This window comes from Rhinatrema bivittatum, chromosome 11 (assembly GCF_901001135.1).
Source record: "Rhinatrema bivittatum chromosome 11, aRhiBiv1.1, whole genome shotgun sequence".
Classification (NCBI taxonomy): domain Eukaryota; kingdom Metazoa; phylum Chordata; class Amphibia; order Gymnophiona; family Rhinatrematidae; genus Rhinatrema; species Rhinatrema bivittatum.
In genome coordinates this window covers 85405008-85526387 of record NC_042625.1, presented here as the reverse complement: position 1 = coordinate 85526387, position 121380 = coordinate 85405008, and the positions used below count along the sequence as shown (strand labels likewise).

The 121380-nt window shown below is 45.0% G+C and overlaps 2 protein-coding genes across 5 annotated transcripts in view; both read right to left on the bottom strand.

The window, feature by feature from the left end:
* Nucleotides 1-10923: 10923 nt before the first annotated feature.
* L3MBTL3 (L3MBTL histone methyl-lysine binding protein 3) lies at nt 10924-82138 on the bottom strand. 4 transcript variants are annotated; one of them, XM_029571299.1, is made up of 22 exons: nt 82017-82138; nt 75514-75659; nt 68398-68584; nt 67234-67366; nt 66385-66550; nt 64518-64575; nt 63838-63926; nt 59181-59285; nt 55659-55794; nt 53218-53309; nt 48566-48717; nt 47945-48021; nt 43717-43802; nt 40708-40818; nt 37720-37834; nt 36700-36802; nt 33778-33942; nt 32688-32822; nt 32116-32177; nt 14271-14437; nt 12633-12695; nt 10924-12216 (listed from the first exon to the last, which is right to left on the bottom strand). In XM_029571299.1, exons 2-22 carry the CDS (start codon nt 75625-75627, stop codon nt 12088-12090), a joined length of 2445 nt encoding a protein of 814 aa, XP_029427159.1. In that variant the 5' UTR covers nt 75628-75659; nt 82017-82138; the 3' UTR covers nt 10924-12087. The 4 variants fall into 4 exon arrangements, with proteins under 4 accessions (XP_029427159.1, XP_029427156.1, XP_029427157.1 ...); XM_029571296.1 differs by lacking the exon at nt 82017-82138 and adding an exon at nt 81865-81983; XM_029571297.1 differs by lacking the exon at nt 82017-82138 and adding an exon at nt 80985-81389.
* A 35299-nt stretch (nt 82139-117437) lies between these two features.
* The window catches only part of SRSF4 (serine and arginine rich splicing factor 4), a 72878-nt gene continuing 68935 nt past the window's right edge, over nt 117438-121380 (bottom strand). The window contains 2 exon segments of the mRNA XM_029570912.1: nt 117438-117979; nt 117981-118158. Of these exon segments, the coding sequence (XP_029426772.1) occupies nt 117581-117979; nt 117981-118158 (577 nt within the window). The 3' untranslated portion in view covers nt 117438-117580.

Here is a 121380-nt window from a genome sequence, read left to right as displayed (position 1 = left end):
ATCTGTTCCTGTATAGCATTTCTATATCCTTACAGGTTGTATTCCTAGGATACTTCGGTGAAGAACAGCAGCATTCTAAAAACACTTGCAGCAAACATGTGGTTTACATTTTTTTTTGCTTTGAAATTAGCTGAATGAGAAAGCCTTATTTTTTTCAATAGGGAGCTGGAGGCAAAGTGAAAGGTAATTTGCCCCAGCTCACATATAGTCAGTAGCAACAGGGAAACTCAAATGCATGTCTCAAGCCTTACTCTGAATTCCATTGCTCTAAACTCTTTGCAGCTTCTTCTTATTACTATGAACACCTTCTCCGGTCCTTGTCTCGCATCAGGGCCAGCCCTGAAAAAGGATTGTGGCTGTCACAGCATAGGTACTAACAAAATGTGCTGTGCAATTCACAGACCAATAGCAATCTGGCAGAAACTATGACATGAACACGAACACTTATGGTACGGTCCCCCAACGATGAGCTGGGAAAATGACCAGTAGGCCTTCAGGCTTAAAGCAGGTCAGAGCTCAACAATAATTGCTAAGTCAGACTTTGACTAAAGCCCATCTTCAATAGTAATTGATTTAATGATTCATTCCAATTGTTTTCAAGCTCCTGCTTCCCCATTATTTCCTGAAATTATTTTTTTTTTATATTTGAATCTGTTTTGATTTCCAATAGCATATAAAAAGAACACATTATCACTGAAATAATTCTATTTACATCAATGCTAAGTTAGTCATCCCCTCCTTTCACAACCCCTCCAATACCCCCTGCTCTCCCCCCTCCCTAGACAAGTATTTATAACACTATATATATTTTTTTTAATACAACATATATTCTTCCTCTTTCAAATGCATTACTATTGAGGAGGTCCATGTACAGAAAACATGACAATATACTCTGTCCCGCAAGAGCGTACATTCTGGGAAAGAGGGCAAAAAAGAATGGCTATCCATGCCACGTTTCAAGGAGTTTCACCAGATTTCCATCTACTCTCTGCTTGCAGAAACAGATATTGTGGATGGAGGCAAGGCTGAAAAATTAGTGGGCACGCAGGTGTCTAAAATTAGGATAGAGGATGGGAATGAAGAGAAGAGCCATAGGGGTGGATTACTGGAATGGAGGCTAGTACTTGGTGATTACTACCCTTACTCAATAAGCCTTCACATGGTTGATGCAACTCCAACATTGCTCTCTGCTTCAACAGCAAGGGGAAATATGGAAAAGAGGATTTGCATTCAGATAATAACCAACAAGGACTGAACTTCACAAATAAGCGTGGGGGTAGCTTGCTTATTGTGGCGGTTACTACCCTTAACCATTAAACCTTATGCTCACCTTTGATGCACCTCCAGCATTACTCTCTGCATCAGTGACAGGGGATGGCAGGAAATTTGAATCAAACAGTTACCAACAAGGGCCTTGAACTTGGTGGGCGGTGAAACAGCTAAGTATGGGAAAATAAGTGTGGGAGCTTGCTGGGCAGACTGGATGGGCCGATTGGTCTTTTTCTGCCGTCATTTCTATGTTTCTACTAGGCACTTGGCATTGCCCTGATTGGGACGATCAAAGGACTATATGGAGCAGAAGCCACAGATGGGGGTTTTCCCTATCACCTGGCTGGACAGGGAAAAAGTGCAAGGAAAGGAGGAAAGAGAGAAGGAAAGAACAAATTATAAAAAGCAAAAAAATAAATACATTTTAAAAAGCACCAAAACACATATTACCATTTCCAACTGCAGAATTATTGCATGAATACATATATACACATAAGGCCTTTTAGTTGAACTAGTCTGCTTCTTTACTAGCTTTCAGGGGCTAACACTCCCTTTCTGCCAACATCGCAAGCGCACTCATTTAGCAGTAATTGTTCAGTGAAATTCTTTTCAGCACCACTGTCTTTTTGCAGTCACTGCTTTTCCCTTTAAGAATAAGGGGATGGAAAAAAGGAAGCAGTTTTTGATCAGACCAGGGAGACCTAAAAGTCTTTGAATAAGAAATTTCATCATAAATGCCATTAAAGCACATGGCCAGGAACTCGGTCCTGGCAGACGCACCGAGCTTGCATTGTCCTGTGGACACCATGTTGATACAATAAACACCCTCAGAGCAGTATTGACTTTTTCGTGTTTACATCTTTGTTGAAAATCTTTTAGATGTTTATTGACTGCAGTTTCTTGAAAGATTCTAGCTGTAAATAAATGACTCGTATGTCTTTTTCATCCTGAGGCAGTTTGGGTTTTTTTTCCATCCCCAGTTCCCTTTTCACTTATCAGCATGGGCCCTAGTTTTCTGTGGATGCAGATTTTTTTCATGCTGCAGAAGATTTGGAGTTTTAACATCTTGGTATTACAAATTCCTATTTCTATAGATATAGTTCAATGAAAAGAAAACAAATGAAAGAACGAACACTGCTAAACATTCTCTCTGGGGGACTGTCAATTTCCTCCTATTTCTTGGGGTATCAGCTAAAGATCAGACATTTATCTATTTATTTGAGCATTTATAAATCGCCTACTGCTGAAGCTCTAGGCAGCGTACATCAGAAAGGAAAATTGGTTCTTACCTGCTAATTTTTGTTCCTGTAGTACCTCAGATCAGTACAGATTCCTGGAATTTGCCTCACTGCCAGCAGATGGAGACAGAGAAAGTTTTGCTGACACTGTAACTTAACCTGGTGTGCCACCTGCAGTCCATCAGTATTGACCTGTACCCAAGCCAAGATGGAAATGTATCCCATAGAAACATAGAAATGACGGCAGAAAAAGACCAAATCGGCCCATCCAGTCTGCCCAGCAAGCTCCCACACTTATTTTCCCACACTTATCTGTTTCACCAACCACCAACTTCAGGGTCCTTGTTGGTAACTGTTTGATTCAAATCTCCTGCCATCCCCTGTCATTGATGCAGAGAGTAATATTGGAGTTGTATCAAAGGTGAGCATAAGGCTTATGGTTAAGGGTTGAAACCGCCACATCAAGCAAGTTACCCCGATGCTTGTTTACCCAGATTGCACAGATCAATGCCTTGTTGGATGATGTCTGAATGTAAATCCTGTTTTCCTCACTTCCCCCTACCGTTGAAGCAGATAGCAACGCTGTATATGCTGTCAAAGTGATGTATCAGGCTTAATTGGTTTAGGGTAGTAACCGCCGTAATAAGCAAGCTACCCCCAAGCTTGTTTACCCAGATTATGAAGTTCAGTCCTTGTTGGTTGTTGTCTGAATGCTAATCCTCTTTTCCACATTTCCCCCTGCCGTAGAAGCAGAGAGCAATGCTGTATATGCATTCAAAGTGATGTATCAGGCTTAATTGATTTAGGGTAGTAACCGCCGTAATAAGCAAGCTACCCCCACGCTTATGTTAGCCACCAATCCCAAAACTCAATGTAACCTATCAAACTTCTCCCACCAAATGAGCAGGAGAAAAAGGAACCACTTAAGCTGAATGACTGTAAAACCATATAAGTCAGAATGTACAACCACCACCTGAGCCAGAAAAACCCAGTTGAAATCCTTTAGCTTATATACAAAAATTCACAGATCAAGCAGACTCTCCAAACCTAGGCGGGACTCTAGACTGATCTGTGGTACTACAGGAACAAACATTAGCAGGTAAGAACCAATCTTCCTTTGCCTGTACATACCCAAATCAGTCCAGACTCCTGGGATGTACCAAAGCTTCCCTAAATCGGGGAGGACTGCGAGAGTCCCACTCGAAGCATGCTTGCACCTAAGTTCCTAGACTCTGGTACCTGGATGTCCAGACAATAATGCCTGGAAAAAGTGTGCAATGACTTCCAAGTAGCCGCCCTACAAATCTCTTGTAGCAACACTAACAGACATTCAGCCCAGGATGGCACTTACAACCGAGTCAAGTGAGCTCTCAGACCCTGAGGCACTGACCATCCCATGCAGCTGTATGCCGAAACGATGGTCTCCTTCAACCACTGCGCTGTGGTCATTTTTGAAGCTTTCTGCCCTTTCTTTGCACCACTCAAGAGAATGAAAAGATGATCTGACCCTCTAAAGCTATTAGTGAGCTCCAGTTACCGTAACAGTGCTCACTTCACATCCAGACACCTCAACTCCTTATCCAAAGCAATTGTCCTATCCAAATTTGGAAAGGCTGGTAACTCCACTGACTTGATGCAAGTGAAAAGACGAAACAATTTTTGGAAGAAAAGAAGGCACTGTACACAAGACCCCTGAATCCGAAATCCTTAGGAAAGGATCTCTATATGAAAGGGCTTGTAGCTTTGAAATCCGCCTAGCTGAACAAATTGCCACCAGAAAAATGACCTTTAAAGTAAGATCCTTTAAAGTTGCCCTGCGCAGCGGTTCAAACAGTGCCTCACACAACATTTTGAAAACCAAATTTAGGCACCACGGGGGACATACTTTCTGCACTGGGGGACGCAAATGTTTGACACCTTGCAGAAAATGCACCACATCCGGATGCACAGCCAGAAACACCCCGTGCACCTTGCCTCTAAGGCACCCCAAGGTGGCCACCTGGACTCTTCACCAAACCTGCTGCAAAAAAGACAAAATGTGGGCCACAGAAGCTTTAATCGGATCCACGCTATGCTCCTTACACCAAACCTTGAACACCTTCCACACCTGCACATACGCTAAAGAGGTGGACTTCTGCTTATAACAGAGTGGTAACATCCTCTGTAGAACCTTTTTCTCTCAGGTGCCTCCTCTCAAAAGCCAAGCCACGAGACAGAAGTGATCCGCCTGATCCAAAAATATAGGACTTTGGCTCAGCAGACTGGGGAGATGAGCCAGACATAGTGGGCAATCCACTATGAGATTGACTAAATCCACGAACCACGGCTGAAGAGGCCATTCCGGCACCACCAGAACTACTTGCTCCAGATGAACCTCTATTCTTTGCAAGACTTTGCCCACCAGTGGCCAGCAGGAATACATACAGGAGAATTCCCTGTGGCCACAGGAGGACTAAGGCATCGACTCAGTCTTCCCCATGCTCTCTTCTTCGGCTGAAGAACCTCGAAGCCTTGGCATTCTTCCATGTTGCCATAAGATCCATGCAAGGGACTCCCCACCTGTGACGAATCAGGAGCATGGTTTCTTCTGACAACTCCCACTCCCTGGGATCCAGCTGTTGGCGATTGAGGAAATCCGCCTGCATGTTGTCCAACCCCACTATGTGGGAAGCTGCTAGCATCTCCAGATGGCATTCTGCCCAGTGGACTAACTCTTGGGCCTCCTGTGCCACTGCCAAACTCTTGGTACTGCCCTGCCGGTTGATGTAAGCCACCATAGTCGCACTGTCCGATAAAACTCACTGGCTTGCCCTGAACAAGAGGCAGGAAGGCCTGCAATGCTAGACGCATCACTCTCATCTCTAGATGGGCAATGGACCAATACGTCTCCTCCAGAGACCAGTGCCCCTGTGCCACTTGGGCCTGACACACTGCCCCCCCAACTGAAGAAGCTGGCATTGGTTGTGACCAACTCTGAATCTCCCAAGCCATACAGTGGCCCAAATTGTCCCGACAGCCACCAATCCAGACTTGACCTGACACTTTCTGTAAGAGGCAGCGGTAGATGAAATTGCTCAGATACTGGTTCCAACTGGAGAGCAAGGCCGACCGAAGTGGACGCATATGAGCGAATGCCCAAGGGACCAATTCCAAAGTGGAAGCCATAGACCCAAGAACCTGCAGATAATCCCAGTACCCTGGAACCTTCTTGTCTAGCAAACTGTCAATCTGTCCCTGGTTCTTGATTAATCCGCTCCTCGGTAGGAAAAACTCTTCTGAGCCCGGTGTCAAGCGCGCTCCCAGAAATTCCAGAACTTGAGACTGTATAGCTGGCTCTTGTGTAAATTCACATCCCAGCCCAGGGACCATAAGCACTGCCACAGCCCGGTGACAAAGATCCTCTGACATTGCTTGAATCACCCAGTCGTCCAAATACGGGTGAACTAGGATGCCCTCCTGCCAAAGAGCTGCTGCGACTATGACCATCACCTTTGTAAAGGTCCTCAGTGCAGTTGCCAACCCAAAAGGCAGGGCGCAAAACTGAAAATGATCTCCGAGGATCATGAACCTGAGAAACCTTTGATGGTCAGGACAAATTGGAATGTGGAGATACGCTTTGGTCAAGTCTATAGAAGCCAAAATCTCCCCTTTGCACACTGCAGCGATCACAGACCTCAACGTTTCCATCCAAAATGATGGGTACCTTGAGCACCAGATTCCTTTCTTTAAATCCAGAATCAGACGAAAAGCGCCATCCTTCTTCGGGACCACAAAATAAATGTAATACCTTCCTGTTCCCTGCTCCTCCTCCATCCTTACCGGGATGATGGCCCCCAACAAACGTAGACAACTAACAGTTTCCTGAACTACACATCTTTTCTGCTCGTAAGTGCAAGGGGACCTTATGAACAAATCCTTTAATGGACGAGCAAATTCTAAAGGGTGACAGTGTTCTATCACACTTAGGCCCCACTGATCCGACATGATCTTGGCCCACTCCTCAAGAAAAGATGTTAACTGGCCTCTAATTCTTGGAACAGAGGAGCGGGCCGGCCTCGGAACCGGAGGTTCCCTGACCGGTACCATTTCTGATTGGTCCACAGCCTCGAAAGGACTGATTCCAAGACTGCTGCCTTCTGGCACCTTGTGTCTGACCTCCTCCCAAAGGACAAGACTGCCGGGAATGTTGGTTTGACCGGAAATGAGCCCGTGCCAAAGAGAAACCTCTGCCGACCTGCGGCTTGTCTTCTGGCAGCTTGTGCCTTTTAGTCTCTCCGAGAAGCTTCACAAGACAAATCGGAGAAAATTCTTTTTTACTCAATGCAAAATAAAGCTCTGGAATTTGTTGCCAGAGGATGTGGTTAGTGCAGTTAGTGTAGCTGGGTTCAAAAAAGGTTTGGATAAGTTCCTGGAGGAGAAGTCCATTAACTTCTATTAATCAAGTTTACTTAAGGAATAGCCACTGCTATTAATTGCATCAGTAGCATGGGATCTTCTTAGTGTTTGGATAATTGCCAGGTTCTTGTGGCTTGGTTTGGCCTCTGTTGGAAACAGGATGCTGGGCTTGAAGGACCCTTGGTCTAACCCAGCATGGCAATTTCTTATGTTCTTCTCCAAGTCCTCACCAAAAAATAGCTTCCCCTTAAAAGCAAGCAATCCCAGCTGAGACTTAGACCAAACATCCGCAGACCAGTTCCTTAACCACAGAAGCCTTCTAACGGAGACCACGGACATCACAGAATGAGAGGATGTGCGTATGAAATCATACAAAGCATCTGCACTGTAGGCCATGGCTTCCAGTCTCTTGGCCTGCTTTGCATCTTCCGGGGATAACGACTTATCGGATTGCAATTGCTGTACCCAGTGCAATCCGGCCTAGAGCATGAAACTGCTACATACAGCAACGCAAATGCCCAATGCTGACACCTCAGAACTCTTCTTGAGGTGCACCTCTAACTTCCTGTCCTGCACATCCTTAAGCGCTACTGATCCCACCACCAGGCAAGGCCTGGCCTACAGTGCAGATATTGTGGCTTTTTATCCATTCCTGCATACAGTTCCAGCTCTTCTTACTCACCTACAAGGACCTTCACGCTGCAGCTCCTCACTGGCATCCGCAAAAGATCCAGTGTGTCTTCCGGCAATGGATTCAGCTTCTCCATGGCTCTGCCAATCTTCAAACCTGAATGTGGAGTCTCCCACTTCTGAAGCACTAATTTCTTCACTGACTTGTGGAAAGGGAATGCTTTGCTGGCCCCCTCAAGCCTCGAATGACCAGATCCACTCCCTCATGGTCCGAATCAGCCTGGGGCTCTTTAATAGCCAGCTCATTTAGAACACAAGACAAATATACAGGGCAAAAGAGACTTGGAATTTAATTTATTAACATAGTGTCTCATTAATTTTTAACCATTAAGTGGAATAATCAAGGGTCAAGATGTAAAAGCAGCCTGAAAAGTTAGGTTTTTAAATGGAATTTAAATAAGGCAAGAGAGAGCATGGATGCACCAGCTCAAGAAATCCATTCCAAGCCTATGGTGCAGCCAGATGTAAAGCACAGAATCAGGAATTAACAGTAGAAAAGGGCATAGATAGGTGTATTTTGCCTGATAAGCAGAGTGCACAAGGAGGGGTGTAAAGAGAGAGAACCAGTGAGGAGCTGCAGCATGAAGGTCCTTGTAGGTGAGTAAGAAGAGCTGGAACTGTATGCAGGAATGGATAAAAAGCCACAATATTGACTTGAAAATAATCTGTTCATGGACTTCAGGACTGAGTGAAGGAGGCCGCCATTCTGCTTCCCTGCCCCGCGGTTCTAAAATGGCTGCTGGTCTCGCTTCTGCAACTGTGATTCCAATGGCAAGAGGCTGCCTTGCTGAGCTTGGAAATGCTGGAGTAAGAAACTTGCTTCCCCGTGGTCCCCCGGGCTTTGGAAAAATCATGGCACAATTTAGAACTTCCCCCTGCTGCACTGGTCACCATTACCACCTGTCATTATCCAGACTCTCAAAAGGCACAATCGTGCTGAAAAAATGAAAAAAAAACTTTCAATAACTCACCTGGGAGCGCAGTTGCCGCCATCTCTATATCTCAGCCGCTGTGCTCACCTTTTTTTTTTAAAACTATCTATACTTCTCACTCATAGTGCTAAAATCTTAAAATGAGAAAACCTGTATGAAAAACAAACAGGTGGAGGAAGAGGAGGCAGAAAGATGCAAGGCCAAACCCACAACCAGGAACAAAAACCCTGGAAGCCCTATGGCTCAGGCTCTGCTCAACTGAAGGAGGAAACAGAAGGCTTTCACCTCAGTAGCTGTCTTTATATTCAGTATATATTTTTTAAAACTCCTATTTGAGGACCTTCCTCAACTGAGGGAGTGAGAGCTGGTCTTTCACCTCAGGAGCCACCTACAAACATTTCCTATTCAGCCTACTAGGCCTCAGTCCACAGCATGGGATGCTTGCCTACCATCTGCTAGAGTCAGAAAATTCTGGCAGGCTGAGGATGCATGTAAGGGGTGACATCACCAAACCTTGTCTCCATCTGCTGATCAGAGAGCATAACCTATTTGTCTGGACCGGTCTGACTGGATGAGGAGGAACATGGTTTTCAATATCTAATTAAGACATTTTTCCTTCCTTGTGAGATAAATTTTCCACTAAATTAAAGTGACAATATCTCAACAAATTATGGACTGCAAAAAAGCCACAGAATTCCGTAGCCTTTGCTCAGAATCTGCCCTCCTGTGTTTTGCTTACGGGGCAGGCAGAGAAAGGAACCACAGATTAAGAAGATCTGCATACTAGTGTTTTTTTCTTCAAGCGCTAGAATCATCTCATTCCTATAGAGTGTGATTGCTTGGTTTCTGCTCTTTGTGTATGTGGACTGTCTACCTGGATCTTGCCTATTAAGAGCTTACTTGCATTAGCATTCGCCTCAGTCTCCTGAACCCATGTTCTAGCATTTATACATGCAAAAATCTGTGATTTGCAGTATAGGGGGTCACCAGGAAGAATATAAATGCTATGGACTCACAGCATTCTGGTCTGCTTGTGAAAGTGTAAACATCATTCTGTTTTATCTGGCCTACCCCACAAAAACTACTATATCTGTAGACATTTACTGCCTAGAGTGGGACTATTTAAAGGTCAATTCCATTTATAGTAATGTTCATTTCTGGAGCCCCAGCAAATATGAACTAAGTAAAGAATGATAATTCTGCAACCATTTTTATTAAATTAACTTTATTCATATTTGCAAGGAAAAAAGTGTAATTTATTGCCAGTACATGGCTTTTGTAAAAAGTTCAAGTATAAGTTGTTGTTTTGTTTTTTTAAGTAATAAAGTAAGGAAAAATAAGTACACGAAAAAAAAAAACACTGTAACAAGCCCTCCACCTACTTTGGACACAGCTCCTGTTCAAGGCATTTTAACTGTCAGAAACAGATTTTTCTCCAGGACAGATAATTAAAGGTCCACACTGTTAGTACATCTTAGTGGTGCATAAAACCGAGAAACAGGAAGATTGGAGGCAGTTAATCTTGCCACTTACACTTACCTCTGGAAGCACAATTTCATTTCAGCAGGGTAGCTGGGAGCCGTTATTACCCCTCCCCAATGCAATTTTACTCCCTGGAGTGGCAGTAAGGTATGTGCTGGAGACTCTTCTATTTACCAGATCAGGCTGTATGCACTTGAGGATGGAAGGCGAGAAGAGCTGCAACCTGTCCTTACAAAATACTAGAGACAATTGCTTGTGTCCTTAGCTCATGGACCTCTGAGAGATCCTGATAAGTCTTCACATCTCTGTGTGAGCACTGTTGCAGCTCTGAAGTTAATACAGTGGTTCAGATCCCTCAAACAGCTCTGGTTTTCAGGCTAGCCAGATTTAAGGGATGTATCTATTCTAAAAAATGAGGTTAATTTGCATATTTTGATTAGCCCGGAAACAAAAAAAAAAACCCAAAAACCTAGTTTGGAAGCCTTCTGGAGATCAGATTTAGGAACTACCACATCAATAAGGTGGCGACTGAAACCACTCTTACCAAAAATAAGAGGACATTCCTGGAGTTCAATCACTGACCAGTGGAGCTATGTGTAAAAGAATGAACAAATATGACAAATGTTGACATTTTACACTTTCAAAAACGTCAGCCACTTAATGCTTCTTTAACAAAGTCCACTGGCGAGTATGGTATGACCACACGCTAAGGAAAAGTGCTACTTTGGCGATCCTACGGCCAATCACAATGGTTGAGGGATGGGACAGGATGATCTACAGCAGCACCTGAATTTCTATGTAAAGAGAGCTTTTAGGCAACCAGCGAAAGGCTTGACTCAATGAATCACTGGCCATCCTTGCAACCGCACTATTTAAACTATTAAAACCAACGTAAAAGAAAAGAAAATTGTCCAGGCAAACTTGGAGGTGCTGTAAGAGTTTAGATAACCCAGTGCTTTGGGGTCAGATAAAGATCTGCACGACTGTCTTTTTTTTTTTTTTTCCTGCTAGTTTGGGTAGACACGGCTGTGCCTTTTGAATTAGAGACATTCCCCTTTCTTGCTACAAAAATTAAAAAAAACCATTAAGTCTTTCCCCACTTTGTGCATCTAAAAAGTCCATGTTGTCCAGGGCACTCCAATAAGGATTTCTCTCTCTGACCGGTCCACCTGGAGTGTGCACCTCGATTGTGTGCCAGCCCAGACAACTGTAAGGCACAGCTGCAAGGAGAGGGTCCCTCCCCTCCTTTCCATGCAGTTTTTACATGGACGGCACAAGGTAGTGGCCTCTGAGCGAGCAGCGAGCATGCCCAGGCTGGCTGGAGACAAAGGCTTTTGGAGACCACTTATTCTGAGGAAATCCAGCTGCATTTTTTAACCAAATCTGTAGATGGGGATCGGCGCTTCCAGACAGGTCATCCTGTGAGGGACTGCGGCTTTATCTCTGAATATATAAAAGGTGTCCTTGAGCCTCACAGGTGCAGTCATGGCATCGCTGGACCCTTTGTTACGAAAGGGGTTTGCGTCGCATGTCAAGCAACAGACCACAAGGGGATTTCTTCTCCTTTTCTTTTTTTTTTTTTTTTGTTTCCAACAGCAAGCAGGGCGAGGGAACAAAAGGAAGTTGGGAGTTGTATGACTGAATCCTTTTCAGAGAAATAAATACCTTGAATAAAGCTGGTGGAACCAAAAATCTCAGCCCTCTGCCGACCCCCACCACCATGAGGTCGGAAAGGCGCGTGGGGAGGGTTTTATTCAGAGTCCACGAAGCCAGAGGCCCAACTTCCCTTGAACGTGTGAAAGTCCGAAGTCTCCAAAGAGCAAAATGTCATAAGGCAGAAAGAGAAATTCTCCCCCCCCCCACCAAAATGCCCCCCTCTGGTCTAAGGAGAGAGATTCTCTTTTTATAAAAAAGTCAGCAGCATGTGTGTGTTTTGTTTTCCATCCACGTCTCACCACGGATCTCCCAGAGCATCCTGCTTCCCAGGGGGCACCCGTCAAGTCCTCAGAAGTCTGAGCCATCCCCGCCCCCCCCCCCCTCCCCGTGTTCAGCAAAGCCTCTCTCTCTCTCTCCCCCCCCCCTCAGTCCTCCTCCACACTTCTGAACATGAGGATAGCGTTGTAAATCTTCAGCGCGGGACCCAGCTTGATGCTCAAGATTTTCACAATGTCTGCCTGCGTCAGCAAGAGGAAGGCTTCTCCGTCTATCTGCTGCGAGTTCAAAGGAAGACAGGTTACAGAAAGAAAACTAGCTCCTGCCTTGCGGAACGAGGCACAGCCGGCACTAATCATCATCATCATCACATAAACACTTCAGAAGGGCGTGCTTGTCTCGCCCCGCTGGACTCCCCTCTCTTCTGGAAAGCATTCACTGTCAAGTGTTGCTCCTTCACCCTGGACGCTCTTTCCTGCCTCTATCTCACCTCAATGATCGTCTTTCCCCAAACCAGCAAGAGACGACATCTCGTACACCATAAGAGAGGCCGCTAGTAGCAACTTACAATCGTCTTCATTCGGAACGACTATTCTGAAAATTAAAAAAAAAAAAAAAAAAAAAAAAAAGACTCCCTGCCTGGCCTGGCTTTCACAGGGTCTTAGCCCCAAGTTGTCAGATCAGCTCCGCTTACCTCATCCTTGAAGATGGCTGCTTGTTCCTTGCAGCCAGGTAAACGCTGAACAAAGTTAGCCACCTGAAATATACAGTAGAAAAAAATGAACAGGACTGAATATAAAGTGCAAAACAACCTATTCCTTCTAAGGCAACTTAGAGCATCTACTGTGGCCATCATAATAGGCTCACCCGGTATCGATATACCTTGTGCCAGAGGATGTGGTGAAAGCTGTTAGCACAGCTGCATTTAAAAAAGGTTTCTGGAAGAAAAGGCCATTAACCGTTATTAAGGTGGAGTTGCAGAAATCCACTGCTTATTCTTGGGATAAGCAGCTTGGAATCTATCGATCCTTTGGGATCCTGCCAGGTACTTGTGACCTGGATTGGCCACTGTTGGAAACAGGATACTGGGCTTGATGGACCCTTGGTCTGACCCAGTATGGCAAGTCTTATGTTTTTTGCCTTCCCTTTAAATCATAAGCCTGTGTTCAATTTTTTAGAATTTGTATACAAATTAAAAATCACTTATGTCAAAATAATACTCCCCATAAGATAATTGACAATTTGCATACAAAGTTTAAAACAATTGAACCCTGGCCTATGATTAAAGAGAAGGCAAAGAAGGTATATCGATACCTATTATTATGAGGGCCACAAGAGATGGTTATAAGTTGCATTAGAAGGAATAGGTTGCTTTGCACTTTATCCATTAATTTTCCTTCTGCAGTTTGCACCGGTTGTTGTATCATCAGGACTGAATGTAAAGCAGCAATAAAGAATTTCAAGGTGAGGTTTTGCCGTCTACTCTGGTAACAATGACGTGGTATTACACTTATGCAGCAGCTAGATTACAGTTGCTATGCAAACAGCTCTCATCTTTGTTATTATTGAGATGAGCCAAAAAACGAAGACGCCCACATTCAAAAGCATTTAGCTGGCTAACTCGGAAGTTAGCCAGCTAATTGAATATTCTGACATGTATCCTCCTAAATTCTAGCCGCCTAATAAGTTAGGCAGCTAGAATATAGTCAGGGGCATTCCAGGGGTGTAACTGGGAGGAGCTGAATTTTACGTTAACCTGCTAACTCCAATATTCAGAATTAGACGGATGATTTAGCTGGCTAGGTCTGGTCAGGCCAAAGAGCTGACTTAAAGTTAGCCAGCTATATTCAATAGTGAGGTTTCATTACTGAATATAGCCGGATAAATTTATCCTTTTAACTTTGCTATCCAGACTCTGACCTCTGATTTCAGCTCATGATCCAAAGCCTCGCTCATAATCTGAGTGTGGATAGAGAGACAGTGATCAAAGATTGGTTTTATTGGGGCATTTCTAACCAGTATATTATTGAAAGGCCAGAATATAAATCAAATGATACAATATGTAGGACAACGGGCAAGAGGCTGCTTCTTCCTCCCAGTAATTAGTGCTTCAGAATCTCAGTGAATGGTGGAAGTGGGATGAGCGCTTGGGTCTCTGAGTCTCAAAAACAGGCTATACTGTAAGTCCCTGGTGGCGTCAATCAGGACCTAATACAATTTACAAAAAAAAAAAAAAAGATCCCCTCCAAACAAAAAAAAAAAAAAAAAAGACAATTCTTAACTCTTATCTACCAATAGTAATAAAATCAGCAGACAGAGCTCAAGGGTTTACCTCTTCCACGGTCCATTTTGCCACATTCCTGGCAGTGAAGCCAGAGACTTCAGGCAGCAACCTGCAGTGCTGCTCCCAGCAGAGGTGGACCCGATGAGTAGGATTGGGCGAGAGGGAGGACATAAAGACAGACTGATGGAGGGCCTGCTGCAAACTAAATTCCGTGTCTGGAGGGGAGAGAGAAAGAGAGTGAGAGAGAGAAAGATCATCACTTCATCACACACACAAAAAAAAAAAAAAAAGCAAGACACAGCCAGAAAATAAAACACCATCATTCCACACCTCTTCATATTCTACAACCAAAATGAATGGTAATTATAATTTTGAATAAAACAGAAGAAAGAAGGAGAGAAAACCAAACAAACAGGGCTGGAGGTTTCAATCAATAGCTGCTTCTGAGGAGCCTTACTGTCCGCAGCACTGCTTGTAAATAAGTATCAAAAAAGCAGAGTTCAGCTGATGGTCCTTGTCTGGTAGGACAGAGCTGGCGGTGATCCAGGTCACAGTTGGCCACCCGTCTGCTAACAGTGCTCTGGCAAGCTTGGGCTCAGACATGCAAGAGTTTGTTTTGAAAATGCTTGGGTACCTGGCCAAGCACATGCGCAAATTATTTTGCACAAAGTTACATTTGCTGCAAGCAGGGCTTAACTTGGGGCAGATTTTTTTAAAATAATATTAAATAATAATTAAAAGTATGCACGTAAATCCCTACTCCGCCCCCCCGGAACACCTCACTTCAGTGCATGTAAAAGTATGAGCGAAACAGTGTTGGAAAATCAAGCCCAGAGAGAAGCTAAAAATGTCCTCTCTAGGGAAAAGAAGGATATAAGCATTCAAATATCTTGCAAGGTTCAATGAAGTACCTGAAAGTACCATTTTCCACAGAATGAAAAGTTAATGGAGAAGAGGGATCATTATAGGCAGCTAAAGGGGGAAAATCTTTTTAGTGAGAAGTGGACTCCTGGTGCACAATTCAAACAAACATGCAAAGAGATCTTAAGTGACTGAGTAAGGGAGGGAAGAAGAGGGCAAACTGAGTAAGATCCGAGATAGCACTGTAGGCACAGAGAAAAGGGCAGACAAAACACTCATCTGTAACCATCTTGTTTCTAGGGATGGTTCTGCTTTTCGTAATTTCATTTCTTCTTATTCTTGGTAGTTTCTTTAAAACATTTATTTTATTTAAAACTATTAACTATTTCCCTGGTAGTATAAACGGCATTTATATAATCACGCTTAAATGAAAATTGGTTCTTACCTGCTAATTTTCATTCCTGACGTACCACAGATCAATGCAGACAAGTAGGTTTATGCATTCCTACCAGCAGATGGAGGCAGAGAACAAAACTTTGAGGCACTGCTACATAACCCAGTGTACCACCTGCAGTCCCTCGGTATTGACCTGTACCCAAGCCAAGATGACTACCTTAAACTCCAATAAACCTTGGGCAAACAGAGACTTAAAAGTTGGAGCCCCCAGAAAACTAGGCCCCCTTAACACAAAGCATATACCAAACTATGTACACTTTTCATGAATCTGAGTATATCACATACCAGCTCAGCAACATCCAGAAGAGAGGAAGTCTTTCAAAAGATGGGGACGGATCTCTGGACTGATCTGTGATACTTCAAGAACCTAAATTAGCAAGTAAAAACCTGCCCGGATGAGGCTCGATACACTGCAACACTCGACCTACGAGAGGCCACGGTAAAAACACATACAGCAGATGTGTCAGCCACGGCTGAACGAGAGAGTGTATACGCTCTCTGATTTGACTTCCCTTCTGCGACTGAAAAACCGATCCATCTTTGCATTTATTTATTTATTTATTTAATTTATTTATTTAACTTTTTTATATACCAACATTCAAGACGGTGGTCCCATCATGCTGGTTCACAAGAAACAGGGGTGTAATTATAATAAACTTTACCATTTAAACAATAGTGCAGAAAAGCAGTTACAAATAACAAGGAAAACAATAACTTGGAATGAGAAGGGAAATGAAAGTCAGATAGTTATATATAAGTATAAATAACATTGTAAGAGGTGGCTATTAACGCTAATGCTAGCGGAGCGTGTTGAAAGAAGGAAGTTAGATGGAATTGGAGTTAGGAAAGGCCTGCGTGAACAGCCACGTCTTGAGTCTTTTCTTGAATGTTGAGATGTTGGGTTCCATTCTAAGATCCGGGGGAATAGAGTTCCATAATGTTGGACCAGCTGTGGAGAATGCCCGATCTCTGAGCGTGATGTGTCTGGTAGTCTTGGCTGGAGGTACTTGAAGTGATCCTTTGTAAGCGTCTCTTGTCGGTCTTGTGGAATGGTGTAATCGGAGGGGGATATGAAGATCTATTGGGGCTAATTGATGGATGTTTTTGAAAATGGTGAGAATGGCCTTGTAGATTATTCTGAAATGGATGGGCAGCCAATGGAGGTCCATCAAGATAGGTGTTATGTGTTCTCTTCTCCTGGTATTGGTGAGTATACGGGCGGAGGCGTTTTGGACCATTTGTAATGGTTTGGTGTGTGATGAAGGGAGACCAAGCATGATGGTGTTACAATAGTCCAGCTTTGCGAAAATGATTGATTGTAGGATTGTTCTGAAATCATGTGTGTGGAAGAGGGGTCGTATTCTTTTCAGCACTTGGAGCTTATAAAAGCAGTCTCTGGTGGTTTTGTTGATGTTAGCTTTCAGGTTTAGGTGATTGTCAATTTGAACTCCTAGATCTCTCACTTGTGTGGTGTTTGGTACAGTTGGATGGGTGTATGAGATGGAGCTGTTTTCTGGTGTGATGAGTAGAAGTTCTGTTTTTGATGAATTTAGTATCAGGTTGAGACTTGTAAGAAGTTGTTTGATATTTTGGAGGCAGGCTTCCCAGTGCAACAGTGTTTTTGCGAGCGACTCTTCGATGGGGATCAGGACCTGGATATCGTCAGCGTAGAGAAAATGTTTGAGATTGAGGTCAGTAAGAAGTTTACATAAGGGTAATAGATAAATGTTAAATAAGGTAGGAGACAGGGATGAGCCCTGAGGGACTCCTACTGATGCGGGGTGTATGGAGGATTCTTTATTATGAATCTTAACCTTATAACCTCTGTTGCTGAGGAAGGTTCTGAACCATGATAGGGCAGTGCCTGAGATACCTATGGCTGATAATTGGTTGACGAGAAGGGAGTGATTGACCGTGTCAAATGCAGACGAGAGGTCGAGTAGTATCAGAAGGAAGGCTTGTCCTTTGTCTAATCCTAGGATGATGTGGTCAGTCATAGAGATGAGGAGGGCTTCCGTGCTTAAGGTTTTACGGAATCCGTATTGTGATGGAAATAGAAGGTTGTTGTCTTCAATGTGGTTTGAGAGTCGTGAGTTTACCAATTTTTCCATTATCTTGGCTATGAATGGGAGGTTAGCTATCGGTCTAAAATTGTTAGGATCGTTTGGGTCGAGATTTGGTTTTTTGAGAAGGGGTCTGAGTGAGGCAAGTTTGAGGTTGTCCGGGTAGAATCCTTGTGTGAGGGAGCAATTTATGATGTCTGCCAGGGTTTTGGAGATGGATTCTGGAATTGCTAGTAGTAGTTTGGCTGGGATGTGATCCGAGGGATGAGAAGATGGTTTCATTTTCCTTAGTATTCCTTGGATCTCGGCGGATGAGGTTGTGTCAAGTTCTTCTAACCGAGTGTAGTTGAATGGGGGTGGAGGAGTTGTTAGTGGAACAGTGGGGTTCGTGGGGAGCTGTGATAGGAGAGTATTGATTTTGTTGTTGAAGAATAGAGCTAATTCTTCTGCTTTTGATTGAGCTTGGTCATGTGTAATCTCTGGTTGGTTTACTTGTGTGAGGTTGGCTACATAGCTGAAGAGGGCTTTGGCATCGAAAACAAGGTCGTGTATCTTCGAGGCGTAGTAGTCTCTCTTGGATCTTAGGGTGCTTGATTTGTATTGATGCAGAAGTGATTTGTAGATTGAAAGGGTGTTGGTTCCTGGGTTTTTGCGCCATTTAGCCTCATTTTGTCTTAGTTGGAGTTTGAGCTTTCTTAATTCTGCTGAGAACCATGGCTGTCTTTTGGAGGAATTCTGGTGTGGTTTTTTTGTTATAAGAGGGCATAGCTTGTTGGCTATAGTTTCGGTGATTGTGTTCCAAGATTGAAGTGCTGCGTTCGGATCTGTAAGGTCCAGATGGTGGAGTAGTGGAGATAGGTGATTATTAAGGTCTTCTGGGGAGCAAGTTTTCCTATATTTGAAGGAGGGCAAAGGAATGCAAGCGGGGTTGGTATCTTTTATAGAGAATGAAGTAGTTATTAGGTAGTGATCTGACCACGGGACCTTTGTGCAATTAGGTATAGATACGGGCTTGATTGCAGTGTTAACGAAGATCAGGTCTAACGTGTGGCCGGCTTTGTGGGTAGGTTTATTAACTAATTGAGTGAAGCCTAGTGCTGTGAGAGCTGTGAGTAGAGTTTCACAGTTGGGTGAGGGGGTAGGGTTATCAACGTGCAAGTTGAAATCTCCTAGAATGATGGCTGGCGAGTCAAAGTTGATGAGGGCAGAGGTTAATTCAACCAGTGGAGAGGCATCTGATTCCAAGAGTCCTGGGGGGGCATATACGAGAAGGATTTGTAGCTTGTCTGAGGTGAAGAAGCCGAATTCAAGTTTTGAGTTGGAATTGGATTGCTGTAGCGAGAATCTGAGGTCCTTTTTAGTTGCTAAGAGAATGCCTCCTCCCTTTTTTTTATGACGAGGTAGCGAGAAGAAGTCTTACACCTCTGTAGGTAGTTGATTAATTATTGCTGTGTCTGATGGTTTTAACCATGTTTCGGTAATTGCACATATCTCCGGTTTCACATCGATGAGGTAGTCATTCAATATTATAGACTTTTTCGTGAGGGATTGAGCATTGAAGAGGCTTAAAGAGAAAAGGGTGAGGCCTAGAAGTTGTGTGGACGGAGTGATTAAAATTGAAGAGAGGGATTTAAGGTTGTGTTGTTGGGCATGTCGGAAAGAAATTCTTTTAGGTGGAGTATTATGTTGGAGAATTGGAATTGTGAAAAATGGGGCCATTTGTGGGGTCTACGTTGTATGAATGTTTGTGGTTTGTTGGAGAGGCTGGATGAATGCTGGACGCTTGCTGGAGAGGCTGGATGAATGCTGGACGCTTGCTGGAGAGGCGGACTTTTATTCCATACGGCTGAAACGGTTAAATCTGTGACTTTGCTGGCTGTTGCCTTTGTTGAAGGTTTTGGTTATTCCGCGGGTATGGCTCGGGGCCTCCTAGGGGCTCTACGAAGGGGCGAGACAAAGGGGCAGGCCCCTTTGTCGCGCCCCTTCGGCGCGCGGCGTTCGGCGCGCAGTGCCTAGCAGGGCGAAGGAATTAAAGCCCAGCCGGGCTGTCGCTGACAGGCTGGAGGCTTTAGGTGGGCGGACCTTGGCGCGGTTCCCTCGGTTGGTTTTTTCACTGTCTTTTCTTTGGGCGGCGATTTCGGGCCTCGGCGCGTGGCTGGCGTTGGGGCCTCCCGGGTGGGGGCGCGAGCACTGACCTGACCCTCCCCCGGCGGGGCTCCGGCGCCGGTCGCGCGGGTCTTCGGTGGCCAAGAAGGAGAAAGGGAGTCGCCATGGAGTCCTGGAGTCGCCATGGAGGTCCACTGTTGGTCTGCTCTACCTGGCCTGAATCAAGGCGAAGGCCTCCGCCAACAATTCCCACTCCTCTGGATCCTGATGCTGTCTGCTGAGGAAGTCCGTTTGCACGTTGTTCACTCCGGCCACATGGGAAGCAGCTATTCTTCACAAATGTTTCTCCATCCAAACAAATAGTACTTGCGCCTCCAGCACTAATAGACGCCTCTTCGTTCTGTCCTGCTGGTTGATGTCTGCCACTGTCATCTTATTGTCTAAGAACACTAGCACCACCTTGTCTTGAATGAGTGGGAGAAACACCAGTAAGGCTTTGCGCACTGCCTTGGTTTCCAACTGATTGATGGACCAGGTTGCTTCCTCTGACGACCATCAACCCTGGGCCAATTTCACCCTCCAACCAGAGAGGCTGGCATCCGTGGTCACCACCACCCAGTGGGGCACCTTCCAGATCCATCCCTTTCTCGAGACTGTGCCAAGACAGCCACCACGAGAGACTGGACCTGGCATCCTCCGGCAACAGTAAAGGAAGCTGAAATTCCTCCGAAAGCGGATTCCAAAGGGATAACAGCACCCTCTGCAGTGGGCGCATGTGAGCAAAGGCCCATGGAACTAACTCCAGAGTAGAAGCCATAGAACCCAGAACCTGCATATAATCCCAGACTATAGGAACAGACAGACGCAGCAACCAATTGACCTGATTCTGCAACTTGACTACCCTCTCCCTAGTTAAAAATACCTTCCTCATCCGGGTATCGAAGCATGCCCCCAGATAGTCCAATGATTGGGTCGGCTTCAAATGGCTCTTTGCCAGATTCATCACCCAACCCAATGAATCCAGGAGCTGCAGGACCTGCTGGACTGAGCGACAACACTCCTCTTCCGACCGCCAATTGTCCAGGTATGGGTGCACCTGGATACCGTTCTTCCTGAGCGCCGCTGCTACTACCACCATCACCTTTGTGAACGTGCATGGTGCTGTCACCAACCCAAAGGGAAAGGACCATGAACCTCAGGAATCTCCGGTGTTGGGCCCAAATGGGGAAATAGAGATAGGCTTCCATCAAGTCCGACAACACCAGAAACTCCCCTTTGCGCTCTGCCGCTATTCACTGTGTGCAACGTCTCCATCCAAAACCTCGGCACCCAGAGGGCAGCAATGACCTTTTGCAGATCGAGAATGGACCAAAATGTCCCCTCCTTTTTGGGCACCACGAAGTAGCCGTAGCAAAGCATCCCACATCGCCCCACACTTGGACCGGGAGATGCAGCTGGAGATTACAAAGGTGTCCCTGAGCAGATGAGAAAATTCTAAGGCATAGCCATCTCTTACCACTTCCAGGACCCACTGGTCTGATGTGATCCTGGTCCACTCCTTGTAAAAGAGGGAAAGCCTCCCTCTGATAACCGCCGGAGAGGAGCGGACCAGTCCACCTTCATTGACCAATCTTACTTACGCCCCCTCCCCTGGGACCCACCGTCCCTCACAGGTCTGCATCGAGCTTGAAAGGACTGCTGCCTGCTAGAATTCTGTTTCTGCGCTGCCGGCCAAGGGTTCCTGCCAGCATAAAGTCTCCTCGCCTCTCGGAAGGGAGCTCGTGGAGGAAAAGACTTCTTGGGGGATTTCCTGTCCTCAGGCAACTTATTACCCTTTGAATCCCCCAGCTGCTTCATAAGCTGCTCCAGATCCTCCCCAAACAGCAGCTTGCCCCTGAAGGAGAGGTTAGACAGCTGGGCTTTAGACCACACATCCTTCGACCAATTCTGCAGCCACAGGAGTCTCCACGCTGCCACCGCAGAGAAATCCAGATCATGTCATACAGGGTATCCGCTACATAGACCACTCCTGCTTCCAAGCGGGTAGCTTGAGCCGCCTCAGCTGCCGTTCCCGACCGTTTTTGTGCCTCTTCTGCACCCAGCACAAGCAGGCTCTCTGCATCAAGCTTACGCACACTGCAGCAAGCAGACACAAGGCCAAAACCTCAAACAGCCTTTTAAGTAAAATTTCCAGTTTCCAATCCTGGATATCCTTCAGAGCGGCTCAACCTGCCATTGGGATGGTCATCGTCTTGGTAACCGTGGAAACCATCGCATCCACCTTGGGAATCTTCCACAACTCCAACATCTGTTCCAGCAAAGGATAAAACGTAGCCATAGCCCTGGCCACCTTCAAACCCGCTTCAGAAGATTCCCACTCCCGATCCACCAACTTCTTCACCATCCTAGGCAATGGAAAGGCCTTAGGGGGCCCCCATAATCCTTCTAGGACTGGGTTTACCCCTTCATTATCCAAATCCTCCTGAGTGACCTCAATCCCCAGCTCTTCCAGCACCTGGGGAATTAGCGGGCCCAGTTCATCACTACGGAATAGCCAAAGGTCATCACCGTCTCATGATCGGAACCTTATCCGGATCCTGCATTGGATCCCTCAACGCACTAACAGGATCCTGATCCAGATCCTGCATCAGATCCACTAAGGTGCTAACAGGGTCTGTGTTCGATCCACCTGTCTTCCCTGCATCTGATCCGGATCATTCGTCTCATCTGGACAAGTCTTCTTCTACCGTGGCCTGACTGAGATCGAAGGACTGCAGGATCCCTCCAGACTCTGCATGCCTCCAAACCCTAGGTTTCTTAGCTGACCGGGACTTCCTGGGCAAAGGCCTCTTGGTCCTTACTCCTCTTCCTGTCCAAATAGGCCTTATGGAGCAGAAGGACAAAATCTACAGAAAAAGCTTCCAGATCCGATGAAGAAGGGTCTGCGCTTCCTCCCTTCCCCTGCCACCAGCAAGGTCTTGATCCACAGGAAACAACGTGGGAGGGGAGTTCCAAGGCTCTGCCACAGCAGCCTGATTCCCAGCACATGCTGAGAAAATGGCCACTGGCTCCTCTGATCCCCCTCCCCCTGGAGCCTCCAGAACCGGCCCAGCCGACCTAGTGTCCCTGCTGGGGCCCCCCCCACCGGCGGTCCTGCAGAGGTCCCAGCCCCCCCCCCCAGACATACACTCCCTGCAAAACACGGTCAAATCGAGGAGAGCCTGTTTCGAACCACAGCTGCAACAAACTTTAGCATGCCATGCAGGAGATGGCATGCCGGCACGATAGAGTCCAAAAATAGCCCCCCCCCGGTGATGTCTGGTGCTGATACAGCCCCCGGGCCCGACCGAGGAACGAATTTGCCTCCTCCCCCTGCATCCTTACCTGCCTCCCGGCAGAGAACAAATCCAGCTGCTCAAACTGCCTTAGCCCTGCTCCTCTTCTTCCTATGAATAGCCTTTTCTTTTTTTTTTTAAACTTAACAAAGACACTTGAGGTTGGCAGGCCCAGAGGACTCCTATGCAGCTTCCAGAAAACACGCTCATCAAGCGTTGGGTGCTGCCACGTACAGGACCTGATCTAGCCAGGCATACGGATGCTGCATTCAGAGCCCCCGGGATGGGGGGAGGGAGTCTAGGTCATCACTCAACGGCAAAGGCTAGTGCTCAAACTTAGGGTTCACATTAGCTGAATTCCAAAGGGAGCCCACAGGCCGTGGACCCTGGCTGAGGGCTATTGCTGCAATGGCTGAGCAGAACTGGGAAAAGGGATATAAAAAGGTGGGAGGTTGCATATGAAGGGTTCTAGCACCATAGCCTGCTGCAGACTGATTCTGACCAAGCCGGAAGTCAGAAAGGAACTGGGCAAAAAAAACCCAGACATAGACAAAAAAAGCTCTGGAAGTGTTTAAGGAACTGGTTATAGCCACCTTGTGGTTTTAAAGAGTCACTACACTGCACTGACTGACAACATATAGCAAATAAAATTCAAGCACAAGCTGGTAGGCTGGAAGATAAGCATCTTAATGTTCCAGAATGTCATCAGCTACATTGCCAGCTCATATCCCCCCAGTAATAACAATGTTTTTAATTAAAAGACAAAAGCAACATTCAAAAGGTGCTGGGAGAGAGCGCAAATCAAACTAAATCCAGCAAAGAGGAGAGTAATTTTTAAAAGGACTTCTGAGGGGGCAAAGTAGTGCTTTACCTGAAGAAACCATGCTTTAGAAAACTGCACAGCAGGTACATGCATAAAATTACGCATGCAATTATTGTATTTTTAAAAGCTCGGCGCACGCCAAAACCAGCAGATATGCGCTCAGGTCGGGCCAGCGCATGCCGAGTGGATTTTAAAAGCCGCCTGAGTACGAGTACCCTTGCCGCTACTCGCACAAATAAAAAAAGTTCTAAAAAAAAAAAAAAAAAAGAGCGGGGCATGGGTGCTCCCGGATTTCACATTGAAATTAGCGAGTAAATAATTACGCACGAGACGTGCGCTGGGATCTCCCGCCTCGTAACTTTACTTCTGCTATGGATGACGTGCACGTTGTAAAACAAAAAAATTCTAGGTAGATCAGCAGGATCGTAAAGGTCGGGGTTAACAGGGGAGAAGGAAGGCTATTAAACTGGGGGGGGGGGGGTTGTAAGCCCTATCCCTTACATGGGCAAACTGGGAAAGAACTGGGAAAACTGGTAATAGCGTCGGCATACATGTCTATTAAAATCCTCCCACTTACACGGTGGAAGCGGTATTTGCGTGCATAGACCCATGTCCACTTAAAATTGCACGCACACATGCGCACAGTCAGCCTACTTTATAACGCGTGCGCATATGTTTTAAAACGGCTGTGTACCTGGGCGCGGCCGAGAAACGCGCGCACATGTGCGCCGGTTTAAAAGTTACCATCCCTGTGCGTGCTTTTACACCCACGGAAGGGGAGGATGCATTCCTGGGGATGGACTTTGCGCAGGGTTGGAGCCTAAGCACATACATGATTTTTAAAATCAAAAACGTACGTAAATTCTCTTGGCAAAACCACACAAACCAAACGGTAGCTATAATTCTGTGCACATAGTTCTGCCAGGATAAATTTTCAAAACAAACTTACACACCTAAGATTGCTTTGAAAATTGGTGCAACTTGAGTGAATAACAGCCCGCAAATTTAATGCAACCTGTTATAAAACTACCCCCACCAAATTAAATCAGATTTGATTTTTTATTTATTTATTTCAGAGGGTTTTGGCTAGGGACGCACATGTGCCGGGGGTCCTTTGAAAAAGGTCATAGGGGTACAAGCAGGCTGGCCTCTTTAGCTCCTTCAGAGAGAGCCATTCTTCCTGGTTCCCAGTGTGGCAGCAGCCTCCCCACTGCTGGTCATGGCTAACAGTGTGCACTGCAAGGCTGCTGAAGGACAGCATGGGCTCGCTGTCCCTGTGATAAATCGTACCACTGCCTCCGTTCACACAGCCGGCTTCTGAAAGCCAAACGCAGGCAGCAGCAGCACCATGGCAGGAATAGTGAGCACAGGCTCGCTACTCCAACATTTCCGCCAGCCATGGGAGGGAGTGGGACACTGAGGGGAGGATAAGGAGGAAGCAGAGGGAAAACAAGCAGGGGAAGGTGGAGAGGGACAGAAAGATGAGGACAGAAGCTTGGGATGTAGCTGACTGCCAAGAAGGGGGAAAAAAACATGGGCAAGGCAAGCAAGATATTAAAAAAGAGAGAAAGCAAGGTGAGAAGAGAAGGCAGCAGGAGACAAAAAGATAAGGACGACGGGTGAGAAAGGCAAAAACCGACAGAGTGTTGGCAGAAGTAGAAGGGAAGGAAGAGATTGAGAAAAGGAGACAGAATAAAATGGAAAGAAAACTAGGAAAAGTATTCGGAAAAACAGAGAAGAGGAAATGGTGAGACTGGAATTATTGTCGGCTTCTTCATGGCTATTTTTTATTTTAAAAAAACATGAAGGGGTTCATGAGCTGACACTTTGTGCCAGAAAGAGTACACTTTGTTTAAAAAAAACAAAAAACAAGCAGATTGAAAAAACCCAATGTGGTTAATATGAAAAAGACAAAAGTCACAGACACATTTGGAATAATAAATGTTTGTTTGTTTGTTTTTTTTGCTGTACTAAGAAATTACTACATTCCTGATAATTTCCTTTTCTCTAGTGAAGACAGGTTAATCCACGACTTGTGGGTTATACACCTCTACCAGCAGATGGAGACTGAGCAAAGTTGATGTCATGGTACATATATATACCACTGCACTGACATCAGCTTGCCAGTATTCTCTGCAAAAGCCAACTGTGGACAAACTAACACTTGATTATAACTTTTAATAGACAACTACTCATGTACTCAGTCAACAGGAAAACACTTAGCGCAGACAAAGAGGGTATCACTACTAATCTAGGGACTAAATCTGACTCCAGTTATCCCCAGAAACGCAGCCACAGGAGGACCACAGAACCACAAACCGGCAGCTAAGGGTAGGAAGGTGGATTAAGCTGTCTTCACCAGAGAAAAGGAAATTTATCAGGTAAGTAGTAGTTTCTCAGCATTCAGACAGGTTAATCCATGACCAGTGGGATGTACCAAAGCTACTCCTGAACAGGGCAGAAGGCTGCCCTTGGTCCAACCAGATGCCATTTGCCAAGCCCTTAAATGACCCATCATGTAAGAATTCCAAAATGAGTGAGATCTTAACCGAACAAGGAAGTTCCTCGCACCAAGGCTCAAACACTCTCTAAGCTCAAACATAAGCTAAAGACGGGGAGAACTTTTGCACTTGAAGCAAGGAGGAATTCCCAGCAGCAGAATATTCACACTTCAGCAACCGAGCCCTTTCAAGGACCGTAGCAAAAGACAAAATCGAGATGGACCTACACAAAGAATAGGTCCCTGTGGACCAGTAACTGGGAAGGAGAGTCCGCCAGGAGCCTCTGCATATCAAAACATCCTGGGCTAATCTGGTGCCATCAGAAGCACCAGCCCTGAGTGTCCTTCGATCTTCCAAATCACTCTGCCCAACATGGGCCAGGGGAAAAAGCATACTGAAGCTTGTCTTTCGACCACTCATTGCTCAAGAGCATCGATGCCCAAGGACTTCAGATCTCCCCTGCAACTGAAAAAAGGGGGTGGGAACCTTCGCATTGTGCGATGTCGCCAGCAAGTCTATAAATGGTAGGCCCCAGCGGCCCACTATGAGCTGGAATGCTTCATCCGATAATTCCCATTCTCCTGGATCCAGACTGTCTGCTGGAAAAAAAAAAAATCAGCTTTCACTGTCTTTTCCCCCAGTGTGGGAGGCAGAGATTTCCTGAAGATGTACTTCTGCCCATTCCAAGAGCTGGACTGTTTTCCTGTGACACTTGCTGGTTCTTGGTGCCTTCCTGGCGATTGATGTAAGCCACTGTCGTTCCAGTGTCTGACATTACTCAAGAGCGCTTGACCCTGCCAGCAGTCAAACCACAAGCATGCCAACAAACTGCACATGCTTCCAGGTGAATGATGCTCCAGAGAGAGTCCTTTGCAGTCCAGCGCCCCTGCGACATCAACTCCTGACCGTGAACCTCCCAACCCTGGAGGCTTGCATCCGTCACGAGTACCAGTCAGTCCAATGTTCGTAGGGATACGACCTTCCTTAGATGATCCGCTTTCAACCACCACTGCATTTGTATGCTAATGCTCACCGGTAACAGAAGCCATATCGAGAAGTCCTGAGATTGTGGACTCCATCATGCAAGCAGTGTGCACTGAAGAGGACGCATATGCATCCTTGCCCACAGAGCCACTTCTAGGTGGTTACCATCAACCAAACACCTGCAGGTAAAACCATATCAACGGGTGAATTGCATTTGTCAATAGCACACCTGCGTTATCAGTTTCTGAAAGCTGGGCCTCCAGCAGGAACACCCTGCCTTGCTTTGTGTTGAAATGAACACAGAGACATGCCAGCATCTGAGACAGCTGTAACTTGCTCTTGGCCAAGTTCATCACCCAACCTAGTTACTGCAGCAAGGAAACCACCTTGCATGAGACCTGAAGACTCTCTCCATGCTCTTGGCCCGGGTACTCTGGTACAGGTGGACCAGAATACCATCCTGTCTCGACCTGCCACTACCATCACCAGGACCTTGAAGGTGGTCCTAGGTGTGGTGGCCAAACCAAAAGAAAGTGCTCGAAAACAGATAATGTTGCCCCAAAACAGCGAACCACAAAAACAGTTGATGCTCCAGCCAAATGGGAATATGTAAATATATCTCTGAGAAATCCAGAGATGTTAGAAACTCCTCAGACTGTACTGTAATTATCACTGAGCGTAAGGTTTCCATGCATATATGAGCCACTCGCAATGACTATTGACTCCCTTTAGGATCAGAATAGGGCAAAAGGAACACTTCTCCTTGGATATAATGGAATAACGGCCCATACAAGTGCTAGTAATCATGACCCACCAGCTCAGGGGCCTCGACAATGTAACCTCCACTGCCAGCTTCTTTTCCACAGAGTCCCTTATCACCTCCAGAACCCATTGGTCTGACGTGATCTGGACCAACCTCCTATAAGAGGAGGCAGGCAAAACCCTATCTCCAGTTTTAGGAGGTAGATCAGCACGCTTTCATTGAGGAGGTCAAGATGCATCACCATTCGAGTCTATGACCCATCTGGGCTGCCTGGGTCGAAAGGACTGAGACCTACTTAGATATAGAGCCCTCTGAAAAGTCGCTTCTCTGTACAGTCGAAAAAATCTGAACCACTAAGATGGCCCCTCATGCCGAAAGAACGTGGCACCTGCTTTTAATCCTCTGGCAAACGAGGAACCTGGGACACCCTACCTATTAGTCATTTATCCACTTTGGTAAAAAAAATCCTTTTTTAAATTATAGATGTTAAGAAAACTTAAATCATTTCTGTATCCATCTGATTTTCACTCTGTGACCCAAGCATTGATCCTATCCAGTCTCGACTACTGCAATTCACTATATCTAGGTCTACCAGCTTCCACAATCCATCCACTTCAACTTATCCAAAACTCTACGGCACGTCTACTACACAATTTATCACGTAAAAACCACATTACTCCAACTCTTCAACATCTCCACTGGTTACCAATTTCATATCAAATCAAATACAAAATACTCACCATAATTCACGATCTACTCTACAATCCATCATCAATATGGCTCTGCACTATGCTAAGGATCTATAAACCAACTCGCCAATTTCGATCAATGGACAAATGCATCCTTGAGGTTCTGACAATAAAAATTGCAAGACTTGACATAACCCGCAAAAGAGCTTTTTCAATCGCTGGCCCAACTCTTTGGAACTCACTGCCCGACTTATATCAAACACTAAAGAATTTTAAAAATCTTTAAAAACTTATCTTTGTTCTGCGCTTACAATATTGCCTAACTTTTTAACCACCCCCCTCTACTAATTTATTAAGAAATGTTTTATGTCCAAATAGTTGTCCTTTAATATCGTATAATTTTATATTTTATCTTGTATATTGTATCTACTTTTGTCATATTGTTTTTAGTTTAATTTATTATGTGTGTATCATTGTGAGCCGCCTAGATAGATTGTTACTAATTCTATTAGCAGTATATAAAAACTTTTAAATAAAATAAAAATAAATGTACTCCAACTCACTCGCAGAAGAAGAGTGATCCTTTAAGGGCAATTTCATAAGATTAGACTTTGAAATTGTAGCAGCTGGCCACAGCTGACATGTGGCCACTAATACTGAAGTAACCCCTCTGGCAGGAGTATGGACCAGGGCGTAGCCCGCATTCGCCAAAAAGGAGGCTGCTGGTTCCTGGTATTCAAACCAGTCTCATCTTAGCAAGAGGCTAGCTGCAGTTCACTGCCACCACCTCAAGACCTGCCTAAGGATAGCCTCAACTCTCCTATCCTGTGCATCCTCCAATGCTGCTCCCCCCCCCGTATCTGGTATCAAGCACCAAAGGTCAGGCAAAATGCTCATGTGTCCAAAGCCCCAGTTAAAAGGGAGAGTTGCATCTTTACAAAGACTCAGACATTAGCAGCATGTCCCAAAAGAGGAACCAATGTGTGCCAGCCTATCTACAGTTAGCGGAGAGCATGAAGCATTTTGCCTGGGCACCAAGGTGAAATGCAGAACCAGAGTTGGGTCATTTGTGGTCAGAAGGGGGGCTATACTGGCTTAGGGGTAGGAAACAGTGCTCTTTTTTGGTATATGGTAAATGATAAATTACAAGAGGTCTGGGTAACGCTTAACGGAGGGGGGGATGGGGGACACGGAGGAGTATAAAGCCTATAGTAAGAAGGGGAAATCCCTCCAGGTTTGGAGTTATACAGTTGGATCGCCGGCTCTAATCTCTCAGACACTAACAATGCTGGGAGTGGCGGGTGTTGGTTCCATGTCTGAGCCAAAGAAGAATCCCATTTTAGTACTTTGATTGGCCTTGAATGGGGTGCTCTGGAAGCTAATTTTAAAGGGGGACGAGCCTTGGGTAGGGCTGTACCCCTGGATCCAACAGCGAGAGAGAGCAGTTGCATTTTCCGAAAGTGGATGCGCTGGTGTGTGCAGTCTCCAAGCGGACAACCTTCCTGCAGAAGGGCGTGTGATTTACCCCCAGTACCAATGCACAGGAGAACCAAATATGGCCAATAATGACATCTTTATTGTAAGGAAAATTTCTTTGGTTTACAAGGTATTGGTGGAAGGAAAAAGAGAACCGTACACTCCTTCAGAGAGCTAGCTATTACACCTCTTTCTTATATACAGTAATCCTCCAGAAGTAAGGATCGTCCTAGTCATCCGAGGCAGCAGGGTCCCCATTAGTGGAATCCTCAGCAGGCCTAGGTGTACTCAGACGCTTATCCACGGCACCAGACTTGTAGGATTCTGCAACCTAGATCCCAAACTGCTAGGTTTGGCTGGTTCAGCCGAGTATTAGAACGGACTGCAGCCCTTAAAAAATTCCGCCCAAGAAAAAAAGACAAAAGAATCCATATCAAACCCAGGGGGTGTCAGAGTGGCGCCCACTGAGGAGTCCTTCCCTGTTGAAATTCCAGTTAGGGGACCTTCCAAACCAGGCGAAACTTCTGACAGATCCTTCTCCGGTCCCATTCCCGCATCCTGCTGGGAAGGGACAGGCTCAGCCAAATCTGCAGGAGACCCTCTCCCCGAGCCTCCAGGCAGTGCTGACAAGATCAGAGGGGACACCCTGCTGTGATGTCCGAATATGGCAAGCAGTACAAACTGCGCTTAGGATTCTTTGCTACCAGCGCCATGGATAAGGCATCCACCAGCAGCACGCTTACAAACAAGTGTCTGACAATTGTGCGTCCAACTATGTATCCTGCACAAGGCAAACTCGGACAGGACACCTAAAATTAGGACGCTCAAGTGTGGGATGCCTACGTTTAAGCCAGGACAACCCATAAGTGCGCACTCTCTCAGGTATACGATGAATGTTCAAACTATAGACGCCTAAAATTTGGACGCCTAATCCACATAGTCCAGACGGACACGCAGGCGCGGACAGATATCAGTCACTGTTTTGTGGCAGACTTGTGCAGGAGGCGCATGAACACCGCCACGACCTACCACACAGTGTCTCAGAGAAGCCAGAGAATGGGGCCTAGCCAAAAGGCTGCTCAACCCGCCAAAACTGCCTCAACTCCCCAAACCCCTCAGAGAGGCAGGAACAAACTTCTGATTGACACGCCGAGGCTCGGAGACCAGACCAGAAGAGGGGGAAAGGAATCCGTAAAATTATCCCTCTCTCTTTTATGTATTATCTTTTTTTTTTTTAAACACACATCCCCTTACCTGAGCTCAGACCATCCCAGCCAAGTGCAGAGTCTGTCTCTGGCTGCTGGGGGAGAGGGCTAATACGCTCGGCTTCCTGCAACTGCTAGCCTCTCAGCTGATTCTCTCCTGGCAGCTAAGTCCATGCCAGAAAACTGGCTACTGGACAGAGGCACTCGACTGAGAGAGGGATCATGAAATATCACCTCAGGAGAACTCAACTGAGGGAGGGACCACAAGGTATCACACCTCAGAAGTGGTACGTGATTAATCTCCTTTTTTTCTTAAACAAGCAATCCCCAGTAGGGCGATGTACATACATCATCTGCTGCAGACGGAGAATACTGGTGGGCTGATGTCACTGCAGGGGTACATATACTGTGATGTCAGCTATGCTCAGTCTTCATCTGCTGGTAGAGGTGCATAACCCACCAGGCGTGGATTAACCTATTTGAAAGCTGAGAAAACCACATTATGTGATTTATAAAAATGAATCCATGAATATTCTCCTTCCTGACTTTAGATGGGTATCTACTTGCTCTATATGAGGTGAACAGAGAAAAGGATATTGAGTCTCCGTTTTGAAATTCTAAACCAACTAACCTTTCCCATCATCTTCCTGCTTTACAAGCTGGAGCCGAATGTAGGTATGTGAGTGGCCGACCCTGCAAATAGAAATGCATAGTGAATACTCACAGGCAAGTCTATGAATTTAAATCCATGGAGAAAATAGTGACCCACTGAACTATTCTGTGTATAGGTATGACCTTCTCAACACACAAGAACCATGCTGTGTGCAAATATAGGAGCAGTGCAAACACACACCAACTAATACTATTTTCAAGGCAAGCAGAATGGAATGGGCAAAAACTTCAAATGTCAACAAAAACATAAGGGAAAGCAAAAATGCTTTACTCAATAAAGCATAAAGCATTTTTGCTTTCATTTACTGTTTGTTTTGTGGACATTTGAGGTTTCTGCCCACACTACCCTCCCTTGCTTGTAAATGTAGGAGCAACTAACCCTATGAATTTAAAGCCATGGTGAAAAGCGACACATTGTAAATTGTTGCGTGTGCATGTGCGCAAGAATCGGTGCTGAACAGCAGGGATGCCCGGAAATGCCGCCAGATGGGCAGGGAAGAGAAGCTTCCGCATGAAAGAGGTTGCATTTACTTTCTAGGCTTCAGCTTGCTGTCAACTGAGGACTCCTCTTCAGGCCAGTCCTTGTCCTGACTGTTTTCGGATTGCTCAGACAGGCTATGGACACTGCTGCGACCTGACCTCTCACCGTCTGCCATGGAAGATTTTCTATAGAAAAAAAAAACAAAACAAAAACGGGTCCAGTCAACCAGTGCAAAGATTACCACCTCACTACACCATTGGGCCTTTCCAAAGAAGAAGGATTATAAAAGCAGCACATGGAAATTAAACTATCACCTTAGGAAGACAGAGGCAAAAGAGAATCTGAACTAAGAAATCCTAACAATTTCTGGAGGTGAGTGGAGACTTTTTTTTTTTTTGTAACTGTTACTTAACATGCAGAAAAATTCTTGTGTCATATCACGTAAGTACTGCTGCTGTTGCTTTAACAAATTTGGTTTGATCATTTTTGACTAATGTAAGAGACACTCTGTTGTCTAAAACATAAATTCTGGTTCTTTCTGGTGCATGTGTGTCACACACCTAAGGAAAGAACAGGGTCAGGCAAGGCTTGCCCAGAATGCCTGGACTGGCATCTTGTGATCAGTTTATCCAGGGCTCTGAGAAAACCACACGTTAATGGCTGGGAAGACTCCAAGTGCCCCCCAAACAGATTTATAATATATAAATGGAGTAAAAGCTATTTTATGTGGTTCTAATAATTTAACTATAATTAACCATGCCAACATTTTCCTTGACACTGCCTTGTCCTTAAGTCCATACGAGTTCTTGTCTCCTATATAAACACACGCTAATGAATCAGTTTTTGCTGTTCTATCCCCAAAGGCAGAGCAAAGCCCTGCTCTTCCAGGGGTCTCTCAATTCCAGTCTTTAAACTGCAGTCTCAAACTCAGGTCCACATCAGAGGTAAAGAAGCAGGTGTCCTAGCCGAGCTGATATAGGAGATCATTATAAATTATGGTCTGAGCCTATGGTTGCTTGTTCTCCCTCGGCACAGTCAACATTATTTTAATTTAGCAACATTTAGTGAAAATGATTTTCAGCATCAACAAGTTTGTGGAAAGAGCCCTAGGGAGTCAGCAGCACGAAGGTGTGGGCTTACTTGGACAGTGGAGAGTCTGGTTGTGGGTCCATGGAAGGTGCTGGTGTCTCGGGCCTCTTGGGTTTCTGCACATTGCTACTGGGCAAGGGTTTCTCCCCACTGAGACGATCTGGCAAGAAGCTCTCTCTGACGAGATTCACGTCTGAATACGGACAGCCAATTGACCTACAGTGACAACAGAAACATAAAAATTTTAGGAGGAGCCATCACCTTCTCTTGTTACAAGGACTTATGTACTTCTGTCACCACTTCCGTAATAATTCTAGAATGATGAATGTCAACAGTGAGCTTATAAAGCTGGTGCAGGTGTCAAAGAGGTTAGTAAGAAAAGCGCTTCCCTGTAAAAAGATGTTCTCCATAGAAAGCAGGACAAACCGCCACACGTGGATGATGTCATCCGACAGCGCAGAGTCTGGTACTGCTCTCCCCCAGCTCAAAATGTTAATAAACCTTTCCCTGAACATGTATGGGATTTACATTTATTAAAATTTTTGAATCACCTAACACTAAAAGTAGTCTAGCAATGTACAAGGAAACATACATATAAGTTATCATAAAACACAACAATAAACTAAAGCAACAATATGACACAAAATATGCAATATACAAAAAGCAATAAAATTAAATATAAAATGTAGTCAGTTAAAAAGCTAATTAAAATAATAAAACGTTAAAAAATAGGCTGACAAACAGAAAGGTCTTTAAAAGCTCTCTAAAACTTTTGACCGAGTCACACTGACGTAGCTCCATTGGTAAAGAGTTCCAGAGGACTGAACCGGCAACTGAAAAGGAGAGATTTCCTGTGCTACCACCACCATGTGCCCTCTTTCAAATACCTAGCTTACTTCAACTTACTAGGCAGGAGGGAGGGTTTGTTCTGCTGTCCACAGAGAACACCCGATACAGGTAAGTAACTTTGCTTTCTCCATGGACAAGCAGGACAATACAGCCTCACGTGTGAGAACATCCAAGCTAAGCCTTGCTAGTGAATATATTTGTTCATTTCCGTTCTCTTGGAACCCATTTATTAATACTGCAGGAAGCTGACATTTTAGTTTAATATTTCTCAGCACAGCTTGCCCAAAATTACTAGGAGTGTGAGATTCGTGATCCAAACAGTAATAGGATACTGGGCTTGATGGACCAGCCTTATATTCTTATGTTATGTTTTTATATGATAGCAATAGTTGGGCTTGTCGCATGTAGGTAAAGCAAGGGTATCCAAGGTAGTAATGAAGTGTCCAGAGTCACAGCTATATGAGGGAGCAAAGGATATAAAGGGCTGCAAGAATTTGTCAATAAGTCTTGAGAGGGGTTCCAACAATGAGCTAATACTTGCCACAATAGATAGGCCCCGGGGGGATTCACAATAGACTTAAGCACCTTAAGTAGAACAGTACCTACATGCGACAAGCCCAACTATTGCTATCATACAGGAACATAACATAAGAATATAAGGCTGGTCCATCAAGCCCAGTATCCTATTTCCAACAGTGGCCAAGCCAGGACACAAGTATCTGGCAGGATCCCAAGGAGTAGACAGATTCCAAGCTGCTTATCCCAAGAATAAGCAGTGGATTTCTGCAACTCTGCCTTAATTGTTAATGGACTATGCTTTTTAGATTGATCACTCTTTGCATTGGAAGGCACGATTTTCCTTCTTTTTCCTGTCTAGATGAGCACCTATAAATTCCAATACTTGTACTCAGTAAGAAGTAAATGTATCAGGAACCCCAGATGTTGCATTGCTTGACTACTATCTCTCTCCAGCTCTGTATCTATTGAGTTTTTGTAAAATATGCTCAATATTAGCCAGTCATCTAAGTATAAAAAGATTAGCAGATTGTTCTCGCTCAGATAGGCTGCTACTATGGGCTAGACATTTGGTAAAGTCTCTCAAGGCTGCTACTAAGCCAAACGGCAGTACTTTGTACTGGAAATGCTGGTCTTGTAACATGAACCTCAGATATTTTCTGTATTTTATGTTGATGTGCATAAGTGTATATGCGTCCTTTAGATCCAAGGGTGTTAGCCAATCCCCTTTTTGTAGTAGGGGAAACACTATGCTTAATGAGTTAATTTTGAATTTTACTTTTATTATTATTATTATTTATTTATTTTTAAGAAAAAATGTTTAGTTCTCTGAGATACCACTGCTCAGGGTTGCACCTACTGAATTGTGCACAGAAATCTTTTGGGAAATTGTATGTGCATACTTTTGAAAATGCAAAAGCGTGCACATAAGTGCAAATCCTTCCTAAACTCTACCTCTGCTGTGTGCAAATCTGACATACACACACGTTTACCAGCATATCGGGTGGGAAATTTTGTAAAAGGCTTATTTCTGTGTGCAAAAATGTTTTTATTTACAGAAATCCATTTCAAGGTTGATGCATGTTTCCCTAAAGCTTGGTACATTAGCCTGTATGTTTTGCACAGAAGATGAAATGGATCTTCTTAGCCTGGCTGAGTATTTTACAAAGTCAATGTCTGTATGTTTTATACTATCGTTTTAGGTTAATGTTATAATCCACCTAGCATGATTGATCCAGTAAAGGTGAAATATCATTGTTTACAGGCTGAGCTACCTTTTTATTAGATCAGTGGAAGAATAACTTGGAGAAAGTGTAATAGATGAGCTTTCAAGACCATATAGATCTGAAGAAGCATTCTCCAAGATCAGTCTTCGGAATATATTTTCATTTAAAATTCTCATATTTCATTTTTACTGGACATGCTCTTCCTTTGGTTTATAATCTCAACAAGTCACCTAAAAGCGCTAGACTGAGAACAATGGTCCTTTAAAAAAAAAAAAAAAAGGCTTTTTTTTTGCAACTGTCTACACTAGAGTTTATGATTTCCTAGGACAGATTCTTATAGAACCACTCCCCCCCCAACTATCCACAGAGCACCAACACGTACGTATAATGTGTCCCATATCGCGGTCCTCGAACATGGCCTATTCCCTGACATCCAGGGGTGGGACACACCTGTCCTGCTGTCCCCACGGACACCTCTGCAGCACCTAAGTAAAGCAAGAAATGGAAGGAACACATCTCACATCTTAACATGAAATGTAAACACACAGAAGTACATTTCTGAAGGACTTATGCACGGAAAAAAGCAGCACAATTTTCAAAAGCCCGTTTACACACGCAATATCTTTTGAAAGTTCAGCCCTATGCAGTTATATTTCAAAGTAGTTATACACATAAAAGTAGCAATTTTCAAAAGTCCATTTACATGTGTAAAACCCAATTTTATGCCTGTAAATAATTTTGAGAATTATCTCCATAGTGCGCTTGCAGAACATCTGAAAGGGACAGTAATCCTTTGCTTGCAGCTTTAACATTGTACAATCATAAGATAATGTAGCACAGACTCTGTTAATCTGCAGAGCTCATTGCAATTTCATTGTTTTACTTAAATGCTTAGACACAAGGTGGTCAATATTCAAAATCCATTTAGATGGATAACTGAAAAGTTATCCATCTAAATGGCTAAACTGGCATATTTTAAAAAAGACTTATGCGGCTAAAATTTAGCTGCAAAAGTCAGGGGCGAGCAGGCGGGAGGGGTGGAGCTGGCCATACAGGTTAACTGGCTAACTCCGATATTTGGTTAACTTATGCGGCTAGCTCTGGCTGTGCCGCTGACCTGTCCTAAAGTTAGCCAGATAAACATGTCTGCTTAACTTTAAGATAGCCAAGCCGCTCAACAGCTGAATATTGTCCTCAGGATTTCTATCTATTGCATCCAATGTAATAAATCCAATTTATTCCCTAACATATCCCCTCCGTTTGCCTAAAGGTGTGTGCAACTGCTCAGTTTTTCGAATTAAAATCCGATGTAGAAAGTGGAATGCAAAGCTCAGAGGATGTTTTTCTGTAAGTGGTTTCATCAGTGACAAGGATGGTCCCTTTTGGGCTCTTCTCTCCTCACCCATTGGGAGCTGTAAGGTGTGTCCAGTTTTTACACACCAGCCGACAGGGTGGATGTCTGGGCTGTCCGCATCTATCCAGTAGTCATACATTGAGCTCCAGCCATCAAAGTGTACCTTAAAAAAAAAAAAAAAAAAAGTTTCAAAACAAGAGAAATATATATCCCCAGTTATAAACCTACTTGTGACCTCTCTTAAGATGCAACTTTCAAATTCTGTGCAGAAGTGTAAAATCTGTGGGCAGATTGACTTGGAAAAGGTATCTATTTGTGTGCATATTTTTTTTTTTTTTTACTGGGAAAATATACCCATGTACTTATGAAATGTGAAAAAGAAGCATATACGTGCTGACTTCTCCAGCCGCGCTCCCCCTATAAACGCCTATAACTGTGCTTGTTCTTACTATACGTGTATTTTTATGTCAGAGAGGGTAAGCAATTTTCAAAAGATTCATTTTTGCCCGTAAAGCAGTTTTACTTACAGAAACCGCTTTGAAAATTGCCCTCCCAAACGACCATAGATCTGGATCTAATTCCGATATCGGGATTTTTCTGTTTTTCTTACATGCAGCGACAATATTACTCTGAGTCCATTAAAACAGTAACAGTTCTAAGGTTACTGCTAGGTACGATGGAACCCGATGGTATATGCTGGCAAAAAGATGCTCAACTTTTTTAAATATATAATTCCAGGTAACTATTTAAATTACTGAAATTTAAAAACCGTTAACAGTTTAAATGATTGGCAGCTATGGGGGGAGGGAGGCTCTCCCAAACTTCCCTCCCCAGCACTGCTGGGAAATGGGAGAGCCCAAAAGTCGGTCACGGGCACACTTAGGCCCCCTCCCCAGCTACCTATATAAGAACACAAGACTTGCCATACTGGGTCAGACCAAAAAAAGGTCCATCAAGCCCAGTATCCTGGTTCCAACAGTGACCAATCCACGTCATAAGTACCTGGCAGGATCCCAAAAGGTCGACAGATTCCAAGTTGCTTATCCCAAGAATAAGCAGTGGATTTTCTGCAACTCTACTTTAACAATGGTTAATGGACTTTTCCTCCAGGAACTTGTCCAAATCTTTTTTTTAAACACAGCTACACTAACAGCTTTCACCACATCTTCTGGCAATGAATTCCAGAGCTTAATTATGTGTTGAGTAAAAAAAAAAATATTTTTTCTTAGAAGTTAGTACAACTTCTAAGAAACACAAATTAACTCGTCATACTCAGATCAAGGAACTGAATGTCTACTAATTTCTTACCATATTATATGATAATTATCTAGTTAATTTCTATCGCTCTTACTCCTACTTCACTTATTCCTAGCTACTCTAGCTCCCAAGTTTAATACCCTGTTTTATTGTAACTTTGATAGTTTCAACCTTTCTTATTTATGGTTACTTTGGTTTATCCCTTGTTCCATGTAAACCGGCCTGATATGAATTCCATTCATGAAGGCCGGTATAGAAATATTTTAAATAAATAAATAAATAAAAACTTAGTAACTTAATTGTGTGTCCCTTAGTCTTTTACTCTTTGAAAGAGTAAACATATTAATGTTTACTTGTTCCACTCCATTCATTTTATAGAGCTCTATCCTATCTCCCCTCAGCCGTCTCTTCTCCAAGCTGAAGAGCCTAACCTCATAGGGGAATCATTCCATCTCCTTTATCATTTTCGTCGCCCTTCTCTGTACCTTTTCTAATTCTGCTGGAAAATTTTAAATACTAAAATGACTAAAAAGGTAAGGTTTTATTTACGGTTTAACATTTTAAACTCCTGGTTTTGAAAATGAATCACAATACTTATATGTTTTTATGCTCATTGCTTACAATATTATACATCACTGTATTAGGGTTTTGACATGTTTAAAAAAACCCATCTCCATTGGATAAAGTACTTTTTATTTATTATTTAGATTTTTATATTCCGCTTTTCATCACTTCAAATTGGATTACATTCAGGTTCTGTAGGTATTTCCCCATCTCCAGGGGGCTTGCAATCTAATTTTGTACCTGTGGCAATGGAGGGTAAAGTGACTTGCCCAAGGTCACAAGAAGTGACATTGGGACTTGATCCCTGTGGTCTCCATGGTTCATAGCGCTGCTCTAACCACTAGGCTACTCCTCCACTCCCTTGGAAGGATATTGCTATTATGTTGAATTTTTTTTTTTACGTACAGAGCAATATTTGTGTCAGATGTCAATGACGATATATAAAGGTAAACAAGAAACAAACCCTTGATGTCCCACCAGACATTGCCCCTTAAGATCTTTAACTGGCCATAAAATAGAATAAAAATATTTAAAATATTTGTATTTCACTCTATTCCCCGTTCTAAGCAGGTAACAATATTACAGTCATAAAAGTTATGCCAAAGCAACTTAGCCAGATAAACCATCAATAAAATAGAAAATTATTTCAGGCAACTCCATCAAGTAAAACTATTAACTACACAACATATACAAACATTATGGTCAATAATGACCTCCAGGGTTAGGTTGTTCCTAGCAGTTAATGCCTTAGTGAAAAGCAGTCATGTGCTTAAGAGAATGTCAAAAACATTGAAACCAGATGGACAGAAGCCATCCAATTAATTCAGACTCATTTGAATTGATGGGGGGACATTAATAAAATTCCAGAAATGAACTGGAAACACTGAATGCAAGAAATGTGAACTTCGAACAGGTTCAGTTTGCATTTCTTAGAGTCTGGGAACACCTCCCCTTGACCATAAGCAGAAAAACACCAACTCTTCTCACGGGGGAGAGGGGAGGAAATTCCCAAAATATTCTTCTCCCCTCTGTCCGAAGAGGCTTGGCCCTGGCCCCACACAGACACCGCTCATCTGTTCTTGAAGATGGAGCTGAGGGTAGCACATGTACACATCCCACCCACTTCTCACCAATTTCCTACATGAAAACGTCGAAAGGTACACGTAAAGCCATCGTACAAGCAAGGCTTTATTGCAATTTGACAGGCTCCTTTACCTTTATTCGATGATCCTCTTTATCTACAATGGTCGATACGCGTATTAACATAGGGTTCCTCTTGTCCACCACTTCCAGCTTCGTGTTAACCTGAAATCCATGAGGAGGTCGCTGCAAGGAGCAAAGTATTGGAAAAGGGAAAGTTACAAACCTATGGGGGGGAGACAACGGGGGTAAACTGAAGTAGAGTGAGCGACTTTCCAAGCCCACCCAGTCAATGGAGACAGGATTAGAATCCAGTGGGCAGGAAAATTGGTTCTTACCTGCTCATTTTCGTTCCTGTAGTACCACAGATCAGTCCAGACTCCTGGGCTTTGTAGCCCTGCCAGCAGACGTAGACAGATAAAGTTTTATTGAAACTGTTATATAAAAGCATGCCACCTGCAGTCCCTCAGTATAGAACTGTATCCAAGCCAAGATGCCAAAGCTAAAACAATTAGTTTTAACAGCCCTCCCCAATTCCCACAAACAAGAGGGTGGCGACGCTGTAACATGTTAAGAAAGAACTCAAGTAAAGTGAAAATAGCTCAGTGAGCTACTAACAACTCAAAAGTAATTCCGACATAACTATGAAAACGAGCAGGCAACTCTCCCGCTTCTACCATAAGTGGGGGTCTGGACTGATCTGTAGTACTACAGGAACGAAAATTAGCAAGCAAGAATCAATTTTCCTTTCCCTCTACGTACCCGGATCAGTCCAGACTCCTGGGATGTACCTAAGCCCACTAAACTGGGTGGGACCTGGAGAGTCCCACTCGCAGAACACCCTCCCCAAAACTGGCCCCAGTCGGAACTCCCACATCCAACCATTAATGTCTGGCAAAAGTGTGCAGCGACTTCCAAGTCACTGCCCTACAAACCTCCTGCGGTGACACCTTCTGGGCCTCAGCCCAAGAGGCTGCCTGCAAACGCATCACATGAGCCCTCGATCCTTCAGGCACTGACCGACTCCTAGAAATATATGCCGAACTGATCGCCTGCTTGAGCCAATGTGCAATCGTAGCTTTAGACGACAGACGCCCCTTCTTCCTTGGGCCATTCCAGAGAACGAAAAGGTGATTCAATGTACAAAAATCATTAATGATCTTCAGATATCATAACAATGCCCAGCGGATGTCCAAAAGTCTCAGCTCCCTTGCATGAGGGACTGAGGAATCCAGATGCGGAAAGGCCGGAAATTGCACCGTCTGATTAACATGAAACCCCGACACTACCTTTGGGATCATCCCCTTCAGCCACAAGGCACCTCCTGCGGATCCTGGATCAAGTCTGGCAGTGGAACCTCTTCTAGGACTTCCCCAGGGGCCTCCTGCTGATCCTCTGAATCATCCATATCATCCTGTAGGTCTCTAAAACCCAAAGCCAGGCCCAAAACATACCAAGCTCCCTCGGCGCGCTCTTAGACTTTGTTCACGCTTTAGACCCCCCAACCCCCCCCCAGGGTCGAGGCCAAGAATCATCATGCCCCCCCCCCCCGACACTTCCCTAGCCAGAAAGGCCTTGTGCATGAGGAGATCAAACTCTGAGGAAAAGAAACAGAGTCATCAGAATAATGATCCTGAGGGGATCCAACATCCGTGGGCCCCGCACCCAGAGGGAAATCTTCCCCTTTGAGATCATCCTAATCCAGCTGCTGGGAAGAGACGCGGAAGAAAAGGTCCAGGTTACCACGAAACCACAAGAGACCATATGGTCGACCATGTGGCAGCATCCAAAAAGGCCGCCAAACCCCCTCCCCCCCCCCAAAAGGCCCTGAGAGAAACACCAAAGATGCTGCCGCACTCTCCCCACCAGCAGCACACCCAGTGCATAGGCTCAAACGACTGAGCCGCGAACGCATCTCCTCGCAGGCCTGGCAAAGGGAAGCACACGGCATGACTAAGAATGCACTTAGTGCCTGAAACAGCACCTCTAGAGTAGGCACCGCCAAACTGCAGGTGCCGGGAAACCTGCCTGATGCACCACAAACCCTCGTTCACCTATTCTCCCCGAACTGAGCAGCAAACCATGACAAAGAATAAAATTCTATTTTTTTTTTTTATTATATAAGCTTTACCAGCAAGGGAAGCAAAAGAAAAATTTCCCTGTGTCCTTGATGGAACGGACAGGATCACCAGCGGGTCACATCGCTGCCTCATGAGAGCTGAGGGATCTGGAAGCACTAGATGTCAGCCACATGGTAACTGGAGCGAGCTAAAGAAGGGTCACCAACCCCCTGTTCGACCGCCTCGACTAGGGAGGATAGCCCCACCAGGACCTCACAACTCTCTGGGAAGCTCCCTTTGAAATTTTTCCAAATCTTCTGCTTTTTTCTTATTTATTTATTTATTTATTTTACTCAGACTGCAGGCTTTGCACTATCTGCCATCTGCTGGAAACAGAAAAATACTGAGGGACTGCAGGTGGCACTCTATGTTATATAGCAGGTTCAATAAAGCTATCTGTCTGTCTCCATCTGCTGGCAGGGGTACAAAACCCGGGAGTTTGGACTGATCTGGGTATGTCCCGGGAACTTACAGATAAGCATCTTGCAACAATTAGCTTAATAGCCAAATGCTAAGCTAAGCTTGCAGGCATGTGTCTAATAATTATTTGCCTTACAGTTGCCACAATGAAAACTCTGCATCATCTCCAGTCATTGAGGATCCTGGTGTCACAATGCATTATCAGCATTACCTGGTGCTGGGATATGGAGATGAGGCCCGTGCAGAATCCTGTGACCTGCCCCTGTCACTCAAAGCTAAGTCCTCTGTGCCTGGCTGTAAAAGTCTTAAGGACAGTAACAGACCCATTCCAACCCTGAGAGAGAGAGTGTCACATGTTCTAATCAAGTCATTCCAACATCCTTCACAGCAGAGGACTCTTACCAAAGTGAATGTTCTCGATGGAGCAGCCTGGTAACCTGTCTCACTTCTTACCAAAGTGGTGATCCCACCAGAGCAGCCGGAGAACCAGTCTCACTGCACCAGTTTACATATTCTCACAAGATCTGGAAGTTTCTCTTCTTACCAGTTTAAATGCTCTTGCTGGAGCAGCCTGGGAACCTGTTTCCTCCAAGTATTTTTCCCATGAGAAACTCTTAGGATCTTTATAGTCTGCAAAAGGCAGAAAGACCAACTGAAATGATCAAATCAAGATACAAACACATCAATAAGAACAATTATGTCAAGCCGGTCTGTGAAATCTCTCTCACTAAGTGACATAACTTGCAATGAGTCTCAGAATGGATAAATATTCCCTTGCAAAAAAATCCAAAGCTGAAAAGGAATGTAGGTAGTACTGTGACTTTAAGAAGTTTAAATGACAAAACTCATTGGTGTATAAAGAAAACCAGAGTGGTTGTAGATGATTTCCAGTTTTTGTCTGCCCCCATCAGTGCAAAGCATCTATTGCTGTTGTCATCTGTCCATTATATTAGGAAAAGTTTCCATGGACACAGCTGGCTGAACTTGGGATGAGTCTCCTACTTAGGAGTCAACAGTCGTGCCAGATCCATTCAGATGAAACCCCCCCCCCCTGACAGATGTGCAGGGAATGCAGGGCCATCAGTGATATGGTAGGAGTGGGGGAATTGGAGTCTAAAATACAGGGCCCGTGCCTGCCTCACATTACAGTAAAAGTGTACATGACTCCAGTTTGGAACGTGCAGTAGCTGAATGTGGTAGAAACGAACAGATTATCACAGTGTTCCCCAACAGGCCTGGTTTCCAAGATAAGCAAGAAAGATGCAAATTTACCTGGTTCACAGGCCAGATGTATGAAAAACACACCACAAATATTTTTATGGACCTCCTGAAAACTAGACCTAATGTGATTCACAGATTAAGAGTTGAAAGATCACCGGATTAGTATGGTCAGCACGTGTTCTTCCTCAACTGCCAAATCTCTTTAGAGTTAAGCTTTCCACTTGCAGGGTTATTAAAATATCACTAATGGGACCCTTTAAAATGTTTCTCCACTGATAAAAGTCACTATGTATAAAATGAGACCACCAATCCATTCAGCTCATAGCTCTAACTTTCCTGGTTAAGCCACATTTTGCTTATTGCTCCAGGAAAAGAAAGTTTGGACAAGGCCCACGTGGGTTAAATGGGGTTTTTATTCATACTGTGATTCCTTGTTTTGCTCTAAGACCTGTGTTTTCCTCAGAAAGAGCTCATTTCCATTAAAGCTAGCCTGCTGGTGGTGTTCTGAACTTTACAACACTGTAGTTCAAACTGAAGCTTGGAATGCCTGCTTAACACAGAGTGAGACTTGGACAACATATTTCCCATTATCTATAGGGACCTGCCAGACAAACATCTTTCAATGCTATTGGTCATGCAGCTACAACTCAGTGCCCTGATTGGTCCTTCAGACACAGCCCACAAAGGATTAGCCCTGAAGTTGATAGAACTTTCCAGTCTTGTTGATTAGGAGTACAGAGGAGCCAAATCTGTGCCAAGCTCCTGTCCCAGCTCTACACAACCTTGTAAGGACAGCCTCTCCTAAACCTCCCTAGACTCTGTGAAACTTGTCTAAGTAGCATTAACTTTATGAATCCTTGTTATTTTACGTGTTGCTGTTTCCAAATTAAATATATTTTCTGTTCATTGTTCTTGTTATTTGTTAATGAACTCTTTAGTTTGTTAGCTCTGATCTGTGACTGACTGATGATCTCAGCATTATTTGTATTTAATCTATAGCTGCATTTCTAGGACAGTGGCATACCTAAAGTATTTGGCACCCAGGGTGGATACTTCCTTTGGCACCCTACCCCCCAAATATATAATTTTAAAATTTCCTAAACATGGATAAAATATTTCAAAATAGCAGACATCATATAACAGCCAGTAATTAAAACTAATAAGGATTTTAAAAATCCCCCGCTCTCCATACCTGTCAACCTGAGATTGTCGTGGACTACGGGTACACACAGAGAAACAAACAAACTATGTTCTCTCTGTCTCACACACACGTCGATGAGAGACAAAGGAAGCTTAAGCGTATGTGTGAGACAGACACACTCGCTTCCTTAGTTTCTCAACCCCCCAACCAAAAGAGGCACCCTCACACATACACACACACCCTCTCATACACTGGCACTCACTCACAGGTCCAGTCTCTCATTTTCTCACACACATTTTGGAACTCTTCTTTAGCCACTGGCTGCACAGCAAGGCCTCTTCATCTGCCACCGGCCTCTTTTCCAAAGGATCTTGCTTTTGCTGGTGAGGAGTGGTAACCCCACCAGCATGTCACTTTTCTGCACTACTTTGGCACCTTTCTACATGCTGACAGCAATGGTATCGCTCCCCCAGTTGTCACCCGGGGCGAAACACCCCCCTTACCATCCCCTTGGTATGCCATTGCCCTTGGATTTTGTGGGGTTTCGGTGCCCCTAGAAACCAGTAAGTTAGTTATAGCCTGTGGGTGGAGTACTTGCTCCAGAGGCAAGCAGGAAACAGACAGATGGGAGGTCACCCATCTAGGTGCCCATATGCTGGTGAACCTGAGCAGTGCTTGGCAGGACCCTCCAAGTGTCCACAGGGTTAACCCTAAGTGGATGTTAGGGGTAGCACTAAGGAATTATGCAACATTCATCTTATGTTCTAATACATCTAATATAGATAAAAGATAAAGGATAGTGTCCGTTCTGGAAATAATTATCCAGTGGCTCTCACCCACAGAATAGATACTACTAGAGGGACAAAGATCACCATATTTGGTATTTTGCTTATCTTTTGTTTCCCAGGAAAACTGTGCATCCCTGGTATTTTTGTAACAAAATATTTCATGCTCCTGTTCTGTGCTTTGGAAAAGGAGGCCGGTGGCAGATGAAGAGACCCTGTGGTGCTGCCAGCATTTCCCTAAATCTTATGTACATATTCAAAAGAAAAAAAGATTTTAAAATTTTGGATGGTAATTGTAGGGAACGCAGACCTATGATTATATATCCTATGCAAGCAACAATGGTAGAAGTTAAGCTTGCAGCAATGCACATTGCCTATTAATAAACAAAATTTGCCGTGTCAACTAGAAATACATATTATTATAGTTAGGAGGATTATTTACAGTTCTGTGGCTTAAAAATGCCATCTTGGAAGCCCACATAAAATGCTCCATGCATTAAAATGGTTAAAGGAAGACCAAACGTCTACCAGCATGATATAATGACAAAATGAAAGATAGTTAAGCCAAAATGGCATCTTTCAAAAAATGGAAAGCAAACCCAAATGAAGAAAAAAGGCAAGAGCATAAGTATTGGCAAGTTAGATCCCATATAAAGCAGTAAGTCAGGCCAAGAAAAAAAGAAGCTTGCCAAAGAGATAAAAACATTTTTTTTTCCCCAAGTACATCTGAAGCAAAAAGCCTATGGAGGTGGGCTGCTAGGTGACTGAAGAGATAAAAGAGTTAAATCAGGGAGAACAAGGAAACAGCAAAAAAAAAAACTGTCTTTACTGAGGACAACATTGGAAACATTCTTTGATGGTGGCGATTCTGAACAACTAAAGCAAATCTCTGCGATAATGAAAGACGTAATAGATCAAACTAAAAAGAGTAGCAAATCACCATATGCCAAAGTCCTGAAAGAACTCAAACTTGTAACCTGTAACCTATCATTTAAACAGCCACAGTAACGGAAAGGTGGCCAAGGTAACACAGATTTTAAAGAGGGCTCCAGAGTTGATCTGAGAAACCAAAGACGGTGTGCCATCTTAATAACTCTGTAAAAGGAGAGCAAGGGGAGAGATGGCAAAGTCCCACAGACACATTATTGGAAGACAGTGCAGAGGAGGTCACCTTTAACATGGTCGCACCTAGTGACCATTCCAACCAAACAAAGAGACCACTGGGAACAGCAGGTATTGCACGATCACTCCTAGAAAGATATTTTGTTCTACAGGGACTCAATGGCTCAGTTGTTCAGTCCAGGGACACAGATCTTTTCCCTTCTAATCTAAGCCATCCATCTAAAATCAGACAGTGGTCTTGAACCAGCTCTCAAAAGGCTGCTGTCCATCACGGACATTACTCTTCCCCTCTCCATTTACTGACAATCCCAGCAAAAACTATTTTCAGGAACAATGGAATTACTGAAATTTACAGAGTCAATGGCAGAGAGGATTTCTGCAGACTTGACAGTAAAATGTTCTAACTAGTACTTCCTGCTTCATAAATAATTTCTGAAGAAATCAAAGAGCTGGGTCTGCTCATTCAGTGATAATCAGAGGGGAATGTCCTGCCTGAAGTGTACCTGGTGGTGTTGTCAGCGTGGTACCCGTCTCCAAGCAGTATCCAACCGGACGAATGTATGGACTACTAGCGTCACACCTGTATCCAAAAAGGACAAAAGGCAGTTCCGGTTAATGCCTCAGAATATCAGAAAGGCCCAGTTTCCCCGCTCTTCATTTTTGGGTTACATATAAGGAACATCCTGCGGCCCATAATAAGGAAGTTTAGGATGGCATCACCTATAATACAGAACCTGCTGAACCCATGCCTGGTTTATCTGGATATCTGAATGCAATTAAAGGGGATCTCAACCATTACATCATTTTTGGGGACTAATCCTCTGGCAAATTCCAGGAGCAAATACGACCCTTTAAATTTATGTCTGCGGTACAGTTTTTCTTTCATTGAACCTGGAGGAGACGTGTTTTGAAACTTGCCAGTCTATCGCTGATAAGTAGTTCTGGATGCTTCACACATCCAAGGCCCCACATTCTCCTAAGGTCAGCCCTTCTACAGATCCAACAGATTGCCGCCCTATGGTAAAGCTGACAAGGATTCTTCAAGAATACAAAGTAGAACTCAAAATCTTTTTTTTTCAATGTTCTGGAAAGCGCCATGCAGTCGCCTTTGCCTGTGCCCTTACCAATAGTCATAGCTCTCGTCCCAGTTGTCGAAGTGGATCAGCAATCTGTTTTCCACCATGTCCGCTATGGTTGCCACACACATCAGCGAGGGGTTCTTCCTGTCCACTGCCTCCAGCTTCATCCCCACCCGGAAACCCGAAGGCGTAACAGGCTAGAAACAGACACGGTGACAACGCAGGGAGAGGAAAATGACTGTCTTATTGGCGAGTCAGCAGTCATGCAAACAAATTAAAACAAAGGACAGAACCAAAGCCATCTTTCCAGTTTCATCTGAAACTTGCTTGTATCGGGCACTAGCACTTATCAACCCTCAAAGTTATTAGTAATGCATTTAACCGATTGCTTACAGCCAGAGATCCTGGACTGTAGATTCCTTAACACTGGCACACAAGTCATATACAGGTCAATACTCAAAAGCCATTTAGACGGAAAACCGAAAAGTTATCAGCCTAAATGGCTTCCCGGCTATATTGAGAGAAGTAAGCAGCTAGATTATAACCGCATAACTTGGGGGCGCTCCTGGGCGGAGCAGTTAGCCGCATAAGTTATGTGGCTAACTGATCGGGTTAGACATAACCGGCTAACTTTAAGACAGTCAGGAATATTTTCAAACACAGAGATGTGGCCTTTGTAATAAAAGGAGGTGTTACAAAGGCCACAAATCCCTATTGGGCCGATACAGTACAGTGCGCACTAGCTTTACCCCTTATTCGAAAACACGCGTCCAACCCCCCCCCCCCAAACCTAATAGCGCCCGCAACATGTAAATGCATGTTGCGGGCGCTATTAGGTATTCCCGTGCGATTCAGAAAGTAAAATGTGCAGCCGAGCCGCACACTTTACTTTCAGAAATTAGCGCCTACCCAAAGGTAGGCGTTAATTTCTCCGGGCACCGGGAAAGTGCATAGAAAAGCAGTAAAAACTGCTTTTCTGTGCACCCTCCGACTTCATATCATGGCGATATTTCGGAGGTCCCGAAAGTTAAAAAAAGAAAAAAAAAATTTTGAAATAGACCTGCGGCTCGAAAACCGGACGTGTGTCTGTCAGCGGGCTCGAGAACCGACGCCAGCAAAATTGAGCGTCAGCTGTCAAACCCGCTGACAGCCGCCGCTCCTGTCCAAAATGAGGCGGTAGGGACGCGCTAGTGTCCCTAGCGCCCCTTTTTACCGCCGGCCCTAATTTAAATAAATTAATTTACTGTATCGCGCGCACAGGAGTGTCCCCTGTGCATGCACCAGGAGAGCGGGCGCTCCCCCGCTCTCCCGCAATTTTTACTATATCGTCCAGTATGTTAGAAAAGTTAACAAAAACGTTAAGAGGAAAAAGAAACCAAACTGGTTCTCAAAAGAGGTGGCTGAAAAAATAAAGGCAAAAAGAACAGCGATCAAAGAGTACAAAGGATCCCAAAAAGAGTAAGCCAGGGAAGAATACTTAATGAAAGCAAAGGAGATGAAGAAAGAAGTCAGGAAAGCAAAAGGATTTCTAAAGCGAGGTGACAAAACATTTTTCAGATGGGTGACAGAGCAATGTGTGGAGAAAGAAGAGGAAATAGCAGAAATATTAAACGAATACTTCAGTTCGATGTTCACTAAAGACGACCCTGGAGAAGGACCATCGCTAATTAACAAGACTTTGGATGGGGGTGGAGTAGACAAAACTCCGTTTGCAGAAGAGAATGTATGGGAAGAGCTAGGAAAACTGAAAGTGGACAAGGTCATGGGGCCGGATGAGGTTCATCCCAGGATACTGAGGGAGCTCAGAGACGTGCTGGCGGGTCCGCTGCGAGACCTGTTCAATAAATCCCCGGAAACAGGAGCGGTGCCGCAGGAACGGAGAAGAGCTGTGGTGGTCCCGCTTCACAAGACTGGTAGCAGAGAGGAGACTGGATCTACAGGCCTGTTAGCCTCTCCTCTGTGGTGGGAAAATTAATGGAGACTCTGCTGAAAGAAAGGATAATGAACTATCTATCTATAGTCAGGAGGATTGCTGGACCAGAGGCAGCATGGATTCACCAGGAGAAGGTCCTGTCAGACAAATCTGATTTTTTTTTTTATTGGGTGACTAGAGAACTGGATTGAGGAAGAGCACTTGATGTGATTTACTTGGATTTCAGCAAAGCTTTTTACATGGTCCCGCATAGGAGGCGCGTATATAAAATGAGAAGCTTGGGGGGTGGGTGCAGAGGTCGTGGAGTGGATTACAAACTGGTTGACTGACAGGAGACAGAGTGTAATGGGAAATGGAACCTGCTCTGAAGAGAGAGCCATGCTGAATGGAGCGCCACAGGGATCGGTTCTGGGACTGGTCCGGCTCAATATCTTTGCGAGAGACATAGCGAAAGGGATAGAAGGTAAAAGTTTGTCTATTTGCAGATGATACTAAGATCTGCAACAGATTGGACACTACTGAAGGAGTAGAGAGAATGAAAAGGGATTTCAGAAAGCTTGAAAAGTGGTCAAAGACTTGGCAGCTGGGATTACATGCAAAGAAAGTGCAGACATGCATCTAGGGTGCAGTAATCCAAAAAGAGCAGTATATGATGGGCAGTGAATGGCTAATGTGCACGGATTGGGAGAGGGCTCTTGGGGTACTAGTGTCTGGTGATCTGAAGGTGGTGAAGCAAAGGGGCAAGGTGATAGCTAAAGCCAGAAGAATGCTGGGCTGCACAGAGAGAGGAATAACCAGCAGGAAAAAAGAGAGGTGGTGATGCCCTCATACAGGTCCTTGGCGAGGCCTCACTAGGAGTATTGTGTTCAGTTCTGGAGCCCGTATCTCAAAAAGGATAAGGACAGGACAGAGGCAGTCCAGAGAAGGGCAACCAAAACGGTGTGGGGTCTGTATCGGAAGAATTATGGGGAGAGGCTGAAGGATCTGAATATGTATATCCTGGAAGAGAGGAGGTGCAGGGGAGATAGGATACAGACCTTCAGATACCTGAAAGGTTTTAATTATCTTTGAACTTTTTCTGTTGTAAAGGAAACTGTAGAACTAGGGGTCACAAAATGAAACTCCAGGAGAGAAGACTCAGAACCAACATCAGGAAATTCTTCTTCACAGAGAGGGTGGTGGATTCCTAGATTGCCCTTCCAGAAGAGGTGGTGAGGATGAAAACAGTAAACAAACTGAAAAGGGCATGAGACCCTTAAACACGGGAGGTTGGAAATGAAGAAAAAGGGTGCATGGGGGTAACCTGCACCGAGCGGCAGTTACTATCCTTAACAGAAGACATGGGCATTACTACCCTTAACCAATTAGCCTGATTTTTGTGACAACTGCAACATTGCTTTCTGCTTCGATGGCAGGGCCCAGACTTTTACAGTCTAGGGTACTGATATGCAGACGTTAGGGAAACAGGGCAGGACAGCTTCTACAGCCAAAAAGCAAAGCACGTTCAAGCAGCATTGTCTGAATTATCATGAAGGCTGCTCATCCTGTAAAAACAATTTTGTAATGGGTTTGACAGATGCTTGGTTTAGATTGTAAATATTGCTACCCTTTACATAAGGCTAGGGAGTAACCTGCATGGAACAGTAATTACTAGCACAGGAAACTTGCTGGGCAGACTGAATGGGCCATCTGGTCTTTTTTCTGCAGTCATTACTCTGTTACTACGTTATATTCCTCCAGCCCATGGCTATACCGGCCTTGGGTGATAGCAGTTGATGAGACATAATATGTCATGTCCATGAAGCCTAAAGGCACACGTCAGATCTGACTGAATGGCAAAAAAAAAAAAATCATGCAAATGAAGATAAGCTCTACCACATCCCTCAAAGCAGAAAATCAAAACTGTAAAGCAAGCTAGCATTCGGCCTAGGAAAAATAGCACAGTTCAACTGGGATTTATTATTGGCTCCCATAATTTTGTTACAACTCAAAAGTGACCTCCAAAAAAAAAAAACCAAAACAATTTATATGCATTTTATAGTCTGTAAATGAAAAAAAGTCTGGAACCCCTTCAAGTACAAAAGTCCTGAAAAACAGACAACGTTTAGTAATACTCTCTATGGAACCACCTGCCTGTAGCAAGAGTCACATAGCTTTCCAGTGGTGTACCGCACACAGATGATGGACAACCAAGGGGCTGGGACATGCTTCCCTTGTGTCATCTTGTGGCAACTTTAATTTACTGGAAATACTATTTTTAAGCTGAAACTTTGCAGCCTCCTTTTTTGGAATAAAGATATAAATTTCTCTTAATTGCTGTGGACTGTATGCGCCTTGCTACACCTTATTTGCTATTTGGACAACCAAGGGTTCCCCATCAACACCAAGAACCCACCTACAAGGTACCACACATGGGAACTCAGCAATTTTCTCACCTAGAATTCTCGTCAAAGAACGGTTGTGTTTTTTGGTTTTTTTTAAATGTATTCAGTAAATGATAATATCTGCCTTTGAATTAACAAGGATACGGTTGAGTCTAAGAAGCTCCTTAATGAAATTCCACTGTTGTCTCGTTAGCTCTAATTACATCTATTTGGTTCACCTTAACTATTATGCCAGAAACACCACAACAAATAAGCACAGACCCATGCTGGCAAGATGAAAAAATCTCTCTCTCCCTTTTTCAGATGCTGCATTAACAAGTCTCATGTCTGCTTTCTATAACAGGAATTCGACAGCTTTTAAAAGTTGTTGCTTGACTTACTGTGTTGAGGCTCTTGAAAAGATTCTTAGGCACTGCCTGAGCTTTGCAGTTCTTCAGGTAGGAAGCCCAATTAAAATCCCCATCTTTGTAGCCTAGGAAGAAGAGGAAAAGCTGCAAACAGTAAGGAAGCAAAATAATCCTAAGGGAATTTTTTCAGATTGTATGGAATGGGAGAGGTTCAGTTACCAGCCTTGTTCCATTTTAACAGCAAACATGGGTTCATCAGAGAGAGGATTTTAAGAACCATCTATAACATTCTCCCTTAACAAGCCGCATATAGTCAACGGACTATTGCACCAGTGAAAACTGAAAACTTCTATCAGGAAAGCAAGCTAACAGGCGAGACAACCTGGTACTGGAGGGAACCATATAAATATTTTATATACATAATACTAATAGCAACAGAAAGAGAGGAGCATATTAATAAATATATACCATGTCGCAAAACCCAGCCTGCCTACCAGCCTGTCCACCAGCTTTGTCATGGACCACTGTAGGCAGCCTTATTGTCTCTCTCTCTGCACTGATGCTCTCGCACTTTCTTTGGGACACTTGGACTCATAAGAACATAAGGCTTGCCATATTGTGTCACACCAAGGGTCCATCAAGTCCAGCATCCTGTTTCCAACAGTGGCCAACCAGGTCACAAGTATCTGGCAGGATCCTAAGAGGCAGACAGATTCCAAGCTGCTTATCCCAAGAATAAGCAGTGGATTTCTGCAACTCCACCTTAATAATGATTAAATGGACTTTTCCTCCAGGAACTTGTCCAAACCTTTTTTTAAACACAGCTACACTAATAGCTTTCACCACATCCTCTGGCAATGAATTCCAGAGCTTAATTATGCACTGGATAAAAAAATAATTTTCTCTTATTATTTTTAAATGTATCACCTAGTAACTTCATTGTGGTGTCCCTTGGTCTTTGTACTTTTTTGAAAGAATAAACAACCGATTAACGTTTATTCTTTACACTCATTTTATAGAGCTCTATCATATCCCCCCCCCTCAGCTGTCTCTTCTCCAAACCGAAGAGTCCTAACCTCTTTAGCCTTTCTACATAGGGGAGCCGTTCCATCCCTTTTATCATTTTGGTCACCCTTCTCTGTACCTTTTCTAATTCTGCTAAATCTTTTTTGGCATGCGGTGACCAGAACTGCACACAATATTCAAGATGAGGGCACACCATGGCGCAAAAGAGAGGCATTATGATATTCTCCGTTCCTTTCCTGATCATGCCTAGCACTCAGGACTCGTGAACCCAATCAGCAGTCTCATGTCAAGGCAGAGTGCAGAACCTCAGGCAAGTAGCTAAGCTCCAAAAAAGATCACACGGGTCACAATAATATTTGAAAACTGATGTTCTCTGCGAAAAGCAAATACCAGGAGGAAAAAAAATGAAAAGGAAAGTATGGGTAATAAACGCCTTTAAATATAGGAAGAAAGCGAAATGGTGTTCGTCAGCAGACTTCAGTCTTGTGTGTCGATAAATATAAGTGGTTTATTTATAGAAGTCATAATTATTAGGGATATGCAGGCCAAAAAAATAAAAATAAATGCGCTTCAGTTCATTGTTTCATTTTGGGAAGGGGTTCAACTTTCAGTTAGGTTTGTTTGCCGAATCGAAACAAAAAAAACCCCCCTACAAAACACAAAAAAAAAAACCCTGAAATGGGGCCCTCCCCCTCCATCAAGGCTTTAAGGCCCAGCCCCTTCCAGTTCCCCTGTCAAAGCAACGCTGGACATGCCGAGTACTGGACAATTGTTCCAGCAGCAGTTATGAGTGCGGCGGCTGGGGTTCTATGTAACCAGTTATATTCTCTGAATACAGCCAGCTAAGGTTAAAGGTTACCGAGGGACACACTCCCGGATAACTTTAGCCTTGCTCTTGGCCACATCTTGGAGCTAGCCAAATATCCCTTTGGAGTTAGCCTTAATAAGTTAAGTTATTTAGCTAACTCAGCTTTGTCCCGGAACAACCTGGACAGGCCTAATAAGTTTATCCAGATATGTACAGCTGATATTCCAAACTGGGCATTTATCTGGATAACTAGAAAAGTTATTCAAAGACATTTATCCAGGTATCAACCTAAACACAAAACCAAAAAAACAGTTCTTAGCAATATCTTACACATTGCTTCTTTGGGTAAAATTATTACAGATCCACTACCTGGAGCCCAAACCTTTCTCTCTGTTTAGCAACACCTAAAGCCTGTACCAATTCTTCCCGGCAGGTGTGCTCCTTAAACGTTTCTAAAGGCTGTACAGATTTTATGTTCATCCATTTTTTTTGTTTCACACTTTTCCAGCAGAAAGAATTCAAAGCTCTGTACAAGGAACCAACACTGCAGTGCAGTCCTTGAATAGTACATTAAAAGCAGAAAGCCAGCCAGACAGATTGACTTTATGGGATGGTCCTTTTCACATTTTTCTACACGTACCTTTTGGAGGCATGAGCTTGTGACTGGTTTTCTCACACCAGCTGATGGGGTGGATGTCTGGCGAATCAGCATTTATCCAGAAATCATAGCAATCTGCATAGCCATCAAAATGTAGTCTCAATCTGTAGCCTTGTACCTACCAACAGAAATCAAGCATGCTTTCATTTTCTGCCGTCTTTACCATTATTTCAGTTGACGTGGCAGCACGGTCAGTGTACACAAAGCTATAGAGCAAGTTCACATGGTTTTCAAGGTCAGTCCTGAACAGTTTATAATGTTAAGTCTGAGCAACTGGAGGTTGGTCAAGGTCACACAAAGTATGAAAGGATGATGTCCAGGTTCGGCGCTCTCTGCTCTAAGCAATGCCACACCCTGCTCTTCCAGACTCCCGCCGCCCTTCAGTGCACACAGAAATGTAGAGGTGAATTTTAAAAGCCCGATGTGTGCCGAAATTAGAGGATGCGTGAAAATGTTGGGCCGGCGTGCACCGAGCAGGATTTTAAAAGCTGCCCAAGTACGCGCGTCCTCGCCACTGCGGGCACGAATGAAAAGTTCCAAAAAAAAAAAAAGGGGCAGGGCACTGGCATTTCTGGGTGTTACATTGAAATCAGCGTGTAAATACTTACACGCACAGGAGTGCGCCGGGGTCCCTGCCACATAACTTTTCTTCTGCTATGAAGGCCATGTAAGTTGCAAAACAAAAAGATTCTAGGCAGATCAGCGGGGTTTTAAAGGTCGGGGGTTAACAGGGGAGGCTTTGGAAGTCCTATCCCTTACCTGGGCACACTGGGAACAAACTGGGAAAACTGATAATGGCGTCAGCACGCGTGTCTTAAACACCCCCCACCACTTACATGGCAGAAGCAGCATTTACGCGCATAGGTGTACGTCCACTTAAAATTACGTGCACATGTGCGCACGGTCAGGCTATTTTTTTTTTTTTTAAACATGCGCACATGTGTTATAAAATGGCTGCATCCCTGGGCACGGGCCGAACGTACGAACATGTGCGCCGGTTTAAAAGTTACCGTCACAGGAAGCAATAAGCTCCAGGGTCAGAAGCTGCAGCTGGATGCATCAGTGCAGCGCCTTCCAAACAGCAGACTACAAAGGAATTAGTGGGTCATGTAATGAAACGCCACACACAAGCCTGCAAAAACGCAACTGCAGTCAGGACACTTATCCTAACCTGCAGCAGAAAGAAAATCAGACCCCAAAAAAAAAAACCTTTCTGTTTCTGCACCACTGGAGAATATCTGGATATCCGTTTGTAGTTGTGACACAAGAACTGTTTCAGCTAAGCAAGAAAAGATCTTCCTGCCCATGAATGTGTCCTCTATTCTTAGGTAGGTCCAGAACCTTTATAATAATGGAAAGGGTGGCATTTTACAGCAGGGTGTCCCAGGTTCAGTGCCTGGCAGGGCAGCAGTAACATTTTGTCTTTCATCCTTTCCAGGGACATTTAGACCCTCAAGGTGTAGCAGCTTTAACCACTGAAGCCTTTACTTTAAGCTTAATTATGCACCCCTCTGTTATTAGCCACATAGGTAAAGTTTACAGCTTCCTACCTGTACAGAAGTAGCTAATTAAGCCCCCAACAGAAGCTGAAAAGGCTTAAAAGGAGTCTTAGGCTATTTCCCGCTTACAAGACTGACAATGTCTCGTAGGGAAGCGCATGCGAGAGAAACAAAATAGAAAAATGACAACGGACATTTCTATTTTGTTTCAGGTCGTTTTCAAAACAAAACAATTTAAATTATGACAAAATTTCGGCAGAATTCCATTTCATTTTAAAAATCTAAAAAAAAAAAAAAAAAAAAAAAAGTCACCCATCAGGCCTAGGCCTAGAACCAGACCCAAATCCGGGACCCTGAATAAGGCCTGGGCTCAGGTGTCAGGACCCGGCTTATGGACTGGGCCGGGCTGAGGTCCAGGCGTTGGGACCTGGTCCCAGCATCAGATCTGGGCTCGGGCCTTGGTTTGAGCCAAGGGCCTCCATTGTTGGGCCTGGGCCCGGTGTCAGTGCCCCCGACAGAGAAGGTAAAGTGGGGAGGGGACGGGGGATTTCCTGACCCCCAGCAAAACATTTTGGGCCTAGGCCTTTGCTCAGGCTTTGGCTGCAGCCCCGTCATGGGGCCCGGGTCCCGGCAAGACACCATCATCATGCTCAGATGTGAAGCTGGTGCCTCACCTAAGGAATAGGCCGAGACCCAAAGAAGAGGCCTGGGCTTAAGCCGGGCCCTGATGCCTAGGCCGGGCACCGGGGCCAGACCCAGAGGCCCAATCCCGAAGCCTCGGCCGAAGCTCAGTCCCAAAGGCACCCAGGCCTCTTAGGTCTTCTTCTCTCATCTTCTTTCTTCAAATGACAGTGTGTGCTGGGGATGTGCCAGAGAAAATTAACTCTAGTGCATCCACTCCAGCGCATCCCCAGCAGATGCAGCCATTTAAACAACAGAAGACCTATGAGGCCTGGGACTGACCCTGGGCTGAGGCCTCCGGACCGGGCCCTGGCCTGGGCAGAGGCCCAAATGTCAAGACCTGGCCTCCAGGCTGCGCTCCAGCATCAGGCCTAGGGTTTGGGCAGAGGCCTGGTGTCCAGCCTAGGCCCTAGCATTTGGACCAGGCCTACAAAGCCTGGGCCTACACCTTGTCTGCGGATTCCCCTCAGACTGGGTAAGCAGGGGCCAGGGAGATCCTAGCCCTAGCATTTTTCCAGGTGGGAAAGATAGTTGGTGGGGACGGGAGGTCTCGCCCTTTTTTTTAGCTTGCAGATAGCTGTCCCCTTGAAGCTGGAATCATTAGCTTCTGAAACATGGCCCCTAACAGGTTTTCTACGGGCATGAGTTTGGGCTTTGGACAAGGGCTTCACAGGCTTTTGGAATATGGCCCTCGATATAGGACCAGCGCATCCAATTTGTCTGACATGAGACCTGTTGATACTGGGATAAGTACAATTTTGTATGCTAACAAAAAAAAAAAATAATAATTCTAAAAAAAAAAAAAAAAAAAAAAAAAGATTTTTGCATAACATTTAAGTAGGACCAATGATTCTACATAATAGGGCACTGCAACTAACGGTTGCTTTCATGAGCTGTTAGCGATTTAATGAGCCTGAAGGATGACTGTCCTTTGATAAAAATCAGTTGGCATCAGCACCTGAATGTAATCCGCTGTGAAGTGCTGAAAGAGAGGAATATAAAAACTAAAAATAAATAAATTACAGCAAATAAGGGGGTGGAGTATATCATTTTGGATCTTTTAGTTCTCTCACTTTGGGACTTGGTTGTTTGGAAGAATATTTCCCTAACATACTGGAGTATATTTATCCCTGATCAGTTTGTATCTATTCTCCCAGGCTATCCCTATCATCAGACCAAACGCTCCCATCTCTCTTCTCGGTCAGAGCGGGAGCGCAGGAGTCCAGAATTCATATGAACAGCAAGAGAAACAGAAAAGCAGAGTCTGTCCCATACAAGACGTTAAGAAATGTGACGCACCGAACAGCACGTCAAGGGGAATTACCTCCGCTACAGTGAGGACACAAAACAGTGACGGGTGTTCGGGGTCCAGCCCCTCCAGCTTCATGCCTGCTTTAAATCCGTTCTTGCTTTGTGGGAAAGACTGAGACTAAAGAGACATCAAGAAAGAAAAATCCGTTGAATACATGGAGGAAGAGCATGAACTTTAATTACCCATAGCTGACTCTTACAAAACAGTCTGATTCTTATAAAAGATTTTTTTACCTAATTAAAAAAAAAAAAAGGATTGCTCACAAAACTGCCTCTGGAATTTGTCATTACACAAATCTAATGAAGAAGTCTGCTTTTCAAAAGAACACACACATTCCTGCAGATGTACATGGATCCCCCCCCCAAAAAAAAAATGTTTTGGACCCCTGACATGTCTTGAAAATTTGGTGTGAATAGGCCACCAATCACAAAATTTATTAGGAGAATATACATGCAGACACTGATCTCATAAACCTTCCTCTCTTCAGAAAACAGTCTAAGCAAAACAAAAAATGAACACCATCATTGCTTACCAAAATGAAGCTGTGATTTTGGAAACAGCATCTGATTTTTAAAAAGCTCTGTTTTTCTATTTTATTCTATTTTAATTTTTATTAATCAGAATTACAATAAAACACAATTTTTTTTTTTTAGAAGTACATCAAAATATAAATGGAAATAGTAATACAAGTCCTTAAGTTATACATTTCCACCCTATCTTCCACTATCCCCTCAGCATTTTTAATGTAGTATTGCAATATTAGAAATGTGCGTTTTAATGCGGCTGCAGGCATGAAATTCATAGAGCATATCTAACACAAGGGAAAAAAAACACCTTACTGGAATGAATTCAGAGATCTCAGTTAAATGTAGCTACTTGGGACACTTCATATGATAAGGGTGTCCAAAAAGATAGGGAGCTTGAGTGCAAGGTTTGTTCTGGGAAGTCCTGGCTGGACTCTGGTTTGGCTTGGGAACTTTTACAACTTTCCAAGAACATAAATGATAAAGAGGGTAGAATAGCTTCCTTGTTCTAAAGAAAGGTTAAACAATTTACAGCTCTTCAGCTTGGAGAAGAGACCACACGATAGGGGACATGATTGAGCAGGGGTGACCAACTCCATTCCTCAAGCGCCATAAACAGGTCTGGTTTTCAGGACATCTACAATGAATATGCATGAAATAAATAGGCACGTACTACTGCCACTATATGCAAATGTCATACATATTCATTATGGATATTTGCATAAAATGTTCATGCACTGAAAACCAGATCTGTTTGTGGCTCTTAAGGACCATAGCAGGCCACCCCTGTGGTACAGGTTTATAAAATCATGAGAGGGATAAATAGGGAAAGGTTATTTCCACTTTCAGATAGTACAAAGACTAGGAGATGCTCCATGAAACTAACCAGCAACAGATAAGACAAACAGAAGAAAGCTTAGCAAATCAGGGATATGCTTTCATTTCATCCGTTTCGGCAGTCGCACATACCTCACTGACTTTATATTATATATGCAGGAAAAACAGATAGCATGCGCATAACTCATTAAATATACATGCATACTATAGGAAAATTGGTTCTTACCTGCTAATTTTCATTCCTGTAGTACCACAGATCAGTCCAGACTCCTGGGTTATGCCTTCCCTCCAGCAGATGGAGACAGAGAAAGTTTTACTGACACCAACACTTAACATGAGGTGCCACCTTGTTATATGGAAATACATTATCTCTGTAGAGTTACAATGATTTTTTTTTTCATTCATTTCTTTGTTTTCCACATAAAGACAAACTGTGATGATCAAAAGGCATCGAGAAAAGAGATCCATACAAATCTAATCGTTTACAGCAGAGATCCACAACAGATATGCTCCCTCTAAATTCAGACAAAGTCTTCTATTTAGGTCTGGACAGCGGGCATGGGCTTTTTTATGTCAGAAATAGTTGCACATGGGGGGAGGGAGGGAATTAGCACATCTCTGCTCACCAAAACCATTGTGCATACACCCCAAAAGGTAATTTCACACTCAAAGCTATCTTTATAGAACTTCCTATTTCCACATCACCCCTAGAAACTCAACAAAACCCCACCCCCCACCCCCAAAACGAACCCCATTATCCCTATACCACATATTCTACTCAACACCCCTCAAGATCGGGGAGGAGATCTGTAAAAAATAAATCGGGTAAAGTAGAAAAAGTCAACAATGAAAGTATCTCCATACTCCATGCCTAAGGAAAGAAAAAACTAGGCACAAATCTCTCTTTGTGTTATACTGACAGAAACACTAATTAAAGAAAATGAAAAAGTAATGAAAATATCAGTGGTGTCTCAATGGCACAACTGACTAGAGGGAAAACATAGAACAGTGCACCACCCATAGATGAGGCTTAGTTTTAAAAGTCACCGAGCCTTTAAGTTCCACCGAGTTGAGTGGTCAAGGAGCAAATTAAATGAATCTGAAGGATTTGTGGAGGCTGAAGCCGCGATCCCATACCACTGAGGCAACATACTTCAGGCAGCTCACTTACGGCACAGTCTGAAAAACGTTCACACCATTTCACAGGGACCCCGCTACCAATACTTGACCAGGCCGGCTGGATAGTTCCTTTTCCATCCACAATCACTTGTGCCTGGTCTGAAGAGTCACAGGTGAAAACCTTCCTGTCTATCCAGAGTCTAAGTCACGCTGGATAGAGCACAGCAAACCGCACTCCTTTGCTGATTAAATCGCTGCAAATGCTGAACCAATGAAGGCCACTTATTCCCGGTCTGCCCAGGTCTGGAACCCAACCCCAGACCCACGGAAGTCCGAGACTGGGTCCCCAGCCCTGCCTGCTGGGCTAAATAAGCTTCATGGAGAAGTAAAACAAAAATCTGCCAAAAAGGCCGGAGGAGCTGCAGGCAACAGAGTGGACCCAGCTATGGAGGACCCAGGCACAGGCAGATCTGAGACATCTACCTCATCTGCCCTCCCCTGCTTCTCCATGGAGCTCGCGCGGACCGGGGAAAATCTGCCCCATCCTCCGTCGGCGCGGTCAGTGCCGCCTGATAATATAAAATGGCTGCCATTCCTGCGCAGAAAGAGAAAGAGACCCCGACCCGCTCCGAATTCCAGCACTCAGGGACAGCCGTGGAGAGAGACCTTGTACTTCTTTTCGCGGCAACTGGGCCCCCAGAAACACAAGCCGCATAGAAACCAAGGCAGCTCAGATGCGCGGCACACTGAGCCACGCACCATGATGCACCAAAACCTGGGGGAGGCAGAAGAAGCCCTTCTCCCTTTACCGCCAACCTCGCAAGGGGAGACAGCCATCCCACAGAATCCCCAGGCCTCCCGCGCCTTACCTCTGACTATACCTTCCTCTGGCTCTCTCTCTTATTTTTTAAACTTTAACAAACGCTAGCAAAAACTTCCCTCAGCATGGGACACAGAACTGTCCAGCACTATAGGAAGATCATCCAAATTCAAATAGGGAAAGCAAGCTGAGGAAAAAAAAAAAAAAGAAAAAAAAAACAGCCACCCTGGGCCCAGAGCCGCCTTAGCAGCCTCATGAAGGGGAGGGATCTGGACCACCAGATTTACACCCCACGGGATAACGGAGCGAGCATACCTCATCCACCTCATCCAGACAGGGAAGGATCCACCAGGACTCAAAAACTGGGAGGAAAGGCTCAAAAAATTAAATGTACTCTCCTGACTGCAGAACTGCAGGTTTTGCACAATCCACCATCTGCTGGAGACAGAGAAATACTGGGGAACTGCAGGAGGCACATGTGGTTATGTATCAGTGTCAGTAAAACTTTCTGGGGTAGATTTTCAGACGAGCGCGAACAGCCTACTTTTGTTTGCGCTCCAGGCGCAAACAAAAGTAGGCTGGATTTTAGTAGATACGCGCGTAGTCGCGCGTATCGGCTAAAATCCTGGATCGGCGCACGCAAGGCTATCGATTTCGTATAGCCTGCGCGCGCCGAGCCGCGCAGCCTACCCCCGTTCCCTCCTAGGCCGCTCCGAAATCGGAGCGGCCTAGAAGGGAACTTTCCTTTGCCCTCCCCTCACCTTCCCCTCCCTTCCCCTACCTAACCCACCCGCCCGGCCCTGTCTAAACCCCCATCCTACCTTTGTTGGGGGATTTACGCCTCCCAGAGGGAGGCGTAAATCCCCGCGCGCCAGCGGGCCTCCTGCGCGCCGGGCCGCGACCTGGGGGCGGGTACGGAGGGCGCGGCCACGCCCCCGGGCCATAGCCACGCCCCCGTACCCGCCCCCAAAACGCTGCCGACACGCCCCCGCAACGCCGCGCGCTCCGGCCCCGCCCCCGACACGCCTCCCGACACGCCCACTCCGAAAACCCCGGGACTTACGCGAGTCCCGGGGTTCTGCGCACGCCGGTGAGCCTATGTAAAATAGGCTCACCGGCGCGCAGGGCCCTGCTCACGTAAATCCGCCCGGTTTTGGGCGGATTTACGCGAGCAGGGCTCTGAAAATCCGCCCCTCTCTGTCTCCATCTGCTGGCAGGGATGTAAAATCTAGGAGTCTGGACTGATCTGGATATGTACTGCTACAGGACACGTTCATTTGAGTCTTTCACATTCCACAAAATTATTCTTATCCTTTTCCTCAAAAACAGTAACCCACAGGGAAAGCTGAATGTTAACAGAACCACCAACCTCTCGGAATAATTTCAGGGGTGCAGCCGGCATTTTCTCTTCCTCTAGGTATGTAATCCAGTTCCATACTTTCTTCTTCGCGGGCACAACTGAGCAAATAACAGGAGCCACAAAGGTACAAGAAGGATAACTTTTTACAAGTAAAGAGCACAGTGTTTACTAGATTTACAATATAAGCCCACTCAGCCATCAATACTACCTCTGGCTTCAAGAGAGAATTCTAACCACCTGCTTTATAAATCTGCCATTTCCACACTGTCCCTCTTCATGCATTTCTATTTTATTTCTGTTCATTTACTGTGTTAATCTTAAGCACAAAACTGAATCAACTAATGCTTTGAAAGCTGGGAGTGAAACGCATCAGCAGGTCTCCGTAATGGAATAGCAGGAGGTCATGGGGGTCAGGATGGAGGTGCATTGATAAAGCTGTATGTGTGTGCGCACATGTATAGGTGGGATGGGGGAGGGGAGGTCTCAATGCTAGAACAGCAGGGCGCGTTGATGGCAACAGCAAAGTGTACAAGCAGAGCCGCGAGCGTGCTGGTCTCCGTTCTGGGACAGGGGGTGCTGTATGGTGCCCTTGCCAGCTGTGTGGGTGGGTATTGAAACAGCAAAGGTACTGCAGAGCAGATCTGAGCTCCATTTGGCAGAATTAAAACTGCGTAAAGAAACCGACTTACCTGGTTTAAGTTGTTTTGTATTTCTGCGCCCTTTGAGACTACCGATTTTGTTCTTCTCCTATAGGGAGAAAAGAAAAAAAAAAAGAATAAAAGCAGCTTGGGGGGAACATGGTTATTTTTGGTACAAGCTGCAGAACTGCATATCCTTAAATCTGTTCCATTACTCTGCACAGCAAGTATAAGGAACGCTGCAGAAGGAACCTTTCCACTACCATCCAAGCCTGCAAATATCACATGCATTTCTCACACTGCTGGTCTGACTTTACTATTCACTTTCTTTTCAGTTCTCTGGGGTCCCTTGGGACACTGTTATATGGGAACCACAGGATCATGAAAAGTCAAACAACAATGGTCCTAGTCAAGAACTTGTTTCTCAAAAATAATTTATTTATTTATTTATTTAACACTTTTCTATACCGACCTTCATGGTGGAGACCATATCAGGTCGGTTCACATCGAATAGGGGAACTGAACCAAGAACAGTAACCAAAAACAAAAGGTTGAACATGAAAAAGCAAAGTTACATTTAACAGGGAAATTAAACTTTAACAGGGAAATTAAACAGGGAAATAATGTCTAGAATGGCACTCAAGGTCACAAATGTATATTTCTATTTTAAGTGAGAGTGCTTCTATGTGTCTTGCCTGAAGAAACAAATTTATTGGAGTGAGGAAATGATATGGATTTTTCCGACTAAAACATTTACTTCCTAATAGACCTGCTGGCATTTCTGATGGGTAAACCTGTTCCTGGTAGTTACCCAGGTTTGAAACAAATTGGCTTACTCCTCTGACTGCTGCAGGAAGAAAATGTTGCAAGTTACTAAAATAAGAAGTATACAGCCAGGAATGGAAACATGTAGAGATAAATATCTTAATTATAGTACTGGCTCCTTTTTTGGATTTCATTGCTAAAAATTACTTATTTTCCTCGACAGCCTGAACGCTCATCTTTTTTTTATGCAATTCCTGAAGAGAACTTAGTACCTGATTCACTGAAGGTTTTTCCCATAGACACAAAATAGGAGAAAAGCCTTAATGAATCTGGTCCTTAATGAGGAGAGTTTGATTTGTCTTTAGGCACCTTTTCCATACCTCATGGGGGAGGGGGGAGATTTGCTTTTCATGTAAAGTTTTGAACAAAGAGTTTCTTTTGGCAAGCAAATAGATTGATGTCAAGAAGCACGATTCTGTCCACTATAAAACGTGGAAAAGCTTGCCGGATGATAAAACATTTTGTATGCTTACAACTCTACTGCAGTGGTTCTCAACCTGGTCCTCCAAACAAACACGCAGCAGCCAGTCAGGTTTTCAGGATATCCACAATTAATATGCATGAGAGAGATTTGCATACAATAGAGGCAAGGCTTGCACGACTCATGAATACTCACTCTGGATATCCTGAAAACCGGACTGGGTTAAGAACAACTGCTCTATTGTGGCAGATTTGCACATAGAAGTTATTACTATCCAGAGGAAAGGAGATTAAATTCTCCTAACAGTGACTTCCCTACATATTGTTATTACTTTATGTTTGATAGCTTTTAAAAATTGCGCTTAAAAGTAATTGTCTGACAAGTTATATATAAATGACATCATGGATCAGCTTTAAGTCACCAAGGTGATCACATTCCTTGCGCTGGGGAAAAAAAAAAAAAAACATGTTGAAGATGATCTTCCTCAAGATCAAAATATTTTAAAATTAGATGTTTTCAAAATTTAAGTTCAACATAAAATGATTAGAGGAGATCTGAGTGATTTTCTGAACTCGGGGGGGGGGGGGGGGGGGGAGGACTCAGCACAAATTAAAACATAAGGGAAAAAAATAAACAGATTTCCGGAGCTCGACAAAAACCCAGCTCCTATACCTCATCTTCCTCCATTATTTCTTCTTCATCCCCAGAGTCCAGCAGCAGCTTCCGCTTCCTCCTCAGACGCTGGGGTCGATCCGTGTCCAAGACCTGGCTGATACCAACACCGGAGCTCCGGCTGCTCATCCGACTTCGAACCTCCGAGGGGCTGTCTTTAGATTCTCTGCACGGAAAAAGCGCCCCCCCCCCCCCCAAAAAAAACAAAAACCAAACAAACAAAAAACCAGGCACAGAAATCAGAAGCGAGTCCCATAGGTTGTGTCAATGTTATACATACAGTGCAATGTCTGTGTTTGACACCTTCTACGCCAAACTCACAGGTAAAATTGGAAACCTCCAGCCTCTGCCCACACATAAAAATGATAATATGTATTTAATTTAAAAAAATTTGTAGTCCGCTAATCCAAAAATCTTAGCGGATAACAGTAAAAACACACATAATAAAATCAGCAAACTACAATCAACAAAATATCTAAAATGTACAGAACAAACACATTACAAAAAATATTTTTCTCTTTTACCCCAGAAAAAAAAATATTACATTGTCAGTGCTCACAGCAGTGCTGTAAAATATTACTTCAATTACTGTAATATCCCTGCTTGGAAGAGCTTACGGTCTAAGTTTGAGTGATCTGCTGAAAGTCATGCAGTAAAGCAGAGGGGAATGGAATGGAATGGAAAAGGAAGTCTCCCATCAGTGCTGCCAGCCAGAGCTGTGCAAAAGGGAAAGTATCTGATCCCGGCCATGCTTACTGCTCCCATGCAGCCAGGATTGAGCGAGCAGAAGCTCTGCCTCCTGTGGGTCACTGTAAAGGCTGCTATATCCTAACAGAATAAGATGTGCACCTGTCTCTGTGCTGCTGAGAGCAGGTCCTGCTGCAGAACCTGCCGTTCTCCAAGCTGTTCATTTTCCCAGTGTGTCCGCAGTTCACACAGGCTTTGTCCCCTGGGTTAGAGTCAGACATGCTGCCCTTGGGCACTGCGGAAGAAAAGTGAAAAATTAATGCAGGGGGAAGACATTTACTGAAAATAAACCAAGTAGTGCTACTGGCTCTGCCCTGCAGGGCTACTGCTTAATGCACTACTATCAAACACGATTTTACTACTCTAGGCATATATGCAACACGGTGTGTGGCAGAGGTACAGCTCTTGGCATTCAGAGACTTGAGCTTTAATCACAAGGGACTAGTACAGTCCCAGAGGCAGCTACCTTCCACCAAAGGCTAATCTCGAAACAGTGAGGAGCAAGCACAGGGGATAAAATCCTCATGTTGTCAAATAGATTTTAGAAAAAAGGTCTCGGGCTTCTCTTGCTGAATTCTCTGCCAGATCTGGGCCTCTCAGCAGCGCATTCTCCTTAGAAAGGGAATTAGTTATCTGGCAGAAGCTGCAGAGAGACATTAAGAGGTCTGAGGGCCAAACAGGAACAAAGGCAGCAGTTACATCATTCGAAAGGATGGAAGTGAACCAAGAGAACTGGTGCAGCATCCACTGGAAGCAGAGTAGTCCTGGTCACAGCCTATGGGATGAACAGCATAAAACCTGTCCAGCTGTCACAGCAATCTCTGTTTTTGCATTTTCTTGCTTATGGGACTCAAAGACTATGTATTACTTTCAGGCAGTTTCACTGGTGATACAAATCCTTTCCAATTTATGTTCTTTGCAAACCTTCCTTTTCTACATGCCATTTAAAGAATCTGAATTTAAAAAGGTAGCCTTGAAAGTTATGGAGAAAGGAAATGATAGGAAGGTCACAAACAGAACCAAGGTCACATTCTGCCCATTTTATTACCCCTCTGTGTTATGATGAGGATCCTCACCCCTGGGACAGGGATGTGCACAAGGCTAGCAGCAATATTAGGACAGAGAATTCATGGTGCAGCAAGTGACTTGCTTTAGGGTCAGAGTCAGGGCAAGAGGAAAAAGAGGGGCTATGGGCTAGGGATGGAGGCCAAAGCAGTAGCACAGTCAGAGAGGGGTCGGGAAGAACTGTGGAGGGCGGGCATTTACCTTCTGGCTCAGCAGTGTTGGGGTTTATGGTGGCAGGACTGGCAGCAGCAGGAGTGGAAGCACGAGAATTAAGGCTGGCGGTGGAAGTGCTGGTGGTGGTAGTTATAGTCGGCAAGGCAGGAGATTTTATGGCTTCTGCTTCCAATTCTGTGATAATTTCCAATGTCCCAAATTCACTGAGGCGGAACTGAATGGAACCAAGAAAGAACTTGAAATGAATAAGGAGGAACAGTAGATACTAGCACTAAAAGAGATACCAGTCAGTAAATCTGTCCTATGGACAGCTAGTCTTCAGGCAGTACTATTGCTATAATGCCAGGGATCCATCAGAAAAGTATCATGTTCTAAGGGCTTGCAAGGTGTGGAGGAGAGCACTCTTCATAGCTTCATACAACTAAAGCACCAGCTACAGGAAAACTGGTTCTTACCTGCTCATTTTCATTCCTGTAATACTGCAGATCAGTCCAGACAAGTGGGTTTATGCATCCCTACCAGCAGATGGCGGCAGAGAACACAACTTTGGAACACTGCTACATAACTGAGAGTGCCACCTGCAGTCCCTCAGTATTGAACTGTACCCAAGCTAAGAATAACCCGCAATCCCCCCTCTTTAGGGCGAACGGGACAAGATTAACCTAGGGCTGGCAGCCCCTGAACTGAAAGCCAAACAATATCAGCAAATTCTTATAAACCGCTTGCTCCAAAAAGAAAATACCAAAAAAATCTGTATTTTGCTTTTTTTTTTTTTTTTAAATCATGTGGCCATAAGGGCCCCTGATGCACACTGGCTAACCAGGAAATTTTGTCTTTCGGCCTATGGACTGATCTGCGGTATTACACCAACAAAAGTTAGCAGGTAAGAACCAATTTTCCTTTCCTGTACATACCCAGATCAATCCAGACAAGTGGGATGTACCCAAGCACCCGAAAGACCTGCTCTCAACACACTCTCACCAAAAGAAGCATCCTCATTTGCTCGAACATCCAAACAATAATGTTTAGTAAAGGTATGTAACGAAGACCACACCGTAGTCCTACATATCTCCTGAGGAGACACCAACTGACACTCCGCCCAGGAGGTTGCCTGTGCCTGAGTCGAATGCACCTTGAAATCCACCGGCACCTCACGACCTTTACAGATGTAGGCGGAACAAATGGTCTCCTTCAGCCACCTAGAAATCGTAGCCTTAGAGGCTCTCTCCCCTCTTCTGATTCCACTGAACAACACAAACAGATGATCCAACCTCCGAAAACTATTTGTGACTTTCAAATAATGCAGCAGCGTGCAATGCACATCCAGAAGATGCAGGTTTCTATCCTGCAGCGACCCATCTAGAAAAGCCGGTAGCTCCACCGTCTGATTCACATGAAAGAAAGACACCACTTTCGGCAAAAAGGAAGGGACAGTATGTCCTCTGCAATACACAGAAACGGGTCCTGAAGCTCGGAAATCCGCCGGGCCGAGCAAATGGCCACCAGGAAAAAACACAGTCTTCAACGTTAAATCCTTCACCAAAGCCAGTCGTAAAGGCTCAAAGGGTGCCCTACAGAGAACCCTCACAACCAAATTGAGGTTCCAATTCGAACACACCTTCCAAACCAGAGGCTGCAAATGCTTAGCCCCCTTCAGAAAACGAACATCATGAGGAGCAGCCAAAGACATCCCTGGATTTTGCCCCGAAGACAACCCAAGGCAGATACCTGCACGCTAAGTAAGCTATAGGCTAAGCCTTTGGACAAGCCTTGCTGAAGAAAGGACAAAATGTGTGGGACTCCCAGAGACAATGGGTCCAAATCCTATTGAAGACACCAGGACTCAAACACCTTCCACACTCTACCATACTCCAAAGATGTAGAAGGCCTCCTAGCCTGAAGAATAGTGGAGATCACTGATTCCGAATAGCCCTTCAGGCACAACCTCCTCCTCTCAAAAGCCAAGTCGAGAGACAAAAGAGATCCTCACAATCCGAAAATATAGGTCCTTGACACAGCAGATCCGGCAGATGAGCCAATTGCAGAGGCTCGATCATCAGGTCCACGAACCAAGGACGACAAGGCCACTCAGGCGCCACCAGCACCACGGTCCCGGGGTGCGCCTCTATACACCTTAGCACTCGACCAATGAGCGGCAACGGAGGAAACACAGAGAAGAATCCTGGTTGGCCACGGGTATCGAGTCCTATTGACCCGAGCTCCCTTCAATGACTGAAGAATCTGTCATCTTTGCATTGATTTGCATTGCCATGAGATCCAACTGATCTCACCTGGCGCAAATGTGATTCCAGGCTTCCGGGGCCAGCTCCCACTCTTCGGGATCTAGCTGCTGAGAAAGTCCACCTGCAAGTTGTCCACTCCCGCAACATGTGAGGCCGCAATCCCCTCGAGATGCCACTCCGCCCACTGAAACAAAAGTTGAGTCTCCCGAGCAACAGAGCAACTCTTCATTCCTCCTTGCCAATTTATGTAAGCCATTGTTGTCACATTGTTGGAGAACACTCACAGCATCTGCTCCTGGACTACCATCAAGAATGCCTCCAGGGCTCTGCGTACCGCCCTCATCTCTATAAATTGATTGACCAGGATGCTTCTGCCATTGACCAAAGTCCCTGGGCAGATCGACCCAGGCACACTGCTCCCCAGCCCTTGAGACTGGCATCCGTGGTGAACCCCACCCAGTTCAGAGGCTCCAGATCCACTCCTTTCTCCAGGTTACTCCTCAATAGCCACCACAAAAGATTGAATCTGGATTCTCTTTGCAGAGGTAACAGCAGTGATACTTTTCCAACAAGGGACTCCACTTGGACAACAGCGCCCTTTGTAATGGCGACATGTGAGCAAAGGTTCACGGAACCAAATCAGACATGGAGGCCATGGAGCCCAGCACCTGCAGGTAGTGCCAAACCTTTGGCACAAACAGACTCAACAGCCTCTGTATCTGCACTTACAACTTCATCAATCTGTCCGCCATCAAGAACACCTTGCCTTGACAGGTATCCAAACGAGTGCCTAGATACTCCAAAGTCTGAGACAGAATCAGGTGACTTTTCACTGTATTGATCACCCACCCCAGAGAACTGAGGGTGGTCATTACGCGCTGTACTAACTGACAACACTCTTCCTCCATCTTTGCTCGGATAAGCCAATTGTCCAGATATAGATGTACCAGAATCCCTTCCCATCTCAGGGATTCTGGTACATCTGGCCGCTGCCACAACTACCATCACCTTTGTGAAGGTTCGGAAAGCCATAGCCAAATCAAAGGGCAGAGCCTGAAACTGGAAGTGTCATCCCAGCACCATAAAAAACAGAGAAACTTCTGATGGTCTTCCCGGATAGGAAAGTGCAGATAGGCCTCGTCAGATCCAGGGATGCAAGGACTTCTCCTTTGCGGACCGCTGCTATCACTGTACAAAGCATCTCCATCTGAAACCAAGGTACTCGTAAGTCTACATTTACCTTTTGTAAATCCAAAATGGGATGGAGAGTGCCTTCCATCTTCAGCACCACGAAATAAATGGAGTACCTTCCCCGTCCCTGTTCATTCCGCAGAACCGGAGTGATGGCCTTTAAGCTTAGCAACCTTCACAGAGTCTGTTCCCTGGCGGCTCTCTTGCTGCAGGAGAGACAGTGAGACTCCAGAAAGGCCTCTCTGACCTGATGCGAAAATTCTAAGGTGTAACCCTGCTTTACGAGCTCCAGCACCCACTGGTCCGTTGTGTCCTGGTCCACTCCTCGTAAAAGCTGGATAACCTGCCCCCTACCGGCTACAGTCTGGCCTCATCGTGAGGCCTTACCACCTCTAGACCCCGGCCGGAAACGCCTCTGGAGGATCTGCTGGTGCATTGGGGTTGAAACCCATGTTTCAACCCCAAAAATGTGGCCCCTTTTCCGGGACGAAACAGCCTTGACTCCCGAAAAAGGGATCGGGTGGAAAAACCTGCTTAGGACTCTTCCTATCCTCAGGCAACTGGTTTCCCTTAAATTCCCCGAGGGACTTCTTCAGCTAATCCAGGTCCTCCCCAAAGAGCAACTTTCCCTTAAAAGGGAGATTGCACAATTGCACAATTAGACCTTAGAAGACAGATCCGCCGACCAATTGCGCAGCCAAAGAAGCCGGAGCGCCAAAACTGACGAGACCATACTCCTGGCGGAGGTATGCACCAAGTCATACAATGCATCAGCCACACCAGCTTCCAGCCAAGCTGCTTGATCGGGGCTGAACATCCTGCCAGACTCCCACTCCTGTTACTTCTGTATCCAGCATAAACAGGCTTGCTGCATCATACTGGCACACACTGCGACCTAGAGGCTCAAGGCAAATACCTCGCAAATGCATTTCAACTGGCCCTCCAACTTGCAGTCCTGCACATCCTTAAGAGGAGCCAAACCTGCGACTGGAATCGTGGAAATCTTGGTCACCGCCGCATCTACCTTGGGAGTCTAAGCACTCCAAATGCTCCTCCAGCCAAGAACAGAGCATCGCCATGGCCCTACCGACCATTAAGCCTGTCACTGGGGAATCCTATTCCCGGCTGATCAGCTTCTGTATCTTCTTAAGCAAAGAAAAAGCCGTAGGTGAACCTCGCAGTCCATCCAGGACTGGAGTGACCCATTCATTGTCCGACTCCTCCTGAGTCCGCTTCACACCCAATTCCTCCAACACCTGGGGAATGAGAGGGCGCAGTTCTTCCTTCTTAAACAGCTGGGCCACCTGAGGGTCATCCCCTTCTGGAATGGCCTCATCAAGGTCCAGATCTTCCTCATGCAAATCAGCATCTGGCAGCTGACCCTCCTCGGGCTCTTCGTCCGGATCTGCCTGCAGTGAGCCTGGATCCAGCAATTCATCTGACTCATCCATGTCCCTAGCGAGTTTGCTTACTCTGAACCGGTGCCACCCTCAGCGCTGCAAGGCCTCCACCACACTGCCCACCAAAGCCATTCTCGGTTGCTTGGGCAAGGCGGGGCACAGCCCCTTGGACCTCTTAACTCCCACTCCCTTCCTAGCCAGGAAGGCCCTGTAGAGAAGCAGGATAAATTCTGGGGAGAAATCCTCCAGATCGTCCCCCTAAGGCAGAAGACTGTCCCCAGAATCCACTACCTCCTCACTGTCAGCCCCAGCAACCTGCACAGCAGGAGAAAGCGGAGGAGGGGAGGAACCGGAGGCCCAGCCCGGGACGGCCCCTGAAACACAATCCTCTGCAGGCACAGCTGGAGGGGGAGTCCCCCCCTGCACTACAGTTGCAGCTGGCGAAGTGCGGGTAAACCTTTGCTCCTGCACCCCCCCCACCCCCCCCCCCGCGCAGAGGAGCCCCCGGCTCCCGAAGCACATCCGGTGCAAAGGGAGCGGGAATCGAGGAGAGCCGAACAGCGCTTGCAGGTTCTGCATGCCACCACCCGCAATTTCACAGCCAAGGCGCGACGAGGTCGGCTTTTCGCGCTGCTAAAATAACGCCTCCCAGCAGCAGGCCACACCACGAGGGAGCCGGTCGGGCCTGGGCGGTAAAAATAAACACCGCACGTCAGGGTCGCAGCTGGCCAGGGCACACGACAAAATACAGCCGTCCCGCCAAAGTTTCCCCACCTGGGAAATCAGCCACCAAACCGCAGCACTTGCCTCTCCTCCTCCTGAGGTATAAGACAGCCCCTGGCTGCCTAACCGCCCCGCTGTGCACTGAGGCCTAAACAGTCTTTCTAAATTTTCCTCTTTTTTTTTTTTTTTTTTAAATAAAACTTAATCCAACTAATAGAAATAAACACAGAAAACAAAGGGTACTTCCCTTTGAAGAGGCAGTGGCAGGCAAGAGGAGAGCACAGAGAATCGGAGGGAGCCAGTCCCCTGGCTATCAGAATCTCTGGTACCATGGGCTAGCACAGCCAGGAGTGTCCAACCGCCCCCCCCCCCCCCCCCAATTCGCCTGGCTCCACTCGAGGGATGGCCCACCAAGGAACCTAACACCTCAAGGAGCTGCTCAAACTTCCAACAAGCGAAAACACCCTCTCAGTCAGGACTGCAGGTTTTGCACTTCTACCGTCTGCTGGAGACAGAGAAATACTGAGGGACTGCAGGTGGCGCTCTCAGTTATGTAGCAGTGTTCCAAAGTTTTGTTCTCTGCCTCCATCTGCTGCTAGGGATGCACAAACCCACTTGTACAGACCCAGATCTGTCCAGACAAGAGTGGTCATAGAGAAGCACAGATGAATTCAATCTCAGTACAAGTCAAACACATAGGGTTAGCTTGCTGGCTCAGTGGCAGCGCTGTGCCCTGCTATGCAAGAGACCCCGGTTTGATTCCCAGGCCACACTTCCATCCCCCAAACCAGCCAGGGATGTTATGAAAGCAGTGTTCACAGCTCCTGGGTTGGAAGGGTGGAGAAGGGAGCCTCAGCCATCACTCAGAAGGTCAGGCTTAGGGTCCACATTAGCTGAGCTCTAGGAGGAGGTGCAGTTTGTGGCTCCTGGCCAAGGACTATCACTGCAATGGATGGACCAAATGTGGAGGGGGGGGATGTGAAAATAAGGGAATAAACTCTGGGTAGTTGCACATAAATGCTCAGGGTGCAATAACCCAACAGAAGCTGGTTCTGATTGAGCTGGAAGCCCAAAAACGCAAAAAGAAAATGATGGGGGCCAATGAAAAAATGTCATACCCACAGTTCCTACACCATGGAAATGTCTTAAGAAGTTTAGAATATGTTCTCTCTTGAGTTTTATGGCCCAATGAGTGCTTAAAAATAGAAACTTCAATTTGAAAACTAAGAATTTGTAGATCATTCCCCTTACATAATACACCTATCATTTACTAACCAATGGCAGAGCAACTTTTTCAGCAACCGGTAACTCTTCAAAGTGCTCTGCTGTCATTAATGTTCCAAGAAAGCCAACTGAACAGATCAAAAACAGACCACAGGATTAAAAAGTTGACTTTTTAATTAAAAAGAGAAAGAAAAATGTGTATAGTTCACCCTAAGACAATCTGCACAAATAATATACAAAAGGTGTGAACTAAGACAAGTCTAGTAACCCAAGAACTAGCAGCCGAGTGACTTCCTGGCTAGACACACTAAGGTCATACGAAACATTACAATCAATGCCAATAATGCTTCTCTTTTTCTTACTCTGATATTGCTTCCCGGAAGTGTGGCGATCCCGTCCTTCCAGTCCAAGGCACTCATTACATCGAAGTCCTGAGCTGTTGTTGTGTCCTTTCGTTCCGAGACATTGTGGTCCATCTTCCAGATGAAATCGTATCCTTGAGAAACAACTATAGCAGTTGTTAAAAAACAATGAGAGAGAGAGAATGTGAGAATGAGCTAGGTTGAGACCATCACCATCACTTTCTCCTCAAGGCATTAACATGAAAGATAACGTATGATGAACCTTTACATTTTCTGCCAATTTTTTACTTTTTTTTTTTTTTCGTTGAATCTATTTGTTTTATGGTTAAGTCTCCACTGTTCCTAATTTCCTTTAGTCTTTGGCTTAACAAAATGTTCTTTGTACTGACAAAGTTGCTCTGACAAAATGTTTACATTGATATGTAAGACCATAAGAACATAAGAAAATGCCATACTGGGTCAGACCAAGGGTCCATCAAGCCCAGCATCCTGTTTCCAACAGTGGCCAATCCAGGCCATAAGAACCTGGCAAGTACCCAAACATTAAATAAATCTCAAGCTGATATTCCTTATTAATTAATAGCAGTTTAAGGATTTTTCCTCTAGGAACTTATCCAAACCTTTTTTAAACCCATACTAACTGCTGTAACCACATCCTCTGGCAATGAATTCCAGAGCTTAATTATGCACAGAGTGAGAAAGAATATTCTTTGTTTTAAATTAGCTACTTGCTAACTTCATGGAGTGCCCCCCTTGTCCTTGTATTATCCAAAAGAGTAAATAATCGATTCACATCTACCCACTCAAGTCCTTTCATGATTTTGTAGACCTCTATCATATCTCCCTTTCATTCGTCTCTTCTCCAAACTGAACAGCCCTAACTTCCTTAGCATTTCCTCATAGGGCAGCCGTTCCATGCTCCTTATCATTTTGGTCGCCCTTCTCTGCACTTTCTCCTCTGCAACTATATCTTTTTTTTTTTTTTTAGATGCGGCAATCAGAACAGCACACAGTATTCAAGATGCAGTCTCACAAAATCCTACCTATCCATCTATGAAAAAAAGGTATCAGTTTCAACTTGTTTATTGACTTTTCTCCCACTACGGTCTAATGTGCATAAAATCTCTTACTACAGTCAGTACAAACAGGATGGATGTTACGTTAGTTTATAGAGATGTGCATTCATTACATCTGTTTCAGCAGTACCTGTGTACCTCACGGACTTTATTGTTCACGGGTAAAAAACAGAGATTATTAAAATACACACAGACTGAGTTATGCACATTTTTACCTGTGTACCGTAAAGTCTGAGAGGCATGCATGTACCACCAAAACGGATATAGTGAATGCACATCCCTATTAGTTTACTTGAATGCATAGAAATAAAAGGCCAACCAAAAATATTCAAGATGTTACCTTTTTATTGGGCTAACATTTCTTGACTAGTTTACAGGGGTTACACGCCCTACATCATGCCGAAACTTAAAGGCCAATGTCCTAAGTCAGTCTTCTTCAAGGTAAGGCCTGCGGACCCCCAGTCCGACCCCCGCTGAAGTTCCCAATTTGCATTTTCCCACTCCCGCCCCCCCCCCCAGTCATAACGAGGAAAACAGGATACTTCTGTCGCAGGCCAAAGATGCAAAAAAGAGGTATCTCAGTGGGCTTGTGCCAGTGGAAGAGTTAACAGGAAAGGAGGGACAGAAGAAGTGGCTATGATTGCATTTTCCAGCACCAGACTAGAGGAGACACCGTTGATCCTGTGAAACAGCCAGCTTCCTGCACTCACCCTGTGAGAGAGGCTGCTGTGGAGTGGGAAGAAGTTGAGGATTTGGAAAAAGGGAGAGGAAGAGTGCTGGGGATAGGTGGAGGAGTTTGAATGAGACTAGAGACCGGGTTAAGCGAAAAGAATGGCACAAGGTAGAGGGGACATGAAATCACTGGCACACGCCAGCTGAAAGTTTTGTTGGCCTGTGGCCCTACACAGGAAAATTTGTCAGCCCTCCACTAGACCCTTTGGAGGCTTAAAAATTAAAAACTGTGTTAACAGTAACTAAGTGGTAATTAGATAACCTGTGTTATCTAATGCAAGCAGTTTGCATGCATTAAAGTTACTATTAACAGGCATACACTAGTGTTGTGAGATGCAACAGTATGACAAATAGGAAATGCGCTATTAGTACAGAGAACACATATTAAATCATACAAAATTTAATGCAAATACATAAAAGCAGTGGTATTTACACCTCGCCCTCAGAAGGCCACAAACAGGTCTAGTTTTCAGTATATCCATAATGAATATGCATGAGATAGATTTGCATACAGTTGAAGCATTATGCATGCAAATTTATCTGATGCATATTCATTAGCGATATCCTAAAAACATGACCTGTTTGCAGTCCTTGCGGCTGGGAGTGAATACCACTACATTAAAGCAAAAAAAAAAAAAAAAATTTTAAATACACCTCAGGTATGTGTAATTAAAGTTTTGCATTACCATCTACATTAGCTTGCACACTTTTACATGTATACTCTACCATTTGCATTAACACACACATTGGCAATTAAGGTGTTTGGTTTTTTTTAATGTTAACAGTTTAGTACAGAAGTGACCAACTCTGGTCCTTGAGAACCACAAACAGGTCAGGTTTTCATGGTATCCATAATGCATATGCATGAGAGATTTGCATACATTGGAGGCAGTGCATGCAAATCTATTTCATACATGTTCACTATGAATACCTTCAAAATCCGGCCTTTTTGTGGCTCTCAAGAACCAGAGCTGGCCAACCCTGGTTTAGTATAATGGCCCTGAAATGAGTCTCTTGACTCTCTTGATTAAGGAAGTTTAACTCCCAAAAACTACTCAAGAAATACAATAAAAGTAAGGCATTGGAGTTGAGGAGTAGCTTAAGGGTTACAGCAGCGCATCCGAAATCCAGAGTTTAAATCCTACTGCTGCTCAATCAGGCTGATACGGAAAGAAACGCTCTCCCGGCACGCGCACAGGCCAGTGTCCTGGGCGTGTGATCCAGTAAAGAAAAATATGCTAATTAGAGCCCACGGTAAAAGGAGGCACTAGGGACACTAGTGCATCCCTAGCGCCTCCTTTTTGACAGGAGTGGCGGCTGTCAGCGGGTTTGACAGCTGATGCTCAATTTTTCCGGCGTCGGTTCTCGAGCCTGCTGACAGCCACGGGTTCAGAAACCGGACACCGGCAAAATTGAGCGTCCGGTTTTCAACCTGCGAGCCGCGGGATGATTTTAAATTTTTTTTTTTTAATTTTAAATTATTTTTTACTTTTGGGACCTCGGACTTAATATCGCCATGATATTAAGTCGGAGGGTGTACAGAAAAGCAATAAAAACTGCTTTTCTATACACTTTCCCGGTGCCGGGAGAAATTAACACCTACCTTTGGGTAGGCGCTAATTTCTGAAAGTAAAATGTGCAGCTTGGCTGCACATTTTACTTACTGAATCGCGTGGGAATAACTAATAGGGCCATCAACATGCATTTGCATGTTGCGGGCGCGATTAGTTTTGGGGGGGGGGGGGGGGTTGGCCGCGCGTTTTCGACACGCTATTACCCCCTTACTGAATAAGGGGTAAAGCTAGCGCGTCAAAAACACGCGTCCAAACACAGGTTAACAGTGCGCTCTGCCGGAGCGCACTGTATTGTATCGGCCCGTTTGTGACTTTGGACAATCAGTTTAGCCTCCATTATCTCAGGTACAAATTATAAGCCCTCTGGGGATAAGGAAATACCTATAGTAGCTGAAGATAATCCGCTTTTAAGTGCGGGCAGAATATAAATCAAATATATAATTTTTTTGTTGTTATTTCCATATAGTGGATAAAAGCGTCAACAAGCTAAGGAGCCGATGCAATAAAGTAAGATACCTTGGCGTGATCCTCGACAACCGGATGAATCTAAAGAAAGCCATCAACAATACAACTAAAGACTGCTTTTACAAACTCCAAGTTCTAAAAAGGCTTAAACCCCTCCTCTACCCTTACGACTTCAGGACAGTCCTCCAAACCATGCTGTTTGCCAAGATTGACTATTGTAACACACTCCTCCTGGGGCTTCCTCGTTCAACCACTAATCCACTACAGATGTTACAGAACGCGGCAGCCAGAGTCTTGACCAACACCAATCGTGGAGACCACATTACGCCCGTTCTACAGAACCTACACTGGCTTCCAATAAACCATAGAATTTTATACAAATCCCTCACCATAATCCACAAACATCTCCAGCTTGACCTCCAGATCCCACTCAGACTCCACACCTCCACCAGACCAATTAGAGAATTGTACAAAGGATCACTACACATCCCCTCTGCCAAAGCATCTTGCTACACAGCCACCAAAGAACGAGCATTCTCGATAGCAGGTCCCACCCTCTGGAACTCTATCCCACCAGACCTCAGATTGGAACCCTGCTTACAAACATTCCGGAAAAAAACTTAAAACGTGGCTTTTCCGCCAAGCTTTCCTATAACAGGTCCGACTTTAAAAACCTTTTTATTTTACTTCCTCGCTAGACATGTACCTAGCCCTGCTTTATTCTACACAAAATGGTTATTTATTTATACAAATGGTTATTCTCTCCCTTCCTCTTCCTTCCTGCGTCCAAGTTTTTGATACACCTTGTTAAATGTAACTTTCTGACTCCTGTAAAGCCCCATTGTTAAACAGTTGATAATGTATGTTAACCCTTGGTTCATTGTAAACCGATCTGATATGACTCAGGTCATGAAGGTCGGTATATAAAAGAATTAAATAAATAAAATAAATAAATAAAGGCGCGTTGAATGCGGGCACATGGTGCCCCAAAGGGGGGGGGGCACCATGCAATATTTAAATTAGGGGGTCATGCTAGGAAGGAGCACTAGGGTCGCTTGCGACCTTAGCACCTCCTTCCTAGCATGACCCGCCGCGGCTGCCTGTCTGCCAGTAATGAAAACGGCCCCCCGAGTTTATCGGCAGCGGTCTGCAGAGTAATTTATTTTTATTTTTTTTTGCTTTAAAGTAGTTTTTCTGCTTTTCTGTACTTCTTTTCAATGCGCTGAGCTATTAACGCCTGCTCCTGGCAGTCATTAATATCTGAGCGATAAATGTGCATCTGAGACATTTATCTTTTTGCATTGGAAGTGAATGAGTAATAGGCTCATTCACGTGCATTTGCATGTGATGAGCGCTATCTCATTCGCTCCGCATTAGACGCTCGTTAAATAGGCACTAATCCCCTTATTACATTTAGGGGATTGATAGGCGCCTATTTTTACCCGCGTCTAACTGCTCCTGAACAGTGCGCTCGGCATATTGCATCGGCCCCACAGTGAAACCCGTGTAAATTCTTCACTGAAATCAAAGCAGGGAGGTAAGAGGGAGCCTTGTTAGTTTGCTAACAAATAAATAAATAAAAACGTTTTCTAAAAGAAAGTCAAGCGAGAAGTTGGACACTTACGCTAGTGGATATGTACAAAGGTACCGAGAAGGTCCCTTTACTTTATAATTTGATTTATGAGTCTCCCCTCTCTTGGTGGGGCCCAACAAGCTTTCCACAGCATTCCAACATAAAATAAAGTACACGCATCATTATCAGAAAAGAAAAAAAATTCCAACCCAACCAGTAATTAAATCATTCGTAGAAAGGCATCGAGAAGTCGCAAACAAGACACCAAACACATCCTAATAACTTTCTGGTAAGTAACATTGTACGACCCGGCTGGGCCGACGAGATTGCCTCCTAATAACATTATTATGATTATTATTAATTAGCCTGCAAATAAGAGGCAGCCGCGCGCAGGATGCTCCCCGCACAAACGTCACAGAAAGGTCACGCGCAACCTCAAGTCATCTTTCGGTCCCAGGGAGAAAAGTCTCGCAACTTTCACAAATTTAAAAAAAAAAAAAAAAAAAAAAGTTTCGTGCCGGCGCCCCCGGAACTGAGGCTGCGAGAAGGAAGCTCGTCCAACTTTCCGGTCCCGGTCCGGCCCGGCCGCCCGGTGTCGCTCTTGCTCCGATCCAAGCGGGGTTGAAGGTTTTATTTTGGTTTTTTTTTTTACGAGCGGTCCCGGATGAGGAAAGTGAAAATAATAATAATCATTACAAAAATTGTTTAAAAATAATAAAAAAAAAAAAGTTATTGACCAATGGTCCGCTTTATAGCGCGCCCCCTTCTCCCAAACCCCCAAAAGTAGTCTCGCTCCACCACCTCCGATTCCGCGAAACCGGCGTTACCCCCCTCCCCCCCCCCAAAAAAAATATTAAGTTCACCAACCCCCTCTTCAGAAAGCGGGCAAAAGCGACCCCAAGAGTCGTCGTCCCCCCCCCCGCCAACAAACCTCGTCCGCCGCCTCGGCGAAATAAAATATTTAAAATAAGAAAAAAAAAAACTTTCTGAAAAAGAAAAATTATAAAGGATCCTCCTCCTCCTCCTCCCGACTCTTCCTACAGCGGCGGGAGGGCGGAGGGAAGAGACTAGGAGCCCACCTACCTTCCTCCTTTAAAGGGACACCTGAGGAGATGGGGAAGGGGGGGGGAAATATATATTATTTTCTTTACATATTTTTTCTATCTTCATTTCCTGGTTAGTAATGGAAAGAGGGTGGATTTTTTTTTTGTTATTATTTTATTTATTTATTTATTTGCATTTCCACACAGTCCCCGTCATGGAGGGAATGAAAAGCGCGCTGAGAATTTTACCACAGAGCCGAGGACTGACGGCGACAAAATGGCGGCGGGGGGCGAGGCCTAAAGGCAGCACCGGGGCCTGAGCCGGGAAAGGAGGAAGGGAAAACCCTGGGGGGGGGGGGGAAGGGGAGAAATAGAGCTGCCTTCCTTCCTTCCTCCCGTCCCTCCCTGCAACCCACCGGTGGGGAGCCTCTCCTTTCCGCTTCCCCCGCCCGCCGCTCTTTCCCCACGGCCGCGAGAAGCCGCCGGCGGCCTGGCCAGACTTGCCCATCCCCTCCCTCTCCCCGCCCAACCGCAGAAAATCATCGCTACAATTCATTTTCAAGAAATATCCGTAGTAAATTTTATCGTGGGCCTTTTTTTTCCCCCCCGTTTTCTTCTCCCCCCTCCCCTCCTCCGTGGGGTAGAGTTTTCGTCCTTTTTTTTTTTTTTTTTTGTGCCCGCTCTCTGCGGCTTTAGTTTTACAGGGAAGAGGCGATGCGAAGGGAAAAAGTAAAATGAATCGTAGACTTTTAAAAAGTTTTCTTTTCTGTATGTAGGTGCGAGTAATACATATTTTAAATAAATAAATAAAATAAAATCAAGAGAGTTGCCTCATCCTCTTCCCCCCCCCCAAAAAAATAAAATCCCACACATTTTCTTGGCTTTGTTGATATTGCAAATTTTCTATCCTGAAAACCCCCCCCCCTCCAATTCACCTAAAAGATAACCAAAGTTTATTTTGCATTTAATATGAATAATAATTTTACTATTAGTTCCTCCCCTGTCATTTTTATTGGTGTTACCAGCAAATGGGGGTAAGGGTCTTCCTGCTGTTTTGGAGATTTTTCTTACAGTATTGCCCTCTCCTGGGAAGAAAACAGGTAAATGGTGCAATTTTGAGAATAAAGGCTCAGATGTCCCAATTATGGCAGGCTCTAAATGGAGGGGAATCTTACAGTCTGACCAAAATGCATTTGGAGCACATAAGGCTTTTCCCTTCATCTTTTGGATTATTTTATTTCTTCCAGATATTGCTCATGAACCTCCAAAATGCAGAGAGAAGCTAGAAGCACATACAGGCAGATACAGTAAAGCGCGCTCAGCTGAGTGCACTGTTTAACCCACGGTTGGACACGCGTATTGGACGCGCTTTCACTATCCCTTGTACAATAAGGGGTTTAGCGCATCCAAAACCCCTCTCCCAAAACTAATAATGCTCATCACATGCAAATGCCTGTTGATGAGGCTATTAGTCATTCGCCCCAGATACAGAAAAAAAAATGTGTGCCTGACCCACACATTTTATGCTCAGAAATAAACACCTGCCCAAGAGCAGGCATTCATTTCTGAGCAACCTGAAAAAGTGTACAGAAAAGCAGAAAATACTGCATTTCTGTACATCATTCAACTTAATATCGTGGTGATGTTAAGTCGGAGGAACCAAAAGGTTAAAAAAAAAAAAAAGTGTGCCAGCGGGTCAGGTTAGGGAAACAGACACTCAATTTTACGAGCGTCCATTTTCCTAACCCGTGCAGCCATGGAAAACGGGCCCTCAATGTTGAGCGTCCGCTTTCCTAATGCACACTTAGCCACTTTTCCTGGGCGTGCGATACCATATTTAAATGAGGGGTCACCCTAAAAAGGAGGTGCTAGGGACAATGGCGTCTCCTTAGCAGCGGAAGCCCAGGACAGGTGGCTGTCCATGAGTTTAGGAAAACAGACGCTCGTAAAATTGAGGGGCGCGCTATTTTATTTATTTATTTATTTTTATTTATTTAAAATCTTTTCTATGCCGTCGTTAAGCTAGATGCCATCACAGCGGTTCACAATAAGGCACATAACTTCATGTTGCTTAAATGTGTTAAATTATATCAATTAAACAATTGCCATCAAATACTGTAAGATAGTTTCATATTAAATATTAATTGGTGGGTGTGATAAGTCGTGTCTATATCAGCTATAAGATACATTAATACTTAAATCTAGACTTTTGTTGTTGAAATAAAATAAAAATAAAATACACACAATTCGAGTAAGATGGTGTGTGTGTGTGTGGGAGTTCTGCTGACCGCATCCTACATTTCCCTGGATTCTACTCTCCATTCTCTTTGTGCTATGCTTGCTTAAATAGCCATGTTTTTAAACTTTTTCTGAATGTTTTGATGTCTCTTTGCATTCTGATTTCTAAAGGCATGGTGTTCCATATTATAGGTCCTGCTAGGGATGCCACCCTAACGCCACCTTTTTAGCGCAACCCCTGCATGGGTTAGGAAAATAGACTCTCATAAAATTGAGTGTCGGTTTTCCAAACCTGCCGACAGCCACCTCTCCTGGGCTTCTGCTGCTAAGGAAGGCGTTGGTGCCTCCTTCTTAGCATGACCCCAGGAGAAGTGGCTGGGCACGCATTAGGAAAGCAGTTGTTCAACACTGAGCGCCCATTTTCTGTATGGGTTTACTGTATCAGCCTGATAGTCTGAAACTTTTACATAAAAGACTAAGTTGTCTTTATTATTATTGCTATTGACAAAAACTAGGAAACTGCCAAACTATTTTGGAGAAGGTACTTGGGTTAAACTATAGGGTCAGTTCCACCCCTAGAACTTTGGACTTCTCCTTGGTGAACAGCAAGTATCAGGTTTTCCAAAATATGTAGAGCTGTAAAAGAAAACATTTGGCTGATATTCCTGCAGTTTTGGAAGAATCAAAACGTTATTCAGGTGGTGCTGAAAATAAAAGATACCTGGATCAGTCAGAAGGCCTGCATTCTCCACAAGGCTCACCCACTTAGATGAAGCAGTATCTTCTTCTCATCTTGGCCTGTACCCCTGCGTAAGTCTGGGTGTTCTTTGTGGCCTCATAGGATGGTCCACATCCCATTATTTCCTATGGAAGGAAACATGCTTTTTACATTTGTTTTTTTCCTCCCATGGAAAATCATGAGAGCTGGGCCATTCTAGGCTCTTTCCTTTTACTCTGTTTTATTCCACAGGCTAAAATTTAACAAATGTTTTATAATGACTTCTTTCCTTCCTTGGTACAGAAATTTGCACATGGTCATGATATTAAACGTTTTCTCTGGAGTTTGCTGGTGCCCACAGGTTCTAAGCAGTGAATTCCAGGAGTGGAATAATGAGTGCCCCAGTGGCTCATGGATAGCCTGGAGAAGGCTATCCATGAGCCACTGGGAGAAGACTTGGAAGCCAACTCAGGACCATGCTTAGTAGACACATAATTACTTGAAGTTTTACAGGTTTTTGCCTTACTCTCAAATAACCACCAACTAGTAGTTGTATAATTGTGGGTAAATGTAAGAGACTTGCATTCAGTGAGCAAGTGCTTAGTTTTCACTCACCCAAAGTAGCCATGAAGCTTAAAATGTGACTTCACATATTAAACTTTATTCTCCAGAAGAGGCCAAATTATCCAATCTCACTGCTTTGTTTTATTTTCCTAAGAACAAAGATATGCCATACAGGGTAAAACCAAAGGTCCATTAAGCTCAGCATCCTGTTTCCAACAGTGGCCGATTCAAGTCACAAGTATTTGGCAAGTACCCAAACATTAAATAAAGCTCAAATTACTATTGCTTATTAATTAATAGCAGTTTATGGATTTTTCCTCTAGGAATTTATCCAAACCTTTTTTAAACCCAGTTACACTAACTGTTTTAACCACATCCTCTGGCAATTAATTCCAGAGCTTATCTTGAGTTCTGAGTAAAAAATCATTTTCTTTGATTTGTTTTAAATGTGCCACTTGCTAACTTCATGGAGTGCCCCCTACTCCTTCTATTATCTGAGAGAGTAAATAACCAATTCACATTAACCTGTTCAAGTCCTTTCATGATTTTGTAGACCTCTATCATATCCCCACCTCTGTCGTCTCTACTCCAAACTGAACAGCCCTAACTTATTTAGCCTTTCCTCATAGGGGAGCTGTTCCATGCCCCCTATCATTTTGGTCGTCCTTCTCTGCACTTTCTCCAGTGCAACTATATCTTTTTTGAGATGCGGCAACTAGAATTGCACACAGTATTCAAGGTGCGGACTAACCATTGAGAGATACAGAGGCATTATGACATCCTCCGTTTTATTTGCCATTCCCTTCCTAATAATTTCTAACATTGTTTTTTGGGTTTTTTTGACTGCTGCAGCACACTGAGGTGACGAGTTCAATGTATTATCCACTATGATGCCTAGATCTTTTTCCTGGGTGGTAACTCCTAATATGGAATCTAACATCATGTATCTACAGCGTGGGTTATTTTTCCCTATATGCAACACCTTGCACTTGTCCACATTAAATTTCATCTGCCATTTGGACGCCCAATCTTCCAGTCTCACAAGGTCCTCCTGCAATTTATCACAATCCACTTGAGATTTAATTACTCTGTATAATTTTGTGTCATCCACAAATTTGATCACCTCACTCGTTGTACCCCTTTCCAGATCATTTATAAATATATTAAAAAGCCATGGTCCAAGTACAGATCCCTGAGGCACTCCACTTTTTTTTCCACTGTGAAAGACCATTTAATCCTATTCTGTTTCCTGTGTTTTAACCAGTTTGCAATCCACAGAAGGACATTGCCTCCTGTCCCATGCTGAGTAAAGCTGAGATGTGTAGTTATGTCAGCTGCACACCTTAAATCTGCACCTGTATTTTTTATTTTTTAATGCAAAACAAATTTGTATGCAAAACATAAAGGGCTGGATTTTAAAAAGGCCCGGTGGCACGCATAAACTTACACGTGTAAGTTCCGGGGCTTGCAAAAAGGGGCAGGGTGGGGGCGGTCCAGGGGCGGGGTCAGGGTCCTGGCACAGCGGACATATTTGCCACTGTGCTGGGGATCGCGTGCCGGCAGTTGGCCGGCGTGTGCAAAAGGTAAAAATAAATTTGGGGGTGGTTAGAGTAGGGCTGGGGGGGAAATGTTAGGGGAAGGAGTGGGAAGGTCAGGTTAGGGGGAAGGGAACAGGGGAAGGCAGCGTGGCTCGGCGTGCGCAAGGTGCACAATTGTGCACCCCCTTGCACGTGCCAACTTTTGATTTTATAACTTGCGCACGCAAGTTATAAAATCGGGTGTACAGATGATACTTTTATTTAACTTATTTTTAAAAAGATTTTTAGTCTCCTCTTTTGTTTGCATCAGTATGTCAGGGCCAAATCTGCCCTGTTTTCCATAGAACATATTCCAAGAAATGTTATTATTGCTTCTTTATGTAGAAACAGTAAAGCAATGCTTAGACTTGAAATCAAGTTCATCTCAAGAAAACAGCAAAAACATCAACCTGTAATCTCAAATCCCAGCTCCTAGTGGTTATATGCAAGTTTATTTCTATTTTTTTTTTCCTCAGATTTTTAGTAAAGTGAGCTCTTACTGGGGAATGTAAGTAAAAAGTGAATTGGGTTTAATGTGGTTGAGCTCATCTGCAGGTGACAAGACCCCACCAGTAGCACTTGCTGTGAAGCATAACAGTGGGACTGGGGCTAACCAAAATCCAACATTAAAGTGACATGATAGAATACACCTATCCAATGAAAGGATGGGGACTGATCAGATGATGCATTACATCAAAATATTGCCTAATTTCAGTAAAGGAAAAAAAATACTGCTTACTTTTGTTTATAATTTTCTGTGAGGCAGCTATTTTCTAACTTTATATCTGCTTCTCCTTGCATAAGAATGAATTGTTGTCATGCATTTGGGTTAGTTTCTCTGTGTATAATTTGCTATGTTTTTATATTGATCACTCTGACAGTTCATAAGCTGGGGCCCCTCCAAACTCAAGTTGTGCTCCAAAACCCAACTGTACTGATTTTTTTGGGACATTTAATGATTGATTTTGTTTGCTAGAGCCTGCTCTTGGTATCCCATAGAAAACTGCCCATTAACAACCTTAATTGAACATGAAAAACAAAAATTTGTTCTTATGGGAATATAAAAATTACAATTTTCTACGCGTTTTACAGAGGTAAACATGATTTTCTGCATAAAACCACCTGAAGAAATGCAAAGCTTTAGTGTGTGTAAAAGCATGTGCATTGTGTACCAGTGTGTGTACGTTTATCTGCTAGAAGTGCGTGTGTACTTTCAACCAGTGAGAAAGGGTGGAGGGGAGTGCCCGCATACGCTACTTTTAACTGGTGGGAACAGGGGCCTTCTCAGGGGAGTAATAAGTGCATTCAAGCTTCTTTTCCCTGTTGTTCTTGATGGCCTTACTCTTTTTTTATTTCCTTTTCATTAACGCCTTTTAATATTTATCCAATTCTTTTGAATTTTTTCACACTAATCTTATGTATTGATATTTTTATTTTGTGAACCACTTTGTTTGCTTTGAAAGGTAGTAGATCAAATTTAACTAACTAACCAACCAATGTATAGAAATTCTACAATTAGTTGATTCCAAAAAGCCACTTTTGTGTGTCCTTAAAGCTGGTTCCTTCTGCTAGAGACACAATGTTTCAGGCCTTGCATGGCTATATTGTATTACTTTGTCTTCCATGTATGTTATGCTAAGCATATAATGCTGTACTTGTCAATACTCTGGGAACAGGAAACATATCTTTCTTCTTCTGAAGATCCAAATTGAACTTCCAGCTTGATCTTGACTACAGTCGTTTAGTTGCTGCTACTACTACTAAATATTTTTATAGTTCTACTAGGCATTCACAGCACCACAAGGATACATACAATAGAGACAGTCCCTGCTCCATGGAGCTTATATTCTAGTTGTGTTAGTCAACTTGGACATTTGGAAATAAAAGTCAACAAATAAGCTGTAGGAAGGGTCATCTCTAGGCAGATTCACTGTTTTTATGATGGATCAGAAGGGGCAGGACAGCAACAAAGGCTGAGGGAAGCCCAGTTGTATGTGGGGGGAGCAAGAATGCTTATAAGGACTTCCCCCTCCCCCAGTGAAGAATAGGGAAGTATTCAGCAGTAACTCTGGTTATAGGCGTCTAACTTAATACATTTGTCACTAGCTTCGTTAGGTCAGGGCAGCATGAGCCTGGGATGTTGATGCTGTTGCTGCCTGAACGTGTAAGTAACATAGATGCTGCATTACAATAGGGTTGTGGGGGTGTTTGTTTTCAAATCTGTAAAAGAACAGTAAAGCAAAAAAAAAAAAAAATGTATGCATGTGTGTGTGTGTGGAGAGGGGAGGGAGTGCTGCAGAGGTTTTAGAAAATGTAATTTTTCCACAAACTCAATCTGTTAAGCATAATATAAAGCGGGAGGTGCTGCTCAACTCTGCAGAGTGTTAGGCTGAACAGGGCTTCCATATTTATTTATTAAAATATATGGATTGCTGGGGTGACGTCTCTGAGGGGAAAAGAGGAAAACTGTGAGAGCAGGGAGGAAGTACGGTAGAACTTAAGGCAAGAGCAGTCCCAAAGGAGACCTCTTTCCGGTTCTCAGTCAGGGAAGAGATAGCTTACCTGCAGCAGGTGCTCCCCAAGGATAGCAGGATGTCAGTCCTCCCGCACAGGTGGCGTCATCTGATGGAGCCCGGTATGGAAAACTTAGGTCAAACTTTCTAGAACTCTGACCGAGCCTCACTGAGCCTGCTCCGGCGTGCATTATACCACACGCCCATGGGGGGGGGGGGTCCCCTCCGTCTTTCTTTTTGTGCGGACCCAGTGGTCGTAGTCTCTTTGAGTCGTTTGCCTCTTTTTTTTTTTTCAGAGAAATCCTTTGCCTGGTCATTGAGGGGTCCCGTGGTTCGTCCCATAGTGTCCCTAGACAGATTTTTCGACCGATTTTGTAAGTTTCCTTTCACGGTCAGTTCCCTCGGGGGGAGGAACCATGTATGAAGGTGTCTCATGCAGTGTTATTTTCCTGTGGTAATAAAAAATGGCCACTGCAATTGTTCCCCCTACTCCGATTTTCTTGTTTCTTCTATACGGTCCATAAACAGTTCACTTTCTTTTTTTAAGGCAGCAGTTTGGACAATTAGTTGCTCCAATGTCATTTCCTGACCTCCATCAGGTTGTATTATATTGCAATATATATATATATATGGCATTTCTACTCATTCTCAAATTTCTTCCAGTGAAGACTGAGGTTTGCTAAGGTGATCTTGAATATCATTTTAAACATTCATCTAAATCTCTTATTAGATCTTCTTTGAAGTCGAACAGAGATGTATCCATCTTGGATTCAGCCAATTTGCTCTCTTCTTGCATTGTTTTTGTGGATTTCAAAGAATTTCCTTGCGTCTCTCCCCCCCAAAAAAAACAAAAAACAAATCAAGATTGGTAAGCCTACATTAACGTCCTCTTATGTAGGAAAAAAATATAAAAAATATTCGTCTTGAGATGTAAAAAATAACAATATTGTAGCTGACCCTGGGGAACACCACCCCTGTGCGACATCTCAGCCAGCAGACATCATTGGAATGTTTCCTCTGGTTATGATTCATTTACAGGACAAAACCCTACACTTGCCCCATGTTACTTCAGTGAAGAGTACATTTATCTGTGTGGGAACATTCCACCTGTTATGATTCCTCCCGTAGCTGTGCCACGGGAGGCCTCTCACCTTCTCTGGAGGCCGCTCCGAAGCTGGGGCCTCGCCTGAGTAATCATCCGGATCTTGCTCCACAGCCTGGGAGGCCTTCGGTGTCAGCAGGGCCTACCCGAGGCTTACTCCACTGCAGCCTGGATGCTCTGGTGTGGGCCACGCCCTTTTCTTAAGGGGCGGGCCCGTGGCTCCTCTCCACTCTTGTAGGGCCAGAGAGGTGTGGCCCATCTGGACTCCTCCCAGGCAGTGGCCTGCCGCTGGGGTATAAAAGCTCTTCTCCAGCACTCATGCATGGCCTTGCATTGGAGTTACTAGTCTCTGGAGGTCTCCTCTTCCAGCGCTCCGTCAGGCCTTCGTTCTTTGTTGCAGCTTGGTGTCCGGTGTCTTGCACGTTCCTGATGTTCCTTGATGTTAGTTCCTGTTGTTCCTGTCCCAGTCCTCGCTTCTGACTGCCGGTGTGCAGTACCTCGCTTCTGACTGCCGGTGTGTAGTACCTTGTCCCCTTCCTGCGCTGGTCCCGCTCCCGCGGATGTAGGACAGGGTGGTCCATGACCAAACCAATGGTACTGACTGTGTAGGGCGCCCTGAGGGACCATGCCAACGTCTGAACTTTCCAAATTCCTGAGTCTACGTCTACAGTCTATAGTTCCCGAGTCTTTGTCTTCAGTTCCTGAACCTTCGTTTGTTCTCGTCCTGCGCTGATTCCCTTCCCGCGGATGTAGGACAGGGTGGTCCGTGACCAGACCAGTGGTACTGGCTGTGTAGGGCGCCCTGAGGGACCGTGCTAATGTCTGAACCTTCCAAGTTCCTGAGTCTACGCCTACAGTCTATGGTTCCCGAGTCTTCGTCTTCTGTTCCTGAACCTCCATCTGCCCACGCCCTGAGTCCGGCCTGCTGCCTTTTGCCATCCCAGCGGCAGGTCCGAAAGGGCCGGGAACGGTTGGAGGACTGTTCATTACCAACATTCCATAGTTGGTTCCAGAGGCATGCAGGTCCGGCTCTTGCCACCCACGCTGTTACACGCTACACCTACCCTTGGCGCGGTCCTGATCCACCTGGGATTGTGCCAGGGGTCCAAGGGCACACTCCCTCCCTCTAAGGGGGACCACTCTCCCAGCGCTCCCCATAACACCACCCATGCGAAGAAAACTGACTCGTGCTGAATGACAGTTGTTGAATTGTAACAGTCTACCTTTAACCATTTAACCTAACAGTTTGCATATGCTTGTTAGAATAGCACTGCCACACATCTGATGAGCTGTGGCCAGGCATATGGAGAGGAAGTGGCAGAGGACACTGGGACACCCTCTGTAGAGGGAATTTTTCTGACAACAACAGAGGTAATTAACACCACCTTTGCGACTGTCAATGTCATGTGGCCAGGTGTGACTTGGTAAGTGAGCATTTTTTTTGCAGGGGTGGAGGAGGAGGAGGAGGAATGGACCACCTGAAAGATTCTAGACCACCTCCATACTGATGTTGGCAGGTCAAGAGCTGATATGGCTAAATGGGAATACTATACCAGCTCCAAGACCTGTCATTACTTTGAGACATCAAAAGCCAGAGTCAATTCACACAGACAAGATCAAACACCACAAAAAAGACCAGGCCAACTTCTCCACAGAGGAGCATTTTTCAGAGCCAGCCCACTGTATCAATGACCTTAGGATAAGAATAATCAGAGCATTGAAACAAGTCCAGGAACCAACAAAAAAGGACTCAAAGTCCTAAGTTTTCTATCACATTATAAGCCATAAAATTATAGTGCCTGTCACCTTCTGATCACCCATCAACCCCACCACCCTACTTCCCCCTTCCCCTTATCGCTGGAATGCCTTTTATGGTTCACTTATGGCAGCCACGCTACTTTATATTTCCTGGTAGTAAGCAAAGTTGCTTACCTGTAACAGGTGTTCTAGGACAGCAGGATGTTAGTCCTCACATGTGGGGTGACATCATTCAGATGGAGCCTGGCATGGAAAACTTTTGTCAAAGTTTCTAGAAACTTTGGCACACTGAGCATGCCCAGCATGCCACTAACCGTGCGTCCATGTGGGGTCCCTCTTCAGTCTCGTTACAGAGAAGTACGAAAAAATAAAATAAACACAGGAGAAACCCAACTCCACAGGGCAATGGGCAGATTTCCTGAGGTCTAATATCCTTCTGTCCTAGGAGAACACTTGTTACAGGTAAGCAACTTTGCTTTCTCCTAGGACAAGCAGGATGGTAGTCCTCACATGTGGGTGAATATCAAGCTACAGGCTGCTCCCAGCAACAACAATGACCAACAGACACTTAACTGTGTGCTAATAGGCACAAAAAAAAACATGGTGCTGTTGGCAACAGGGGGAGACAGCCTGAACCCAAACAAAGGGCCCGAAGCAGGGAGAGTTGGGTTTACAGCTGAAAGAGATTTTGAAGGATAGATTGGCCAAAGCTACTGTCATGTTGGCGATCCTTGTCCAAACAGTAGTGAACATCTAATGTGTGGAGAGAATTCCACATCACAGCTTTGCAGATGTCGGCAATGGGAACCGCTCGCAAGTGAGCTACCGAAACTGCCATGGCTCTCACAGAGTGAGCCTTGACATGGCATCCAAGCTGAAGGCCCACCTGCGCATGGTAGAAGGAAATACAATCTGCCAGCCAGTTTGACAAAGTTTGCTTGGTCACCACTGTGCGCTCAAAATAGAAACCTAAGGCCCTCTTGCAATCCAAACTATGCAGAACCCGTTTGCCCTGATGTGAATGAGGCCTCGGAAAGAAGATGGGCAGAATAATCGACTGATTGAGATGAAAATCATTTACTACCCCTACCATGGAAGAATTTTGTGTAGGGTGGATATGTCACCAACACCTGAAGCTCGTTATGCCTGTGTGCTGCAGTGACTGCAACCAGGAAAAGAACTTTCCAGGTCAGCTACTTCAGATCGCAGGAGTGCAGAGGCTCGAAAGGATTATGCATGAGCCAAGCTACTGCAACGATGAGATCCTGTGACACAATGGGAGGCCACGGACGGCGAGACCAATGGTTCTCTGTGCCCTCTAGGTGTCAATGCCCCTGATGCTGGAGTTGATGGATCAGTCATTGTGGTGCCAAAAATTTCTCCATCTTGTCCAGATCGGCACAACGGCCTTTGGGGGTCATCTGATCACAGAAAAAACACCCCCAGACGTCGAGCGATGCCTCCAGGCAGAGGATACAGACCTCATGTGGATCAGTAATGGACATGGTCCGCGGGCACTGGGGGCATCGGTGGAAACCAGATGACGCCATAAAAAATAGCCGATGAGTGGTCAATGGCCGGCAGCCACTGAGGAGCAACACACTGGAGATTGACCGCAAACAAGGGAAAAAATATAACTTACCACTGCCACTGACTGGGATACTGACTGGGAGAAAAGGGACCCAGCAAAGAAAGTCGAAAAAAAACCCAGAGAAAGCAAAAAACACTCTGAAAAATAGCAGAGCTCCACCAACCGCGAGGCAAACACTTCGCAGAAAAAAAGAGACTGAAAAGGGACCCCGCATGGACGTGCAGATAGTAACATGCTGAGCATGCTCAGTGTGCCAAAGTTTCTAGAAACTTTGGCAAAAGTTTTCCATGCTGGACTCCATTTGATGATGTCACCCACATGTGAGGCTACCATCCTGTTTGTCCTAGGAGAATCATCTTTTGCACTTTTACAAGTTTGGATAATAGAAGGACTAGGGGGCATTCCATGCAGTTAACAAGTAGCACATTTAAGACTAATCAAAGAAAATTATTTTTCACTCAACGCACAATTAAGCTCTGGAATTTGTTGCCAGAGGATGTGGTTAGTGCAGTTAGTGTAGCTGGGTTTAAAAAAGGTTTAGATAAGTTCTTGGAGGAGAAGTCCATTACCTGCTACTAATCAAGTTGACTTAGAAAATAGCCACTGCTATTAATTGCATCAGTAGCATGGGATCTACTTAGTGTTTGGGTACTTGCCAGGTACTTATAGCCTGGACTGGCCACTGTTGGAGACAGGATGCTGGGCTTGATGGACCCTTGGTCTGACCCAGCATGGCATGTTCTTATGCTCATTCAAACTCTGGCCTGAAAAGGATGATTTTAGCTCTCAAAAACTAGTCAAGAAACATATTATGTTAGTCCAATAAAAAGGCATCACTTGATATACAGTATACTTTTCTTGCTGTTAATCTTTCTGTGCATTATGGTGAGAGGCAGATCATGTAATAACTTTGGGGTCCCTCTTCTGTTCTAGGACAACTCCTAGACACAATCCTGCTTAGACCAAATCACAAGCATCGAAACACGCTTGTCAGTGGAAAGAAATTACTTTCATGGATGGAGAGAAGTCATGGCAGGGTTCGTTCTGTTTCCCTTTATTGCTCTAGTTATGCAAGTCCATTTCATTCACAAAATATCCAACAGTCTAAGAAAGGGGAATTTTCAAAAATGTTTTACAGGCGAACGACCAAGCTAGTTAAGTAACAATGAACTGGGATTAAGAATAACAAAAGACAGAATAAACAAGGGTCACTTAATATCGAAAGAGGATTAAATTCTGAATAAATAAACTTGTCCCTGTAGAATGCCATAACCTGATCACTTTAGGAAGAATATGCCCATAGGCATGGGGTTGTGTTGCATTGCAGCTGTACCATTTTATCAAGAGAATTCCAGGGAAGAGGCTGTTCTTCAATGTAGCAGAATCCAGCCAGCATGCAATGATCCTGGCTGCTGTGCACCCTCCTGCCTGCAGGGGCCCTCATTGAGCTGCAGTTTGAGATGTGCAGGCTTGCCTCCAAGGTACGTGAAACAGCCCTGCCACCCCTTCAAAGCCTGAGTCACCCACAGCTCAGTGCTTCTTCATTGAGTCGCTTCGGCTCCTTCCTGTGGCCACCAGAGTGCTTACCTTGTCTAGCTTCATGCTTGCTTGTTCCTTATATGTTAGTCTGTCTGTTTCCCTATCTCTCCTGTGAGCCTTCCAGCGGCCATCCTGCCTGCTCATTATCCCTGTCTCTTGTGTGGCTTCCCAGTGGCTGTGTTGCCTGTTTTCTGTCCTTCTTTGTCTGTTCCCTGTCTTGTCTCACATTCTCTTTCAGTTTTGCCCTGACCCTGTGTTTGCCTTGTTCTTGTTTGTGTCCCTCTGGTGTCTTCTCTTTCTGGCTCTTGCCTTGCCATGCACCCTGTTCCAGATTTGCCTTGCCTTGTTCTCTGATCTAGTCAGTCTCCTTGTCTGCCCTGTTTCCAGCTACCTGCTCTGCCCCTGACTCCTCACCTGCCCGGCATTTCCTTGCCCGCAGTTTGAGCTTTGACGCAGCCTCTGCTTGAACTCTGCCTGCCCTGACCACAGCTTGCCTTAGTCCCTGCCTTAATTTCAGCCTGCCTTGTCTCTGCCTGTGTCGCTGCTCCATGTACTGTGCCAGAGAAGTCCTGCAGGCCATCAGAACCTGAAGTTCCAACCCAAAGGAAAGGTGGATGGACAGGCAGAAGACCTGCCCTGCTCTGCTGGTGAACCTTGTGCTGCTCCTGTTGGGGGAAAGCAAATGTTGCTTACCTGTAACAGGTGTTCTCACAGGACAGCAGGATGTTAGTCCTCACATATGGGTGACATCACAGGATGGAGCCCCATCACGGAACACTTTTTGTCATTTAACGTTTTATTATTATAAATATCAACAATACATGTCAGTAACAGATGAACTGGAACATGAGCATAAGCATGAACATAAGCATAAGGCATCCGCAATACAGAATACACAAACATTGCAAACCGGTAATATAGCCTGCTATTAGGAGCCGACATGACATGACAAGATATACCCACCCGAACCCCTCTGGGTTTACTATTCCACTATTATCAGTATAGATGAAAAGGGTAGATGATTTGATGTTCCATAGTCCCGCTAGTTGATGTGCATTGTAGGAACACTTTTGTCAAAGTTTCTAGAACTTTGACTGGCACCTACCGGGCATGCCCAGCATGGCACTAAACCTGCAGCCAGCAGGGGTCCCCCTTCAGTCTTGTTTAAAGCTACAGGAAGTGCCGAAAAATAAAATAAGAAAACGTAACGAACCCAATACCGCGGGGTGGCGGGCGGGTTTGTGAGGACTAACATCCTGCTGTCCTGTGAGAACACCTGTTACAGGTAAGCAACATTTGCTTTCTCACAGGACAAGTTGGATGGTAGTCTTCACATATGGGTGAGTACTGAGCTGAGGATGTCAGAGAAATACACCAAATATACCCAAGATGTGCAATAGGCACAAGGACTGGGGTGGAATTTGGTAGAGGGCATCCTGAACCCTAACGGGCAGGCGGAAGGGTGTTGGTACATCAAGTTGTAAAAAGGTTGCGCAAGACAGACTGGCCGAAGATGGAATCTTGTCTTCCGGCCTTGTCTAAGCAATAATGGGCTGTAAAGATATGGAGGGAACTCCAGGTAACAGCCCTGCAAATGTCAGGAAGCGGCACCGATCGTAGGTGTGCTACTGAAGTCGCCATGGCCCTCACAGAGTGTGCTTTAACACGGTCTTGAAGTGGAATGCCTACTTGATAACAAAAGGATATGCAGTCCACTAACCAGGAGGAGAGAGTCTGCTTACCCACAGGCTGCCCCAATTTGATGGAATGGAAAGAGACAAACAATTGAGTGCTTTTCCTGTGGGCAGCTGTACGGTCTAGATAAAATGCTAGAGCATGTTTACAGTCAAGGGTATGCAGAGCCTGTTCTCCTGGATTGGAGTGGGGCCTGGGAAAGAAGGTAGGCAGTATAATGGATTGATTAATGTGAAACTCTGATGCTACCTTAGGTAAGAACTTAGGGTGAGTGCGGAGTACTGCCCGGTCCTGCAGAAGTTTAGTGTAAGGCGGATAGGTAACTAGGGCCTGTAACTCACTAACTCTGCAAGCAGATGTTATTGCCAAAAGAAAAATAATTTTCCATGTGAGATAGTGAAGATCACAGGATTGGAGAGACTCAAATGGTGGTTTCATGAGCCGCCCCAAAACCAGATTGAGGTCCCAAGAAGGGGCCGGAGGGTGTAGTAGAGCTTGAGGTGAAGTAAGCCCTTCAGAAAATGTGTTACGAGGGGTTGGACTGAAATAGGAACGTCCCCGATACCTTTATGGAAGGTGGCCACCTCACTGACATGCATTCTGATGGAGGAAGTTTTTAGACCTGATTCTGACAAGTACCAGAAATAGTCTAGGAACTTCATGGTGGAACAGGTAAAGGGATCAAGCGATTGAGAAGAACACCATAATTTAAACCTGTTCCATTTGTAAAGATAAGATTTTCTTGTGGAAGGCTTCCGTGAAGCAATCAGGACACGGGAAACTGGCTCTGAAAGGTTAAGTGGCTGAAGAATTAACCTTTCAACATCCAGACCATCAGGGACAAGGCCTGAAGATTGGGGTGGCGAAGGCACCCGTCGCTCTGAGTGATCAGAAGCGGGTCCTTTCCCAAGGGAATGTGCCTGCAAATGGAGAGGTCCTGAAGTATTGGAAACCACACTTGGCAAGGCCAGTGAGGTGCTATCAGAATCATGCTTCCCTTGTCCTGACATAACTTCACAAAAGTCTTCGAGAGAAGTGGAAGTGGAGGGAATGCATATAGGAGACTGGTTGCCCATGAGAGGGAGAACGCATCTCTTGGCTGAGAGTGTGGGCTGCGAGTGAGAGAGCAAACATTCTCCACTTTGTGGTTTTGAGGTGACGCAAAGAGGTCTATGTGAGGATAACCCCAATGTTGGAATATTGAGTCCGCCATTGTGGGGTCGAGGGACCACTTGTGAGGTTGAAAGGCGCGACTCAGCTTGTCTGCCAACACATTGTCCACTCCTGGCAAGTAGGTGGCCCTGAGGTACATCGAATGGAAGAGGGCCTCCGCCCATATCTGCGCAGCTTCCTGACACAGTAGGTAGGAGCCCGTCCCTCCCTGTTTGTTGATGTACCACATGGTCACCTGGTTGTCCGTCTGAATCAGGATGACCTGGTTGGAAAGGTGATCCTGAAATACCCTGAGAGCATATCTGATTGCTCGCAACTCCAGGAAATTGATTTGGTGTTTGGCTTCCTCTGGAGACCAAGCTCCTTATGTCTGCAAATTGGCGACATGAGCTCCCCAGCCGAGGTTGGAAGCATCGGTGTTGAGAATTATTTGAGGGTCTGGAACCTGGAAGGGTAGGCCTTGGAGGAGATTGATCTGATTTTTCCACCAGACTAGAGACTGACGAAGTGGGTCGGTGATGTGGACAATGGTCAATAGAGGTTAGATGGACTGAGTCCATTGTGACCTTAGCATCCACTGCATGACTCTCTTGGCCAAGCGGGCCTTTGGGGTAACCTGTACTGAGGACGCCATGTGTCCCAGCAGGATGAAGAAGTGGCATGCAGTCGAGCGGTGCTGAGACTGTAGTTGGTGTGCGAGAGAAATGAGAGTGAGAGCTCGCTGTTGAGGCAGAAATGCCCTTGCTTGAAGAGTGTCCAAGTCTGCCCCTATGAAGGACAAAGTTTGAGACGGAACTAAGCAGGATTTCTCGTAGTTGATGAGAATTCCTAGCGAAATCAGAGTGTGTAAGGTAAGATGTAGGGACGACAGAGCAGTTTGCTGAGTGGAAGCCCTGATCAACCAATCGTCTAGATAGGGGTAGTTGTGAACACCTTGAGTCCTGAGGAAGGCTGCTACTACTACGAGGCACTTGGTGAAGACTCATGCAGATGCCAGGCCGAATGGTAGCACTCGCTACTGATAGTGCTTGGGGCCTACCAGAAATTTCAGAAATTTGCGATGAGATGGAGTTATCGTAATGTGTGTGTATGCGTCCTGGAGATCTAGAGAGCAGAGCCAGTCTCCTCTTTGCAGAAGAGGAAGAAGGGAACCCAAGGTTACCATCTTGAACTTTTCTCGGTGGAGGTACTTGTTGAGGGCACGTAGGTCCAGAATTGGATGAACACCGCCTGATTTTTTGGGGATTAGAAAGTACCGGGAATAGAATCCTAGGCCTTGTTGGGAGTAGGGCACTGGTTCTATTGCTCTGGACTGGAGGAGGAGGGAGACCTCCTGTTCCAGGAGTGGTGAGTGGTCAGATGTTCCCCACGTCAGCAGAGGTGGGGAGTCCGGTGGGATGGAGAGAACGTTCAGGTGATAACCCTGACAGATTATGGCAAAGACCCACTAGTCTGAGGTGATTGTGTGCCACCTGTTGTGGAAATGGCATAATCAACCTCCCACTGGTATCTGAGGCAGTGGGGGCTGGCTGCTGCTCTCTATGCAGGAGTCAAAAACCGGAAGCAGGGCCCAGCTGAGGAGCTGCTTGCGGCTTTTGTTTCCGAGGTTGATGAGCTGGGCCTTTTGGAAAGGTCTCGTGGAACGAGTTCTAGGCGGTGGTGGATAGGACTTCTTTGGACGGAAGAATGACTTTTTAGTATCCTTCCTGAATGGCTGTTAGGAGGAATACTCAGAAGGCATCAGAGAGAGTTAGCGAAGGGTATCATGATGCTCCTTGAGTTCCGTCACTGTCCGTTGAATCTGTTCGCCAAACAGATTGTCTCCTATGCAGGGCAGATCAGACAATCTGTCTTGTACTTCAGGGCGCAAGTCCGAAGACTTAAGCTAGGCCCATCTTGCAGAAATAGCAGCTGTAGATACCCTGGAAGCGGTGTCGAAGATATCATAAGAGGATCTTATTTCATGCTTCCCTGCCTCAAAACTCTTGTGTACCAGGTTTGAAGCTGTTTCTGGAATTGCTGAGGCAGGGACTCTGCAAAGTCCTGTATCTGCTTGAATAAGACCCTATTATATTGGGTCATATAGAGCTGGTAAGTGGCGATCCGAGAGATGAGCATTGAACCCTGGAAGACACGCCGGCCAATGGCATCCAGGAATTTCTGCTCCTTACCTGGGGGGAAGGAGGAGTGGGGTTTTGAGCGTCGTGCCCTCTTTTGGGCAGATTCTACAACCACAGATTGGTGATCCAGCTGAGGTTTCTGGAACCCTGGGGCTGACTGTACCAAGTAAGTGGTATCTGCCTTTCGGTTGACTGGGGCTACAGAACCAGGGTGTTCCCAATTCTTTTTGAGAATATCCAAAAGAACCTGGTGAATAGGGATGGAGGTTATTTCCTTGGGAGCATCCCAGAATTGTAACAGCTCCATCATTTGGTGCCTATCATCTTGCTCAGTCTGCAATTGGAAGGGAACCAATTCAGACATTTCCTTCACAAAATTTATGAAGGAAAAGTCCTCTGGAGGAGAACACTTCCTACTTTCAGTAGGAGAAAGTGGAGATGGTAAATCATCGGTGTCTTGAGATGAATCATCAGTCCAGGTATCATAGGGATCAGCACTTGCTCCTCTAGGAACCTGACAAGGATGGGACAATGGTATTCCTGAAGGTCCCGGTCTAGGCTCTGAAGTCATCGAGGGAAGTACTGGAGGCACCGATGAAGGCATCGAGGGCACCGGTGCAGGCATCGAGGGCATCGATGGATGGATCGGTGGCGCCGATGAGCACATCGGCATCAATGGTTGAGGCAGTGGCAGGACTCCTGATGGAGGAATGCGGAACGGTGTTTCTCCTCCCAATGACAGGGTAAGCGGGGAAGGCACCGGACCCATTGGTGACCCAGGATCCATCGGTGGAAAAGCGGCTATAAGCGCTTCTACCTTCGAGAGCAGCGGTGCCAATGTTGCCGGAATAGGATCCATGGTCGGTTCCGCGACCGGCACCGATTTCCGTGCTGGGGGACCTTGGAGTCTGTGCATCGCCTTATCGATGGCCTTCTGAACCATCCGGTCGAGTTCTTAACGGAGACCTGGAGCAAGCAGCCCCGGCTCCGGAAGGGAAGAAGGAGGCAGAGGCATAGCCGGAGGGACCACCGTTAAAGGCGGAGTTGCGGCTTCCGATACCCGTCTGGGTGAGGGTTGCCTCGGTGACCCAGTCGCAGAAAGGGTTGATGGCATCTCGGAAGGTGGCGAGGTCGATGATTTTCCTTCATCGATGGTCCGAGACTTCCGGTGTCGATGCCGATGTTTCTCTCTATGATCCCCTCGGTCCTGAGGGGGAATAAAGGTAGTCGAAGGCCGAGAAGTCATTGACGCCGGATGGTCACCGGCCAGTGGCCGATACTGGCGTGAAGTGGACAGTGCCGGTTCAGACGAAGTCGATGCAATAGAAGGCGTCAGAGTTTGAGAACGGAAGAGAAGTTCCATTTTCTCCATTCTGGCCTTGCGACCTTTTGGTGTCATTAAGGCACATTTGGTGCAAGTCAGGACATCATGCTTGCACCCAAGACATGGTGCGAATAGAGTCCAGGCACCGATGGAACCCCGATGCCATGGCCTTTGAAAAATTGAGCTGCGGTGTGGTCGACGGCCAGTAGGCCGCGAGGGCCAAACTCGACGGGAATCGACCGAGAACGGGTAAAAAACTTACTGGAGTACCGCGGAGTAAAAAATTCGAAAGATGGACCCCTGTGGGGTATGAAAGTTTTTAGTAATTCCGTGAGGAAAATTCCTGTCAGGAATCTCTGTGGAGCTCCTTAACCCACGTAGCTACTGCTGCGCAGAAAAAAAGAAGATTGAAGGGGGACCCCTGCTGGCTGCAGGTTTAGTGCCATGCCGGGCATGCCCAGTAGGTGCCAAAGTTCTAGAAACTTTGACAAAAGTGTTCCATGATTGGGCTCCATCCTGTGATGTCACCCATATGTGAGGACTACCATCCTGCTTGTCCTGTGAGAATCCCCCTAACCGGCCTGCATAGCCATGTCACAACACATAAGCCGGATTTTAAAAGCCCGGTGCACGTAAATGTCGGTGTTTACATGTGTGGCTGGGCCTTGTGCGCGCCGCACGCATTTTCTAAAGGGTCCGGCCACGCACGTAAACACCGATACTGGCACAAATGCCGGGCCCTGAAAAAGGGGAGGGCAGGGGGCATGGTCTGGACAGGGAGGGATAGAGGCCGGCTGGGACAGTGGCCATTAGCTGTTCCGGGGAAGGGGAAGGAAGGTTAGGCAGGGGATTAGGGAACTGGGGAAGGCCCGATTGTATCACCGCACGTCATTTGCAAATATTTACACCTCCTGCGCGTGCTTCCCACACATGTGCTCAGATTGTAAAATCCAGCGCATGGCCACCAGATTTTATAACATGCACGCACATCTTTTAAAATCTACCCCTAAGTGACTTAGTTTCTAGAGGCTTTCTGACATCCTCAGCTGCAAACTTCCAAAGCATATTCCAGGCTTTTGTCTGGCTTTGGCATGCTTATCTCATAAATAGTAGTTCTGTAAAGTGGAAGTGAGAAAAGGTGAAGAGACAGGACTGACTTACCTATGCTTAGAGGCTGATGTAATAAAGCATGTTGATCTTAGCACGAGTTTCCCCCTGCAAAATTAGCCCTGGTGTTTAACGGGGGTTTTTTGCATGGAAAAAAAACCCATCGCCTGCAAGGATCCCCGAAGGGCAGCAAAGGGAGCCAGAAGCACTGCAGCCACAAGCAATGCAACAGAGGAGGCTAGGGAGGGGGAGGAGAAGGGCAGTAGATCCAGGGCTGGCAGGCAGCAACAGCATACAGAGGCATCGTGAGGCCTGTCCGACTGAAGCACAACAAAGTGGAGCAGTCCAACAAGGAAAGAGCAAGGTGCCATTTAAGTCATCGGAGGCAGTGAAGGGCATAGGCATTACTGCTGAGCTGTAGCTACTTGTCACCACTTCTCACTTAGCATTTCCCAGAGTGACCCTCTGCACGATCTCTTTAAACCCAGGCAACCTGGCACAGCTGCTCCTTTCTTAAAGGAAAGGAGCAACGGGGAAAAGCAACCCAAAAGGGAAGAGAGTTGCTTGGACTGGGCTCCTCTCCCCCTGCCCCAGGCTGTCTGGCTGTAGGGCAGGGCTCTCTGCCCCTCTGCTTCTGAGCAATATCCATTCTGCTTCTTCCCATTTTTATGGTGCCGTCACAGCCATCTCTGGAAAGTCCCGAAAGCAGTCACTGAAATCACCACTGGTGAGGATGCGTTAAAAGCCAGTCTATATATTTTTTTTTTATTTTGCCATGGAGCATGGTCTATTTTTTTTTTTACTCATGGTTCATTTGCATGCCATTAGTTTGCTGCATCCTCTGCTAATGCGATAAAAGAAAAAACATGCTAAAAAAAATACCATGGGCTTTATTATATTATCCCCTTAGAGACCTTGACCAGGCCTAATAACTTCAAATGTATACGAAGTGGAAATGCAGGCTTTGGCTCTGTAAAGTTGCAGCAGCAGATTTCCGCAGCAATAGGGCAAGAATCACTGGACTTTTATCCTAATTTAATTTTGTTTTTCTATTAAGATGTAGGCTTTATTTGCTGTTTTATATTTTGAACGTTATTTTGTAAACTGCCCCCGAGCAATATATTTTGTAGAGTGTGGTATATAAGACTTAATTAAAATAAAGTAAATAAAATGTAGAAACACAGGACATTGTAAGGTAAGCTGAAGCTCAGCTCAATATTAACAGTTCTATAAAATGAAAGTAAAATAAAAATAGAACTAAAACTCTTACAATCGATTTACGTTGCTGTTATGGGGCAAGGTTACGCTCACAGCCTATGGCAGGCTGCCACCAAGTCTTGTTTTGGAAAACCTGCTCGGCTCTGAAGATTGCAAGATATTACATCATGGTTGCCCTAGCTAGCACTGTTCATACAGTAGCTGTTGTGTTTCACTGATGACAGGAAGGCTGAGTACATCCAGTCACCTGGGAAAAGAAATGATCTGCTGGTTAATTGAACTGCACGTCAGAGTTTCTCTCTCATTCTGGCCTTAGGCATCGCCCTGTGCCCAACTTTTCCAAAGTGTAACCGAGTAACATAATTGTTTCTTTTCTCTGTCCACTTTAGCTTTTATGCATTCTGAATACCAGAAATGTCCTGGCCGGCCAGCAGTATAGAAATGTTTTTGTTTATATTTAACACTCATTTGATAAAAATGAGATTTTTTGTGGTTTCCTAGATATTTCCATAAACTTGTGTTCCAGTTTAGCAAAGATCCACTGCTCAGTTCAGGATCCTTTCTGCTTGGTTTATATCTGCTATATATTTGTTAGTTTCATAGTGTGTGCTCTAGACTTTGTACTATGAGAATAAATAACCCTTCTTTATTTATCAGCTTGGAGAATATGATAAACCTCTATCATATTCTCCAAGCTGAAGAGCCCTAACCTGTGCTACTGATGCAATTAATGGACTTCTCCTCCAAGAACTTATCCAAACCTTTTTTTGAACCCAGCTACACTAACTGCACTAACCACATCCTCTGGCAACAAATTCCAGAGCTTTATTGTGCGTTGAGTGAAAAATAATTTTTTCCAATTAGTCTTAAATGTGCTACTTGCTAACTTCATGGCGTGCCCCCTAGTCCTTCTATTATCCGAAAGTGTAAATAATCAATTCACATCTTCTCGTTCAAGCCCTTTCATGATCTTAAAGACCTCTATCATATCCCCTCAGCCGTCTCTTCTCCAAGCTGAACAGCCCTAACCTCTTCAGCCTTTCCTCACAGGAAAGATACCCTTGTAGCAGTATCGAAAGAAGAAAATAGAAGGGCAATCAGGAGCTAACCATTCAATTAAGCAAAAAAATGTGCTCCTGTAATCACTGTATTCTGAAAAAGTTAATGAATTTTATTTCTAGAAGAGGAAAGGACCTCAGTACTGAGAAGAAACATCAACCACTGGATCTGAACTCAAGATTGTTCAGTCACCAGTCCTGAAAACCTCTTTTTGTTTTTCCATGATTTTATTTTTCCTCAACCTTCGCTGGAGTAATGGAAATCTGGATGCTTTAAGATCAAATGCCGTCAACATTTCACCATCTCAGTGGCATCAGTACATAAATATGTATAATGACTATGAATGCCTTCTCGATTTATGACTAAGAATTTGCCTGCTGATTTTGTACTTTGAACTCGCTTATCTGTGTATATAGTTGGTTTACTCATATTGATTTATATTTTATATCTAGTTTTCACCCCCCTGTTTAATGTACTCTATTGGTTATATGTAAGGGCTCCGCCCAAAAGTTAATCTTTTTCCGCTGTTATATGTAAGGGCTCCGCCCAAAAGTTTTTGTTTTTTGTAAACCGATGCGATGTGTCAACAGATGTCGGTATAAAAGAGACCTTAAATAAAATAAATAAAAAAATAATTTCTATGAAAATACACATCATTAATGCCAAATGTAAAACTTCTCTAATGTATTATTTCACATGTTCTGGTTGCATCCATGGTCACAGAAATATTCTTATGTATTCCTTACCACTATACCAGCATAAAAATTCACGGCGTAACATGGCGTTTTTATTCTCAAGGGATGTTTTTAAATTGTATCCAATCACCTTTCCCCTTTAATGATATACATTTGCGTAACCAATAATCTTTGACCAAAAGGTTTGTGTTGACATGTTTAAGGGGTAGATTTTTAAAGATGTGCGTGGTTCCCGGCGCATGCATGTTATAAAATCTGGGATCCGTGCAGGCAGCACACACGGGGCGGGGCCTAATTTTGGAAAATTACATGCGGTGACAAGAACAAGCCTCTCCCAGTTCCCTCCAATTAAGGAGCGGACTGGGAGGGAACTTCCCTACCCCCTGCCCATACTCCCTCCCATCCCCCTAAACCCTTTACCCTACCTTTACTTTTTCTTAAGTTGCTTATTGCTCCATTGGAGCAGAAGCAACTGCCAGCGTGCGCTCCCCCAGCACCGCAGCCAATGGCCGCTGTACCGGCTGCTTCCAGCCTCACCCCTCCCCCCAGACCGCCCTTTTCCTTGGGTCCGGCGCTTCTGCCAGGCCCCTTTGAAAATGCGCACACACAACTCCCTGTTTTTTATGTGTGTGGCCCATTTAAAATTTACCCTTCAATGTTCTTTTTATAAGAGTAAAAATAATTTGACAACCACCTCATTTTTGGAAAATCTTTTTCTTGATCTTGCTATTTCAGTAGTTTAACCATTGAGTCAGAAAAAGAAGAGAAGAAATTGTATTAGGGATTCTCAAAATTAACTAAAAAAATAGAGGAGAATGGTGACTGAATTATCTGAGTTCAGAGCCGGCCGTTGACATTTCCTCTCAGGGCTGAGGTCATTTCCTCTTCTAGAATAAGTTCATTATATTCTTCAGAATATAGCAATTATAGGATTTTTTTTGGCAGCATTGAAAGTCATAAATTGAGCTTATGATGTGTTTACCAACAATATCTAGTATCTGCCATGATTTAATTGAAGGGTTGTTCTACGACTGGTAACTTCTTTGACCGTGCTTGAAGTTTCTCAAGATACTGGATCATTCATATCTGATGCACACTATATTGAGAGTTCGTGGATCTTGACCTGGTGGTGAATGCAAGTAAGATTTTACCTTCTTGGCCTTTTCATTGCAGATTCCACACTGAGGGAAGTACATTGTCTCATGTCCTGGACATTTTTGTATCCTGTATTTTACATCAATATTTATTGCCGGCAGTGGTTCATTGAAAGGTGTCTTTCAGTGTTTAGTTTGGACTTTCATTATTGCATCATGCATTAGTAACGCCTTGTATTGTTTCAAAGGTTGGATGAATCTTAGGATTCCTCTGCATCCTCTAAGCTGAATGGTTTTGCTTACATTTTCTGTTTTAAAAAAAAAAAAGAATAGGTGTGGAGTTTTCCAGCATGTTAAACTTCTGGTTTGAGTCTAATGGGGGAACTGGTTATGTCATATCTGATTGTATTGAGTCATATGGACTACATGAATCATCCAATATGGTCTGAACAAATAAAGCCACTTCTGATTTGGCTTCTCTCTTATTTTCTCTTCTCAAACAAGATGGAAGTTTTGATTCTAAATAGTCTAGTAACTTCGCTAGCAGAGTAAAAGACTTCTGTTACTCAAGTACTTGCTTCATGTACAGTATTGTTTATGAAATCTGCCTATAATTTCTATCTGAAGACATAATATTCCTGTAATAGGTTGCTGTGGTAGAATGTCTGGAACTAAAAATTGACTTCGTTTGAGGCTCCAATGTAGGAGGTGAAGACATATGAGGTTTTTGTACTTTTCCTCTTTTTTGTATGCTTCAATGAGATCTGAGGAAATAGTAATGAAACTGTACTTTGCAGTGGCTCTGATGCTTTGGCTCTGAACACTGCATGGTGCGTTTCTCCTGCGCCAGTTAATTCTGGGTGCTAAAGTTTTGGTTCTGGTGATTCAGAGCCAATATTCCAGCATCAGAGAATCACAGCACCCATGCTACTGCACTGTCTGTTCCGAAATGGTGCCTCTGCATTATGCTGCTTTGATATAGTTCTCAGCTCTAACTCTTCAATGCCATTTCAGCACTGTTCCTTACACACAGATGTGTCCCACCTCTGGTGCCACCCCCAACTCTCGACTTTCTTTCATAAGAACATAAGAAATTGCCATGCTGGGTCAGACCAAGGGTCCATCAAGCCCAGCATCCTGTTTCCAACAGAGGCCAAAACCAGGGGCACAAGAACCTGGCAATTACCCAAACACTAAGAAGATCCCATACTACTGATGCAATTAATAGCAGTGGCTACTCCCTAAGTAAACTTGATTAATAGGTGTTAATGGACTTCTCCTCCAAGAACTTATCCAAACCTTTTTTTGAAACCAGCTACACAAACTGCACTAACCACATCTTCTGGAAACAAATTCCAGTGCTTTATTGTGCATTGAAAGAATTTACTCCAATTAGTCTTAAATGTGCTACTTGCTAACTTCATGGAATGCCCCCTAGTCCATCTATTATTCAAAAGTGTAAATAACCGATTCACATCTACTCGTTCAAGACCTCTCATGCTCTTAAAGACCTCTATCATATCCCCCCTCAGCAGTCTCTTCTCCAAGCTGAACAGCCCTAACCTCTTCAGCCTTTCCTCATAGGGGAGCTGTTCCAGCCCCTGTTTCACTGTGCCCAGACCCTCATTCGAGTCAGAGTTCCCACTAAATTAGGACCCTTGGGGACCAGAATTATGATCTGGTCTGAGGCATTTAAAAAAAAAAAAAAAAGATGTAAATCTACAAAGGAAAATTAGTATCCTTACCTGATAATTTTCATTCCTGTAGTACCACAGATCAGTCCAGACTCCTGGGTTTGGCCTCCCCTCTAGCAGATGGAGACAGAAGTTTACCAAACAAAACTCCACCTCATATAGGCAGGTACCACCTACAGTCTGGCAGTATTACGTAATGTCAAAGCAGAATGGATTATAAAAAACCCCAAACTAACTCTATACAGTAACTGAACAACCGGAAAAAATTGGCTCATGGAACCCCCAGATGGGATCAGCACCCATGGGCTGCAGCTTAACGCAATCGGTCTGCAAAAAACTAGACAGGAATACAATAGCATGGACTCTCCAAATGGATAAGACCCTAAATAGGGCAGGACTCTGGCCGGAGCAGTGGTACTATACAGGAACAAAAATTATCAGGGAAGGATACTAATTTTCCTTTCCCTGTACGTACCCGGATCAGTCCAGACTCCTGGAATGTACCAGAGCTTCACTTACTTAGAATGGGATCCGGAGAGGCCCGCAGCAGAACCCCTGCACCGAATGTCCCTGTCCCCGATGTCTGAACATCCAAAACGATAATGTTTAACAAAGGTGTGGAGCGACTTCCATGTAGCCACTCTACAAATTTCTTCGGGTGACACCTGACGACTTTCTGCCCAGGAAGCAGCTTGAGACAGAGTAGAGTGAGCCCGAAGACCCACAGGCAATGGCTGCCCGCTTAACAAATAAGCAGAATTGATGGTCTCCTTTAACCAACGAGCTCTAGTGGTTTTAGAAGCCATATGTCCTCAACGAGGTCCCACTCCAGAGGCCAAAGAGATGGTCTAACACCCTGAACTCATTGGTAAATTCCAGGTAGCGGAAGCAACGCTTGGCGAACATCCAACTGCTGCAAGTCTTTATAATTGGGGTCCGACTGGTCTTGATCAGAAAAAGCCGGAAGTTCCACTGACTGATTCAAATGGAAAGAAGACACCACCTTGGGAAGAAAGGATGGAGCCGTACGCAGAGAAACGCCTGAATCAGAAATCCTCAAAAAGGGTTCTCTACATCACAACGCTCGAAGCTCCGACAGTCAGCGCGCTGAGGCAATCGTCACCAAAAATACCACCTTCAAAGTGAGATCTTTCAAAGTAATCCTACGCAAAGGTTCAAAGGGTGACGAACACAAGGCCTTAAGAACCAAATTCAAACTCCAAGATGGACACTGTTCCTGTACCGGGGGTCTCAAATGCTTCACACCCCATAAAAATCGGGAGACATCAGGATGCGGCGGCAGGCTCATCCCATGTATGTTACTGCACAAGGAACCGATCGCGGCCACCTGCACTAGTAAGGAACTCCAGGACAAGCCCTTCGATAAACCATCCTGAAGGAAACCCAAAACGTCCGAGACTCCCGCCCAAGTAGACACAACACCCCTGGTGAGACACCATGCATCAAAAACCTTCCAGACACTGACATAAGACAAGGAAGTGGAGATCTTGCGGGACTGCAACATGGTAGATACCACCGCATCCGAATACCCCTGAGACTTCACACATTTCCTCTCAAAAGCCATGCCGCTAGACAAAAGCATTCGACCTGATCGAAATAAACCAGACCCTGATGGAGAGGGTCCGGCAGATCCTGAAATCTCAGAGGACCGTCGATGGCCAGATTTATCAGATCCACGAACCATGGACGCCTCGGCCATTCGGGAGCGACGAGAATTACTTCCAACGGATGCACCTCTATTCTGCGAAGGGTTCGACCGATGAGCGGCCACAGAGGGAACACAAAGTAATACATCCACTGGCCAGGGGAGAACCAGAGTGTCCACGCCCTCCGTGCACGGTTCCCTGCGGCGGGCAAAGAAGCGTGGCGCCTTGGTATTTCTGAACATCGCCATCAGATCCAGATAGGGTGTTCCCCAACAGGCACAAATGTGATGAAAGGCTTCGTCCGTGAGCTCCCATTCTCCGGGATCTAGGCAATGTCGACTGAGAAAGTCCGCCCGAACGTTGTCAACTCCGGCAATGTGGGAGGCTGCTATGCTGAACAAGTTCCTCTCTGCCCAAGAGATTAACAACTGAGCCTCCAGTGCTACTGGTTGACGCCGTGTTCCTCCCTGACGATTGATATAAGCCACATTGGTCGCATTGTCGGAGAGAATGCGTACGGACTTGCCGCGGAGAACTGGAAGAAACGCCTGCAGAACTAATTTCACCGCTCTGGTCTCCAGGCGATTGATGGACCACCGAGCCCTGCACAGGTGAGGACCACCTGCCCTGCACAGCCGTCCGCTGACAAACCGCTCCCCAGCCATAAAGGCTGGCATCTGTGGTGACTACCGTCCAATCCGGAACTACCAAAGGCACTCCCCGCCTCAAGTTGTCCGGTGGAGCCACCAGGCCAGACTGGAACGAGCGTATCCCGTCAGAGGCAAAGGAAGACGAAACTGCTCTGAAACCGGGTTCCATCGGGAGAGTAACGTGCATTGCAAAGGCCTCATATGAGCGAAAGACCAAGGAAACAATTCCAAAGTCGATGTCATGGAACCCAGAATCTGTAAGTAATCCCAAACGATTGGAGGAGACTTGGCTAGCAAGGCCCAAATCTGACCTTGAAGTTTAATCACACTCTCCTCTGTGAGGGATACCATGCCCTGACGAGTGTCAAACAAAGCCCCCAAAAACTCCAGGGACTGTGAGGGAGTCAGTCTACTTTTGGCCAGGTTGACTACCCAACCAAGGTTTCGCAGTAACTGCAGTACCCGAAGGATTGTCTCCTGACAACGCAACTCCGACTTTGCTCAGATCAGCCAATTGTCCAAGTATGGGTGGACCAGATATCCGTCCTTGAGAAGCTGTGCTGCCACCACAACCATACTCTTGGTGAAGGTTCTGGGTGCCATGGCCAGACCGAACGGAAGTGCCTTGAACTGATAGTGATGTCCCAGAATGGAGAAATGTAGAAAATGTTGATGATCTGCTCGGATGCAGATATGGAGATAGGCTTCGGTGAGATCCAGAGATGCCAGAAACTCCCCTTGTCTCACCGATGCAATGACTGACCTTAGCGTTTCCATCCGGAATCAAGGAATCTGCAGATACCGGTTGACCCTCTTGAGATTGAGAATGGGTCGAAAAGTTCCTTCCTTCTTGGGGACCACGAAATAAATGGAGTACTGGCCTTTTTGGCGCTCCTCCGACGGCACCGGAATGATGGCTCCGAGGTCGAGCAGCCGCCTGCATTTCTTGTAGCGCCCCATGCAAGGGGAGATCAGGAACCGCTGGTGGGGCATACGTGCAAAATTTAACGGGTAACCGTGTCTTATCACCGATAGGACCCACTGATCCGACGTTATTTTGGCCCACTCCTCGTAGAACAGCGCCAGTCTGCCACCCACTACGGGAACCAAGGAATGAGCCGGCAGCCCATCATTGTGAAGTCTTTCCACCTGGCGCAGTCTGGCTGGAACCAGGTCTACAGAAACGCCGTCCCCGAAAGGACAGAGTGTAGGACTGCTGCCTACTGGCTTTGTGACGAAAGGAAGAAGAACCGAACCTCTGGAAGCCCTGATCCGCCGACCTCCGTGAAAACGAGACCTGGAGGGGAAAGCTCCCCTAGACTTCGGCTTATCCTCCAGAAGGCGATGCCCCTTTGTCTTGCCTAATGACTGGACTAGGTCCTCCAGTTCCTTGCTGAAAAGGAGCTTACCTTTGAACGGTAAGGAACCTAGCTGAGCCATTGAAGACACGTCCGCAGCACAGTTACGTAGCCACAAGAGATGCTGTACGGACACCGCCGACACCGTGATCCTGGCAGATGTGCGAAGTAAATCATAAAAGGCATCCGCACTATAGGCAATGACAGCCTCCAGACACCCCGCCTGCAGGGCTTCTTCCTGGGATAACAACTCGTTGGCAAGGAGCTGTTGTGCCCAACGTAGACCTGCTCGCAACGAAAAATGACTACAGATCACTGCCCGAATCCCCAGGGCGGAGACTTCAAAAATCTTTTTAAGCTGAACCTCCAGCTACGATCCTGGAGGTCCTTAAGGGCTGTACCTCCTGTAACTGGAATGGTGGTCTTCTTTGTGTCTGCCATCACCACGGAATCTACCTTAGGAACCTTCAAAAGCTCCAAGGCCTCCTCAGGTAAGGAATAGAGCTTATCCATATAGCCTTAGCCACCTTTAATCCCAAGTCCAGAGTGTCCCACTCCTTAAAAAGCAAGTCCGTGGCTGAAAAATGGAAAGGGAAGGATGAAGGAGGCCCCTGGAGCCCCAGCACCACAGGGTCCGTAGCACCCAGCCGAGACGCCTCTTGAGGGAGCTGAATGCCTAGCTCCCCCAGGATAGCAGGAATAAGAAGTCCTAGCTCGTCCCTGCGAAAGAGCCGATCCACCTTTGGATCATCACCGTCTGGCCCATGGGCTCCCCAGAGTCCTCCCTGTTGTCTCTCGGAGTCGCCCTCCACCCCCCTCGGGGGATGAGAGGGCAAGTCCCCGTCTGATTCCGAAGACGAATCTGAATCAGTCACCGGGGTTTCTCAAGGGCTTTGGCTGTTGCCCCGGCGGGGGATTCGCTTCCTGCAGAACCCTAGCCCGTTTAGGAGGCCAGGGCTAGGAGTCTGGTAGAAGAGGCCTCTTTTTTCCCGCTTTGCGGGCCTTAAAGGCCCTATGCATAAGAACAAAATTGGAGAATGACGAATCCAAAGATGTGTCATCCCCATCCCCTACAGCTGGATCTGCAGGCTGAACACTGTTCTCCTCCGCGACCCTGTCCGCCTCAGGGACAAACTGGGAGGAAGATCCTCCTCTCGATGCGTAGCCTGTGCTGCCGAAACCATAGGCGTGAAAGGAGGCAAAATGGCACCCGCCGACAGAGCTGCTGACCTTGGGGGACCCAAAATGGCGTCCAGACCCACACTGCCGAGGAACGGAGCAGGAATTGTCCCCGGTAGTTCTCCAAACGCGCCCATCACAGTCTGGACCCGAATCACTACCCCCTTCGGGGCTGCTGAGGTGGCCTCGCCCCTGGAGACACACACGGAGCACCAGCTGTCTCTAGACAGTTGCGCACGCGCCAAGCCGCAGGCCCGACATGTGGTCCTATGCAGCATGGAGGCCTAATCAAACGCTCCCTGAAAACACGGCGAAATAGCGAAACCCCGCCCCCCCCCCCCGCGATCGGGGTAACCCTGGAGTACAGCCGCGCGAAAATAAACTTTTTTTTTTTAAATTTAAGTACCTGTCCGACGCCTCTGGGTCCTGAACCTACTGGGGGGAGTGAGCCAGGCTCCCCGATATCACCCCCAGTAGTATAAGTGTTGTTTGTTGGGTCCTCAACCCACAACAGATACAGCCTCTGGAACCAGGAGGGATGGTCCCCTCAGGACCTCGCAACCCCCTGGGAGGCAGGAGACCCCCGACCTGCAGGAACACACTGCGGTCTGTCCTCCGTAGAAGAAAAAATCCTGTCCCCATTTCCTTTTTTGAAAAGATTACTTTTGTCTAACCCTAAATCCACAGCTAAGCCCTAACTCAGACTGTAGGTTTGGCACATCCTCCACCTGCTGGAGACAGAAGAATACTGGCAGACTGTAGGTGGCACCTGCCTAAATGAGGCGGAGTTTTGTTTGGTAAACTTCTGTCTCCATCTGCTAGAGGAGGGGGGGGGCGCAAAACCCAGGAGTCTAGAGCATGATCCGGGTACGTACAGGAATGGTCCTTTTGTGTGCACAATGCCTTATTTTTTTGAATGAGCTCTCTCTTTTTCCTGCAAAGACATTCTGAAATTTTCAAGTGATGCTGAGATGATTTCCTAACTATTCCATCGAGCAGATGACAATAGACTGAGGAGATTCACACACAGGAAGGCACAAGCATACTCAGAAAGCAAAGTTGAACTTTCCGGACGTTGAGATAAAAGAAGACTCCGACTCTGCACTCTCCGGATGATATCACTCATCTTGCATGGTGGTTTGTTGCACTGTCCATGGAAACCGCCCTGTCAATACACTTAGATTGCAAGACAGCTGTGGCTTTTTATCTGGAAAAGACTAAAGCTCTTACTGTCCATCCAGCTTTTATATATATTTGTTTTTTTGGCAACAGACAATCCTGGGAGAAACAAACCATTTATTTGACTAGCAGATTGCACTTCTTATTGTGCTCCTTTGCAGATTGATCTGAGAAGAGTCAGTGTGTCCCAATGCAGCTGTCACTTCTACTGAAGAATTTGCAAAACTTCAACAGAGAATTCCATTAGCAAAGGAAACAGGCTTTATTCTTCTGAGGACCAATGTTATAAAACACCTTTCCTAGAGAACTTCATTTGATTTCTTCTCTATTTTTAAACTTGGTTATTTAGACAAGTGTTTGTAGATTAAATTTTAACTGTGGTTTTCTCTGGAAGTAAAGGTTGTACTGAATTAAAGAGGGGGAAGGTTTTTATTGATTTTACTGTTTTGAATTGTTTTTGTCATGTATTTGTGAATTTTCACTGGTTAATATGAAAATGTTTTATTGTTGTGAATTGCTTTGAGTGCTATTATGGTAAGACAGGTATAAAGACAATGATGATGATTCATACTTTCACCAAATATTGCTGCTTTGATACACGACTCTTCCTGGGATTCAAAATTAGGTTTAGCAGTGCTACAAAGAATTATTCTCTGGGTGAAGCCCAACTCCTCCCATTTTCATATTTCTGTTGCTTGCCATGTTTTTGTGTTACAATACATTATAAAGTGAAAATTGTTTTCATCTAAGACATTACTCTGCTGGCAGCATTGCAGTGGAAACAATCCTCTTCCTCCACAAGTTGTTCTCTCTCAATTCTGGTATCCAAGAACAGAAAGGATGTTGCACAACAAGGATTTGTATTCATTTAATCTGTTTCAGCAGTATGCACATACCTCGCTGACTTTATAGTACACGCAAAAAAAGAAAAAAAATGGATACTGTGTGTGTATTTTTAATGAGTTATGCACATACTATGTTTTTTTGCGTGTACTATAAAGTCAAGGTACACGTGTACTGCTGAAATGGATGAAACAAAAATACATCCTTACTGCATAACATACATGACGAAATTCTCTCCAATTCAAAGGTCATACATATATAAGACATATTACAAGTCATTTTTTCTGTCCAATCCCACATGCAATTTCCTCTTTCACTTTACCAAACACCTCCCTTGAATTTTTAATTTCATCACAATACTACATTTTGTATCTTTCCTTTTTTTCATCTTTGTTAGAGTAGCCCAAGGTTGTGTACAATAAGGATTGGTGAAAGCAATACCAATAAATAAAATTTACTAACTTTTACCAGTCTCAAATACAATTACCACCACCACCAAGTAACTGTCAAGAAAAATAGTCTTTATTCAAAATCTCATGGAAACAGGGATTACTGAACATTGCCAGAAGGAAGCAGAAAAAAAATAAAACCAAAAGAAAAGAATAAGAAAAAAAAGCAGAAAAAATATAAAACAGGAAGACTAACACCAAACCAGAATATGGAATTTTACAATTAATTTTTTCCTATGGATTTGTGCATGTTTTTCTCTCACCCTTCTTACAACTCATAGTGCCATAGTGGAAAAAAAGAGGGTGACCTAAATAAAGTTTATGAAAACATAATGACTTCTGACTTTACATTAAATGGCAATATACCAAAGCTGAGCATCTGTTTCAGGAGGGGGGGAGGGGGGGCTTTGAGAGGGAAGAGTTATAATCACCATACCTACCAAGTCATCATTCACACCTCACCAAAGACCATCAAATATTTGACAATTACAGACACATCAGTAGGATAATTTAAAAATGTACAGCATTGACATATGTTTTACTTAAATCACATTATGCTACAACCTACTAAACATTAAAAAAAACCCCAAAAAAATCCCTAAAATAAAAAAACAAACAAAACCCCACACTTCCCATTAAGAGAGTTCCAAATTTGTTTGCAGCAAATTAGGATCGCGAGCGAGATCTGGAACGGGTTTGATGAGGGGGATCTAGAGATGGACCTGGATTGTGATCGAGTTTTTGAAGCAGATTTTGACCGTGAGCGAGATTTGGATTTCACATGGGTTTGGGACCTGGACCGTGAGCGGGGATCGACCTCTCTTCAGCTGGAGACCTGGGGTTGGACCTGGACCGTGAGCGAGATTCAGATTTCTCTTTAGCTGGAGACCTGGGGTTAGATCTGGACCGTGAGTGGGATTCAGATTTCTCTTTAGCTGGAGACCTGGGGATGGACCTGGACCGTGAGCGGGATTCAGATTTCTCTTTAGCTGGAGACCTGGGGTTAGATCTGGACCGTGAGCGGGATTCAGATTTCTCTTTAGCTGGAGACCTGGGGTTAGATCTGGATCGTGAGCGGGATTCAGATTTCTCATTGGTTTGGGACTTAGGGTTGGATCTGGACCGTGAGCGAGATTCGGATTTCTCATTGGTTTGGGACTTAGGGTTGGATCTGGACCGTGAGCGGGATTCGGATTTCTCATTGGTTTGGGACTTAGGGTTGGATCTGGACCGTGAGCGAGATTCGGATTTCTCATTGGTTTGGGACTTAGGGTTGGATCTGGACCGTGAGCGGGATTCGGATTTCTCATTGGTTTGGGACTTAGGGTTGGATTCTGGACCGTGAGCGAGATTCGGATTTCTCATTGGTTTGGGACTTAGGGTTGGATCTGGACCGTGAGCGGGATTCGGATTTCTCATTGGTTTGGGACTTAGGGTTGGATCTGGACCGTGAGCGGGATTCCCGACTTCCCATCTGTTCCTCCCTCTCACTTTTCACCTCTATCTGATCCAATTCTTGTTGCAATGGTTCTTCCTCTTTGGAAGCAGACCTTGATCTAGACTTGGAAGGTTCCTTGATTTCCTCCTTCTTCCTGTGTGATTTCTCTCGTTTGCTATGCCTTTGCTCTTCTCTTTCTTGCTATGGCTTCTGCTTCTACTTCTGCTTTCCTCTCTGCTCCTTTTCCTTCCCTTTCTCTTGTCCTTACTTTTACTCCTGCTTCTGCGGTTCCTATGCTCTCTGCTTTTGCTTCTAACTTTACTGCTGTTTTCCTCTTTGCTTCTGCTTCTACTTTTGCTCTTCTCTTCTCCCCTATCCTTGCTGTTACTTTTACTTCTGCCATTGCTATCCTCCCTATGTTGGCTCTTCTCCTGGCTGGAACTCCTACTCTGTGCTCTCGTCATTCTCTTTGTTTTCAATATTTTCCTCTATATTCTCTTTACTTTGGCTCTCTTCCTTCTCCAAGCTCTCACTGCGGCTCCTGCTTTTGTTTTCTTTACTTGTGCTCCGGCTCTTCTTCACCTTTTTGCTATGACTCTTGCTTCGGCTGCGGCTTTTGCTTCTAGACTGTGATCTAGACCTGAAAAACACAAGTAGTGGGACCAAAACATTAACTGGCTGTCTGTAATAATCAAGTGCTATGAAGTTCATTTTTTACCCCTTCACCTGCTGCTTGTATAACAGAAAGTTAGCAAAAGTTACTCCAAATGCATTAAAGTCCATATGAGAACTACTTCTAATGAAAAATGAAAATATCACCCATTGATATTCCAAACCAGCTGTAACAAACTATATAGTCCCAAATATAGTACCAGTCAATCACAAACTATTAATAATAACCAAGTACACCAGTGTTGGTGAAATCAATACTATGATGAAATAAAGACTAATGATAGCAAAGTCGCTTACCTGTACAGGTGTTCTCCAAGGAGAAAAGAAAAGCCACACAAGATGGATGAAATCTTCTGATGGCCACCAAGTCAGCCCCTTACTTTCTCCTAGTCCAGAAAGTTCTGTGTGTATCTTCTGGGGATGCACGAGAGTTCCCATGCTAACGCCCCTGCATGCCCTCCCCTTCAGTCTATTCTCTAGTCAGTCTTCAATTTCCTGGGGGGGGGGGGGGGGGGGAGGTAGGGATTGTGTAGCTGTATGTTCTACTGTCCATAGAGAACACCTATCACAAGTAAGCAACTTTGCTTGCTCTATGGACAAGCATAACCAAACTACAAATAATAGGCCTCCTCAGTTAAGGGTTGCTTTATTATTTTTCTTTTGACAACAACTTGTGGCTATTGAGTGGGAAGTTGGCTGTTCATTTCAGAATGTTACTGAGCACACACTGTCTAAATTTAGTGTCTGCACAAGACTCTTGCTCCAAACAATAGTGCTGAGCAAATGTGTATATTGACCATGCAGCTGCTTTGCAGATGTCCTGTACAGAGGTCAGAAGGGCTAATATAGTGGCAACAGCTCTCAGCTGGTGTGTCTTTATCGAGTGCAGGATCTGATAGTTCTGCGTTTTGTAACATGATATACACATTTGGGAAAGCTATCCAGACAATGTGTTTAGTTACTGAGTTTCCCTTCTTATTTTTGTCGAAAGCTATAAATTGTTGTTTATCTTTTGGGATGGGCATTTGTCACACCTGTTTCGACAGATACGTGTGTACCTCGCCAAATATCTAGCACATCTAGCAAATATCTAGTGTGTATGTGTATTTTTAATAATGAGATACATGAATATTATCAATTTTCTCGTATCTACTAGAAAACCGATGAGATATGTGTGTACCTGCCGAAACAGATATAATGGATAAATTTCTCTATTACTTAAGGTATGTGATTTAGTTCTCTAGATAAAAAAAAAAAATGCCCTTTTGCAATACAGTGTGTGACAAGCTTCCTTTGGTGTTGGATGTGGTTTCAGAAAAATTGTTGGTAACAAAATCATTTGGTTTAAATGAAACTGGGATACTAATTCTGGTAGAAACTCGGGATGAGTACATAATATTACCTGATTTTTAAATATATGGGTGCATGGAGGGTAAGTTAAAAGAACTCATAGTTTGCCTACTCTCCTGGCCAAAGATAAAGCAATGAGAAAGAATGTTTTCCAGGTCACAAAATTTAAAGTCTGCTTTTGCCATCAGTTCATATGGTACCTTTATTAAGTGCTGGAGCACTGTATGGAGTTCCCGTTGCGGTGGTGGTGTTTTTCATGTCAGGTACTGATGACTAAATCTCTTCCATTTATAGTTACATAATTTTCTCGTGGTTGGTTTTCTTGCTGCGAGTACAATTTCATTCACTTCTTGGGGCAGCTTTCAACATTGAAGTTGTTTTATTTCTAATTTTTTTATTTGTAATATTTCAAATTTCATCCAAACAAATACTTATTGAGAATGACAAGGGTTTTAATCACAAACAAAAGAGGAAATAAATCCTCATTTCCTACCAGTCCACAAATTCGGGGGAGGGGAGGGAACAGTCCCAGGATCAGAGGAAAATGCTCTACAAAGCCAAAAAGAAGAAAGGTTGAATGTTGAGATGGACATCCATTAAGCTATCTAGTGTCCGTCCATAATTGGAGAAGAGGTGGCTCCTGGGTCCAAGGGCAGGACAACATTCATCTGAAATTGTCTCATTTAAAAAGGTGACAAGCTGAGAAGGATCATAAAAAACACTTTTTTCCCCCCAATTTTACCACACGTTTACACGCAAATGTAAGCCAAAATAGGTCTTAGTAAAAAAATTGGCTTCCTCTTGGCTTGGATCACTTTTGCAATGTTTGGAAATATATATATATTATGATCCGCGGCTCACAGTTGGCCCCGCAAGCCACCATACTCACCCCCACCGCAGCTGACAGGCCCCCAACACACGCATGGCAGGAACACAGTCATGCCGCCTTTAACCTTCCCCTAAGGCACGTGCCTGACGTGCCAGCTCTTAAGGGGGCCATGACAGGAAAATCCCTGTGGCACCTCTTGAGGACAGAGATCCTCAACTATTTAAGGCTAATCTGGACATCTCCCCAATGCCTCAGCAACAAGTCCCCTGGTGTGCATCATGTTCCAGTGCCTTACCTCCTGCTTGTCCTGTTTTTCCCTTGCCTTGTTTGTGCCCTGTTTCATCCATTGTCCTGTCCCCTCGCACCTCGTCTTCTTGTTCTCACCTTTGGCTTGACTCCCTGGATCCTGATCTCTGTTTTGGATTTCGACCTTGTCTGCCACCTGCCCAGACCTCTGGCCTGCTTCTCATGTCTGCTGTCTTCCACTTGCCAGACCTCTGGTCTGTTACTAGTCTCTGCTGTCTGCTACCTGCCCTGACTATTGCCTGGACTTGGATGCTCACCCTCCTGGATACCCTAGGGACCCACCTAATACTTGCCGGCTGCCAGAACTCAAGGACTCAAGCCCCAGACAATTCTGCCCAAAGGTTTCAGTGAAAGCTGTTAGTGAGCCTAGTGCATTTGCCCGCTAGACAGCGCCAATCACACCAGTGCCAAGGGTTCACTTTTCCATCCAGTGTTACACATACTCAAAGCAAAAAAAAGTATCCATTTTATGAAAGCGACTTAAGAAAAGTGTCTCTTGAGCCCAAAGAGGGTTGAAGGCCGAATCTCTTCCTCAGCAGATTTTTCCAAGAAAGAATTTAAATCTAACTTATCCATGGACACGAGACAAAGCACCCTCCTGTGGTGCTTTTTTTGAAAGATGGCAAATAGACTCCTGAAATAGGAAGTATAAGATTTTCTGGTACTTTAAACACCTCCAAAAAATACTCTCAACATTTCCATGGG

Bases quoted from the DNA above. Each gene is read 5' to 3' on its own strand.
- L3MBTL3 (XM_029571299.1), bottom strand. From the start codon at position 75,627: ATGGACCACAATGTCTCGGAACGAAAGGACACAACAACAGCTCAGGAC. The intron at 67,367-68,397 runs GTAAATGCCCGC...TTTCTTCCGCAG, and splicing joins CAACACTGCTGAGCCAGAAG to TGCCCAAGGGCAGCATGTCT. The intron at 48,022-48,565 runs GTAAGGGCACAG...TTTTGGATACAG, and splicing joins GACGAGAGCTATGACTATTG to GTGTGACGCTAGTAGTCCAT.